The 121896-nt window shown below is 41.5% G+C and overlaps 1 protein-coding gene across 3 annotated transcripts; it reads right to left on the reverse strand.

The window, feature by feature from the left end:
- Positions 1-44115: 44115 nt before the first annotated feature.
- Positions 44116-120151, reverse strand: KLHL31 (kelch like family member 31). 3 transcript variants are annotated; one of them, XM_044252968.1, is made up of 6 exons: positions 120024-120151; positions 115408-115510; positions 74876-74941; positions 63050-63164; positions 50577-51781; positions 44116-48881 (listed from the first exon to the last, which is right to left on the reverse strand). In XM_044252968.1, exons 5-6 carry the CDS (start codon positions 51746-51748, stop codon positions 48149-48151), a joined length of 1905 nt encoding a protein of 634 aa, XP_044108903.1. In that variant the 5' UTR covers positions 51749-51781; positions 63050-63164; positions 74876-74941; positions 115408-115510; positions 120024-120151; the 3' UTR covers positions 44116-48148. The 3 variants fall into 3 exon arrangements, with proteins under 3 accessions (XP_044108903.1, XP_044108912.1, XP_044108920.1); XM_044252977.1 differs by lacking the exon at positions 74876-74941; XM_044252985.1 differs by lacking the exons at positions 115408-115510; positions 120024-120151 and adding an exon at positions 112510-112916.
- Between the last annotated feature and the right edge of the window lie 1745 nt (positions 120152-121896).

The raw sequence follows: 121896 nt of genomic DNA on the forward strand, positions 1-121896 counted from the left end.
GGCCTTTGTCTAACTTTTAAGTAATCTATCAGCTGTTGCCATCCACCCTACCCCCATCTCCACCAGCCTGTGATGGAGAAAACAAATCCTCCCCAATCTGCAGGTGATGACAGTCCCCTCTGAAATGGTATTTTCTGCTCAACTCCTGTCACCTCAGTTCTTTGGGGGTGGGGAAGAATCCCATCCCTCAGTTCTGGGCCCTAATGCAGGTATCTCCCTTAAGAAGCCTGCGCTTAGCTCCTGTTTCTGGATCACAAGCCCCATGTCCTCCTGGCCAGTCAGGAGGCTTTCCAGCTTCTAGTAAGATCTATGCTTAATGCATTCTTTCCCCATTCACTCTGGGGCCTGTGACTTGAGCTCCCCTCATGCTTTGAGACCTCTGTGACCCTAGAGTTAATTTCAGAGTCATCCTGGTCCACCTCGATAGCTCCCTATCTTCACATATCTGCAAACTGGTGTTGATTAAACCACTTTCTTGACTCCCTGAAGACCCTGGACTCACTCAGATTGACCCAGTGTATTCCCTGCATTGAATTTTGTGTCACAAGGATCTCAGACTTGACTGAGACACAAAAGCTTGAGTTCTGTCCTAATCCCAGGACAATGCCTGCTTTCTTGCTCTGTATTTATTTGCCTAAAAAGGCCACTCATGTGACTACCCCAAGGCAAAAGAAGGCTCACCTCTCTGTGACAAATTATTTGAAAACTATTCACCCGTGCACACCCATCTAAAAAATCCCGGACAAATCTTTTTTGGCCAGCTTCTGTTTTAAGGAGATACTTTATTTTTTCTTTTTCAGAAGCTCTAATTCCAAAAGAAAAAAATGATAAAGTTGAAGGAAGATTTATCCCTATTTTGTTCCTGGAAGAGTACTTACTTGTAGTTTTCTTGTAGGGGAGCTGGTGGCAGAAAGAAGTTGAAAATGTCTCCCTCCTTGCCATATGGAATTGGGACAAATATCGTTCTGGAAAGAAAGGTGACACAGACTCCCTCAGAAAAACTCAAAACTCCCCTGTGAGGAGAATTTGCTGAGGAGCCGCAGCCTTGGTGGCTGTCTGCTGTTTACATCCTAACCTCCTGTGGCTTGAACCCCTCGTCTGGCATAGGATTCATGACTAACAGGCATATTTCTCTATTTGTTTAATGTATATAGCTCTTATTTCTCCGTGTGGGTTGAAAGCTCCTCAGAGCCTAGCACAGTGTGAGTACATCAGGCTTTTATTCATGTCCAGGAATTACCACATTCTTCATTTCAGATAACCCTATCGACTGGTCTTATTCTCTCACAAAGTAGCAGGAGTAGGGTAACAACTGTGGCTATGAAAAAACCGTGATTTTCTTCAAATCTTTCTGAGAAGGATAATTGCACTTAGTGTCCTGAAGAGGTGTTGTCTTTACTCTGTTTCTTTGATGCACCTGTTTTTTTTTTTCTTTTTCTTTTCTTTCTTACTACTTTGACAATGTTATTTGTAAATCGGCATACAAGGAGCCATATTTTAGGTATTCTTAGCACTCAAAAGGCACTTTTCCCAGCATGTGTGATGTGTACCACCCCTGTAGGCAGACCCTCTGGTTGTCCGGGAGTCCAAGTGGCCAGTCTCCCTGGCAGTGAGGGGCAGCCTCATGGCTTAGTTTTAACCCCCAAGCTATAAGTGGAAGTCTTCTGGGGAGGTTGGTGGAACAGCTTCTGCTTTTCTATATAAAAAGGGGCAGGGAGCTCCTGGGTGGTTCGGTCCGTGGAGCCACGGACCCTTGGTTTCCACTCATGCCACGATCTCATGGGTCCTGGGAATCAAGTCTCACGTTGGGCTCCAAGCTCAGTGGGGATTCTGCTTCAGATTCTTTCCCTCTTCTCCCTCTCCCCTGTTTCTCTTTCTCTCTTTCTCAAATAAATAAATCTAAAAAAAAAAAAAAAAAGAAAGAGGCAGATTTGGTTGTAAGGGCCCTTCCCCTTGCCCTTCCTGTCTCAGCATGGGTGAGGATGCTTTGGCACACCTGTGAGGAGCCCTTCTCCCAGGTTGCAGCTTCCGGAAGTGATAACTACCTACAGTCGACTTGGGATTTCTTGCGATCCCATTGCTTCTCTGCTTGCGCCTCTGTGACCCTAAGAGTCAGGGTTAGGAGTGTGACTGGTTGGAGCTCCAGAGGTGAGAAATCTTCTCAGGTTCTTTTGTGTTTTGGGATGATTTTTAAATTATATTTTCCCATAAGAGGCATGGGTTTTGTTAATTTTTTAAACAGTACTTTAGCCATTAAAGTAACACATGCTTATAAAAATATTTAAACTGTCAGAAAGGAATTAAGGAAAAGTCTTGTCTTCTTCTTCTAGGGGAAACATGGTTAACATTTCTTTCTTTTTTTTTTTTTTCCCGAGATTTTATTTATTTATTTATTTGACAGACAGAGAGAAATCACAAGTAGGTAGAGAGGCAGGCAGAGAGAGAGGGAGCAGCAGGCTCCCTGCAGAAAGCCCCGATGAGGGGCTTGATCCCAGGACCCTGAGATCATGACCTGAGCTGAAGGCAGAGGCTTAACCCACTGGGCCACCCAGGTACCCTATGGTTAACATTTCTTATGTATTCTTTCAATTATGTGTATATATATTTATTTACACAAAATGATCTTAGTCCATGATATTCAGTATCTTGCCTTTTAAATCTATCATTTTCAAAATACATACATATGTCATGGTCTTAATTGGCACATAGTATAAAACATTACATGGCTAAGTCATGAGCATAAGAGAAAAGCAAATTACAACCAGAGCAGGGTACTGCTGTACACGTATTACAATGACTCAGATTAAAAAAAAAAAAACCAACAAAAACAACCCGACAATACCAAGTGCTGACAAGGATGCAGAGCAACTGAAACTCTCATAAATTGTTGGTGAGAATGCAAAATGTTATTGCCAGTTTGGGAAATGACTGGCATATAAAAGTAAATGTATGGGGAAACCTGGGTGGCTCAGCCATTAAGCATCAGCCTTCAGGCTCAGGTCATGATCCCCGGGTTCGGGTATCAAGGCCCATGTCGGGCTTTCTGCTCAGTGGGAAGCCTTCTTCCACCCTCACTTCCCTTGCCTATGCTCCCTCTCTAGGTCAAATTAATAAATAAATAAATAAGATCTTTTTAAAAAATTAAAAAAAAAAAAGTCAATGTATATTTCCTATACAACAAACTCTATGCCCAGACATTTGTTCAAATGAAATAAAAACACAAGTTCTCACAAAAATCTCAACATGCACATTTATAGTGACTTTATTCATAATTACCCCAAACTTGAAACAATGCAAAATTCTTCAGTTGGATAAACCAGCTGTGGCACATCGACACAGGGGAGCTGGCCCAGGAGCAGGGTGAGGCAAATGACGTGCTTGCCTCAGGAACAAAATCTAAGGGCACCAGAACATCCAGTGATCAAGATAAGTAATAGTAGTGCAATATTAAAAAAAAAAAAAAAAAAAAAACTAGTGCAAAAATACAAGATGAACAAAATATGCAAATTTAAAACAGAACCTGATCTTGCACTTCTAGAACCCTGAGAGTTAAGCCAGTTGGGGGTGAAGGTGCAAGGAAGTAAAAAATGATCTAATTTGCCTTTTCTTTGAACAGTCATGACAACTGTTCCTAAATGAAGCAAGTTCTTTTCATGGTTTATAACTTTAATCCATAGTTCCATGGGATAAATGGGAAAGTTTTGTTTTATTACAAATATATGTGTGTGTGATTTTTTTGTTAAGATTTTATTTATTTATTTGCCAGAGAGAGTGAGTGAGCACAAGCAGAGGGAGCAGCAGGCAGAGGGAGAAGTAGGCTCCCTGCTGAGCAGAGAGCTGGATGCAGAACTCGATTCCAGGACCGTGGGATCATCATGACCTGAGCTGAAGGCAGATGCTTAACTGACTGAGTCACCTAAGAGTCCGCATGTGTGTGGGATTTTAAAAATAGAAAGAACATTGAGGTAAGGTATACAAATTTTATTTAATAAATATTTATTTGAAAAATAAAATAACCATTTTTATTTTCATATAAATAAGTAATATTTATTTCTGAAATACATTAACTATATATTTTATTTTTCAGAAGTAAAACTTGATCAATTTCAAACATTTTTATGGAAAAAATTTAACAAGGAAAATAACAAACTTAAGAGGCTTTTACACTTTATTCACTTAAAACAATGATACATAATTCACTCTGTTTCAGGTCTTTCTATCAATCTTAGTTTTTAAACTACTTTTGTTTTACCAACCTGTCTAGAAAACTGGTGTGTAATTTTTTGCTACTTGTAACTGGTAGCTTCTAATTAAAATTAAATTTTAATTGAAGTACATTTTAAATGATGGTAAAATACACATAACCAGTTGACCATCTTAACCATTTTTAAAATTTTTTTTAAAAGATTTTATTTATTTATTTGACAGAGAGAAATCACAAGTAGATGGAGAGGCAGGCAGAGAGAGAGAAGGAAGCAGGCTCCCTGCTGAGCAGAGGGCCCGATGCGGGACTCGATCCCAGGACCCTGAGATCATGACCTGAGCCGAAGGCAGCGGCTTAACCCACTGAGCCACCCAGGCGCCCCCATCTTAACCATTTTTAAGGGTACTGTTGAATTGTGTTATGTATGTTCACACTGTTGTGCAATCAATCTCCAGAACTCTTTCATCTTACAAAACTAGAAGTCTCTGCCCAATGAACAATAACTTGCTTTTCTCCCATCCCCCAACCCCGGGCAACCATGGTTGCAATTTCTGTTCTTATGAATTTGACTGCTCTTGGTACCACATTTAAGTGGAATCATACATTATTTGTCCTTCTGTGACGGGCTTATTCAGTTAGCATCATGTCCTCAAGATCCACCCAGCATATGTCTTCTGAAATTTCCTTCCTTTTTAAGGCTGAATCTATTCTATTGCAAATGTATACCATATTTTAATTATCCATTAATCTGTCAATGGACACTAGGGTTGCAACCACCTTTGGGCTATTGTAAATAATGCTGCTATGAATATGGTTGTACCATGTGTCTTGGAGACCCTGCTTTCAATTCATTGCTCTATATATCCCGAAGCTGAATAAATGGCCATATGGTAATTCCATTTTTGAGTTTTTGAGGAACTGCCATGCTGTTGCCCCCATTTGCTTTTCTACCAACAGCTCACAAGGGAGTTTCTATATTTTTGATACAAACTTTTATGTACATATATTTGATTGTTAAATATCATAATTTACATGCATCGAGGTGATCTGAATTCACTATGTTATATTTACGTGAGCCTTATATGGATTAAAAATAAATATGTTGTATATTTATACTAAAAACTTGTTTTTCAGAAATATGGCATCTAAAAAGCCATTTTGGTGATGTGATGTTCAGGAAAAGGAGAAAAAGAATGCCTATGGAAATGGATCAAAATTATGTGGGGCAGATACAAGTTTGGCTAGAAAACAGTACTTTGATCACTGAAAATAATTAAGCCCCTACTCTTGATATTATTAGAATAGAACCGGCAAACTCAGAGTTACCTAAAGAGTCATTTTTGAATTGTGAATAAAAAACTGAAGAAAAGGAGATGTACATTTCAGAAACTAGTAAGAAAGAGTATAAACAAGAGAGCAAGAAAATGCTATTTATAGTAAATTTTAATAATGTTCCATTGTGACCACCAATTTTCAGTACAAAAAGTGATTTTAATAGACTTAACCAGATTATAGTGAATCTATTTCACATAGTGGCTAAAGATGTCAAGAGACTATTTAAAAAAAAAAGTTCTAAAGACAAATTAATTCATCACGACTGGTTCATTTATTCTAAAATTCTTTGTCTTTATCTTTTTATGCATCCTTTTTATCAGTGATACTACAAAATCATATTTGCAACTCAAAAACAGGTTTCAAAATCGGATATTTGCAATTCAAAAACAGGTTTTAAAGATTGGAAAATTTAGGACGCCTGGGTGGCTCAGTCGGTTAAGCTGCTGCCTTCAGCTCAGGTCATGATCCCAGCATCCTGGGATCGAGTCCCACATCAGGCTCTTTGCTCAGCAGGGAGCCTGCTTCCCTCTCTGCCTCTGCCTGCTTGTGCATTTTTTCTCTCTCTCTCTCTCTGAGACAAATAAATAAGTAAAATCTTAAAAAAAAAAAAACCCTTAAAAAATTGGAAAACAAACTTTCTTTTTGCCATAAAAATGCCACCTTTTATCATAATGCTTTTCTAAAATCAAGTTTTTTTTTAAGTCATTCAAACTGTTTAATAGATAATGCTTTGCAGAAGGAAATGAAATTGGAAATATAAAAATTGTGGAATTTTTGCCAGTGATTTTAGATTTATATTTGGTGCAAAAATAATTTACTTCTTAGAAAATAGCAATAAATTATTGGAAGTCTAGATGCTGGAATGATTCTGAATTTAGTCAAACTTACAGACCATTAATGTCAATAAAACTAATCACATGGCTAATCATAAAAATGAATCCATGAGTCATGTCTAAAAAATTTCAAGCAAATTAGTAGAGCTACGAGGAAACCAGAGTAAATATGAACAGTTATTGGGAATAAAAGAAGCAAAATAATTTTGATTATTAATTTGATTATTTTGATTAATAATTTCATTATTATAGTTCATTGTGAATAGGTATGTGAGATTATTAGGTATATTCACATTATGAATAATGGCATCAATAAAAGAAAATTATGCTGACCACTGAAATAAGATAACAGGATATGGCTTAGCTTGTGAAATTTTAATAAATTGGAAAAAATGGTATTAACATAAAAATGCTCATAGCCAAAGATATGATAATGGAGCAAACATGGCTAGTGTATATAAGGACTTAGAAGCCAGTATTTCCTCCTAAAATTGATTATGCCAAATTTATGCAACATTCAGTTCATAGTCTTAAGATGAAAAAAATATTGCTTCTGTGAATTGAAATGTGAACTGTTTTTAGTATGGGATAAAGCACATATAGTTTTTTTGGTGAATTCAATGTCAGATGTTGGTCTTAGGAATGATATTATGGGGGGCGCCTGGGTGGCTCAGTGGGTTAAGCTTCTGCCTTCAGCTCAGGTCATGATCTCAGGGTCTTGGGATCGAGCCCTACATCGGGCTCCCTGCTTGTTTCCCCCCCTCTCTCTGCCTGCCTCTCTGTCTACTTGTGATCTCTCTCTCTCTGTCAAATAAATAAATAAAATTTTAAAAAAAAAGAATAATATTATGGAACACCTGATGGCATAAAGATCAATTGTATCAAGGTACTTTATATACAAATTTAAAATATTTATCAAATGTTAAAAGATATAACATCAAATGACAAAATACAGTATGCAGTATCTAAAAGCATCTTGGTGCAATAGGTCACACATTTTTATGAGACTTATGTGTATGGAATGATGTTTTACTTTATTTTTTTTTTAATTTTTAATTTGATGTTTTACTTTATTTATTTATTTACTTATTTGTCAGAGAGAAAGAGAGACAGCACACAAGCAGGCAGAGTGGCAGGCAGAGGCAGAGAGAGAAGCAGGCTTCCTGCTGAGCAAGGAGCCCAATGTGGGACTCAATCCCAAGATCCTGGGATCATGACCTGAGTCAAAGGCAGTGGCTTAACCAATTGAGCCACCCAGGTGTCCCTGGACTGATGTTTTAAACCAAGAAAAAACTTAACAAAGCTGTATATTAAAAAACCTATGACTATACATAAAGTTACATGCTTAATAGAATGCCTACCCCTTGCTTATAACAAATGAGAAAATTCCTTTTCAAGCATATTTGATGAATGTAAAACTTTAATAAGAGATATGAATATATTTCCTCAATTTGAAAATAAATGAAAAAGAAAATTAAGAAGTAAAAAGTTTACAAATTACTGCAGAAGAGTATCAATTATTATGAAAAAAAAATGCACACCAAACAAAACCTATGGAGAGTATAAGTATCCTAATTTCCACACTTGAGGTACAGATATGAAAAATTAAATAAAGCATTTTTAGATTTAAATTTTTATCTAGAAAACTATTATTTCTCTATGATTACATCTGATTTACAAAAATCAGCCACTGATTTGGCTCTTAAATATTATGACAACTTCAGTCCTATAGAAATTTCTTCTGAAATAGTTTTAAGCAATATACAATATCAATAACTTGAAATGTAAAATCGGTATTGAGTTTGGATTTTCTAAAACTGACTGACCAACTTTACTAAGAGAAATCTTCTCCAAACTTGGAAGTGATCTTTTTTTTTTTTTTTTTTAAGATTTTATTTTCAAGTAATCTCTACATCCAGCATGGGACTCGAATTCACAACCCTGAGATCAAGAGTTGTATTCTCCACAGACTGAGCTAGCCAGGTGCCCCTGGAAGGTGATCTTGAGATTTTTTTTTTTAACAACACTAATCTTAGTGCAATAATCTTCTGTGAAAGAAAATGAAATAAGCAAAGAAGTAGATTTTGAAAATACTGATGATGAGTTTGCTTCCGTTAAAGCCAGGAAAGTAAAATGACAATAAATTGTGCTTTGGTATAAATAAAACTTTTATACTTTTTTGTTTGTTGTTTGTTTTCTTTAAAGATTTTATTTATTATTTATTTGTCAGAAAGAGAGCAAGAACACAAGCAGGGAGAACTGCAGGCAGAGGGAGAAGCAGGCTGCCCAGTGACTAAGGAGCCTGAGGCAGGGCTCGATCCCACAACCCCAGGATCATGACCTGAGCCAAAGGCCGATGCTTAACCAACTGAGCCACCAAGGCGTCCCAAACTTTTATATGTACTGTGAATTTTAATATACCTATTTTTCAAATTTTCAATATTTTTCAGTTACTTAAAAGTTCTAGAAAGAAAATACCCATAAAATACATAAAAACATGTATGTAGGGGGGCCTGGTTTTCCTTTTGCTGTAGGCTCCAATATAGCTCCTTGTGGCACTGCAATGGGAATTGTGCTCAGTAACAGAAAGGAACAAACTCCTGACACAGGCCACAGCACTGCGGAATCTCTAAAGTATCCTGCAAAGTTGGGAAGCCAATTCAGAAGGACCTAAATGACATTTGGGAATAGAAAAACTATAGGCATGGAAGGCAGATCACTGGTTGCCAAGGGCTGGGATCATGGAAAAAGGACTGACTGTATAGGGACAGGGAAGGATTTGGGGGATGAGAGAAGTGTTCAAGATCTTTTTTGGTTACGATTTATTTATTTATTTATATGAGAGAGAAAGAGAGGAAGAGCGAGAGCATGAGCAGCGGGAGGGGCAGAGGGGGAGGGGCTCCCTGCTGCTCTCCTCAGCAGGGAGCCTGATGGGATGCAGGGCTCAATCCCAGAGCTCTGGGATCATGACCTCAGCCGAAGGCAGACGCTTAACTGACTGAACCACCCAGGTGTCCCGGTAGTGTTCAATATCTTGACTGTGGTTGTGCTTACACAACTGCATGCTTTTGTGAAAACCTATAGAGTTGTGCGCATTTCTTTTTCTCTAAAAAAGAGTGAGCATTTGTTTTTCTGTGTGAACCTTAGCCTTCACAACAGAACAGCATGTAAAAAATTCTCCTCAGGGAGGATGGCTTTGGCTATGGTAAGCACATAAATTGGTATTAACATTTCTAGAAACAAGGAGACCAGTTTAAACCTAGTAGAACAGATTATAGATCTAGAATAGATTAGTAGATAATAGAATAGATATAGAATAGAATAGTTTAATAACCCTGTAGAAAGGGTTCACTCTGAATTCCTTTTTGTCTTTCTTGATTATTGTGGTTCTCCACTTTGCCCTACTTCTTTTGTGGCCTATTATCCAAGGAACGTCTTATGTGTTTCTGGGGTCTACATGTTCCTTGCAAGTAACAGACTTAAGATGTGAGCGGAGTCCTCCAGAATTGCCTAACTCCACTTGAGGCTGAGAGGGTTCAAGAGGCTCTTGAGAGCACATGGTTTTTCAAGGTTGGGCTTAATTACCTTTTAGTAAAATCTTGGCATAGGGACAACCGTATTCAGGGTGCATGTCAGAGCAAAGACTTTTAGTCTTTGGAGGTTTTCGCCCACATCTCAATTATGTTTTTCATTATACTCTTGGCAAGCTAGCTAGATTGCTAAATCACATGGAGTTCCCATAAGACTTTGTGTATTAGGAGCTGTAGGATGTCCTCCCAAGCGACTAAGAGTAGTAAACTCTTAGAACTCTATATTTTGCAGCTTGTTTCATAGAATATTTATAAAGGATTATAAATCCCTTTATAGAGCATGAAAACTTGGGGTTGGAAGAAGCTGTGGGGCATTGCTATTCAAAATGTGGTCCTTTAGTTAGCATCAGCGTCACCTGTAGAATTGAGAAAAATGCAGAATCGAGAGCCCAGCTGCAGGCCTGCTACATCAGAATGCATATTTTAACAACTTCTGCCTCTCCACTTGCGTGCACATTAAAAACGGAGGAGTGCTGCTGTAGCTGTCCCCTACCCTCGTCACTTCCCTGGGGGCTCAGCTCTCCCACAGCAACCCTGCAGAGAGCTCACTCAGGGTGAACATGCTGCATTTTTGTACCTTACAATACTCTTTGTATTCTACTCGTGTGGTATCTTTCCTGTACAACATAATACAGATATTGAACAAGATGACACATTGGATACCTTGGTTATTGTTTATCATGGGGATCAGTGTGTCACAGTAGGAGTTTGATGATCACTCAGAGCATTCACAGGGAGCTACTAGGTTTCATTTGTATGGCAACAGGGGTCTCTATTTTGATATTTTCAGGCAGAGGATCATCTCAGAGTAGCAAACAAGAGCAAAGATTTCTTGTGCAGTTACTTTAGCTTTTACACTAGACATCCTGTGGTGATACGGGGGGCGAGGGGGGTGCAAATATTAACATTAAGTTGTTCTACTCAGTGACATTTCTGGACTAGTCCTAGGACTGGTTTAGCATTCAAGTGCATGTAGTGTTTAAAATTGAGAAATAATTCTTTCTTTTTTAAAAAAAATATCTTATTTAGTTATTTGAGAGAGAGAGAATAAAAGCACAGACAGGGGGCAGAGAGGGGCAGAGGTAGAGGGAGAACAAGACTCCCCACTGAGCAGGGACCTCCCCCCACAATGCAGGGCTGGATCCCAAGACCCTGGGACCATGACCTGAGCCAAAGGCGGATCCTTAACCAGCTGAGCCCCCCAGGCACCCTTAAAATTTAGAAATAATTCTTGATGCCTTCATCATAAGTGACTACAGTAATGGTTTAAGTTCCTTAATTCTAAGCAGCATCCTAATTTGACCTTTTTCTAGGTTCTCAAAATTTCAGGATTTCTTTCTTTCTTTCCTTCTTTTATTTATAGTTACTTACGCCAGTCACAATCCCACGCTTTTTGCTAAACTACGTATTTACATTGAGTTTATCTTTATCTTTTTTTAAAAAAATATTTTATTTATTTGACATAGAGAGAGAGAGAGAGAGAACAGGAGAGGGGGAGAAGGTCAGAGGGAAAAGCAGACTCCCTAGGGGCCGGAACTCCATGCAGGACTCATTCCGGGACTCCAGGGTCATGACCTGAATCAAAGGCAGTCACTTAAGCAACTGAACCACTCAGGGGCACAAAGTTATCTTTTTAAATGTGGTTCCACAATCCTCTATTCAAACCATTGAATAGAAGTATTTAGGAATTCAGAAGTTTTAAATTTAGATGATACTGTTTATTATGTCCTATTCCAAGCAGAGTCTGGGGCAACACTCCTTAAACATTAATATTTCTTTAACATATGAAGTAAATGTTCACACTAATTCATATGAATGAAGACTCTAAATATCTTTTTCTCAGGTCAGATCGAGTTTTTGCCACAAAATTGGTTGCAACATTTTTTTGTTTTCATAGTTTTTGTCTGCCTCACTTTTACATTTTGCAGTTATGGATAAAGAAAGACGGACCGGTTTGTCACAATAAAATGAGAGGAGATTTTCAGAGTGCTTTAGTTCACTTTTTGGCTACAAGTAGGATGGACTAAGCAAAAATGAATGGGAATACGTGTTTATCAAAACTAAGATGTGTTGGAATAGTCCCTAACTTTCCCAGTGTCTCATCATCAACAGAATCGTAGTATCATGTGAGGCCAGGGGTAACCTCTGTATCAGCGGATACCCATATTCATCCCCTCTCTCTTTCCAAGAGACCCTAATTTTGTCCACGGTGCCGAATTAAAACTATTCGCTTCATCAGACGGTCTCACAGCCAGAGGGGTCACGTGACCCTGAGGCGTTGCGCAAGATCCCTGTGGAGAGTTTCTGTGGAAGCTTTGGTTTTCCTGACACAGAGGGAGCCTTCCTCTCCCTGCCGGGGTACAGATGTAGTGCGTGGGTGTGCAGCAGCTCTCTTGTAGCTAAGAGGTGACAAAAGCCTCACGCTCAGGATAGTGGAAGTGATAAAACAGGAAAAGCCTGGTGAGCCTGCGGAACAATGTTGGACTTCCCCAAATTTCTTGTTGCACCAGGAAAGCATAGAATTTAAGCTACTGTTGTTGAGTTTCTGTTATTTATAGCTAAACACATTCCTAAATGCTACCCAACAGCACTACTTTTTTCCCCCTTATTTATTTTTATAAGCAATAAATTGGCTGTACCCGCCCAGACTCCATGGGAGGATAGTGATAACTCTGTACCGTGTCCTATCCTCTATTACTTACCTTACCTATTGGAAATGCCTTTAACTTGTGTTGGTTTTCAAGATTACCTCCAATCCATGAAGAATTACAACCCAAAGATTCTCTACTTAGGGGGCGCCTGGGTGGCTCAGTGGGTTAATCCGCTGCCTTCGGCTCGGGTCATGATCTCAGGGTCCTGGGATCGAGTCCCGCATCGGACTCTCTGCTCAGCAGGGAGCCTGCTTCCCTCTCTCTCTCTCTCTGCCTGCCTCTCCATCTACTTGTGATTTCTCTCTGTCAAATAAATAAATAAAATCTTTAAAAAAAAAAAAAAAAGATTCTCTACTTAGTAGTTTTTGGCCACTCTCTACCTGCAACATGTGTTTACTCAGGTAAAATGATGCCCCTTTACTCCCCATAAAAATTGCTATCAAACAAGGACTGCAGAAGTTGAGACAAAACATATAGAATGATTCTTTTTTATTTTCTTAAATAATTTTAGAATAGTCAAATCATTTGAATCGTCAAATTCGTATTTGTTTCCTTCAATTTTTTCTCTATTCTGAGGCAAAATTTACAACAAAGTTTAGTTAATAATTGGTCAGCTTAATGCTCAGTTAATGCTCAGAATAGTAGATCGTAACTTGCTCCATACTATTTAACTCTCTTTCAAACCTGCATGCCCTTTTCTAAAATGTTCTTTTCTTGCCTTACAGATTCTCTTCCTTCCTCTATCTCTTTGACATTTGAAAGTTTATTTTAAAGTTCCTTTCAGATGGTTCTGTTGCATGTGGTTCATTGAGTGTGGTTCCTTGTACATGCCGTCTGCTGACTCTCTTCCTCCCTGGTGTGCAAGCATACCTTCAAAGGTAATCAAGACCTCTGTTTAGGTCCAATTTAATCACAGCGTTGTAGAGAATCTTCATGGGTTGGTTTCTTGTTACAGAAATGTGCCCCAACACAAAAAGAATTTAGAATATGATAAAAATGGCATTTCAAATCATTAGGGAAAAGGCAGTCGTTTAATAAATGGTGTTTGTAAACTTGAGTGATCATCTGGAAAAAGATGGAAGTTATATCCGCAGCTAACATCTTATACCCAAGTAAATTCCAAGTGATTCAGACATTTCAACAGACAAACAAACAAAAACTATTAAAACACCAAAAGAATTCATGGGAGAATCTCCTCTTATAATCTTTGAATGGAAAGGTCAGAAGCCACACAATCAAATCCAACTGCATAAAAAACAATCTATATGGCAAGTGCTAATATAGGAAAGATGAGAGAGAAACAAGAACTTGGGGGGAAATGTTTGCAAGACGTTTCATGATTAAAAGCTAGATTTCTGAGTACGTAAGAAGTATTTTCAAAAAATAAACCAACAATCAAACAGGAGCATGAAGAAATGGTATGAAAAGAGAGTGCACAGAAAAGGACCTACAAATGGTCCTTATATCCATGAAAATATGCTCAGCCACACTCACAATAGGAGAAATGCAAATTAAATCTACAGAGAGGAAATTTTTTTTCTTACCAGATTGACAAAGATCCAGAAGTTTATTAACAGGCTGCGTTGGTAAATGTGTGAGGAAACAGGCCTGTGAAACGTAAACTGGAAAACTATGTCACTGGAGTAACTTTATAAATCTATAAAAATTGCAAATACATATGTCCTTTGACCCAACAGTTCTGCTCTTAAGAATGTTTTCCTACAGATTTCCTTTCGTATGGGTAGAACAACATTATCTAAAAGTTTATCATAGCAAAAAATTAGGCAATAAATAAATATGTATCAGTAGGGGATTGGTTCATGAAAGGAATACTCTGCAGCAGAATAAAGATCAGGAAAAGTCTTGAATAGGAACAATATCTGTGATATGTGTGTGTGTGTGTGTGTGTGTGTGTGTGTAAAATGCGAGGTAAAGGACACTGCATAGTGCATTCTGTAGACTTGTGTGAGGAGGAAAACTATGTGTATGCATGTGCACTGGCATGTATATGAATAAATATTTCTGTAGAGATGCACATGAAACTGGTATAATTGATAGTCTTGGGTAGAGGTGTTGAGTGACTGAGGTCAGAGCTGAGAGAGAAATACCTTTCAAATGTATTGCATTTTTAAAAATTGGATAAAATTAAACTATGTATCTAATAGATTCAAATTGTATCAGGCTCAAGAACATACAAAAGAGACTGTGGTGATAGAGGTCAGAACAGCTTGATGTTTGTTACCCTCGTCCTGGTAGATACTGGAGCAACGAGGGAAGTTACGGGCCCATGTGTAGTGTTTTCTTACTTCTGATGAAAAGTCACCCTGTGTTGACCTTCCTTCCAGGTCCAGCTACTGTTCCATTTTTTTAGAGTCATGCTCTGTGTGGATGGGCAGCTGTGTACCTAGACTCATGAATAAGTACATACCCAGCTATGAATAGACCAAGTCACATGCTTTTAAGAATTTGATATTGGACTTTGCTTCCATAGTGAATGGATTTCTAAACATTAGCTCAGTGAAGCTTTGAATATTGTACAATGCGTCAACAAAAGCTCCCATCTAAGAGTGTGAACCAACAACAAATTCCTTTTGAAAAAGAACTTTGATCTGCACTGAATCACTGCCCACTTCTGCCATGCAATCTCTCTTTTTTTCATGTAACAAATACATTCCTCCTGCACCAAATATATGTTTTTCTAGCAACATTGGTGAGGTTTGATAGAGCAACATGTGGGTCATAATGGAATAGTAATAGGTACCGATGCCAAAGAAGTCCGATGGTGCTGAGTCACTGTGATTTGGTAATTCTCTAGTGAGAAGGATATACCGAGAGCTTGACTTTCATTTCCTTTCTTTGGCTGAAGTAAGCTGGAGGCACGGTTACATGATTACTTTTCACCCACTAAAGCTCACATTTCAGGTGCATCTCCCTCACAGAATGAAACAGTGAAGCTCCCAGGTAACCCTGTCCCCAGGGGAAATGGGTCTGCCTGCCCCAAAGACTCAATTAGATTTGCCTGGGAATTCTGGGTAGGGTGTAGAGGAGTTGGGATTGATGTCCAAGCACCAGAACACTGAAATTTAGATTAATGAGCAAAGGAATGTGTGTGTGTGTGTGTGTGTGTGTGTTTTGTATGTGTGTGTGTGTGCGTGTTTCTTAACCTCACTACTAGGTGTTTAAAAATGTATTCACTGTTGAACAGAGTAGAGGTATTTAAAGTTGCTATACAGAGAAGATGACCAAAAAAAATTATCTTCAGGAGCCAGACAACTTTTTGGAATATAGTAGGAGAGCTCCAACTGAGGTGAGATGAAGCCCTTCTTGGTAATAACAGCAAGGTCCACCTGGCAAGATTGGTTGTGACAAGTGTTGACAATGGGGATAGAATAATAACTGAGATCATCCTTCCTTGGGGGTGTGTGTGTGTGTGCGTGTGTGTGTGCGTGTGCACGCACCATGGCATCGTAGTAGAGACAAGTCTTAGAGTAAGACAATACTGTAAGACTTATAGTAAGTCTTAGAGTAAGAATGCCAAAAAGTATCATGGAGATCCAGGATCCTCTTGGGATAAAAGAGGAACTGGAAGTCTGGGGGCTTCTGGGAGTCTACTGAGTGGAACCCCATGTGTCACTAAAACAAATTTTCATTAGTTTGATGTTTGTTATCCTTATCCTTGGTAGCTACCAGAGCAATGGACTGTAATTATCTGCCAGTTCCATTGGATTAGGGGGCTCCTTGACCAAAGGGGCCATATTGAATTTATCTCTATACCCCTAATATTTAGCAAATGTTTTTACCAAATTGATCAATAAATCCATTGTCTACTTTTTTTCCCCAAAACTCTGAGATGTGATGAAAAAATTAGTGTCTCAGTAGGACTTTTGCTTTTACACAGAGTGAGCACTACACAAGTGTTAACTATGCCTGCAGTGATTACTATTATTTCTAAGTTTGCCTTGAACCTTCATATATAAAACTTTAACTGACTTTGGTATTTTTATATGATCACATTTCTCTGGTTTCTTCCTTTTACTTTTTATTTTTTTGGTGGGTTATTTTTAAATTTTTATTTTAAGTGGGCTCTGCACCCAATGTAGGGCTTGAACTCACAGCCCTGAGATTAGGAGTTGCATGCTTTACCAGCTGAGCCAGACATCCCTCGCTTCCTTTCTTTTAATTTAATGTATATGCAGTATGGTCATATGCACATAAGTTTGAAGTTTTATTTCTAGAATCCCCACAATTTTCTGCACAAATGTATATATTTCTCATATTTCCTGTTTCTTCTGAACATCTTCCCAATGACTGGAGTCATGAAAGCTCTCCTTGGGAGTAGATATTTTTTTAAAGATTTATTTATTTATTTGAGATTGAGAAAGAGAAATAGAGAGAGCGCGCGCACACACACACACACACACACACACACACACGGAAATGTAGATTTCCTGCTGAGTAGAGAGCCCGATGCGGAACTCGATCCCAGACCCTGGGAACATGTTCTGAGCCAAAGGCAGATGCCTAATTGACTGAGCCACCCAGGCACCCAGGAGTTGATTTTATATCTATAGCCCTAGTTAGACATGGAATTTGTAACCAGTGTGTAGTGTTCTCTCTTTACTTAAAAAGCATCCCTCCCTTGACCTCATTACAGAGTCCAATTACCATTGCATTTTTCACAAATATCTGCAACGAGATGCATAGTGTGGGGAAATCAACATTTCTATCCTACTCACCTTCACCTCAGCTAGGGGTGGCCTGACTTCAGCTTCACTGCCCATCCAAACACATCACTTTCTATAAAGCTTCAGTGCTTTTCTTCTGACCCTGAGCCAGGAGGCTGTTTTTGTACTCCCTTTCAAGCTTAGTTGGTTTACCATTATTAAAAAAACAAAATGAAACAAAAATCCATCTTCAACCGAAAGTCCTTTCTCCTTTGAGATAGTCTCTTCTTCCTGACAATTATGACCCTGAGCTCATTTTTTTTCCAACCCATCTGGTGAACAGGTGGGGTTAATGCTGATCACACTTGGTGTTCGCATCCTTTAGCTTCCTGAAGTGAGCCCTAGGCTGTCCTCCCTCTGTTGATTTCAGTCCCCTGTGTGTGGTTCCCTCAAAGCTGTACATCTTTACTCTGTTTTGGACACTCTTAACCCCACTTAGCCCCTTGGTTTTCTTTTATTTTCTTTTCCTTTTTTTTTTTTTTTTTAAGATTTTATTTATTTATTTGACAGACAGAGATCACAAATAGGCAGAGAGGCAGGCAGAGATGGAGGAAGCAGGCTCCCTGCTGAGCAGAGATTCCCAATGTGGGGCCCAGGACCCTGAGATCATGACCTGAGCTGAAAGCAGAAGCTTAACCCACTGAGCCATCCAGGCACCCCAGCCCCTTGGTTTTCTAAACCTGTTTTAAAACTCATACATTCAAGGAAAATCTTATCTTCTTAAACTTTCCCTACTCTAACAGCTCTCTTGGGTTTTGTGGGAACAGTGTTTTTTTTTAATGTAGTACTAATATATCAACACGTGTGCTTCTTAGTCAAGATTCTTAAGCTCTCATCTTTTCCTAAATGGGTATTGCTCCCTGAGACCCTTTTTTCTATTTGGGTTCTTGCCAAAATGCATATGATCTTCCAGATGCAGTGGGTACGACCTACCTTTTGGTGAAAGTGGGTAACAATTAAAAATGTGCTATTTACCCCTGCCAGCTAAGTCAATATTTAACTTACTTAAAATGACTCAGTGATAATTTGTTCAGATACTGCTATTTCCTGCTTTCAGGGAACTGCTGTCTGTTGCTAACTTCAATGTCTCTCTTTTTCCACTTAGATCAGATGGAGAGTATGGGGCTTATGAATTAGACCAGAACATTGTTCTTATGCATTTTACTACCTGAATCACATGTCAACCTATCATTAAGGCCAGATATTCCTTTGCCGGCCTGAATGTTTATAATAGTGGTGAGGAGATTTATTTGCGAAAGGACCCATAGAAGCTTCTCGTGCCAGATTGCTGGGGTTGAAGTTCAGGTTTTGCCACACTCCAGCTGTGCAATTTTGTCCAGTTGCTTAACTGCTTTGTGCCTCAGTTTCCTGTTATAAAAAGGTATAAAAGTAATTGTACTACTCTCCTGGAGTTATCATCAGGAGTCAATGAGTAAATATATGAAACAGAGAGATCTCCATGTAGTACAAGCTACCACCGCTCCAACTACTATTTTTAGGTTTGCTTTGAGTCCTTGTATGTGTATGTGGATTCAGACGCTACAAATAAAGACTCCTGAAAATCAATTGTTCGGTTTATTCACCCTCAAAGAATAGATTCTGGAAGGTTAGAAGAGCAGACACTGGGACGCTTGGGTGGCTTAGTCAAGCATCTGCCTTCTGCTCAGGTCATGATCCCAGGGTCCTGGGATTGAGTCCTGCATCGGGCTCCTTGTTCTGTGGGGAGCCTGCTTCCCCCCCTATCTCCTGCTCCCCCAGGTTGTGCTTTCTCTCTCTCTCTCCTGCATACACACACACACACACACATACACGGATAAATAAAATATTTATTTTTTTAAAAAGAGCAGACACCAAGTTTCCTCTGTTAAGGCAAAGCCAACACCAGAAGGGATTGAGAAGAGTATAAATTATTGTGCTCCTGTTCTGAAGACTGTCTGCACTCTTCACAACCATCACTGTCAGACAAAGAAAGGCTGAGGAACTTTTCAGATGAAAGGAGATGAAAGAGGCACGGCAGCTAAATGCAACTGAGAATCCTGGGTTGGATCCTAGGTTGCCAGAGAGGACATGATTGGGAAAATTGGAAGAATTTGAATATAGACTGAATGTTAGATAGTGATTATGGTATTAATGTTAAATTTATAATTGCAACGTGGTTATATGAGAGGATGTTCTTGTTCTGGGTGTGCGTGTGTGTGTATACATGGAGAGAAAAGAGAGTGAGATGAAGAGAAAGTGTACTAAAACATTAACATTTGATGAATTTGGGTTATACAGGATTCTTTTTCCTGTTTTTGCAACTTTTCTATAAATTTGAAGTTATTTCACTTCCTTTTCTAAAAAGTAAAAAAAAAATTTGTCCTGTGATTTGGAGACCCAGTTTTCCAACTCGAAAGATGGAGGAGTTTTAATTTATGGTCTTTAAGAGTGATGATAATATTTTCTGAGCTGCAGATTGGACTATTTTGTCTGAAGAGTCTGTTAAAATGTTTCAAATATAAAAATTCTCCAAAGATGGTATATTAAGATACACATTGAAGATAGTTCTGTTGAAAAAATAAAAATATATAAGAAAAAATAACTTAATAAGATTACATTTATTGGTTAATAAAGAGTTGTCATATATCCATTTCAAAGTCAATAGTATATTCATCCTCTTGCTGCTATTGATACATACTCCGTGGGATGCTTTACTACCTGAAAAAGACAAGATGAAGGAAAATAGATAATATTTCACTCTTTAGCCCTGAAATGTCAGGGATATGAATGTGTATTTGCTTATACTTGAAGTCATAACAAAAGGGTATAAAAAAAAATTGGTTACCTACATTGGGAATAGGATGAAGGAAACACATTAAAAACTACACTTTGGATTATACCTTGTTTTGGGAATTTGATTTTAGAAACATGTAAAGATTTTATGTAATGATAAAAATCAAATTAAATTTCAAAAATAATTCCTTAAAACAAAGTAAACTAAAAATTACTGTGTTGAGTTAGTAGCTTAACTATACAGAGAAAAATTATTTCCAGTGGCTTAATAAACAGTAATTTAACATATAAACAAATCTATTGGGATATATCTAGGAATAAAAAGAATTGCAAGTACACCTTTATATAATATATATTAAGTATAGTACATAGTTTATATACAATAAAATATATATTATACACACACACCTACCTACATATATATATATATATATATTTTTTTTTTTTTTTTGGTCAGAATGCTGGAATTTCTGGGATATTCTGATGATTCAGTAGGACAGAATATGGGACAGAATCCTGGAAAGTAGGAGTTAGAAAATCTAAGATCAGAAATTGTGAACCCATCTAAGGGTTATGTGTTACTGAAATTTGCAAGGTGACTGACTTCTTTGCTGACCCCAAACCTGATAAAACTAAAACTTTATTGGAAAAGTCTTTTAAGTAAAAGACTAGTTTATTAAGTAGAGGTATAGGGTGTATGCAAAGTCTTCAAAGCTTAGAAATAGAAAGTTACAAGCAATTCCTACATAAATTTTTTTGTCTTAAATATATGTATAAATGTAAATGTATCTCTCTGTTTAGTTCCTGAAAATAATCTTTTCACCTCCCAGGAGTTCACGCTATTGCTGAGATTTGCTTTCTTGCAAGATTTTCCAATGATATAATAGTCCTTATTTTTGAACTGTCAAGTAGAAAAAAATCATTTAATTTGACAATAAGATAAAATTTTGATTCTAAGATGACTTAGTAGAAGATTCTGAGATGTGCACTGGAATATTTTTGAAATGTCCTTCAAATAGGTAAAATTTAAACTGGAAAGAGTAAAAAGTTAAACATTTTCTATTTATAAAAAGTCAAACAATTTTTTCCTCATCTGGTTAAAAAGTTGGTACTGAAGTCACTAAATAGCTTCATATAGTAAACAATTAATCTTTTGTTGGATTCATTCCTAGTTCTATTTCAGGAAATTACCTTTGTTTTCCCCTTTGGTTTCCACTTCTGTGTAACTTATGTTATCAAGCTATCTTTTACAAAATCTTCTAAGTGGCCTTTTAGTCTTTATGCAATATGGTGAGGGAATAACTAACTCACTAGTTAAATTAAAAACTACTACCAACTAGGGGCACCTGGGTGGCTCAGTTGGTTAAGCCTCTGCTTTGGACTCAGGTCGTGATCCCCAAGTCTTGAGATGAGCTTCTGCAGTGGGCTCCTTGCTCCCCTGGGAGTCTGCTTCTCCCCTCTCTCTCTGCCTCTGTCGTGCTCCACATCCCCCGACCCCAGCTCATGCTCACTTGCGCTCTCTCTTGCTCTCAAATAAATAACATCTTAAAACAAACAAACAAACAAACAAACAACTGTAACCAACTAAAGATTGACACAATGATGTGACTTGCATTACTGTCTTCACATGAACAACCATAGACTTTAATTTCTAAGATACTTCAGAGAATGAAATGCCCAGCCACACTCTCAGCTACGTTCCCTCGAACTCATTATCTGGATTTGGTGTTTCACCTGCATGGTCAAAGCTTTGAATCTGAAAGGTCAAAATTTCTTGGAATCAAAAGTTACTAAATGAACAAAAATTATTTCAGGAAGTGATAGATTTAAAGTCTTTGCCAACAAAGAGTCAAAGAGATTTATTAAGGCTGTAAAATGAATAATTTAATTTTTTTTAACATGTTAAGGGACATTTTGTTTCCTCCAAAGGACTCTGAATTGGCTAAGCATTTAACAATGACTTTAATCTTTTTTTTTTTTTTCCATATCAGTATATAAACTCAGTTACTTTCATGTCATCACATTGTCATTCCCAAGTAACCTCTTTCACAATTAAATTTTATCTGCCCGTGGTGATGCAACATGGGGGCTTAAGTGGGTAGGAGAAGAATCCATGAAACAAGATGGGATAGGGAGGGAGACAAACCATAAGTGACTCTTAATCTCACGAAACAAACTGTGGGTTGCTGGGGGGAGGGGGGTTGGGAGAAGGGGGGTAGGGTTATGGACATTGGGGAGGGTGTGTGCTTTTGGGTAAATTGGAAGGGGAGATGAACCATGAGAGACTATGGACTCTGAAAAACAATCTGAGGGGTTTGAAGTGGCGGGGGTGGGTGGGAGGTTGGGGTATCAGGTGGTGGGTATTATAGAGGGCACAGCTTGCATGGAGCACTGGGTGTGGTGAAAAAATAATGAATACTGTTTTTCTGAAAATAAATAAATTGGAAAAAAAAATTTTATCTGCCCAATTCTGGTTCTGATCTTTATGCAGCATTGTTCTGAGTTCTACTGCTTAGCGTCCTGAGGTTTTCATCTGAGACCATAGTAGGTATTTGGAAGCATATTCCCCCCATGAGGACCCAGAAGCCCCCTGGAACAGAAAGGCCTCCACCCTCTGCCCTTTGTCTTGTGAACTTGTCCTTCAACTCCACCCACTTTCGGACCTACACTTACAGTAGCTCTAAGGAGGCAAGAACTTTGTTATCTGAGAAGAGAAGGCCAGGACTCCCCACTCACCCCCAGGAAAGTGTGGAGAGGCTTCCAGGAGGTGCCTGCCCTCAGCCTGGAGATGTGCATTCCATCTGGTCAGCAAGAGAGACAGAACTCACCATCAAGAGAGAAGAAATCTCCATTTTTAAAAATGTTAAATTCCAGTAGATGTACCAGTAGATGTTCCAGTGTTGCATTAGTTTCAGGTGTACGACATAGTGATTCAACACTTCCATGCATCCCCCGGTGTTCCCCATGACAAGGACCCTCCTTCATCCCCATAGCCTGTTTCACCCATCCCCTGCCACCTCCTCTCTGGTAACCATCAGCTTGTTCCCTGCAGTTAGGAGTCTGTGTTTTGGTTTGCATCTCTCTCTTTTCCCCTGCCTTTGCTTGTTTTTTTGTTTGTTTCTTAAATGCCACATATGAGTGGATTCATATGGTATTTGTCTTTCTCAGATTCCACTGAGCATTAGATCTCTAACTCCGTCCATATCATTGCAAATGAGAAGATTTCATCCTTTCTGATGACTAATATTCCATTGTGTGTGTGTGTGTATATATATATATATATATATATATATATACCACATCTTCTTCATCCATTCGTCAATCAGGGGACACTTGGGCTGCTTCCATAATTTGGCTGTTGTAAGTAATGTTGCCATGAACATTGAGGTGCATGTATCCCTTTGAGTCACTGTTTTTGTGTTTTGGGGGTAAAAACCCTAGTAGTGTGATTATTGCATCATCAGGTTGTCCTATTTTTACCTTATTGAGGAATCTCCACACTGTTTTCCACAGTGGCTGCGCCAGTTTGCATTTTCACCAACAGTGCACGTGGGTTCCCTTTGCTCCACATCCTCGCCAACATTATGGTCAAAGAAATCTCCATCTTACACACTAGGAAACTGAGCCCAGGGAAGGCATGGGACTACACAGTTGTGTCTGTCAGCCTGGCTAATCCAAAGACTTTTGTCCGCACTACTACTTCCTATGTGAACTGGTACCACCCACGGTCACAAGGCAGAAGGCAGAGCATTGAGGAAATGACCACTGACTGATATGTGTTGACCAGGCCATGGGCAAGAGGGAAATCAGGCGGTTGTGGTACATGGGGTGGGAGACAGGAAGTTAGCATAATAACGTGGGAGGTGGGGCTCTGCAAGAAGCTGGGGAAATAAAATTTTTCAAACTTTGCATTTCCCCATTAAGGCTGGACCAAGTTGGATCTTGTTTTATAGCAGGAATGAAACAGTAAGGCAAAACCTCTTTGTAGAAAAGCCCAGTAAGTATCCTTCTCATGAAACAGTCTTTTTCTAAATCTAGGGTCTTTTCTTTTATGTGCTCTGTAGAATGGAGTGTGTGCATGTTTGGGTGGGAATATATTGGCCATAAGTCTCCGTCTTTTATTTTTCTTGTCCATGTAGTTTAGCGTCCATTTTCCTCTTGGTCTGTCAAAAGATACTGGTCAAGGGAGGGCACCTGGGTGGCTCAGTGAGTTAAACCTCTGCCTTCGGCTCAGGTCATGACTGAGGTCTAGTCCCGCATTGGGTTCTCTCCTTGGTGGGGAACCTGCTTCCCCCTCTCTCTCTGCCTGCTGCTCTGCCTACTTATGATCTCTCTCACTCTGTCCAATAAATAAATAAATCTTAAAAAAAAAAATACTGGTCAAGGGAGCCAAGCAAAGTGTCTCCTTCTATCCAGAGTTAAACACTCATATATGGGTAGATTGATGGCTGTGTTAGGTAGGAGAGCACAGATCTGGTTATAGCAAAATTGGGCAGCACATCTGTAGCTCCAGATGCTGAGGCAATCTTTCTGTCCCCCTTCTGCTCCCCACAAGGCACTGCGCTCTGATGGTCGGAGGGAGGTGGGGCATGGGTCTGTCAAAGATTTTTTATTGGTCTCCATGTGTCCTTTATTTACATGCCATTTCAGCATCACTTGTTTGTAAGGATTGAAAACACCTGAAAGCAGCTCAAGCAAAAGAGGGTTCACTGGAAGGATCTGAGCTTATGCCCTGGAGTCGTTTGCAGAAAGGGTGTTGGGACCTCTTGGGAACTCTTTCTGGCTTGCACTATCTCCCTGATTGAGGTTCCAATGGCTCCGGCTGTTTCCTAGGACTGTTGCAGCAAGGCTCACCTCATGACGTGACTACAGGGTTGTAACAGCTACACAATTGGCTTAATTTTATTTTAAAAAGCAGTGTTTGTTCCACTTAACCAACATGTTCCAAGTTGTTGTAAAGGATGCCGCAAAATGCTTGCAATTAAAGTCTTGTTCATTCACATTTAAAAACATTAAATGAATTTCATTTCATTTTCATGCATGTGCAGGATGGGAGGCTGTCATATCAAGACTGGACGGTCAAGTAGGTAATGATAGAGTGCCAAGATTCCGAAAAGGTTGGGAATCATGTTGGGGGTGGGCAAAGAATTTGTTTCCCCCACAAGCATGTGGCTTCGAGCCAGTGTACCTCCTAGTTGGTTTCCCTCCATTCCCTTCTGTTTTCCACCCACTTCTTGTAGTCAGTTTAATCAGGGGAATGTGGAGAGTGAGGTACCTCTGTTAGTCTTTTTTTTTTTTAATTTATTTATTTGACAGATAGAGATCACAAGCAGGCAGAGAGGCAGGCAGAGAGAGAAGAGGGGAAGGGGGGAAGCAGGCTCCCCGCTGAGCAGAGAGCCCCATGTGGGGCTCGATCCCAAGACCCTGGGATCATGATCTGAGCCAAAGGCAGAGGCCCCAACCCACTGAGCCACCCAGGCGCCCAGTCTTTTAACATCTGAATAGTTGTTACTTCTGAGAGACATGGAGACTTGTCGGGGTTGGGTGTGCTGTTCTGGTTCTTATCCCTTGGAAGTTTAAAAGTCTTTATTTTTTGTATCAGATATTTGACCAGAGGTCCAAGTCCAGAAGGTCAGACTCAGATGGTGAACAGTGGGTTGTTAAGAGCTACACAGAGGTCATTGGATCTATACTGATCTAGAGTGAGGGACTAAGATTAAGGAATGTACAAGAAACTTAGATTCATTTAAAGAAATAACATAAAATGGAGTAATCAGGAGGATAAAGAAGGGAAAGAACTTCTGTGGTCTTTGTTCTCAGGAAAGGGACAGGTTGGTCACCTCGTTGCTATGGTTGTGAGCCTACTATCCTTTTCATCCCACTGTAACCTCCAGAAGATGGGATTTGATGAGTCATGCACACTTGCAGAGGGCTTGGTCAGGACAACACTGAACTACTGGAACGGTCAATGCTGTCAGCAGTAGAAGATCAAGAGATGCTCTTTGGTCAGATTTGATAAAGAAATGACTTTCAGAGACACAGAGATATGGCACCAATTTTCTGCTGTCCTAGGAGAGGATATGTACGAGATTACGGCAAGCATTTGGGTGAATCTCTCCATCTAGGCTTGTGGGGAGTTCAGATGTGGCAGATGGGTGGGAGAAATTTCATTATGCTCTGTATTCTTCCAGTATCGCACATCCCGAGCTTTTTAGTTTTAAGGCAAGGGTGGGACAATATATTCCCAGTCCATTTGTGAATGACCTCAGATAATGAGGTAGGGGAGAGGAAGATACCACTTTTAATCCACCCTGGAGGAGTCCCTAAATCCTCATGAGTATCTCAACTGTTTGGTCGAATTGAAGGGTGTAAATATAGTGTTCTTTTTTAACCTAAACTTGATTGATTGATTGATTGATGAATTAATTGATTGATCAGTATGTATTGGGGACATAAACATGAAAATCATATGATCAAAACCCTTAAGGAGCTCAAATTTTAAATGGGGGATATAAACATTTATGATATTTGTGATAAGGACAACAATAAAGCAGATAAAGATATAAGGAATCTTCTGGTCTTTGCATGGAGCATAATGTCCCTGGGAGGTCTTTTGCCCCCAAGCCAGTATGGGCTCCACTCTAGCTCCAGCTATTCTAAATGAGTCTAAAGATAATGTATTATCTCACACCTGGAGCCATGCCCGCAGTCTGAAATTTCCCAGTGGCTACCCAGTTATTGGTCTGGTCCCTACAGGCCCATTAATTATTATCCATCCCACAGTGTTACTTCTGGAACAGACACCAGACGGGTAGTATCAGGAATAGTACTGCATGGGTTTGGCCCCCACGATCTTTGAAATAGGCCTGTTTCCACTCTGGCTCTTGCTGGGGAACCAGCATCTTCACTTCCTGATTTCTATCACATGCCTTCCTAGAGCCCTGTCCCAAGGCCAGCGGGTAGAAGAGTTCAAAGGGCAAGAAACCAGACATGGAGGGACCTGAAGCTCAAGAAGCGAGCAGCAAACCCTCAGCACGTCATTATCATGGATAATTTAGCAAGGCATGAAAATAGATGGCCCCAGTGGAGTCACACTGGGCTAACTAAAGGCCTCTTCCTCTTAGTGGTTCCTTCCGGGCTAGTATTTTCTTGCTGCACACGAAAGCATAAAAGACATTCTGTTAGGAAGATGAAAAAAAAAATGCTTGTTTTAGACAAAGCTGGTGAGGGTTTAAGGATCACCTATCTATTGGCCATACTGAGTTTCAGTGGATTAAAAATAAAATAAGAAAAATAAACTCAGGCAGTCTTTCCTTCTTCAAAGGCAAATTTTCCAAGCCTTTCTTTTCCACCTGAAAACAGGAACTGAGAAACAGTAAAAAGAGATACTGGAGAAGACTAGAGTTCCAGCATCCAATACTGTTCTTAGAAATAAATGCTTGATTCCAAAAGTTCTCTGAATACCACGTAGCCCTGAAGAAACTACAATTGCTGGCTCAGACCTTGATAAAATAACATATATTAGATGCTTTTCATTGCCAGGCACACTTCTAAGTGATATACACCCCCCAACACACACTGTTTATATACATACTATATACACTAATATACTGTATATATAGCATGTAGTATATAATGTAAATATATATTATAATACACACACATACATTAATTTCTTTATTCTCTTAGAGCATAAAGGATAAGCAGAACTTTTAAGTTCTGGTATGTTCTAAGACAAGTTAACCCAGAAACTGTTATGGAAAACAGATTCAGCAAAAAGGGACCAGCCAATATGTTACGTGGAAGTCCCCATGGCTTAGTGGCAGGGATTGGATGTGGTGCCCTTAGGGGAAAAACGATGAGGTCAGAGCAGACAGGGAGAGATCAGGTCTAGCACTTCGGCAGCAGGCCTGGATTCAAAGATGAGCTGATGGGAAGCCAGGCAGACAGTTCGACCGAGGCATTCATCCATAGGGGCTGGCCAGAGAGGCACAGTTTGGATTGAGAATGTGGGTGCCCTAGATCAAAGCGAGAGGCCTGCGGACAGGGTACAGGGCCCTGGAGGGCAGTCTCAGCCATGGGATAAAGCGGCAGTGACTTTTTATAGAGCGCTGGTGTGTGGGGTACTCTTTGGGAACCCTGAGAGGGGCATGGGGTCTCTAGCACAATATGGGTATACCCTCCCACAGTCTGGATCCAGACAAAGGAAGGGACAAAGTACAAGAATCACGAGAGCAGGGAGAAGCTGTGCCAGATTTCATCCCAACACCAAAAAATAGTTGCAAAAAGTAGAAGAAGAGGATTTTTATTCCCTACTGGACGGGGATTCAGTCTTCTTTTCCATCAGGTCTGGGATTCTAATTGTTCATGATACTGACTTTGGCATGGGGATGATTATGATTACTCAGGGTTTTCGTAGTTTAAATCCTACTTGGCTCATTCCAGTAGGCACTAATGCCAAACTTCTACCACTGAATCCAAAGGCTTGTTAAAGACATGGCAATGACATGCCAAGAGATTTGCTGCAAGTCACTACTCGTAACCCGCTCTTGCTTGCTGTCTTGTGGCATTCTTCAGTTCCTAATCCCCTAAATCTAAGTAAAGGGTTGGCAAAGTGTTTCTGGTAAGAGCCAGATGGTAAATGCTTTAGGCTTTGCTGGCAACATTCCGGTTGGCCATTGTGGTGGGAATCTGTGATAGATTGTAAGATCGACAGAAATGCTGTGTCCCAGGACAACTTTATCCACCAAACAGGCAGCTGTCAGGTTTGGCACGTGGGCCACCGTGGCTGAACCAGGCTAGAAATACATAGACAGATAAACACCCTTTCTACCTCCCCACGAGCAACTGTCTTATTCTAATTGTCTTTTCCTAAAGGACAAGGGGAAGGAGGAATCATTTTGTCTGCATGGAAATGGAAGACACTGTCATTTACCTTCTCTCTTACATTTGTAACTTTGGAAGCTAATAGCCTTAAACCAAACTTCTTGCCTGCTTTTAAAAGATACAGAAGGGGCTGGAATATATTCTGGTGGGTTTTTTAATTTTAAAGAAGGGGACCCCATCTGCTATTTTTTCCTCCTATCTAGTGAATAGTCTTCCCACACAGACAGCCTCTGGTAAGAGTTGAGTAGTGTCCCTTAGGCGGCCTCTACTCTTTCTTTTTCTGAGTTTCACTGGCAACAGTGACCATGTAAATAGCCTTTGTAATTTTACTCTCTTTGGAGTGGCTTATCCAAGGAAAGAGTTAACAGATTTAAAGATGAAGCAAATGTGATTCCTCCTAAAATGCAGAAAATTACCAGAGAGCTTGAGTGAGAAACTACTGGAAGAGAGATATCCTGGCCAAAATCAAGTCCAAAGGTTAAACACGTTTGCCCTCCTTATCTAAGGAATGAAAATGCTCAGATGGCAAGATAGCACTAGGTTGACTCTAGATTCTCATCAGCGAATAGCAGATTTACCACCTGTTATTGGTTGGACTCTGTCTTCCCAAAAGATCCAGTGAAATGCTGACCCCTGGGACCTGTGAATGTCACCTTATTTGAAAATAAGGTCTTTGCAGATGTAATCGAGTTAAGTTCAAATCATTAGGGTAGATCCTTATCCAGTATGACCAGTGTTCTTGTGAGGAAGGAGAGATCCGGACACAGACCCACACACAGAGGAGAGTGAGCAGGGAGAAGATGGCCACTTGACAACAGAAGCAGAGATTGAAAGGGGGTAGCCACGAGCCAGGAAATATCCGGGAGGACTGGTAACTTCCAGAAGCGAGGGAAGAAGCGTGGAACAGGCTCACTGTCAGAGGCCTCCAGAAGGAGCCAACCTTTTTGGCACCTCAATTGTGGACTTCCAGCCTTCAGAACTGTGAAAGCACACGCTTCTATTGTTTGAAGCTGCTGTTTTTGGTAATTTGTTATGGCAGTCCTAGAAAACGAATTCGCCAACTGTAGGCCGACGTCAGATAGCTCACATCGATTCTGTAGCGTGCTCCCCGCTGCTCATGTTCATTAAATGTCCTCCTCCTCCTCACGATCTGGATACCTCAGTAGTGGGGTAAGCTTAGTGTTCTATCATCATAGGCAAAGGCTACATTCTGATTTTATTTTAAGGTATCTTACAGATAACCTGGGACTTTCAAAGTCCAGTGGAAGTGATCATTTTAATACTTTCCCTCTTTTCGTGATGTGAATTCAGAGCCAGGCCAAAGGCAGTTTGGCAAATGGTCAGCAACGGATAGTATGACTGAAAAACCTGATAAGTCAGCTATTGTTCTACTGTACGAGCTTCTTTGGGTCCTCTGAACTCATGAAATATAACAAAGCACTGTATTGTCCAAACTTTTCTGAATATATGGCCAGTGGTCACGTAACTCCTTTTGTCTTCGGCTGTGCCTAACAGGAATTTTCTGGTGTCTTCGTTTCCCTTTAGCACTTTCCCTCTTATGTGACCTGTCCTTGATGACATGGTTATAGAAAAGGCCAGGTACCTGGTAGAGCAGAATGGCCTGGAAGCATGGCGGAAGTCAGGCTGTGATGCAGGAAGGAACATTCCCACACCGAAGAAGTCTGAGAGCTGACATTTCTTGAATGAGTCCCATGTGCTAAACACTCCCCTAGATGCTTGACAGCAGATAATGGTTTTATTCTTTAAGGACCCTAAGGGGCAGGTGCTATTGTTCTCCCCCCTCTTTATAGCTAAGGAACCAATTTATGGCAACGATAAGTAAAACTTACCCCAGGCCACAGGGCTGGTTGGGTCAGGACTAAGATGATGAACCCAGGTGTTCCGGTTGCAAAGTCCTTTTTTTAACCATTACTCTGTTTCTTTTCTACCTGGGAAATACTCCCATCCTGGATGTGGACATTGTCATGTGTTCCTCACTGAAAAGCAGTGTTTTTATGTCCTTTTCAGCTAACACAAACTTTGGATCTGTGTACTTGCCTGAGGAGGCAGGGTCGTCTTTGCAGGAAGGGGACTGAATGGGAGCCTCTGGATTTCAGCTCTAGAGCCTTGGTGATTGGACAATGTTTCAGAGGTCTCTTGACCTTCGAATGACCTAGGCCACATGGGCACCATTTTTAAGCAGTCATATCTTCTTGAACTAGACCCACTAACTGGAAATATCACAACGTTTGCAAAATTAAATGCTTTATTTTTGTATCATGTTATTATACACTAAAATTAATGATAGTGATTGTGCGTGATTGACTGCAAGTCTACTTACCTCTGTACATAACACATTATCTGGGACGAGGTATCAGAAACCCACGAAAGAGAGGGCCAGAGTCCAATGCCTCCCCTGAGGGACCTCCTGCAGGCCTGTGGCTCCTAATGTTGAAGCGGTCAAGAGGAGAAAGGATTAGGGAGTGGAGGGGTCATAGTTGCTTCTAGGACCTGGATTTAATCCCATTGGTCCCAATACAGCCTATTCATAACAATTTTTTTATTAAAATCCTTTTATCCTAAAATGACTTTCATAGATAACATAAGCTACTTCTATACATAATTAAAAGTCAGTGTAATGTACCAGCTTAATCATAAAGGAGAAAACCAAAGGAAAAGAAGTAGAAATTACATAGTGTGATATTTATTGCTCAGGACCAACTGTAGGAAAATCATAATGATGTAGGCAGATGCTTGCAGCCGAATGTGAAAATGCAAGTATGCAGGATACAAGGTGTGGTGTGACTTACACCCCGAGAGCGGCCTTACCTCTGAGGTGAGTCTCCTGGTGGTGAGTAATCTACGTAAAGTTATTAGTAAAACAGCATGTAATCTTCCCCTGATTAAAACAACAATAACAGGGGCGCCTGGGTGGCTCAGTGGGTTAAGCCTCTGCCTTCCGCGCAGGTCATGATCTCAGCGTCCTGGAATGGAGCCCCGCATCGGGCTCTCTGCTCAGCAGGGAGCCTGCTTCCTCTTCTTTCTGTCTGCCTGCCTCTCTGCCTACTTGTGATCTCTGTCTGTCAAATAAATAAATAAAATAGTTAAAAAAACAACAGCAAAAAAGTTGTCAATAAAACAAATACAATTTCCCCTCAAATTTTTTTCCCAAGAATTTGCATTTTTTGAGAGATTTTATTTATTTGTCAAAGAGAGAAAGCACAGGCAAGGGGAGTGGCAGGCAGAGGGAGAAGCAGGCTTGCAGCTGACCAAAGAGCCTGATGTGGGACTCGATCCCAGGATTCCGGGATCATGACCTGAGCTGAAGGCAGACACTTAACTGATGGTGCGGCCCAGGCGTCCCTCCCCTCAAATTTAGTGGCATTGCTGAGATATTCAGCCTATAACAAAACCAAGAAAAAACACTGCATTATTGTGGGAAATAGACCTGAGTCCTGAATTTGTCACCTACTTGAATTAATATGACAGTTAAGTAGGATGTGGGACTACTTAGTTGTGGGGCCATCTCACGCATTCCATGGTATCTACCACATCCGAACTTCTGTTGTTAGAACAACCAACCTTCCCCGGAAATGTCCGCACCTCTAGGGGTTGTTTAACTCCAACTCATGGCCATGAGGTTCGGGCTTTTTTATTTATAAATCTCTCTCGTCTCCTTGTCCTCTCCTGTCTCTGTCTCTTTTCCCTTCTCCTCTTTCCCTCTGCCGCCACTCCCTGACTTCTCCCCTCCTTGCTCTGCTCTCCCCCATCTCCTCCTCCTTCTCCCCTTCATCAGGGAGGAGGTGGTAGCCCTCTTCCCATCGCAGAGTTGGGGCTTCTTGTCTCTCGAGGAGAGTACATCTCATACGACTGCCTACAGCTGTCTTTCCAGCTCTCTGCATTCTCCCATTGCATTTTCTCTCTTTCTCTCTCTCTCCCTCCTTAATTTTGACCTGTGATTTCAGCTATACAGGTCAGAAAATACGGTCTGAGAGATATGGTGACATCAGAGCCTTAACTCTTTAATATAATTTAAATATCGACTCTTAAAGACCAAATAATGGCTAAGATATAGATATGTATTATTGCCTTTAATTTTCATCTTCTCCCCATTTTGCAGAGGAGGGGCTGAGCCACAGAAATTAAATGACAGGCTAAGCCCACAGAGCTCATAAATGGCAAAGCTGGGATGTTCTCTTCTGACCTAGGCAAGGGGTGCTCTGAATCAGTTCCTATCCCCAGAGAACTGGCTACCTGGGTGCAGATGAAAAGCCTGTAAAGGAACAGATGAGAACTGGACAGCGAATATTTATTGGATATTGCCACGTGTCATTAATGTTCTACATGCCTTACCATTATTGTTATGTTTTTTTGAGAGAGTGTGTGTGTGTGCAGGTGCAGTGGAGCAGGGGTGAGGGCAGGGAGGGGCAGTGGGAGAGGGGGAGAAAATCTTTTTTTTTTTTTTTTAAAGATTTTATTTATTTATTTGACAGAGAGAGATTACAAGTAGGCAGAGAGAGAGAGGAGGAAGCAGGCTCCCCACTGAGCAGAGAGCCCGATGCGGGACTTGATCCCAGGACCCTGAGATCATGACCTGAGCCGAAGGCAGCGGCTTAACCCACTGAGCCACCCAGGCGCCCGGGGGAGAAAATCTTAAGAGAGTTCCACCCCCAGTGCAGAGCCCAACAGCTCGACATGGGGCTCATTCTCACGAACCCGAGATCATGACCCAAACTGAAATCAAGAGTCAAGATGTTTAACCAATTGCGCCATGCAGACGCTCATTGTTAATGTTTTCAATAACGCTGTAATGACCATGCTTTTTGTTGTTCTTTTTTAGTGTTGCCACCAATGTCTCACTGACAGATAAGGGACCAGAGGAAGACAGCTGCTGGGATTCGGACGCAGATAGACGGCCTTGGGAGCCTGGGTTCTCACCCACTAGTCTAAGCCCAGGGATTTCGAGAGAGGGGGATATTTCCGGCAGCTGGAATCGGGGAATGAATGGCACTGCAGCTGGGTTTAGGGCTGGGGAGTTTCCCCCTGGAGATGGAGGAAGTGTCTTCCATGCCTTGAATGGGTGGAGCCTGGTGGACAAGGAGGAGAGGGAGTCAGGTAGGGCTTTCTCCTTTTAAAATTTAAAGGCATTATTATTTATCTATTTATTAAAAATTCCAGTTGAATTTTGAAGAGAACGAACTTTACAGCTGAGCATCTGTAATTGGAATAGATATATCTTTATGTGTTCTGGGTGACTTGAAATAATTTTTTAAAAATATTATTTGTTGAAATTTATTTTTTTAAGATTTTATTTATTTGACAGAGAGAGCAAGCAAGAGACAGAATACAAGCAGGGGGAGGGGGAGAGGGAGAAGCAGGCTCTCCACTGAGCAGGGAGCCCTGTGTGGGCTGTGATCAGGACCCTGAGATATGACCCCTGCCCAAGGCAGATGCTTAACGACTGAGCCACCCAGGCACCCTCTATTGAAATAATTTGTGAGAAGGCACCACGGTCATGCCTGTCTCTTCCTCTGCATGCTGTACCAGGAAATGGTCTGAAGGCGAGACCTGGGGCTCAAGTCTTGATTCTGCCTGTGGATCTTGGGCCTCCTACTTCATCTTCCCCATCCTTCTGCAAGTGTAGAGTAATGACGCAGGCTGCAGCTCATCCTGGCAAGATATTAGAAGGCTTAAGGAGGGAACAGAGCTGCCCAGCTTCAGAGGAAAGGTGTTATGAAACTCTAAGGCATCAAACATTTTTGTTACTTTGGTTACTGTCTCTTTTACTACATAGTAGTAATTAACATTGGTCACCAGCAACTCAGAATAGAAATGGTGTGACCTTGATAAATTTTAGAGTGACTTGGTGTTTTCATATACATGGTCTAATTCAATCTTTATAATTGCCCTATGATGTAAGGAGGATGGTTATGATTAATTGCAATTTTTACAAAAACTGAGACCCAAACCATTTGTTTAGTACATGCTGGGTCTAGGAATAAAAATCCTGTCTTCCAACTCTCAGTTTAGACTACTTTCCAGAGACAATAGAATTGTCATTTTGGGGTCAACCCTTGCTAAATTTCTTGGCAAAATTCAAGACAGACTAGAGCACACATAAACTTGATAGGGTCTTTGAACAGAGTATGTAGTCCACAGTGACACTGAATTCCAAAATCTTCTTAAAATTCAGCTCCAAGCTTGCCTCTTTTCCTTTGACCCTTCTGGATAAGAATCTGTCACCCTTGTAGCAATCCCATAAAGCTGCATTCTTACCCCTGTAATTACACATATCTTGTCACACATCAATAGTTCATGTGCATGTCTGCCTCTCCAGACTCCTCCTCCTGGCCCCCCCACCCCCACCCCAGGGGACAGTAAGACAAGGGCAAGCCATATTGGGTCTCCAGCACCTAGCAGGTTTCTAGACATAGGAAATGTTTGAGAAGGATCTTTATTTTTTTCCTAAAAGGAAAACTTATTTTGACTGCCTAAAATTCAGAAACATTTAAAAATAGTAAGGAGGTCATGATCCCAGGGTCCTGGGATGGAGCCCCTCGTCGGGCTCTCTGCTCAGCAGGGAGCCTGCTTCCCTTCCTCTCTCTCTGCCTGCCTCTCTGCCTACTTGTGATCTCTCTGTCAAATAAGTAAATAAAACCTTAAAAAAAAATAAACAGTAAGGAATATAAAAAATGAAATAAAATTTAAAAGAAATAGAAAAATAAGAAACAAATGGTTGCAAAATGACAAAAAAAACATTACTAAGTTTAGCTGGGGATGGTGCTGCCATTTGGGGTTGTTTGTATGTGTTATTTTAAAACTAGTCAAACCATTTTGAGGTAATATTAAGTTACTTTTATTTTTAAAAAAATACATTATTTATTTGTCAGAGAGACAGAGAGAGCACAAACAGAGGGGAGAGGCAGGCAAAGGGAGAGTCAGGCTCCCAGCTCAGCAAGGGGCCTGATGCAGGACTCAATCCCAGGACCCTGGGATCATGACCTGAGCTGAAGGCAGATGCTTCACTGACTGAGCCACCCAGGTTGCCCAACGTCTACTGATTTCTAATAGCAGCTCAGAGGGTAAAGAAATGGTTGTTATTCTTCTGAATGTCTCCATTTGGTCGTGTCAAAGTTCAATGATCATTTAAGTAATAATGGACATTTTTCTTTGAGCAAAATACAATTCATCGTATATAGTCTACAGGGCCCGCAGAAGAATGATGGAACAACATCTGTATCTGAAAAACACTACCTTACGGATCATCATTCTGTCAGCCCTCACTAACAGTAAATGTAGCATCAATCAAATAATAGTAGTTAAACGAAAAAGAGGTCCATCAAAATGACTTTTAAAGAGGGGGAACACAGGCATATCACCATTGGCTGTGGACACTCAGGGGTCAGGTGCTTTGAAAGTTGAATCAAACCTGCATGTGACCCAGGTTTCCCGAGTCCTCCCAGATTAACTCTGCTCTTCCCCTAGGAGCCTGCTGATCAGGGGATGTCCCGATGCTCTGGGGCCTGTGCCAGGGCTGCTCAATGAACAGCAGAGACTTTAGTTTTCTTCCGTTGCTGAACACATCACCCTTCCAACTGAGTGCCTTAAAGCAACACACATTTATTGCCTTTTGAGTTCTGCAGGTTGGAGAGGGGTTAACTTGGCCGGTTTCTCTGCTCCAGATTTCACCAGCCTCTGATGCAGAGCTCCAGCTCAGGATCCTGAGATCATGACTGAGATGAAATCAAGAGCCTTTAAGACATTTCTGATGTGAGTTTTGAAGGACTGGGGGGATTTTGATTCATTTGCAAGTGGCCACACGTCTGTCCTTGAAGGCAGGCACGATGATTGCAACACTGAGGAATCACCCTGGCTAGAGGTGACTCGGGTCCTTCTGGGTCTTGTAAGAAGTCCAGGCGTCACCGACTTCACCATATTCTTCCACCCGGCACAGAAAAGCTTTTGCCTAGCTCTTTTCCTCCTCTTTAAAGTACACGGGCTCTTTATAATAGAAAGCAAATACCAGAATCACCAGGAGACCCAGAGAGAACTGTGCATTGTCTCCAGCTTCCCAACAGCCCTGGCTGATCCCAGCACAGCTGCTCTGGACTGCTGGAAGGTCATTGTTGTGCCAGCCGGCAAGCCCTCCACCCCTCCAAAGGGTACCGCAGCGCCACCTCTGGTTGGCCGGTGCCCTTAGCCACTACTGGCACAGAACCCTGCAGACTGTTCCACATCTGACTCAAACCCCCGCCTCCATCCAGGACAGACCACTAGTGGGACAGGGAGAGGGGGAAGCCAGGTTTTGTACAACAGGGCTGTCTAATGTTGCCCTGCCCTGGGAAAGAGAAAGTGCATAAAGAAACGGTTTGTATGGCGCAAGGGGTGGGGGTGGGGCAGCAAAGGGACGGGGTGCAGAATGGAAAGGGCTGATGCAGCCAGAGAAGACCAGCCTGTGAGCACTGGCCTCTCTCAGCTCTCCCTGCAAACCTGCAGCAAAACCCCAGCAGCAAACCTGGGAGGCATCAAAGCAGTGCTGCTCCAGACCCCAGTCCCTGCAGGTCAGGGCCTAAGGGTGGCACACCCGGCAGTAAAAGGCTCCCCGCCACCGCCCCCACCCGGGGAGCCTCACTCTTCTGGATTCAAGTTTCCTTCTGCAGCCCAGAACTCTGGTCTGCCCACAGTGATCCCAGGGCCCTCCCAGCCCTGCAGTCTCCCTCTCTCTTTTCGGTTTGGTCAGTGGAGGCAAAGGCAGAGGTCTTCACCAAAGGTACTCACTTGCTGAGCTGGATTTCAACTGGGAAAATTCAGGAGAAATCAAGGGGGAGTTGATGTGTCTTCATATTTCATGGATTTTTTATGGAGCCGGTTTGTCTCCATTCAATGCAAGCATTCCTGGGAGACTCTCCTCCAGTGGCCCTGTCACCCTCAGAGCACGGCTCCCAAGTGTGCGCGGGCTGGTCTGTGGTCCACCACATTGCCTTCAGAAGTGTGCCTCCGTGTTGTGTCTCTGAATAACAACAGGCAGATCCCCCTTAGAGCTGCATTTGCCACTATTTTTTAAAAGATTATTTATTTATTTATTTGCCAGAGAGAGAGAGAGAGAGAGAGAGCACACAAGCAGGCAGAGTGGCAGGCAGAGGTGGAGAGAGAAGTAGGCTCCCTACTGAGGAAGGACCCCAATGCGGGAGTCAATCCCAGGACCCTGGGATCCTGACCTGAGCCAAAGGCAGTGGCTTAACCCACTGAGCCACCCAGGCATCCCTGCATTTGCCACTTTTTGTTTTTGTAATACTACATCTCATTCTCCTACTATCTCTGGTCGCCTCAGGCCCAGAGCCTTGCTGTCTATCACCCAGGACTCTCCCTTGTCCTCAGTATCTGTTAACTTTGAAAGAAATGAGAGAACCACAGATGGAGGCAGGTCTGGAGGTTCTGAAGGGGGCCAGGGTTTGGGCTGCAAGTGCCCTGCTGAGTTCCTCCTTCTAGCTCTTATTCCTGAATTGGAAGAAGTCCTCTGGGTGTTAATGGGTAGGCTCTAAACTTTTCAGGTTCCTTCATGTGGCCAGGAATGTGGCCACCCTCAAGAAATATTTAAAGAAAGGGGGAACCCTGGGGGGCTCAGTTGATTAAGCGTCTGTCTTGGGCTCAGTTCATGATCCCAGGGCCCTGGGATTGAGCCCAGAGTCAGGCTCCCTGCTCAGCAGAGATTCTGCTTCTCCCTCTGCCCCTCCCCTCTGCTCATGCTCTCTCTCTTGCTCACTCTCTCTCAAGTAAATAAACAAAATCTTTTCTCTTTTTTAAAGATTTTATTTATTTGACAGAGAGAGAGAGATCACAAGTAGGCAGAGAGGCAGGCAGAGAGAAAGGGAGAAGCAAGCTCCCCGCTGAGCAGAGAGCCCGATGAGGGGCTTGATCCAGGATCCTGAGTTCATGACCTGAGCCGAAGGCAGAGGCTTAACCCACCGATCCACTCAGATGCCCCTAAATAAACAAAATCTTAAAAAAAAAAAAAAAAAGGTATTTAAAGAGTTGAAGAGATGAACATTACCTGTCAACTCATTTAGCTCTCATATAAGCAGGAGATGGAGTGAGAAGAGCTATAAATCTCACAGCAAGGATGTAGTGACAAGGTAAGATATAAATATAGATATATCTATGGCTCTTTCCCTATCAATCTCCCTCTCTCGACCTCTTAGTCGAAGTGGGCTGACGCTGCTGTGACGAAATACCAAAGACCAGGTGGCTTACATTTCTCACAGTTCTGGAGGCTGCCATGTCTGAAATAAGGACCCCAGTGTGGCTGGATTCTGGGAGAAGGCCCTCTTCCTGATTTACAGATGACCACCTTCTCTCCTGGATCCTCACGTGGCATGGGGGAGAGCGAACTCTCCTTCTCTTCTGGTAGGAGAAGGGCTCCACCTTTATTGACCCCACCACCTCCCCAAGGCCCCACCTCCAAATGTCATCACATGTGGTGTCAACATATAAACTTCAGGGGACATATTCAGTCTATAACAGTATAACTATATATAGTCACACACAAATATATATATTAGCAATAGGACTAGTTTCGGCATTTAGCTGGTATTTATTTAGTGCTTATTAAATATACATACATATGACATACATATATAGATACACACATATCATTTGACAGAATGCATATAAATACAAATATACACATAAATACCAATATCTATATTCTATCAAATGTGTGTATGTATGTATATATACAACTAAACATATTGAATAAACAGTTTAAATACTGACACCAAATATTACAAAAGAAACACTAAATGCTGCAATAAGTCCCACAATGCTTTTGAAGATTTGGCAATTAGAAAGAGAAAACAAGGGATTTTTAAAAAATTTAATAATAATATTAATAACTCTAGAAATGTTTTCATCTTCCGATAGATTTTTTAAGAGTCTCATGGTCTACTGACCGAGCTAGCCGGGCGCCTGATAGATTTTTCAGAAACAGAAATGTACAGCCAAGGTTTGGTTGGATAATTCTTACCACCTGTATTCTTTCTTGGCGATGTAACTTGTGGCTTCTGCTGGTCTAGAGAAGACCTGGTTACCATGGTTGTGTGATTTGTGCTTACCTCTTCCTGCAGTAAGGGAAAGGGCTTTGAATAGAGTAGATGTGCAATAAATATTTATTGACTAAATAAATGAATACTATGGAACAAGAATCTAGCAAGCAGGGAGTCATGATGGTTTCATTCATTCATTCATTCATTCGCTCAATGAAAAATACTGATCCCCTCCTGTACCCCAGCAGCTGTTCTAGACACCCGAGGTACATTAGGAACCAAGACAGAAAAGGTTCTCACTTTCAAAGAGTGGATTCTGAAAGGGATGGCAGAACACACAGACAGCAGCAAGAAAATACCCTGGAGTGGCAGGTGATGAGGTGAGGTTGTATGTACCAAGCCAGTAACTCTCCAACTACAGCTCCTGCTGGCTGCACCTGCCTCCCTAGCTAGGTCACAGGGTAGTGCTGAAGCCTAGAATGGAAAGAAATGTCCCAAGCACTCTCTTTGGCCCTCTACCTTCTCCTGATGCCTCCCGTTGGGTCCGTACAACCTATGGAACAAAGGGTCCAAGTCTGGAGGGTGGAGTCCCTGGGGGGTCAGCCTCCTAGAACACAGAACAGGGCAGAGAAAGACAGCAGGATGTGAAGTATGGGGTTGGAAAACAAAAGGAGAATAAACTCCAAATGGAGTCAATGAGAAAAACTTTCACCATTAGGCTCCTGGAGGGCAGCCTCTAGGTTGGGCTTGTCTTTCTCTTCCTCCCTGGACCTAGAGAGCACAGAGCTTGGCAAGAAGTAAATGCCTGTGAATGTAACTGCACTTCGTGGGGTTGGCTCTGCCTGAACGTGAGCGTGCTTTAGGCAGCGGTCTCCCCTGGGAGTTCCGGTTCTTCACCTGCCCTGGGGAAACACAGGGCCTTTTCGCGACGGTATTCCAACAGTGTGCTTGCTACATGGTGACATTCAGGGAACATCCCCTACACAAGGAAAGCATTCTTTTTGCATACAGAATTTCTCCTGTTACCTATGTGCGAAATTGTGATAGAATAATACACTTCTCAACTTGGAACTCTGCAACAAATGGAAGGACTACATAAAGGTTAGAAAAGAAGAACTGGGAGTCAGATAACAACCATCTTCTTTTTTTTTTTTTTTTTTTAAAGATTTTATTTGTTGATTTGACAGAGATCACAAGTAGACAGAGAGGAAGGCAGAGAGAGAGAGAGGGAAGCAGGCTCCCTGCTGAGCAGAGAGCCCGATGCGGGACTCGATCCCAGGACCCTGAGATCATGACCCGAGCCGAAGGCAGCGGCCCAACCCACTGAGCCACCCAGGTGCCCAATAACCATCTTCTTTTCCTTCTCTTTCTCTTGGAGGAATCCTCTCTTCTTATGGTGATTAAGAGTAGATCCTTGCATTTCCTCTTTTTTTCCAAACCATCCTGCATTGGGAACCATCTCGTATGGCTAGAGCGAGAGTAATTTAGTCACAGATGTATGCTTTATAGTCAATGTTTCAGAAGAGGTAAAAATCAAGAAGAGTTTAGAGTATTCTAGAAGTAGAGGGACAGGGAGACCCAAGGAGGGAGGAGGGGGTGATTCTGATATTGGACGGATTTCCTTGATGGTTTGTGGGAACCAGATTTATACCAACAGTCAAGGCTTACTGAATACATTTAATGCATGTGTAGACCTGTGAGGGCCCTGAATTGAGAAAAGGCCGCAAGAGTTATTCAGGCTTGGCCTTCAGAAGAGAAAAGGCAAGACACACTAGAGGACTTCAGTGCAAGTCTTATGAGCCAGGAAAAGGAAAGAGGAAAACGTGGATCCAGAGACTAAGGGGAGGCAGTTGGCCTGGGAAGCTCTTCGCTCCGTGGGCAACCAGGAAGGAAGCTGGGAGCAGTGGTTTCCAAAACGTAATTATTCAATGTGCAGAGATGATGCTATATGAAATCCTTTCTTCTTCCTCTTGGGCTCCCTTGAAGTCTTCTTCTCCAGCTCCCTTGCTTCTAGGTATGGCCAGATGCCTACTTCTGTGATGTAGTGATGTAGGCAGAATTGACCTAAGTCACTTCATACTTGGCTCACCAAAAATAGACCCTGCTCAGTTTCCCCCTCTAATTGATGGTAGTGATGTCTCCAAGACGGAAAAAGAATTTCTGAATGGAGAGCCTACAGGGATAACCTAAATGTGAGCACAAAGCAAAACCAGCCAGTCCTTCATGATATGAATGGAGGACTTGTGTCCTCCATTCATATCATGATATATCATATCATCATTCGCAATGATGACACAAGTCCTCCATTCATATCATGGGGTACTTCCCTCTTGTGGGTACGGGTTGAGATGGTGGCGGCGGGGTACCGAGACATGTTTGTTATGAAATCACGGTCTTGTTTCTTCCATTTTGACATATCACCCCATCTGAATGAGAGAAATAGTCATTTTCAAAGCCTTTTTTGGTGATGCCTGAGTGGTTCAGTTGGTTACATGTCTGCCTTTAGTTCAGGTCATGATCCCAAGGTCCTCGGAGTGAGCCCCTTATCGGGCTCCCTGCTCAGCAAGGAACCGCTTCTCCCTCTGCCTACAGCTCCCCCTGCTTGTGCTCTCTCTCTCTAACAAATAAATGAATACAGTCTTAAAAAAATAAAAGGTCTTTCTTGAACATTGCTTCTATAGTTACGAATGAATATTGAGGCAAAACCTGAATGGTCATTTCTCCAAGATGAGTCAGGCTGACTTTTAAAGGTGCTTCCCTGAAAGGGATAAGAAAAGAAGCAATATAGGATCTTGGGCTGGCTAACCAGAAGCTACTGCATTTGTCCAAAGGTTAGGGAAAAGTGCCTCCCTTACTCACCATTCTCTAAGGAGCAAGTCTGGCCTGAAACTGGGTGGAAGATTGGCATTAGCTAAGGAATAATTCATCACACACCTATGTTCATAGCCCAACTTGTGAATGTGGCTGGAAAGGAAAACAAGAGGGGCTGAGCAGAGTATTTCTAGAGGGCATGGGTTGGATTTCCTCTCTCCATCCAGGCCTGTCCCCTTTCCTGAAGTGGACTTCCTAATGCACTTCTTTATCACCCAGGTGAGGAAAAAGCGTAGAGGTGGGTTTGGATATCTTTTTGTCTCTAGTCTTTCTATCAAATTTGCCAAACACAGTAGGTGCAAAATAGTTATTCCTTTGCTACATCCTGGAGTACCTTAGATGTCCTTCGTGTCATTAAATAATTTCACACGTAATGTGAACTGGACAGACAGACTAGTATGTGAACGTGGGAGGGGGTGCAGACCCGTGGGGAAGCTTGGAGTTCTAGATGTGGGAGTTCAAAGAGAACTCAAGGAAACTCTGGGGCTCCTGCAGGTATGCTCAACCCTGGGAATGTGGCACCAGCTTGTTTCTGTGTGGGGGCTTTCTAGTCTCTTTTCATGATAACAGAGCTTGGAGAAGTTTAAGAAAAAGTAATTGCTGCCATTTCGAATTTTCTGGAAAGGACCCCCTCAACTGAGTGTTACTCTTTAACTGCTAGATGAGATTGAAGATTGAGCATCTTACATGGGTTACGCTTCCTTTGCTCATCTGGAAGGCGAGGTGGAAGAGTAAGGTGGTGAGAGTTTGCCGGGACACCAACACGATTTCATTTCCGAAAATGCAGCTTCATCGCAATGATGACGAACCCGAGTCTGCGACCGGTCAGCTGTGGTCAGGGCGGGAATAAGGCTAGAAACCACCACACTTTATCTGTGATTTCTAAATGGTCAGGGCTGAGAGAGACCAAACGTAGGCTTTTGTCTGAGCCACAAGCAAGTCACTACTTTTTTTTTTTAAGATTTTATTTATTTATTTGACAGAGAGAGATCACAAGTAGGCAGAGGCAGGCAGAGAGAGAGGAAAGGAAGCAGGCTCCCTGCTGAGCAGAGAGCCCGATGCGGGACTCGATCCCAGGACCCTGAGATCATGACCCGAGCCGAAGGCAGCGGCTTTAACACACTGAGCCACCCAGGCGCCCCACTACTGACGTTTTATACATTTTTCTTTTACTAGTCTGCAAGCTGTTGGAACAGCCCTTCAATTATTTGTCATCTCTTTTGTTGTTGTTGTGTTTTGCTGAGGTGAATCATCATGAAAACTAACTCAAGGAGGAAACCAAGAACCCCAACCATCACACAAAGGACACTTCAAAACCACCCACATCTGATCATTGACTAAGCTCTCACTGACTACAGCTTTATTGATAGTGATAAGGATACAGATACACATACATTTTAGTTTGTTGTTCCTTATATAATACCAGAATGTTTTAAAGAAAGAATTTGTTTTGTTTCGCCAGACTTTGGTGAATAAATACAAAGGTTTTTTGTTTGTTTGTTTTTTAAAGGAGTGCCCAAGACAAGTATTTTTTTCCCAAGTTCTCTGGGAGGGAAATTTAGGTGGTCTTTACCCTCTGAATGTGCTGGAGGGTAAATCTTTAATATTTTAGAATCTTTAGTTCTTATAATTACCACAGAGGAGTGTTGAGGTAATTATGCTGTAGTTTTTACTGGTATGAAGAGACATACTGAAAAATAATTCCTTGTAATGCTGTCTTGTACTAGAAAGCGTATTCATCAGTGGCTCGGATGAGGACGGAGCTCATTCAGAGAACATTCATTCAAAAGAGAATGCAGAAGAGTCCTTCAAAGAAGATTACATCAACATGTTTCTTTGTAACTCGGGGGAAAAAATGAAGTGATTCCAGTTTGTCTAGTATCTTGGATCAATTTCTGAAGATATTTGGCCAAGATAACCAGCAAAAAATTGGTCTTTTAATACTCACGTATTTCCAGGGAAGCCTCTAGTTACATGCATGTTTGTAAAATATATTTACTATAATTGCTGCTCTGGCTTAAATAGGAACCATTTAGTACATTTTCACTTCCTTCTTTCCCCAGTTACACCTCTTCGCTCCTAAAACCCCACTACCATCGAATCACTGATTAGAATTATATTAATCTGCACCATCACCGACCTTCTATACTTAACCAGTTTTACACCGGAAGAAGTAAACACGAAACTCATTCAAAGTCACTTAAAGCAACTAGTGCACCAGGGACAACAGCGAAGCACCAAGAGTCTAACTCAAAGCGGACAGACTACATTAAAGTCTTGCTTCCTCGAGACTAGCACATCAGGAATCTGGCCCATTCAGAAAAAGACAGCTTATCCCTTCAGCAGCTGGGGAACTTGCTCCTGCTCTGATGGATTGAACTGATGCTTTTATTTAATCGCAGGACTTGGCGATTACAAAATACACATTACAAAAATTATATGTACTTTCTTTCAGAAAAATAAAAGGAGGTCCGGAGTTGGATCCTGAGGCTGGAAGTGTAACTAAATGTAAGCTCGAAACACATTAGAAATGACATCGTTTTCCAGCTGGGAAACATGGACAAACCGTCACATGTTCTAGGAGCAATGGCTCCAGCACACGAAACAGGACACACGTTATTTTGATTCTCTAGACCTCTATGTCTTTCAGTTGTCCGTGAGAGATGTTCCAGGATAGGACGCCACCCATTTCTCCCACCCTTGTGTTCCACCCTCCTTATCAATTTGCCATGCCAGAAATCCCAGGATTCTAAATTCATACGGTCTTTATTTATTGACCAAACTGTTGAGGCAGAAGATAGAACAGCGACGCACCCGGGAACCTGGTAAGCCCCGAAAGGTGTGTTTTCGGAATCTTCAGATAAACAATATGGAAAATATGTTACATGGCCATTTTAAATGATTTATCCAGAGCTAACATGTCTTCACTCTCATGTCTAGAAAGCCACTGCCAAGTCTGTGGACAACCTCTTACCAAGCTCTGAAGGCTGAAGAACCCTCTCGTTTCAATCTCTCCTCATTCGTCCAAGATAAAATGTTACAACTGATTGATTCCTATTTCATTCCAAGCCTTAGGTCCTCCACGTCACAAAACCTCTAGAATCTCAATGGGAGACACATCTACATCAGGAATTATGCCTATTTGCCCCACTTGTGACCTGTGATCCACAATAAATCACCTTTCTTCCTTTCAAAATTTATAAGATACTATAGGCTGCTCAAGTGTACAAGAATATATTATATTTATACCAAACTAAAAGATGTCATAGCCACCCTCACATAGGTTTTGTTAGTTGTGGCCAAACTAATTTATTAAAAATGAAGTTTATTTTACCAAAGATCCTGCAAGGACAAAAATTATCTATAGTTAGTACGCTGATAGCTTAAGGGGCTCAATGATTTAACTTGTTCCATAAACTTGTTTCTTGTACAGCTTTATTCTCCAGTGTGGCCAGAGAATGAGTCAAGGGAGCAGGTGCCTTTAGACCTACTCCCTACTTGGAGAAGCTCCGAATGTTCTGTGTGGGGTGAGGAGACAGCCCAGTGTTTTTACATTAATAATGCCTTGTTCTTAGTTTACAGTGTTGTACGCTTTACCAAGTGTTACTGTTAAATATACATAGACTGAATTTTTCATAAGGGGCGATGAAATAAAATTGTTATTGATTGAAATAAAATTGTTCCACAAAGTGTACTATATGAATCACTTTTCACAGTTCAAATAAAATATTTTAAATATAAATATTGTAACTCTAGCAACAACCTAGCTACACAGGGTAGGAGAAATGGGATTAATGAAAACCCAGTTAGATTTCCGTACATCTCATGGTTAACCATTTAAATAGTTTTATTTTTCAAAAACCAATTGCACATAACCCATAATTGATAGGCCACATCTCCAAAACAAATAAACCACCAAAGAGTAGAGTGATTAATTGTAAGAAAGGAAAATATATATCATTTACTACAATCATTCCCTTGCTCTAAAACTTGGCAAATATGTAAGAAAAATGATATCCAGTGGATACATTTTAATTTGCAAAGCTAATTTGGAGCAGATGAAGTTAAAACATATAGAACAGAAGGGCATTATTATGTCCATGTGAAATGAATGTGTTAGAGTTTTAATTAGGAAATCAGGAGAATTGCTGTGAAATGGGAAACGGTGACATTTACCAACAGGAGAAGCCATTCATCCTGTTACTGCCAAACCTAAGAATTCCAAATGTTCCCTTCATTCTCATCCATATAAAAAATGAGGGAAATCAAATTATTGCTATCAGTCGTATAATCTACGGGATATATAAGCTTTAAGTTAATAGTCCTTACAGCCATAGTTTTATCTGGTGTTCTTCTTGGGGCATATATTAGGGTCAAGGTTGCATCTTTTTAGGGTCAAAGTAAGACTGCCATGATACTGGCAATTCCTTTAATAGGGGACAAAGGTTAAAGTGCAAATACGTCCAGGAGAAACAACAAAATGACTGAAATTTACAAAATTTACACCATAAACTAAATGACTAGTAGCTTCTTCTTTGAGAGCAAGTATTTTTCGATAGCAAATACCCTGGGGACTGAGGCACAGAATTAGAGAAGAATTAAGGGATAAACCAAAGGGATCAGTGTGACAGTCCAGGGAGGAATCCCTGTTACTCTCCAGTCAAACCTTGTTTTAAGTTTTAGAACTTTATCATGGGACGCCTTTCAATATTCTTTACTCAGTCGCGTAAGGGAAAAGAAACTGTATTTAAACGTAGAATTTAATCTTTATGGATATAGATGGACTTCCATTTTAAAATAAAAGCTATAACTGAACACTTTTAATTTCCTAAAGAAAAAGACGAGAGAAGAAGATCAACTTTCGTACCTGAAATTGCTTACTCACATAAGCTTCATGTGTACTAAAGGTAGAAGAAAAATCTCAAATGTGGGTGTAACCGCTATCCACGAAGGGGCCATGCCCCGGTGGGACGAGTGCCTACGACGAATTCTGTCTGCCACCTAGTGGCCGCTGAAATAAATGGTTTCTTTTCTTTGTTGGCCAGGGCCCCGTCTTTTGCCTTTTTTTTTTTTTTTTTAAGAGGTAGATTACGCCCGCCCTACCAGGAATTCAAAACTACCAAGACAGACGCCTCTATACGGCGTAAGATACAATCATTGTAGTAAATGGTACGTATTTTCCTTTCCGCGAACCCACGAACGCCTGTTTGCCCTTCCTGCGTCCCCGCAGCTACCTGGGCTCAGATACTGACTGGCACCGAGGACACCGAGCTGGCTCGGGACTCCCGGGTCACGCTGTTGGGCATCGAGAGGGTGCAGCAGGACACGCCCACGGTGGCCTCGGGCAGCTCGTCGTCCTCCGTCCACTCGTTGAGCTCCGGGCTGAAGCACTGGATGCACTTCTTGTACTTCTTCTCGCCCTCGTTCCAGCCCCCCAGCAGGTAGGCGCGGCCGTGCAGCGCCGAGGCGCCCGCGGTGCTCACGCCCACCAGCAGCGGCGCCGCGTAGCTCCACTGGCCGCTGGCCGGGCTGTAGCACTCCACGGTCAGCACGTCCACGCGCTCCCCGCGCGGCCCCAGCTGGCTGCCCCCCATCACGTACACCCGGTCGGCCAGCGTGACCGCGCAGTGCCAGCCTCGCGGCGTGCTGAGGCCCGGCAGCTCCTGCCACGAGTCGCCGGTGGGGTCGTACGCGCACACGGAGCGCGAGTACGCGCTGCCGATGTAGCCGCCGGTCACCAGCACGCGGCCGTCGGCGACCGCGCTGGCGTGGCAGCAGCGCGCCACCTCCAGGGGCGTCTTGGGCTGCCACTGATTGGTGGCGGGCACGTAGCACTCGAGCGAGGCCAGGCTGCCTTCGGGATTGCGGCCGCCCACGGCGAACAGGAGCCCGTTGAACACGCTCAGGCTGAAGTGCGTGCGCTTCTGGGTCATGTTGGCCAGGTGGATCCAGGTGTTGAAGCGGGGATCGTATCTGAAAATGGCAGAGCAAGTGTGACAGCCAGGTTGGCGGCGGCCAGGGACCCACGGGACGCCACAACCCACGGCGGGGCCACGGTGACACTCTTCAGGCAGGGAGGCTACGCTAGGCACAGAACGCACTTCCTCACCAGCAGGCTGGGGTTTGTTTCTCAGCCAGTGAAGTGTGACGAGTTTGCGACTCCCCCCTCCTCCCGTTTATAAAACCGTTGCCTTTATCGGGCCTCTTGGAGAAGTCCCCACAGAGGCCACTCGTCAGTCCTCTTCTCCCGTACTCCCACATCATGGGGGGAGGGGTGTGTTTATGAGACGGGAGCTTGTGGGGGAGGCAGGTGGAAGCTGGGTATCTGTGGCAATCAGAAAGGGAACCCTGCCACATTTAAGTCAGTTCCACGCATCTTCAGACACCAGCCATCCCTGGCTCATTCTTACTGCTTAATTAGATAGCAGTTGGCTAACTGGACTTCTCCAGGTCTGGCAGACCCCTGGCCATTGGAACAGTAAAGCTACGTCACTCAACCAAGTCTTCTATCTGCTTAGAATGAGATCAATGGAACTCATGTCCAAAAGCATCACCAGAGTCTTAACTTTCGATATTTCTCTATTTTCTAGCACTTATCCATAGGTAAGATTTTTCAGTTTAGAGATCTGTCTTTTCAGTGTTTGACATTAGTTATTATAACTACTGAAACCAATACTGCAAAAACGGTTGAGTACCCAACAGAGTTATCAGCAGGAGGAAAATAAGCAGTCCTAGAAAACCTGTTTTAAACTGTTTACGTAGTTCCAAAGCATTGTAAACACAGACCTCCCTGCAATAGTTTGATGTTCCTTCATTTTTGTCCCATTTAACCTCCAAATCAAAACTTAACTATAGTTATAAAGGGCAAAAATCAGTTAATTGGATTCATTTAAATGACACACAGACATAAAATAATAAAGGGTATTTTCATGATATGCTTTATAAATTTTTAGATCTTCCTCATCAGTTATGATGAGGTATATCGTTATACCACGATGTAAGCATGACTTCCTGACATTTCATATATATATGAAAGTGTTTTTATTATAAATATACACAGACAACATGGCATTCGAATTCCATTTTCTGAAGGATATATTATACCCTAACTATTTCTACATGCATGAAAGAAATTGACAGTTTTTATAGAATTCAGTCTTCAAAAAATATTAAGAATTAATGACCTGCCACATTTTAAATGATCTCATTGTATTTGCCAATTATGAATCTGACAGTCATCAGTAATAGTCATTTAAAAGAAATTCTGTATTATTTTGACCTTTCTTATTACTCAGTGTTAAAAACTAAATTTGTACCCAGTTTGTTTTCAGAAAAACAGTGTACTGTGAAGGGAATGTTACTATAAATGAGAGAATATGAATTACCACTCACTTGTGGTATAACTTGTCTGGGTATCAGATGTCTTACATGTAAGATCTGAATAACCACATTTTCCCAGCTCATTTCATAGGCTTATTCAGAAATCTGGAGTGCATTTTATATATGCATATAGTTGATGTAATGTGGACTTTTGTACATATGTAATGTGGCATTATTGATTTACTGAGCCAATGAACTAAGCTAACAGGCAGGACTCATTTACTTCTATGTCAGAGCAATTTCCTCACAATACTGAACCATTTCAGTTCCTAATAAAGGATCAAATACCTGCAGAAATTGCTGACTGCATGCTTGGCTTGGTTTCTAGCATCATTCTGGTCTTCTCCACCAGCCACATAAAGAAATCCATCCATCACAGCCACACACTGATTAAAACTCTTGGCTGGCATTTCTGTAAGCTTGCTCCATCCATTTTCAGGGTCTCTGTATAGGATGTCTCTACTAAGGGACTTCTCCGTAAGGCCTGGACGTCCCCCAACAGTGACGAGGACTCGACAGCCCCCACGGATTCTTGTGCGCCTAGACTGCAATGTGTTTTGACGATATGGAAGTAAGTGGTAGTTCATAGCATCTACAAGAAGTTTGTGACAATCAGCGTCTTGCATCATTCTTGGTACAGACTGAACGTAATTGACCAGGTCTTGTGCAGAGATGGTACCAAAGCGGATGTTGCTCAGAAGATCTGCAGCATATTTCACTCTCTTTTGGTCAAATTCTAACCATTTCATTGCAATCTGGAATGCTACTATTTCAGAAGGCAACTGTAAGTCATCATCTATGAGAAGTTCATTAATTTGCTCAAATGTAAGTTTCAAAAACTGATCTGATTCTGCAAATTCAAGGAAGTTATCCCGGATAAATTTTTGGGCTGCTGCTTTGGCATTTTTCAGGGAGTATGTTTCAGCAATGTTAGCAATGTACATGCAGTTCTCAACACTCATCTCTCGTATCAGAAAATCACTGCACATCTTTACAAGGGTATGGATCTGAAGATAGACAGCAGCAGAGATAATGCTTCCTATAGTATACAAAGAGAGCGTCAGCTTTCCAGTATAGGCATATGCAATGACAGTAGCCAGGCCCAGCGGTGAGATATCGTTGAGATCTATCCTTTGGGTAGATGGGTCTTTTTTTAGGATGTTGTAGAAGTATTCACTGCACGAAGCCATCACTGACTTGTGAACATCAAAGGACTTCGTTTTGGTGCCAATGACTAGGTCGCAAAGGAAGTTCTCCTGCCTCATTTTACTTAAGCCTTCCAAGAGGTTGGGGCCATAAGAAGCATCTGTTAATTCAGAAGAAAGGCAGCTAAAGCCATTGCCTCCTTCTAGGAGCCCATTCAAAGTGTTTAGTTTGTTCAGAGGGCTATCTTCTACGATTATGGTCATCTCATTAATATCTCCTTTGCTCTTTTTTACAGTCTTCTTTTTGGGGGCCATGTTGGCAAACACACTGTCACAGGCAAGATATTGCTAAAAAAAAAAAAAAAAAAAAAAAGCATGGTTTTATTTTAACAGCTCTTTGGACTTTGAAATGCTACAATGAGAAACCGTTCTTTTCCATAATAGTTTTTAAATGATGTAATGTAGATTAAACTTCAAAAGGGATTTAAAGACTTATATTAAACTAAATGCACATTTTATTGAGTTTACTTCAGCATCAAGCACTGAAGACAATTCTAGAAAGATTTATACTATCAAATTTGACCTCCCAGTAGCTATACTGCCAAGTCATTTTACTAATTTTTAAAAAATTTTTATAAACATATAATGTATTATTAGCCCCAGGAGTACAGGTCTGTGAATCGCCGGGTTTACACACTTCACAGCACTCACCATAGCACATACCTTCCCCAATGTCCATAACCCCACCACCCTCTCCCTATGCCAAGTCATTTTATACAGCAGAAATGACCAGATAGTCTCTGATCTAGCTGTACAGCAATTACAGAATAGTAGTTAAACATCACGTGAAGGGCTTAAAGATTAAAATTCTAAAGTTTTCCTCAGAAAAATACTGAAGTTCAGGAATCCATATAAAATATGTGTGTGTGTGTGTGTGTATATATATATATATATATCAGATTTTTTATTTATTTATTTGAGAGAGAGAGACAGTGAGAGAGAGCATGAGCGAGGAGAAGGTCAGAGAGCGAAGCAGACTCCCCATGGAGCTGGGAGCCTGATGTGGGACTCGATCCCGGGACTCCAGGATCACGCCCCGAGCCGAAGGCAGTCGTCCAACCAACTGAGCCACCCAGGCGTCCCATATATATATATATATATATATATACATATCAGAATAAATATGGAACTTAAAAATCAATGGGTAAGGACTTGAAGCGATACATTAGTTCAACTGATTTCTACTCTCTGCAGTCACTAAAATAACATCCAGATGGATGAAATTGCTAGATCACACTCACACACACAAAACTAGAACAAAGTAGGTTTTTGTTTGTTTTAATTTTAGGGTAGGAAAGGCCCTCTTAAGCATAGCCCAAAATCCAGAAGTCATAGGGAAAAGACTGAAACATCTGAATACAAACAACAGCAGCAGCAACAACAAAACCCCACAACTTCTATAAAACATCAAATGTTTAAAAGACAAGCATTGATAGTGAAAGATGTTTGTAACATTCTTGACAAAAGGTTAACTGACATGTTTAAAGAACTCCAACAATTAATTAATAAGGAACAGGTAATTCAACTCAAAATTCTCAAAGGCTGTGCCTAGGAAACTAGGTTGTTCACAGAAAATAAAATACAAATATTTGATCAACTTATTTTTTTAAAACTAAACTATAATCAGGGAACTGTCAACTGAAACGCAGAGATCTTTTTACTTTTTGGTGGACACATTTTGCTTATCAGATGGTTAAAATATTTTTTAGTGTTCACAATAATCAGATTTTGCTGTGGCACTCCCCATGCATTGTTGATGGGAGTAAGACTGATACAGTCTTTGCTTTGACATTAAATCTAAGTGTAGGAATGTGCTCATAGAGATATATCCTCATAAGGACATATTTATATGGATTCTATATACGTATGGTTCTATATATAATAGAACCATTTTCTATTGTCAGTGTTATAAATATTTGAGCCAGTTTTGTTCATGTGTTTGTTTTTAGAGAGAGAGAGAGTGAGTGCAGGTGATCAGGGGAGGGGCAGAGGGAGGAAGAGAGGGGATCTTAGGCAGACTCCATACCCAGTGCAGAACCCAATGCAAGCTCAATCTCAAGACCCTGAGATCATGACCTGAGCCAAAACTAAGAGCTGGATGCTTACCCATCTGAGCCACCCAGGCGCCCCAATATTTGTATGAAGTGGTCTGACCCTTTAAGGCAGCTCTAAGCAGCTTTAGTATTAAACAGACTTGAAATATATTAAGTTTAGCAAATATGCAGAACCTTTAAAATACCATTGATTAAATTGTTTTAGAATTTTTCAGAATACTGAGCGTAGTTATCAGAAGATGTTATACTTGGACTTCTCAATTGATTTTACTTACAGTATGGTAGCATTTACTTTTTTGTGAGACTATTCTTTTTTTTCTTTTTCCATGTTTAAGATTATAAAATCAGGGGTGGCTGGGTGGCTCAGTTGTTAAGTGTTTGCCTTCGGCTCAGGTCATGATCCCAGGGTCCTGGGGTTGTGCACCCCATCAGGCTCCCTGCTCCATGGGAAGCCTGCTTCTCCCTCTCCCACTCCCCCTGCTTGTGTTCCCTCACTCCCTGTCTCTCTCTGTGTGTCAAATAAATAAATAAAATCTTTAAAGAAAAAATTATAAAATCAGTATGCGTAAATTCAACAATTCACGGTTTGGTATATATTATTTCAGATAACTGGCTATGCTTACACAAACTTGTATCTGCACATTTTTGAGCAGTAGTGTGCTGATAAACCAGCTCTCTAAGGAGGCAAGGGATTGGGGGTGGTAGTGGGGGTCGGGGGAGAGCCCTTATTTGTAAGGTGTAAATTTCTTTGGTGCAAATACACTCATTGTAGCTGATTTTAAAGTGTCTACTGTTTAACAACCAGCCTGTCAAATTCATGAAAATGTAACAACTGCCTCCCATGAGCCAATATAAGTCACTTCCAGCCCCTCTAGGAGAACTTGCATCAAAGCATTTTTATGCTTTATTATTGGGCGGTTTGCTTTGTTCGGCTAGCAGTAACTAATGGGTCTCCTTCCAGATTGCTACACACATAAATTTACATCATTCTTTTTTAAAAATTTTATTTAATTTTTTTTCAGTGATCCAAAATGTTTATGCACCACACCCAGTGCTCCATGCAATATGTGTCCTCCTTAATACCACCAGGTTCACCCCACCCCCCACCACCCCCCCAAACCCTCAGTTTGTTTCTCAGAGTCCACAGTCTCTCATGGTTCATCTTCCCCTCCGATTTCCCCCAACTCACTTCTCCTCTCTATCTCCCAATGTCCTCCCTGTTATTCCTTATGCTCCACAAGTGAAACCATATGATACTTGACTCTCTCCTAGTCTCCCATACTAAAGATACAAATCTTTAAGCCATGCTTCGACTGATGGACATTTAGGTATTTCGGTGTTTCATAGTTTTCTTGAGGGGTGTGTGTTTGTATGTGTATGTATCTCTCTTAAGTCACACTGCTGAGTTCACCCTGAAAGGTAAAACCCAGCTTTGGTCCCCCTTGAAAAACCCTTCAGTTTAATTATGGGAAAGTATGTTTAAAAATTCTATAACCTTGGAAGGTGTAAATTCTATAACCGTGGAAGAAGTAAAGCAAGTGGGTGGAAAACAGAAATCTATCCCTTTGCCAGGGACTTTGTCTTCCTCATTAAGCTCAAATTGTCATATTCATATTCATATTTGTCTACAAACTACAGCCCATTTGTCCTTCCTCATTCTTTCTTGCAAGCAATGACAGATGCAGCCTTACCTTGTGAAACAGATTTCCAACCCACCATCAGTTTAGTCTTCAAATGCATTTGACTTAGGTGGCAAGTGTCCCTGTGATGGACTTTTCTGGAGCAAATTTTAAATTTTAAAAATTTAAAAAATTTTGTTCAGTTATCAGACACCTACTGTTGTGTGGGCAGCATCATGCTGGGAAGGATGGAGCCATATGATATGTAAGTTATGTGAGACAGACAAGACAGGACAAGTACAAATCAATAACAAGTAACTAGGGAAGCACAGCAGACTTTTTTTTTTTTTTTTTAAAGCATCAGTTTTTACCATATGAATAGAAGCACCCATGTGTCTTTGGGAAAAGCCTTGTCTATTTTCCTGGAAGAACCCCTTTGGAGATGTTTCTATTCATGCAGATGTAGGGCTCATGACCACTCCTTATTTTGAAGGCAATCCTGACCTTGAGGAGTAACATAAATAGTTTAGACTGAAATGGTAAATATTCTGTTTATCTATCGGTAAATGATTACAGTAGTCCCCTTTTTATCTGTGCTTTTGCTTTCCTTGGTTTCAGTTACCTGTGGTCAGCTGTGATCAGGAAGCAATGATCCTCCTGACATATCATCAGAAGGTCAGTGTTAGCCTAATGCTAAGTCACAATGCCTACACCATTCCTTTTATCTTCTTATCATGCAGGCATTTTATCATCTTCTGTCCCCGCAAGAAGAAGCTCTGTTCTGAGCACGGAACAATAGGATATTTTGAGAGAGAGAGAGACCACGTTCACATAACTTTGATATAGTATGTTGTTATAATTGTTCTATTTCATTATTAGTTACTGCTGTTAATACCTTACTGTGTCTAATTTATAAAATAAACTTTATCACAAGTATATGTACAGGAAAAAACATAGTGTATCGAAGCTTCAGAACTATTTGCAATTTTAGGCAGCACCAAGGGGCTTGGAAGGTGTCTCTGTGGAGAAGGGGGACCTCCTGTTTTCCTTGGTAGAGTGCAGGGTGGTATTCAAATATTCAACAACTGATAAAACATGGCACCTACTAAATAGTACGGATTCACAGGCCACAGGTCTGGAGCCGGGTTCCAGAGGCTTCCCTGGAGGACTCTGTGTAAGTCTTCAGTTGCTGGATAATAGTGGGGCCCAGGGGCTTCTCGGGGAAGGATGGAAGGGTGGAAGGGCTTCAGGGGGAGCTCAGGGCAGCAACTATTTGGCTGTTTATTAGCCTATTTACCAACTCTGTACAGAAGGATCTCTTTATTTTAACAACTGTATACCGTACTCAATCATTCTTGTCCCAGGGACAGGGTGTAATTCTGAGGTGTCTGGAGAAAAGAGAGAACCTGGCCTTGACAATATAGCGATATGATGAGGCCAAGGAGGCAAAGGGTCAGCAGGGAATTCCAAAGGAATCCAAAGGTGAACTGCAGGGCCAATAATATATGATTTCCAGTTTCAAATCTTCCTTTGCTACATTGTTATTCCCCTATATCACACATAATTGGAGCATCCTCAAGTATCCTAAATTAAGTTTGATAGATTGCTGACTAGCTCACTCTCTGCCTTTAGGAATATCATAATATTGTTGGGAAAACCCCACCCTCTGAAGAAGAACCACTTGAGTTTAAGAAGGAGCTCTAGGGAGTGAGGGTTCAGGGGCATGGATTGGAGGGGGTAGGGTGAGAAGTAGGGGAAACTATCCACGGTCTGTAGGGAATATAAAAAACAGGATAATTTCAAAGAGGAATCAAGAGTTGGAAAAAAGAAATAGCATAGCATGAGTCCCCCAACCCTTAAAAGATTTTGGGGTGCTTTTGTGGATTTTGATTTTAGGGGGGTTTTTTTGGATGGCTTTTCACCTAAGAGCAGACTGCAATTGGTACTTTACAGGGCAGCAACAACTCCAACAGAAAGTATTGCTGCATTGAAGAAGCAGAGGGTTTGGGGCAACCACATCCCCTGGAAAATGAGCTGGGAATTCTGGGCAAGAGAGATCCCAAAAGGGGAATGAAGGAATGAAGAACATCAGAAATAATAAATATCTGGATGCATATAAAAGACTCTGAACTTCTTTAAAATTCATATAACTCTTCAAAGCAAAACTGGTAACATCATCTCATGGGGATTCTAACATTTCTGGATGTAGCACATATGATTATTACAGCATAAAGGATGGGGTGATGGTAAGTGAATCTTACAGTTGCAAGGTTTCTATATTTTATGTGAAGTAATAAGTATTAACTTCTATAGTTGTGAGAGTTTAACTGTATATCGTAATCTCTAGAGTAGTGCTTGCCAATAGAGATATAACATGAGTCACATATGCAATTAAAAAATTTCCAGTAGGAACATTAAAATGTTAAAAAGAACCAGGTGAAATTGATTTTGATGGTAGAGCCATGACTCAGCATGGTATGCATAGACTCAGGTAGCTGAGTCATGAAGGAGACAGTGGGTGGGCATATTAGGCCAATATATAAAGGATGGAGACAGTGGGTGGGCATATTAGGTCAATATAGAAAGGATGTTGGATGCTGAGAAGAGTTTGGACTCAATAAATTCCTTTGTGATCAAGAAGGATTACAAAATCTGCAGGAATGGAGAAGACAATATGAGGCCCTAGGGGAATTGGTAGTTCTTCCAGTCCTTCCTTCTCTTATTTCCTGTTGCCACTTTTTATTTTCCTTTATGTACGTGTGGGTATGTATCTATATATATATACACACACACAGTTGACTCTTGAACAGCCCAAGTCTGAACTGCATGGGTCCACTTACACAGATTTTTTTCAAGAAGTATATTTTTGGAGATTTGCAATAATTTGAAAAAAAAAAAAAAGGATGAACCATGTAGTCTAGAAATATTGAAAAAATTAAGGAAAAGTTTGGTCTGTCATGAATGCATAAAACATACATAGATACTAGCCTATTTTATTGTTTACCACCATGAGATATACACAAATCTGTTATAAAAAGTTAGAATTTGTCAAAACTTAGGCATACAAATGCTTACAGACCACATGCATGGCACCATTTATAGTTGGGAGAAATGTAAACAGATGTGAAGCTACAGTATGAAGTCATAGCTGCATAGAAGCAACAGTGGTCCATACTACACTACCTAAGAATGTGGTAGAACTCACTGGTACTATTGCAGTGAGCTCAAGTGTTGCAAGTATTCTCTCAACATGCTGTGTGACCTTAATCTTCTCTGCATAAAGAGTTTGTTTCCCCAGTAACTTGTGTATGGCAGTAGTTCAGTTTTGGGGGAGTCAAGTTATATTCTAATTTTTTATTATGGAGGAGGCTGGCACCCCAAACCTCTGTGCTATTCAGGGGTTAGCTGTTTATTATGGATATGTCATTTTATTCTGTAAATGTTATTTTAAATAACATCAATTGATTCAATTAATTTGATTTTAATATTATTAACATTTTCAAAGATTTTATTTTCAAGTAATTTTACACTTGATGTGGGGCTTGAACCCACAACCCTGAGATCGAATCACATGCTCTACCGACTGAGCCTGCCAGGTGCTCCTATTAAGTAATATTTAAAACAATATTTTAATATATACATTTTTAAAATACGAGAGGGCTTTTAGAGCCCTTAAAATCACTCTGTAGACTATGGTGAGTGCTGTGAAGTGTGTAAACCTGGCTACTCACATACCTGTACCCCGGGGGTTAAAAATATATTATATGTTTATAAAAAATAAAAAAATTTTTAAAAATCTGTAGAGGTAAGTGTCTTTTTTAGCTCTAGGGGAGGCAGAGGGAGAGAAACAGTCAGGTGATCATTTAACAGACAGAGGGAGAGAAACAGTCAGGAGACCATTTAACAGACCACGAAATCAGAGCCTACATTCCACTTCCTAGTGGCCATATTTTCTCAGATATGTTCGCAAATTCAATCTTTCTTTACGAGTGCTGCCACTACATCCTTTTCCTAGGTGTGCACTTTGGAGGTGAGGCTGTCTATCCACCTGCCCAGGTGTTCTTAGTCTGTGTCCTCTTCCTCCAATCAGGACTCCACAGATGCCTCAGAGAAACCTGAGGACCACTCACCCCTGTGAAGCTGGGCAAATCTAGAGTATAACCTGGACATTAAGTAATAAATTTTGAAAGCACCCCATTCTTATTGATTCCCTTATATATTAATTCAGAGTTGGATGATAATTTTTGTTATTTTATTTTATTTTTTTTAAACTCAGTGAGTGCCTTGTGGCCAGCTGCTCAGGGATTCTCTGGGCTTGGTACCTGGGCAGTCGCCATGGCTACCATTGGTGGGGGTGGGGGTGTGTGGGGGTGGGGGGGTTGTAGGGCTTTGACTGGGGTCGTGGTCTGGGCTGCATGGTGAGGAGCACACAACCTTGCTGAGGTGCCCATGGCTAGCAGAGTTTCAAGATTGTTTCTCTGTTTTTCTTACAGCACAACAGGCTTGATTCTCCCTCCCCACCCAGCTCCAGTGAGCTCAAGGGTGGGGGAGCCCTCCCAATGGGGGGGATGAAAGAAAGGAAGAACCATACACACTCTCTGAGACCATTAGAGCTTGCACTTTTCCCACAGCCCCTGCCACAGTAAGACTGTTGCTGGAAAGGGGACCAACTACAGCAGGGGAGGTTGTGTAATGGGGTGAACAGCTCTTTAGAAGCACTGCAAATCCTTTCCTGTCCTTCCCTTTTTGGGTGAAAGAAAAGACTTTGGACAGGGTGCAGAGGGTTATAGAAGGCTCCCTATGCTTCCGAACTATGCCTTCATTCTGTGCAGAACACACAAGAGAATTGTTTTCTCTGGTCACGGACACCACAGCCTCCTTCCTCTCTCTGCTGAATCCAGGATTACCCAGAACAGTCTCTTGGGTTCCTGGAAGAGCTGCCCATTCACAACTAGATAGAAGGGTAATAGAAAGGCACCTCCATACTCTCCTCCATTGTCCACCACAGACCTTGGCTCCCGTGCCATTTCTACTACGATAGTGTCATACATTCGACATCCAATAAACAGCTGGGCAGTGATGTGAGCCATTGTATTTTTCATCACCTTTTGTATTTGCCAAACTTAAGTACATTAATAATTATTCCTAAAAATAAGTCACTGAGCATGAATCCATATTATGTATTAATTGTAAACTGTTACCTCTGCTTCTAATTGAAATAATAATTATATTAATTTATTAATTGAGAACTGTGTGCGGAGCCCTGGGTTTAATATTTTACATGACTTTATTATGATTATTTTTTTAAATTTAAGCACCACTGAAATCTGAAGAGATGGTTATATTATGTTCATTTTACAAATGAAGAGATTAAGAGTCACAGAGACTTTGAAAACATACCCAAGGCCACACAAGCATGCAACCCATAGTGGAACAAAGACTCAAACCCAGAGTGAGCCCTGACCACCGTAATCGTCTCCCTCAAAGGCAGGGTAGGTTAAAAGCTGTAGCAGGTTAAAAAGTTAGCTCTTTCCAGCATGAGAAGAGAGAGACTGAGTGACGCAGACCTAAGGTTGTCAAATAAAATTTGGATATAGAGAACATGAAATGGTTCTTTGTAACGCCAAACACTGAAATAAAAAGGATTGCCTTTTTGAGTTTAAAATAAATCGGAGGATGAAGTAAACCTGTGGATTTCTTAATTCTGTTATAGGTAGTAAAGACAGAAAACTCCCATAGGTTGAGTAAGCCAAAAACAGAAAGAGGTTCAAGGAGATTCTGCATGAATTGGTTGCTCTGATCAGAGCACAAAGCACTTCCTTTTAAGTGTTGGGTTGAATATGAAATTATCAACCCAACCCAATTTGTTGTTTAAAAACAAATATTTATTCCATATGTTTTAATTTAGCTAAAGGATTATGCCTGGCTTTTATCTAAGTATACAGAAACTATGCACAAAGTTAACTACAATTCCATTCACCAAGGCTGCATACAGGACACAAGGATCCAGTGCTAAAACTTTTGGTTTGGGTTTTATTGGAATTTCAGGAAAACAGCTCTTTCTCTTCCTAGTCTTTTGTGTGTTTGTGTGTGGGAAGGGGTGGTTGGAAATGTAATTTTTCAGATTCATGTCTCTCTGGTTGTCACAGAACTGGAAATCGAGTTTTAGTGTTCTTTTTGCTCTAACCATCTAATAGACCTATAGCAAAACATCAATGAACTAGGAATTCGGTTTAAACATCTATTAGATGGGGATATGTGTAACTTTCTCTTCTAAAACTTTACACAGAGTTAAGAATAAACAGCTGGCTTTTGCTGCCAGAACTGTCAAAGTCTGGTCTGGTATCTCTTCTCCCCTCAATATGTTTTTTCAGAATCCTACGATCAACTGTATCAGATAGAGACACACCATCTGGGACAGGGGATTCTTCACCTAGGAGGCATGCAGTGGGGTCTAGGTTGCCAGATTTAGCCAATAAAAATACAAGATGTCCAGTTAAATTTGAATTTCAGATCAACCATGAATCATATTTTAGAATAAGTATATCTCTCACACTATTTTGGGACATGCTTATACAAAAAACTGGTTTGTGGTTTATCTGAAGTTCAAATGGAGTCTTGGGTATTCTGTATTTTATCTAGCAGCCGTGCTCTGGTTTGCTTTTCAAGTGAGTCCATGAATTCCATGGAAATTTCTAGAATATTAAGAAACATGTTACGCATGTGTGTTTATGTGTCTTTTTTCTGAGGAGCGGGCCTAGAGCTTCCTTGAGGTTCTGAAAAAGACCCATGACCCAAAATAGACCTAGAACCTTTGGGCTGAGGACAGTGAAGACAAGAAATGGTGATGGAATTCTACTCTCTTTGAGGAGCCGGCAAGTCCCTGTGGAGGCATTACCCTAGAGAGAAGCTCCTCATGGCTTGACACAGCCCTCAGATGCAAACCTCTACAACTGATTATAGAAAAGAATTGTCACTTTATATTTAAGAACATTCTCTTTTCGGCCGCCTTCTCTCCTTGCCTCCTGGGAGAGACTCTACACAAGGCAAGCTGCAAAGCCATGTGTGTAAAAGTGTCACTGTCACTCTCATGCCAGAATGAACTGGGATCCCAGAACGGGTCTTTGCCAAAGGGGCGAATCAGCTGTGCCTTTGCCCTGTCCTGTCACATTCCAGTCGCTGCATCTGTCCCAGCTCATCAGCACGGACTCCGGGAATAGAAACATTCCAGCTTCTGCCACTTGCCATTTTAAGTGAAGTCCGACTTAAGGGGGGGATTCCATTTCACCGTTTCACTTCTAACGTAAAACTGAGGTCAGGATAGCCAAAGGTGCACATTAAGAACAAAAACTCATTTTATGGTCAAGTAAAACCTGTGTTCTTTTTATAGGGGGAGTTTCTATGTTGCCAATATGGATATTTCTGGGTCTTTAAGGAGTTCTCTGACTTTTATGTTACCGATTGAATTAAACTGGTTGTATTTCATCTAAACCTATCAGGTACTGAATGTTTACATGGTTCCTGATAAAAATGAAGACGGAATTCAAAACTTTGTGAACAAAACCTACAAATTTTACTTTGTCCCTCCTTTCTCTATAAAGGAAGGTGAACATGTTTTAGGCTTTAGAGACTGAAAATTATTCATGGAAATGACAAGTCATTTTACTTTTTAAAAGCAGCCCTCTCAACGCATTTCTGTTACTCTGACATTCTTCTGATCTCTGGCATTCCTTACACTGGGAGAGAATGTGTTCTGGCTCCCGATTTCAGATCCCGTACATGAGCCGTGTGGTCCGGCTATAGACTGCCTGTCAGTGGCACAGCCCCCCTACCACGAGCACACAGATACCTCCACCCTCTCCCACCCACCCACCCATACGCACCCTAGAATCTAGAAGTCAGGAATTGGAGATCGTGGTCCCAGCTCCTTACCCTCTTGTGTGGTGTCGGGATGTGTAATGATGAGTTTTCAGCAGGAGGCTCCTCTTGGGAAGCAATCTGTGGGGAGAGAGAGGGAGGGAGGGAAAAGGAAACTGCAGTGGGGAGCCACCAGCAGCCACCTGATGAGTCCCAGCAGCAGCAATTTTTAGAGTGACCCTTGCTGTCCTACTGGATGAGGCATCAGAGCCCACGCTCCCCCACCCAGAGTACAGTCCCCTCTCCCTCTTTGGCCTTCAACTCCAGGCCTCCTGGGGCAGAGGCGGGGCTCTGGTTGGTGGAGAGGGGTTGGGTTTCTTGGCCTGCTCAGCTGTTTAAACAAAAAAATAAGTAAGTCAAGAGTCCGTCAGTCTGGGTGCAAGGAAAAAAATTAATTTGGTGGGAATTGAATGGTTGGAAGCAGGGATATCAGGGTACATACTTGGTAAGAAGAAGGGAAGTTGGTGAAGAAAAAATTAGCTTCTAGAAACGTCAATCCCCTGGTCACCTCAGGTCCTCTGAAAAGATCGAGTTTATAAATAGGCTGTTCTTTAGAAGTGGAGCGCATGTTCAGGAGGACCAAGTGCTTTCTTTGGTACCTCAGATATGGCATCAACACGATTAGGGTCATGGTATAGTTGCACAGAGTGAGGTCTGGGACCAGTGCTTGACTCTCCAGTGATCCCCAGGGATGTCTGAGACTAACACACACTCGAGCACACGGGCAGGTGTAGAAATACCTACTTCGGCAACACTCCATATGAAAACAAACAAACAAAATCAGAGGATTACAACCGACCACAAGTTTTTAATAGACGCCAAGGATGTGAAGCGGCTGATAAGAGTTAATACTCCATATACACTATGGAGTATTATGCCTCCATCAGAAAGGATGAATACCCAACTTTTGTAGCAACATGGACGGGACTGGAAGAGATTATGCTGAGTGAAATAAGTCAAGCAGAGAGAGTCAATTATCATATGGTTTCACTTATTTGTGGAGCATAACAAATAGCATGGAGGACAAGGGGCGTTAGAGAGGAGTAGGGAATTTGGGTAAATTGGAAGGGGAGGTGAACCATGAGAGACTATGGACTCTGAAAAACAATCTGAGGGGTTTGAAGTGGCGGGGGGTGGGAGGTTGGGGTACCAGGTGGTGGGTATTATAGAGGGCACGGCTTGCATGGAGCACTGGGTGTGGTGAAAAAGTAATGAATAATGTTTTTCTGAAAATAAATAAATTGGAAAAAAAAAGAGTTAATGTGATATTAGACTGCAATAATGGAAAAATAGGTCCTGGAAAATTCATGTTATAATTATTTTTCATTTGTTGGATGATGTGTTAGGCATCGCTTTGCGTGTTGGCACACTAGGAAATTATTCTGCACCCTGAAGGAGTGGCGGGAACGAAGAGAACTTCGGAAGCTGTGACTGTTGGGACAATCTGAAGAAAATACTGAGAGAGGACTTACGATGGATGAAACACCTGTGGCAAGTGTATTGGGGGTTGTTGGGCAACAAGTGGATTTAGGGAACATTCTTATACCCTATTGTGGCCAAAATTGGGCCCGATGGGCAGATATTCCTGGGAAATTTTTTTTTTTTAAAGATTTTATTTATTTATTTAACAGACAGAGATCACAGGTAGGCAGAGAGGCAGGCAGAGAGAGAGACAGGAGGAAGCAGGCTCCCTGCGGAGCAGAGAGCCCGATGTGGGGCTCGATCCCAGGATCTGGGATCATGACCTGAGCTGAAGGCAGAGGCTTTAACCCACTGAGCCACCCAGGCGCCCCTATTCCTGGGAAATATTAAAAGTAAGGAAAGAAAACTCTGATAGCAACTGGCTCTTAATGATTAAAATGGGTCTTAATGATGAAAAGGAGCCAGTTCCTTATGAGTGGAAGTGGGGAGGTAAAAGGTGATGTAGGGACTCTCACTCCAGCTGGGCACTTGGCTTAGCTCATCCTTGATATAATTCCAACTCTAAGACTCTATGATGCCATATGTATTGGCTTCCAGACTTCCCAAACCTCTCAGCTCACTGGTTGGCATCTTAGTTACCACTTAGTCTTAAATTCCATTCAGCTTTTTAGCAGGGAAAACTCCTTTGATTTTTTTAAAAAAAAATTCTTTGTTTTCACACATAGCCATCCAGCTTCAAATGTGTCAGAAGTATATCAAAGAACTTTATTGTACCGTTTACAAAGCTAACAGAGGATCATTCCCAGGTGATCCTTCATGTTTCCCCCTCCTTGATTCCAGTCAAGGGCCAAGGCATTCAACTCTCTTCTTAGTAGTATGATAAAAATCAGTTTTAGATAAGTATTTATGATAATGATTACATGATTATGGAAAGGTCCTTCAAGAAGTAAGCAGAAAATTACTTGGGAACTTTATTAAAAATCAGTTTTGAGGGATGCCTGGGTGGTTCAGTGGGTTAAAGCCTCTGCCTTCGGCTCAGGTCATGATCCCAGGGTCCTGGGATCGAGCCCCGCATCAGGCTTTCTGCTCAGCAGGGACCCTGCCTCCCCACCCCACCGCCTGCCTCTCTGCCTACTTGTGATCTCTGTCTGTCAAATAAATAAATAAAATCTTTTTTAAAAAATCAGTTTTGATAAGGTAGGTCTGGGCTGGAGCCCGAGATTCTGTTTTTCTAATAAGTTCACAGGTGTTGCTGATATTGCTGATCTAAAGACCACACTTGGAGTAGCAAGGATTTAGAATGCTTTGGCTCCCTAACACCTGAAGGAAGAGGGTTTGTTGAAAAGGCAGTAAAAGCCATTGTATCAGAACACATGCAATGTTCTAATACCAAATCTACAAATCCACCAGGAAGAAGACTACAAGCTCTCTTTCTTTGCCTTGTTACAAGGGAGGAGCCCTCCTTCGAAAGCCAGCCCCCACACTGGTACTTTGGGTTATAAATAGAACCACCTTTTCAGGAACTTTGCTGTATCAGTTCATCCTACTCTTACCCAGCAACCCCCCTGCCCTGTCTCTGCTAGCCAATTTCTACCTCTGTTTAATGGTACACAAACTCTTCTATTTAAAACCAGTGCAACAAAAGAAAGCTTTCAATTTAGTCCATTTCCCCCTCTAGATGAGGCCGTATTTCTCTCCACTTCTTCAAAAGCAAACTTCTCAGATGTATTGTATGTATTTGTATCTGTAGCCTCTATCATGTGGCTTCCCATTTTCTCCTCAAATCAGTCCAACTAAGCTTCCCTGTTTGCCCCTCTACCGAAGGGCTTGTGCCAAAGTCATAAATAACCCTGGGTCGCCTCATTGTTTGGGACATTTGCCAGTGCTTGACCTTTTGGAATTACTTCACACAGTTGACCAATCACTTTGACTAAAAATTCTCCTTTCCTGTTGGTTTTTTTTTTTTTCCCAGTTGCTCTGGTAATTTCTTCTCATTCTCTCTTTCTAGAAGATCTTCAGTGCAACTCTTGCAGGTTAAAGGACTTCAGAGCCATCTTAGACTCTCTTCACTTCTCAAAGCTGCATTTGGCAGATGAGCTCACACATCCTTAGATATCTCATAGGGTCCTTAAAAATCATTATTTCCAAGACTCAAGTCATATTTTCCCTCAAAATATGCTCTTTCTACAGTATTCCCATTGTTAGTATACAAGCCATTACTCATCTAGTTCCTTAAAGGGTGGACTTGGCATCATCATTTGCCTCATCTTCTCCACCCTGCACCTCTGTCTCCTCATCTCATTATTCACCATGTCCTGCTATTATATATCTGTAATATCTTTCCCACTGCTACCATTCTGGTCCCAGCTATTATTACTTCTCACCTAGACCATTGTGAAATCCCTCAAAATGGCCTTCTTGTGTTCACTCTTGCTTCTCTCCAATCCATCCTTCCCACAATGTAGCCAAAGTGATATTTTCAAATTTCATCATGTAACTTCCGTGCAGAAAATTCAGTAGCTTTCTGTTTCCTCAGAATAGAGGCCCAAATCCTTCTCTGGTTTATAGTGCTTTTCAGTACCTGATCCCTGATTTCCTCTATAATATCTTCATGTTCCAGCAAAATCCATCCTCTCCAAGTGTCTCAAATATACCATATCTCTCTCTTGCCTTAAGGTCATCATACTTGCTCCCAAGATGCTGTCTATTTCCCCTTCCACTTCACAGTTCAACAATCCCTCACTGGACTATAAGGGCCATAAACAACAAAGGCCAGCACGCACTTATTCTTTACCAGGTACGTGTGGTAGGTAGCTTCTAGGATGATCCCTAAATGATCTCTGCTCCCTGCAATTCAGAGAATTAGATAATGTCTTAACTTTTAGCAACTTACTTCTAAATAATAGAATACCTTAATGTTGAAGGGATATGATTTCTATGAGTAGATTATGAAAGATTCCAACTTCCATCTTTAGAGCAGACTTTCTTCCTTGCTGGCTTTAATGAAGCTCAGTGTCCCACCTGAAATACCCAGGAAAGGAAAAGCCATCTAGGAATGAAGCCCTCAGTCGAACATCCCCAAAAGATGTGGGATCCCGCCAACCAACCCTGCATGAACTTGCAAGTGGGCCCTTCCTCAGCTGAGCCTTCAGATGAGACTTCAACTCTTGTGAACATCCTGGATAAGCACAGGCAGGTGGGTAACACAGTGCTGCCATCCCTGATCAAAGCCATTGGCTTGGAGATCATTTGCTCTATGTTGGCCAAAGCTCAAGAGAGTGCTTCAGTTAAAATCAAGGAGGGTGAAAATACTAAGGACTAGCTTTGCCCCCCGTCACCCTTGTTTCCAGCACCAGTGATCCCCAATGTGCACTAATGTTGTATTTTGAACACGTCAAAATCTGTCTGTTAAATTGTCATACATGGTGTTTGTGGCCTTGGCCGACATGAAGCTGTTCTCTGAAGTTTGCTTCTCAAACTGCACAGTGCTTTGTGTAGTACTTTGATTTCATGAAACAAAGTCTCTAGTTAAGCTCTTCACGGATCCCTGACCTACTGAAACTGTGAGATAATAAATGTATATTGTTTTAAGCCGCTATTTAGGCAGCAATAGTTAACTGATAACAGTACCCTTCTATGAGCTTTTCCTTATAGACTAACATAGTCCTCATAATATTTTTATCAGACAGGATCCATGTTTTGTAGATAAGGAAACTGAAGAACTTTTAACTTATCACAGAGCACATGTTGGTAAGGGATGGAGCCAAAATTTGGACCCACATTGTCAGGCTCCATGGTCTGTGCTTTTAACCACTTCATTCTGCATGAAGCAGTGACTGTAACTGATTTGTTGACAACTGTAGTCCCAATCAACAACACAAGATTTGACATGTACTAGTGATCAATAATTGGTTAATTCATTACTTAATTTAGAAAATTGCTAAATGAGTGATGAATAAATTTTGTTTTTGTTCATGCAAAGGAATTTTATAAGAGTATTTTCAGTATAATTGTTCCTTTTTGGTCTCAAAGGATTTTTCCATTTTGTGGTATGTAGTAACAGAATGGGCTACATGTTGACTGACTGAAAATTATAGGTGCATACCGACAGCATTTTTCACAGAACTAGAACAAACAATCCAAAAACTTGTAGGGAACCACAAAAGACCCAAACAACTGGAGCAATCTTGAAAAAGAAAAACAAAGCTAGAAGGATCAGAATCCCAGATTTCAAGTTATACTACAGAGCTGTAGTAATCAAAACAGTATGGTATCCATGCAAAAATAGGAACATAAATCAATGGAACAGAATATAGAGCCCAGAAAGAAACCCACAATTATATGCTCAAGTAATCTTCAACAAAGTTGGCAAGAATATACAATGGGAAAAAGGCAGTCTCTTCAACAAATGGTGTTGGGAAAAATGGGACAGCCACGTGGCAAAAACAATGGAACTGGAACACTTTCTTATACCATACACACAAATAAACTCACAATGGATTAAAGATCTAAATGTGAGACCTGAAACCATAAACATCCTAGTAGGGAGCACAGGCAGCCATTTATCTGACATTGACCATAACAACATCTTTCTAGGTATGTCTGCTGAGACAAGGAAGATAAAAGTAAAAATAAACTGTTGGGAATACATCAAAATAAAAAGCTTCTGTACAGCACAGGAAACATACTATACAATTAAAAGGCAAGTTATTGAATAGGAGAAGATATTTGCAAATGACATATCCAATAAAGGGTTAGTATCCAAAATTTATAAAGAGCTGATACAACTCAACACCCAGAGAACAAATAATCTCATTAAAAATGGGCAGAAACATGAACAGGCATTTCTTCAAAGAAGACATCTGGATGGCCAACAGACACATGAAAAGACGCTCAACATCAGCCATCATCAGGGAAATGCAAATCAAAACCACACTGAGATGTCACCTCATCCCTGTCAGAATGGCTAAAATTAAAAAAACAAAACAAAACACAAGGAACAACAGGTCTTGGAAAGGATATGGAGAAAAAGGAACCCTCATACACTGTTGGTGGGAATGCAAACTGGTGCAGCCACTGTGGAATCAATATGGAGGTTCTTCCAAAAACTAAAAATAGAGTAATTACATGATCCAATAATCTCACTGCTGAGTATATACCTAAAGAATACAAAACACTAATTCAGAGGGACACATGTACCCCTATGTTTACTGCAGCATTATCTATAATAGCCAAATTATGGAAGCAGCCCAAGTGTACATTGATAGATCAATGGATAAAGAAGAGGTGGTATGTGTGTGTGTGTGTATACATATTTTATATATATATATGATATAAAAATATGTCATATTATATATGATATATGAATAATGTGTATATACATACACATATGCAAATAATACTTATTTTATGTATATATATATATGTATATACATATACAGTGGGGTATTATTTAGCCATAAGAAGAATGAAATCCTGCCCCTTGCAAACAGCATGGATGGATCTAGAGAGTATAATGCTAAGTGAAACAAGTTAAGAGAAAGACAAAATACCAAATCATTTCATTCACTTGTGGAATTTAAGAAATAAAAAAAATGAAAAAAGGGAGGAAAAAAAGGGACAAATAAAAAAATAGCCCCGCAAAAACCAAACCCAACAAAAAAACAAAAACCCAGTCTCTTAACTGGGTTAACAGTTTGGAGAACAGATGGTTACCAGTTTGGTGGGAGAATGGGTGAAAAGGTGAAGGGATCACTATACTATAACCTGTATAACCATACCAAAATTAAAATAAAATAAAAAATAGGTGTATTTCAGAGCACAAAGCAGTGTAATATAAGCATGATGTAAGCCACATATGTAACTTCAAATTTGCTAGGAGTTGCATCAGAAAATGAAAAAGGGAACAGGTGAAATGAATTTTAATAACATTTTACTGAACTCAGTATATCTATAATATTGTTTTAATAGACAATCAATATAAAATTATGAGGTATTTAAAAAGCTACGTAAGTACCAAGTCTTCAAAATCTGTTCTTTTATACTTTCAAGACATTTCAAGTGCTGAAATTTGGATGCGCCCTACTTCAAGGGTCCAGTAGTTTGTATTAGACACTGAGGATAAGGACAATGTAGGTGCATGGTCAGTGCAGGTGTAAAGAAAACTTGGAAGGAAGACAAAAGAGTCTGGAAGTCAACAGAGTTATCTTTTCTCCTTATAGTTACTCCTTCTGTTACAATACCAGGACGTACTAGAAGCAGTTCAAAATAAGAACTGAACTTCAGGGACAGAAGTTGTCTTAAAGATTTTCTTTAAATGGAAACTGGAAAAAAAATCATGATGTGTCATCTCAAACGGTAGGGTTTGAGCACCTGCCTTGATGCTTCTAAAATTTAGGTTGCCTGAAATATGCAATTTCATTTCAGGCAGAAGACAGGAAAGTCTGAGAGAACCAAACTGACAGTTTCTGTGTTCCTAGAAGGCAGGGGTGGAGAACATCTCCCTCTGATTCGCAAAGGTTACTGGCTGGTCGGGGCCAAAAGGCCAGGAGACAAATAGGCGATGGAAAGTGATGAGGACATCTTTACTTCAGGCTCTGAAGTAAACTCTGGGCCTCTGAACCCCTTTCCTATGGTTGTGTATTTACTTTCCCACTGTAAGAGGCTGGGTGGGAAGCAGAGTCTGTCTCCACCATACAAGCCAAAAAAGTTGGATGCTTTTGTCCACGATGGCAGGGATGGGTCATGGGTTTGACTGATCGGCTGCCTGTACCCTGCATTGGAAACTGGGAGCCAGTGATGCAGAGAACAGGTCAGAGAGGAGGCTGGTCCCTGGTGAGCAGCACCAGCAACATCGGTTTGCACGACCGTGCGCAGCTGGCAGGGCTGGTGGCAGCCTCTGCGTCTGGAGCCGGAAGCATGGGGACTTCCAGCAGTGGCTTCTACTGTTCCATAGGGGTAGCCGTGGTGCCTGGGGCTCTTCTCTATGGCTGTGGGGTCTTTACTTGTTCCTGTCCTTTTCCTGGCCTCTTTGGCGGTCCAGGAGTCAGTGCAGGAGCTGCGTGATATCCTTTCAGTAGATTCCCTTCCTCGGTTACTCCGCTGGCGGGCTCTGGAGCTCAGCTCCTCCGTGTAATGAAATGAGGGGACCCAAGGGACAGAAACGGAGAGAGGGCAGCCTGGAAAACAGGGAAGCCCAGAGATGGTGGGAGTCTCGAGGGAGACGGGTGGAGTTACAAGACTGGAGCTGTGGTCTGCTGGTGGTGGGGAAGGTGGGGAAGCCAGGGAGGATGGAGTCATTTCTGATGGCTTGGTGGCTGAGGGAACTGTGCCAACAAAGGTGCCTAATTATCCATGTTGAGCATTCAGTTTGCATTTCTGCCCTGTAAATGATCTCCACGGCACAAAAGTTTCAGGAAAGACTGCTCTACATCTCTACGTAGATATTCTGGGTAGGTGTTTTCAGCAGATATCAGTAAGAAGTCACCCAGGTTGGCACAGAACAAAAAATGGCAGCAGAGTGCGGAGATGGGCTGTGAGGGACAGCTCAACAGAGCAGTAACTTGGATTCAAGGTGACAGCACGTGAGCCTAGGGCCCTGGCTCATTCCTCCAAATCCTGGTGAGGGCATGGAACCGCTGTGACTTAGAAATGTTAAGGCAATTTTATTTAAATATTAGAAAGGCTTGGAGAAGACAGCTGACATCAGGGTCACACACATATTGATCTATTTGTCTGTACTAGAAAGGACTGGCTCAGGGATGGGTCACCGGGGACAACCAAGAGCTTCTCATCTTTATCCCAGGATTAGTCATCTTTGAAAGAGGAGCTGTTAGTGAATCTCTAAAACAAAAGGAAGAGGCAAGCTAAGAGAGTCCATATGCCAAGAATTTTCAGATAGCAGACATGAAGCATTGTCTTTCCGAGGTGACACAAAGGGTTCTAGTTCATTATTTTAAACACATGGGTGTTAAGCAGACAACATTGACTAGCAACATCCAACACAGAGGTGTTCCTAGGTCCCATTAAGTTCTTACTTTTGGAAAACAAACATGAGAGCGGTCAATGACATAAAAACTTACATGGAAACTTCACCTAATGCATCAGTTTATATAGCCTACTCCAATAGTGTCCACGGATGCCAATTGTGCATGGACTGTACTTGTTTTAGTTAAGAGGCTCTTGACGTAGGAGGACATGCGCAAGCCACATGCTCTGTTATGACATTTTAAGGGCAGCAGTACTGTTTTGGTACAAAGACACACTTGTAAAGGAGAAAATGTACTCACTGCAAGCCCTGTTAAGAGTGATCGTTTTCAAAACACAGAGCACGCTTCTCCAATGATTGTAAGCGCACAGTCACTGAGGGTTGCTTTTCGAAACTAAATAATAAAAATGATCTATATATGAAAGCTGAGGACTGACACTCATTTGCTGTGGCACTACTGCAGAGTCAACCCAGCTAAAACGTAGAAACCTCTTAATCAGGAACTTGCTTTAATGGCCACAGTCTTCCTGTGGCCATATTGAGTTAAAATGAGGTAACTTTCTCTATTAGCAAAGGGTGAATGGTGTTTCTCCAACAATTACATTCTTCTTGCACACTCCTTCCCTGACCTGTCCACCTTCCCTTCTCCTACCCACTTCCAGGCCATGTTGGGTGACTCCTTCCATGTCCCCGTGATGCCATGGGTATAGCTGTCTCTTGTGGCACTTACCACATTATAATAATGTGGTTTTCTCCTCCCTGACCTGGGACATCTTGGAGGACAAGATCCTTGTAGTGGCCTTTTTTTTTTTTTTTTTTTAAATCTCTATACCCAGTATGATGTCTGGTACCTGGTCAGCACTCAAGAAAGTCTCTCACTCTAGGAATGACCCATTTGCTTGCATTAATGACCCACTAACTCTGGAATTAAACAAGATTTAAACAAGATTAGACAAGATGCTGAAAATTGATTTCTCATTCGTTGCATTGTCAAATTATCTTCAAAAGGTAATTAAAAGACTGAAAGTGCCTTTTACTCAATGCCCTAGATAAGTGATGGTCCCACTCTCTCCTTCCTGCCCGGCTCTCCTTTTTCACCCATCCAGCTCTTTCATTAAAATCCTTCTCCTCTGCCTCACCATGATCAAAAGCTCCATCATTATGCACAATTTAAAGAATTGAAAGAAGAGATGTGGTGTCTTTTTGGTAAAGTTTCATCAATCAATTTCATTCCAGCCTCCACTCCTCTTTTAAAAAAGAACGGCAATCATAAAATCTTGAAACCATAGTGGCTTGTGTTAGTGCAAGCTGGAATCAATCCTAGGTTGTCTTAAAACAGATTTAAATTGTAAAATCTATTTCTGAACAGAAGAATTTATTAAAATTATCTTCTGAAAGCTGGATGGCTGTCCCTGACTCCTTTCAGGCAACAAAGTGACTCCATGCTAGTGGAAAACAGCTGGAAAAAATAAAATGATCAAAACCCAGATATTACAGTTCCCTTATTCTTTCCCCATAGGAGTTCCTTCACATCCTCACTCAATGCATTTTAATACTTTTGTCACATATTTCAGTCAGGTTCCCAGGCAATCAAGAAGGCATGCATGGCAAAAGGTGGCCAGTGGATTGGGATGGTGGCCAACTGTTGAAAACATGGCAGAGGAATTTCCAAACCCTCAGCTTTAGATCTTTGAAGGTAGGGGCACTCTTTCTGAGCATCATTGTGAGAACTTAAGACAGCTGTCCTATGGACCAAATTTGGGTTGCCCAAGTGTTTTATTTGGCCTTTACAGTGTTTTCATTTTTTTGTTTTATTGAGCTAATATTTTTGAATAAAGGGGTGTCCACAGAACAATATATATTTTTTATTTTTATTTTTATTTTTTTTAAGATTTATTTTTTATTTATTTGACACAGAGAGAGATCACAAGTAGGCAGAGAGGCAGGCAGAGAGAGAGAGAGAGAGGCAGAAGCAGACTCCCTGCTGAGCAGAAAGCCTGATGCAGGGCTCGATCCCAGGACCCTGAGATCATGACCCGAGCCAAAGGCAGAGGCTTAACCCACTGAGCCACCCAGGAGCCCCACAATATATATTTTTTAAAGGTACTTTTTAGACTTGTTTATTTTTAAAGATTTTATTTGTAAGAGAGAAAGAGAGAGGGAGAGAGCGTGAGCACACAAGCAGGGGGAGCGGCAAGGGGAGAAGCAGACTCCCTGCAGAGCAGGGAACCTGATGCGGGGCTCAATCCCAGGACCCAGAGATCATGACCTGAGCCAAAGCCAGCCACTTAACCAACTGAGCCACCCAGGCGCCCCTCACAGAACAGTATATTGTTCCATAGAACAATGTCCTTAGAAAAGGCGGTTTCATGAGGAATCGTACCGTCTGGCAGGACCGGGCCTGGGCAGGTACATGTGAAGAGTAGTTGACGTTCAGGGGTGACTGCACCTGAAAGAGAAGGCACATAACCTCTGTGGGTCAGTTCCACTGCTAACGTGGGTTACCCGGCCTCTATCCCGGCTGTTTGCCACTGTAGGCAATTCAGTTTGGCACAAAGAGCTTCACATCATGGTCCATTTTCTAATTGTCATACCATTGACGTTTTCACAGTGACAGGGAATTCTCCACTGCAGCAAGAAGATGTTCTTGCCTCCTGCTCGCCTAGAACTGGTTACTTTTATTTGTGTAAAACTCCAAGTGTGTTCTATAGAACCTTCATTCCAAGGGATGTTAAAATTGGTGTAACAGGGTGCCTAGGTGTTCAGTTGGTTAAGTGTCTGCTATTCGGCTCAGGTCATGATCTCGGGGTTCTGGGGTTGAGCCTGGCCTCAAGGGCTCCATATTCAATGGGGAGTCTGCTTCTCCCTCTCCCTCTGCTCCTCACCCCACTCTCACTCTCATATGTGCTCTCTCTCCCCCAAAGAAAAAATAAAATCTGGGGCTCCTGGTGGCTCAGTCGGTTAAGCATCTGCCTTCAGCTCAGGTCATGATCCCAGGGTCCTGGGATGTAGCCCCGTAGTAGGCTCCTTGCTTGTTGGGGAGCCTGCTTCTCCCTCTCCCTCTGCCTGCTTGCCGCTTCCCTTGCTTATGCTCTTTTTCTGTGTCAAATAAATAAACAAATAAAAATCTTTTAAAAAAGAATAAATAAGATCTTTTAAAATTGGTGTTACATAAAAGAAAAATTTCAATAGTCAGGTATTTATTCATTTATCAGCAAAGGTAAATTACTACTTTTTTCCCTTTTTTTTTTTTTTTTTAACTGAAGGACTTCTTAGAGCCTTTAAAATATTATTGCTCATTGTTGGTATCCAATAGGAGGATAAACATGTAGACTTTCTTCATATATATTTGACCATAAAACCTGTTTTCATGGGACTACCCTTGGATAATTCATATAGGGATTATTAAGGATTTCTAAATTTTATTATGTTGTCTCTACTGTTTTTGAAAAGTCAGCTGGAAACAAGATACAGCAACTTGCTCCAGAACACAGAAACTGTGGCTGTGATGAAACTGAGATGGAATCCCAGAATCCTGACATCAGTAGTAGTAACAGGATGCATATGGAGTGTGTACACTGATCACTAAGTTTGGGGATAAATAGGCTTAGTTAAATCCATAATAGTGGAAGAGGAAAGTGTGACCACCTTGATAAACACCGATGTTAATGTAGAATCAGTGATAGCAAAATACATAATAACAATAAGAATGGGAGGTGGTTAGGAGGTTAAGAAGGTAATTAATGGGGGCTTAGCTTTATTTTTGTAAAAAGTTAAAGTACTCTTTCCTTTGATGTTCATATTTTACATAAGACTTTAATATATGTAATATATGCTATAAGCATATCTACTACAAAAGCAAGTCATACAATGATTACGGTCTCATTTGTACCTCCTGTCAAAATTAAGTCCTCATGAAGGAAAAATTAAAGAGAACAAAACACAATTTCCCACTATCATCATTAAATTATCATTGTTAAAGACAGGCAGTCTCAATAGTAAATCTCTTTTTGTACTTGGGATTTAATGTTAGCTAAAATATAGAGATTTAGGGTGCCTGGGTGGCTCAGTAGGTTAAGCCGCTGCCTTCGGCTCAGGTCATGATCTCAGGGTCCTGGGATCGAGTCCCGCATCGGGCTCTCTGCTCAGCAGGGAGCCTGCTTCCCTCTCTCTCTCTGCCTGCCTCTCTGTCTACTTGTGATCTCTCTCTGTCAAATAAATAAATAAAATCTTTAAATAAAACTATAGAGATTTATGTTTTGGGGCCATCTCAAAGGAATAATATAGCTTTATCATCACACTATTAGGTCAACAGTGCAATAGAAGAATGGTAGAGAAAATTGGGAGCTAAAAATAACATATTCCAAAATCCCACTCTTATATCATAGCTATTAACATTTGTATTTATTTCTTACTAATATTTGTTTATGTTCTTTGTATTTTTTATCATTATAACCATACATGTATACTTTTAGCATAATTCTTTATTATAGTAAAATATACTTAGCAAAATTTATCATTCTAGCCATCTTTAGGTGTACAATTCAGTGATTCTAAGAATCCTCAGCTTGTTGTCCAAACATCACCAACTGCCATCTCCAGAAATTTTTATCTTCATAAACTGGAATCCTGTACCTTTTGAAAATAACTCCTCACCCCTCTACCTCCAGTCCCTAGCAAACACCCACCATTCTCTTCCTGCTTTTTAATGAGCGTGTTCTTTTAAAGATATTCTTTGGGATAACATCTTTTTACCAATCAGAGGTAATTCTGTTCTTAGGAGTTATAATGAAGGTAAATATTCATTCATGATATTTTTGGTGAACTAGTTACACTCTTGTTTCCAGGAGTTATTATGGCTTTATTCATTCACTGGGTCGTTCATTCCTTCTTCCAACAACAAATTGTTGCATCATGTCTTAGCCTGGATCTCCCTGAAAGCAGAGCCTGAGACAAGAGGTGTATTTGGGAAGTGATCCCAGGGAGGAGTGAGAGGCCAGGAGACTGAAAAAGGACAGAGAGGAAGATAGCAGCACAAGGATGCATTAAAAAGTTGGCTAGCACTGTGGGCTGCTGTGGCACAGCCCCCTGCACCTCTTGAGAAACTTTCTGAAGTGGATCTCAGAACTGTCCACATGGAACAAAAGTTGCCCCACAGGCATTAACACTCTGGCCTCTGGCTTATGTATTCTTGTGAGTCAAGTGGGTTTTCCTGGGATTCCACACCAGAGGCCAGAGAAGCGCCGGTGCAGGAAGAGAGAGGTATAAGGAGTGGGCCCAGTGAGGTGCTGACCAATTATACCTGTGCCATGTAGGGGAATGCTCGCAAAGAACTGGGAGCTGGGGCAGTGGCTGGAACAGGAGGCGGGCGTGGGTGGTACTTCATACACACAGGCACTGAACTAGGCATTGGACTGGAACCACAACAGTAAGCAAAAGAAGGCATGGGCCCTTGCTCCTGGAACATACAGAAGTGGATGGATGCTAGCAAACAGGGGCACTGGGGCAGCTGAAGAACGCTGGGTATGTATGACTCGGGATGATTACGAACCAGCCATCCAACCACTTGAGAAAGGGGCTGGACACTGGACAAGGCAGACGGGTGAATACAGTGAGAAGCAAGAGGATATAGGTCTCACCTCATGAATCTGGTGGAGGAAGGCCACCACAAACAAATAATTCCCCCAGGGGCACCTGGGGGGCTCAGTCGGGTAAGTGTCTCAGGTCATGATCCCAGGGTTCTGGGATCGAGACCCGAGTCAGGATCCCTGCTCAAAGGAGAAGCTCCCTGCTTCTCCGTCTGCCTGTCCCTCCACCTGCTTGTGCTCCCTCTTCTTCTCTCAATTAAATAAATAAGCAAACGAACAAACAAACAAATACATAAATAAATACCTAAATAAAGTCTTCAAAAAAATAATAATTCCCACCAACCAATGAACTACCATTATAACAGCTACTGTGAATGAGAGAAGTTCACCAGATTTCAAGAGGCATAACAGGGGTCCTGGTAACATCAACTGAGTCAGGAAAGGTTGAATGCCTTCTTCACAGAAATGATATTTAATCAGAGACCTGAAGGATGATAGGTGCTATTAAATAAGCATTCATCGGCTATTACAGCTTAGATGCTTGGAATACCCTGTAAATTACTTTTTTTCCCTCAAATTGCTCACAGTCCAATTGTGGACACACACGATGATTATGTAATCAGTAACAGTCTAACTAGATTTAGGTCTAATGGAAACCCAGGGACTCAACCCAAGGAAACTAGTGATGCTTCATCACAGGAGATAAAATCTGGTCCTGAAGGATTTGGCAGTGTCTTCCAGGTGAATCAGGTAAGGACTCCATCAGAATGTGTTTCTCCCATGGGCGGAAGGGATTGCCATGCAGTCCATGAAATTCCTTAAAGAGAACTTCAAGTTTAGTTTTTATTTTTAAGAGAATCTTTTTGAAGTTAGTTAAGCAAACCTGCATTATCTGTGTGACCCATCTTACCATTGGACACCACTGTACAATTTCAGGGCCTACATTTTCAAATGTGTTTGCTATCACAGGGTATCAAGAAAAGTATTTGAGTTATCCATCGCCATGCAGGAATTCAGGCCCGGTATGTTGAGAGAGATTCAAATTTTAAGGTAAGAAAAAAAAATCACTACTTCACATGAGCTATCCTAATATCTAAAGGTTGGAAATGAATTTTTTTCAACATTACCCATAGTAACAAAACAAAAACGACTCCCACCCAGCAATGTCTTTGGGCATCAGGGTCATTAACAGGATATCACTATCCAACTAATGGCCCTGTAGTTTCACCGCAGCTGGAAGGTCTTCAAGGAAATTTGCTTCTTGCAAATTCCTATGGAGAAAGTTCCAGGAATTTCCCCCTTTTCTTAGTCGGAGGTGGGGGCGGGGAGAGATGTGCTTCCTCATTTTGCCATCCAAGTGAGAAAGGCTTTGAGGGAGTCACTTGAGGAGCTTGATGTGTGTTCTCTGGAGTTCAGTGGACTTACTTAGTGTCTGAACTCTGAGGATGATTGTTCAGGTTGCACACTGCACAACTGCAGGGGGTGCCAACCACTCAAATGACAATGTTTATAATCTGTATGATGGTACTTGGAGACACTGGGAGGAGGCAAGCTCTTGTGGCTGGAACAGCAGCTATGTAGTAGTAACATAGAAAGCAAGTTTTACTTTCACCAACATTGGGACAAGGAGGTGAGAGATTTTCTTGTTGGTTGTGTGGGTTCACGTGAGGGAGCTGGCCTGGAGTCTTCTCAAGGACCACCCAAAAAAAGCCTTCTGGAGATTTCCTCAAACTAGCAGCCTGAGGTTGAGTGTTAGCAGTCAGAGCAGGAAGGAGGAGGACTTAGGGCTTTTACCATGCAGTTTTCAGTGAGGATTCTCAATGGGGAAAGTATCTCATGAGCGAGTCGGGCCTGCACACCTAAGACCAACGAGCAGCAATGCCGGGTCACAGAGGCACCATCCATGGAAGACTGTGTGCTTTGTCTAACCTGCATGCCCTGGGCCCAACCCTGGAGGGGCTGGAAAGGCAGCTAGTAAGGGGAAGCATTGAAAGAGTTAGGACACCCACCAGCCCTAATGGCCCCTGTGCCCCTGATTCCCAAGACCCCAGGTTTCTTGGCCTGAATAGAGCCTTAAAGAAGGGAAGAGAAAAAATCTGTTATTTTAATTACTAAAATAAGGCTTTCCGTAAGACCGAAGGTGACCTCAGGACAATTCACAGCCAGAGTGACTGGGAAAGCTGCTTGAGGACTTCAGATAAGGACAGGGGAGAGTGGGTACAATCTGGACCCTCAGTGGGTACAAAGGAGAGGCGGCCACAGAGATAATTTCTCTTTGGGCCCTGCTGAGTGCCAAGCCTTCTGTGACTAGACTCCATGGGAAATCTTTCAGTGAGATGCCCATCCATGCTGGAAACACTTTATTTTAACTTGAAACATATAAAGAAATACTCATCCCCAATCTTTTTACCTAGAGCAATGCTTCTGTGTGAGCACAGGTGAATGGATCTTTCTTAAACTCACCCACAAAATATCAACTGTGAAGTTGATTTTTGCCTCCTTATGTTGGATGGAAAATTTTACAAACCTTGCCAAGCAACTTGAATATAGCTACATACATGTATAGGATTTCATTTCTTTTGTCTTCTATGGTCATCTCATCCATAACCATTTTTTTAAAAAAGATTTTATTTATTTATTTGACAGAGAGAGATCACAAGTAGGCAGAGAGGCAGGCAGAGAGAGAGAGAGAGGAGGAAGCAGGCTCCCTGTTGAGCAGAGAGCCCAATGTGGGACTCGATCCCAGGACCCTGAGATCATGACCTGAGCCGAAGGCAGCGGCTTAACCCACTGAGCCACCCAGGCGCCCCATAACCATTTTTATAAATGTGCATTTATTGGGTCTTCTAAAAGCCTTCAATTTAGTGTTTCATAGAAACAATTTTCTTTTTTGGACTCCTATTTCATCTGTTTACATATTATTTATTTTATTTTTTTTATTAACATATAATGTATTATTAGGCCCAGGGGTACAGGTCTTTGAATCACCAGGTTTACACACTTCACAGCACTCACCATAGCACATATCCTCCCAAATGTCCATAACCCAACCACCATCTCCCTCCCCGCTCCCCCTGGCAACCCTCAGTTTGTTTTGTGAGATTAAGAGTCTCTTATGGTTTCTCTCCCTCTTGATCCCATCTTGTTCATTTATTCTTTTCCTACCCCACAAACCCCCCATGTTGCTTCTTGACTTCCTCATATCAGAATGATCATATGATAGTTGTTTTTCTCTGACTGACTTATTTTGCTAAGCATAATACCCTCTAGTTCCGTCCATGTAGTCGCAAATGGCTAGATTTCATTTCTTGTGATGGCTGCATAGTATTCCATTGTGTATATATATACCACTTCTTTATACATTCATCTGTTGATGGACAGTTATGTTCTTTCCATTTTTTGGCTCTTGTGGACATTGCTGCTATAAACATTCAGGTGCATGTGCCCCTTTGGATCGCTACGTTTGTATCCTTAGGGTAAATATCCAGTAGTGCAATTGCTGGGTCACAGGGTAGCTCTGTTTTCAAATTTTTGAGAAAGGTCCATGCTGTTTTCCAGAGTGGTTGCACCAGCTTGCATTCCCATCAACAGTGTAGGAGGGTTCCCCTTTCTCTGCATCCTTGCCAGCATCTGTCATTTCCTGACTTGTTAATTTTAGCCATTCTGACTGGTGTGAGGTGGTATCTCATTGTGGTTTTGATTTGTATTTCCCTGATGCCGAGTGATGTGGAGCACTTTTTCATGTGTCTGTTGGCCATCTGGATGTCTTCTTTGCAGAAATGTCTGTTCATGTCCTCTGCCCATTTCTTGATTGGATTATTTGTTCTTTGGGTGTTGAGTTTGATCAGTTCTTTATAGATTTTGGACTAGCCCTTTATCTGATATGTTGTTTGCATACCTTCTAACATTCTGTCAGTTGTCTTTTGGTTTTGTTAACTGTTTCCTTTACTGTGCAAAAGCTTTTGATCTTGATGAAATCCCAACAGTTCGCTTTTGCCCTTGCTTCCCTTGCCTTTGGTGATGTTTCCAGGAAGAAGTTGCTGTGGCTGAGGTCAAAGAGGTTGCTGCATGTGTTCTCCTCAAAGATTTTGATGGATTCCTTTCTCACATTGAGGTCCTTCATCCATTTTGAGTCTATTTTCATGTGTGGTATGAGGAAATGGTCCAGTTTCATTTTTCTGTATGTGGCTGTCTAATTTTCCCAACACCATTTGTTGAGGAAACTGTCTTTAGTCCATTGGACATTCTTTCCTGCTTTGTCACAGATTAGTTGACCATAGAGTTGAGGACCTATTTCTGGGATCTGTATTCTGTTCCACTGATCTATGTGTCTGTTTTTGTGCCAGTACCATACTGTCTTGATGATGACAGCTTTGTAATAGAGCTTGAAGTCTGGAATTGTGATGCCACCAACTTTGGCTTTCTTTTTCAATATTCCTCTGGCTATTCGAGATCTTTTCTGGTTCCATACAAATTCTAGGATTATTTGTTCCATTTCCTTGAAAAAATTGTTGGTATTTTGATAGGGATTGCATTAAATGTATAGATTGCTTTAGGTAGCATAGACATTTTCACAGTATTTGTTCTTCCAATCCATGAGCATGGAACACTTTTCCATTTCTTTGTGTCTTCCTCAATTACTTTAATGAGTACTTTATAGTTTTCTGAGTACAAAGATTCTTTGCCTCCTTGGTTAGGTTTATTCCTACATATCTTATGATTTGGGGCACAATTGTAATGGGATTGCAGTTTACATAGTATTTAATTAAAGTATGTGATTCCATAACAAGTACTACTGGCATAAACAGGGTTGGGAACACACCCAGCTGCTTCTAGGTAAACATAGAGTTGACCTTGTGGGAGCAGAAGCACTTTGGTGCTCTGGAGAGTACCCAACAGCTCGTGTATCCTCAACATTGGTCTGTATGTCTCAGAGACAGAACGGAGAGCACAGGATTTTCTGATGAGTCGGTAAGGGAAGGTCGGTTGGGTGGGCCATCTACTTTGGAGGTGCAAAGTTGGAAGTGATCAGCAAAAAAGAGTTACCATTAACTGAGTCCCTACTACGTGCCTGGTGGGACACAGGACCCTTTATACACACGAGCTCACCTAGCTCCCACAGGTATTATTTCCTCCTATGTTACAATCAAGGAAAGTAGAGTTTGCAGACATTAAGTAATGGACTTCGAGTCAGTAAATGAAAGAGCATTTCTCAATCTATGTGCAAATGAATTGCCTGGGGGATGTGATTTAAGAGGCATGTTTTGATGGAGTATGTCTGGGGTAGGGCCCGAGAGTCTGCATTTCTAACAAGCTCTCAGACCATGCTTTGGGTGAAATTATGACTTACTTGTCCTGAGATAATCACTATTTTCTAAAAGCTTTCCGGGAAACTTTTATACAGAGTAGAGGTGATGAGTAGCTTGGACCCCAGTGAGGTCAGGAAAGTTGGACTCTTGGACTGACAGAGAGATACTTAATTTTAAATACTTCAGCTAAATTGAGTGTTTTAAAGACAAGAGTAATGAAATTTGAAACAATATAAGCGTTTATAAAATGAAAATGAAAAATCCTCCATTCTCCACATAATATAAATAATTAAAAAAAACGAGTTAAAGGATGTCTGGGTGGCTCATTTGGTTAAAAGTCTGCCTTTGGCTCAGGTCATGAGATGGAGTCCGCCTCTGGCTCCTTGCTCCACGGGGAGCCTGCTTCTCCCTCTGCCGCTCCCCCTGCTTGTGCTCTCTCTCTTGCTCTCTGACAAATAAAGAAAATCTTTAAAAAAAAAATTGAATTAAGCTATCCCTGCACACATTCATGCAACAGTTTTCTAACTGAGTGCTATGTCATGAGCTTCTTTCATCGTTCCTACGTGCAGACCTATTTCGCACTTATTGACCCTGCATTACATCCTCTAGCACAGTTAAACCAGAATTCACCTCACTAATCTCTCACAAGCGTTGTCGATTCTTGCTTTTCAGGTTTTTAAAAGTGATTTTATTTATTTATTTGAGAGAGAGAGTGCACGAGCTGGGAGGAGCTGGAGATGGAGAGGGAGAAGCAGACTCCCGTCTGAGCAGGGAGCCCAATGTGGGGTCCATCCCAGGACACTCAGATCATGACCTGAGCCCAAGGCAGAGGCTTAACTCACTGAGCCACCCAGGCGTCCCTAGTTTTTCAGTTTTATAGATAAAACACATATCCAGGGGTATGTGTACAGATTGTTTTGCGGAATGGACTTCCAAGTGTGGAATTGCTGGGTTATTTAAATATTTATTCTTGGGATGCCTGGGTGGCTCAGTTGGTTGGATGACTGCCTTCAGCTCAGGTCATGATCCCGGAGTCCTGGGATCAAGTCCCGCATCAGGCTCCCAGCTCAACGGGGAGTCTGCTTCTCCCTCTGACCTTCTCCTCGCGCATGCTCTCTCTCACTGTCTCTCTCTCAAATAAATAAATAAAATCTTTAAAAATAAATAAATAAATATTTATTTATTTATTCTCAAGTTAACCCCCAAAAGGCTCACCAAATTATGTTCCCACCATCACATCTAGAAATGCCTTTTCCCCACCACCTTGCAACTACTGGGTATGATCATTCTTTTCAATATTAACCTATCTAATGTATGAAAAATGGCTCCTACTGATGCTTTAGTCTACATGTCATGATGAATGCATGAGGATGAATGTCTTTTAATATATTCATTAGACTTAATTGGATTTTTTTTTACTGAAATTGCATTTTAATACACTAGTGTGGATTTTTATAGTATTTTCTGTTCCATGCAGAAACAAGATATGTCTCTCTCTATGTGTTTGTGTGTGTGTGTATCTTTTAATATTTCCTCACAAACACAGATCTTGCACATTTCTTGTTAAGTTTATTCCTGGGCGAACTATATATATAGTGACATCTCTTTCCAAATCATCATTGTAATTGATTATGAAATACAGGACAACTGCTGATTTAAATACATTTATCTCCTAAAAACAAATTAAAAAAATAAATATTTATGTTTTAATTATCAATTTTACCAGATTCATAATGCCTGAAAATTTAATCGATTGTCTTTGGAGCCGGCTTTGATTTTTACCAAATTCATTTGTTAGTTGATTTTTTCAAGTATTAAGTTATTGAGTACGTGAGAGAAAAAATTAGAAATGTGGAAAAAATTACCCCAATAACCAAGGAAAACTATTACCATTTTACTTGGATCAGTTTTCATTCTTTTAGTATTTGCAGAGCTTCTGTCACATAATTTTAATCACACAATTTAATTAGCTGACATACTTCTTAAAATAACAAGTGTGCCCAACCTGCCAAGACCATTTTGCTGGAAGTTTGTTTTGTAAAGTGCCACGTGCTTCTCACTAATGGGCAGGAATGCAAATGTCACTTCTGCTCCTGCAATTACTGAGTTCAGGCTCTTCGTTGACTGCCAGCCCGGCCTGCTGGCGTTTCTACTGGCCAGTTATAGTCCAGCGTCATGGAGCCCTCTGGCCCTCGCACCACACATAGATGCTGACCTCACCACGCACTCAGCTGCTTCATTTCAGGCCTCTGCTGGATTCACGCTTGCTAGGGGGTTTATAATTCCATTCGAAAAGCTGAGTAGGTCATGACATAATCAAAATTTCCCAAGAATTTGTTCAAAAACCGTTTCTCCCATGGCTTTCATTGACATGAACGTATATGGGGTTTGGGTATGGATGGGCTGATTTGCTGCCCATCTGTATTTGTCTGTATTCCTTTAAATGTGATTTCCTCACTTGCTCGTTTTGTGACCCATATGGATTGTTCCTTCTTCCCTCAGCTCTCTGCTCACTCACCGTAACATGGAGGGTGAGTTACATAAAATAGGAATCCCCACGCTTATCCCCCGGCCAGATTTGTCCTTAACATATACAGGGCTAGAGCGTGAGCATGAAGGGAGGCCCACACATCATAGGTCGAAGTAGTTTAAAGGCCCAGCAGGGCTTCATGTACACACATGTGATCTGTCCTAGCTCTCCCCATGCTCCTTCCCCAAAAGCCACCTTTGACATCCCCTTGGGCCTGCAGGTGCAAACACTTGATTTTTTCTTCTTATACAATGATTAATGTATTTCTTGGATGTGTTAGTTTTGTGGCTTAAAAAAAAAAAAGCCTAACTATATCTTTTTCCAATTATTTTATCTAGTTCATTGTTGCTGCTTGCAGTAGATCTTTCTAGCCACCTCCCAATGTCTCCTTGTCCTTTTGTTCTTTTGTCCTTTTCTTTTTCCTTTTCCCAGTAAAGATTACCTTTTTCAAATTCTTGTGGCCATGTAAGTTTTGGCTAATGAGGCAGCAGATGTTGGATGTGGGAGTTCTAAGAAGTCTCATTCCTAGGGGCACCTGGGTGTCTCAGTTGGTTAAGGAGCTGATCTTGGTGGTTGCTCCTGTCATGATCTCAGAGTCATGAGCTCGAGCCCTGCTTTGGGCTCTGCACTCAGCACAAAGTCTCCTTGGGGATTCTCTCTCCCTTTCCCTCTGCCCTTTCCCCTGCCTGCTCCATCTCTCTCTCTCTTTCTAAAATAAATAAATGAAATCTTAAAAAAACAACAACACAAAAGAAGTCTCCTGCCTAGGAGGGAAAGAACACAATTATCTTCTTCTTTGTCTTCTCCTGTGGTTATTATTCTAGTCAGGTTTCCTAAGCCTTTTTCAACTCATCTTAATTTGTGTTTCTCTAGAAAATTCTCTGAAAAATTATATAGACTTTTAAGTTTATTGACTATAGTATCATCTTCAAGTTGTTTTATTCCCTACTTTATTTATAACTATAGACTCTGTTTTATTCCTAATGTTGCTTATACATGATCTCTTTTTGGTGTGATTGCTTGCCAGATTAGATTTAGTAATTTTACTTCTCTTTTCAACTTTTCTTTTTCTTTTTTTTAAAGACATTTATTTATTTATTTTAAGTAGGCTCTATGCCCAACATGGGGCTTGAACTCATGATCCTGAGATCAAGAGTTGAATATTCTACTGACTGAGCCAACCAGTCAAATTTTCAAATTTTCATTTTTAATTGCTATTCATTTTTTCTTCAGATTTTCTATTTGATTGATTTCTGCCTTTATCTTCATTGTTTCCTCCCTTCATTATCTTTTTACTTTCATTTTCTTTGTTATTTTTTGGTTTCTTGAGTTTTATGCTAGAATCATTTATTTTGTTTTCCTTATTTTACAATATATACATTTACAAGCCATACATTTTCCTTAAAGTATGATTTTGGTTACATGAAATAGCAGATGTAAGACACTTAGAAAGTTCTGGCACATGTAGGCGTGACTTTTTAAAAGCGTACTTTTGTGTATCAAATAAAAAGTCTTTAAAATTAAAAGAACTGCTTACATTATGATCTTGACTAAATATTTTCCTAGACATATTTCCACATGTTGACATTTCCTATGACCAAATCAAAAAAGAAATTCTTTTGGAAATATTTATTTTGTATGTTTATTAAAATTAAACCCTTCTTTTCTTTTAGAGCAGTTTTAGTTAGGTTCACAACAACACTGAGAGGAAGGGACAGAGATTTTCCTTATTGCCCTCCTCATGTGCCTACATCTCTTTACCACAAGCCCCCACCAGAGTTGTGCATTTGCTACAATTGGTAGAGCTACACTGACACATGGTAAGCACCCAAAGTCCAAAGTTTACATTGGGGTCCACTCCTAGTGTTGTATTTTCTATGGGATATCATTTTTTCTACAGAGCATTTTTTATTATTGTTTCTTTTTTATTCCTTCTTCATCTTGGCTGCTTTTTAGAATTACCCAGGAAGCTGGAAACCTGATACCAAGGCTTCAAATTTTATCAGAATCTCTAAGCATTGGACCCAGACATTGTACATTTTAAAACTCCCCAGGTGTTGAGGTGCCTGGGTGGCTCAGTTGGTTAAGTGTCTGATCTTGGTTTCAGCTCAGATTATGACCTCCAGGTTGTTAAGACCAAGCCCTGCATCCAGCTCTTTGTTCAATGTGGAGTCGGCTTGAGAGTTTCTCCCTCTCCCTCCTCTCCTCCTTCCCCTTCCTCCCTCTCTCTAAAATAAATACATAAATCTAAAAACAAACAAACAAATAAATAAATAAACAAAAAGCTCCCTGGGTGATTTCTTGGTATTCCCAAGGCTGAGGTTTACATTGATCTTAACTTTCTCTCCCATTTTCCTACTCATAAGTCACAGCCATTTGGAACTAATAAAATTCTAATAAAAATGAATTGATATAAATGTAATGCAGAAATTTTAATACTTTCTGTAACACTCTGGCAATATTTTGCTCATTGACATTGGAAATCCATAAGATGTAACTGAACATTACTCTAAGTGAGTATTAATAAGTGAGTTTTCTCAGCAATTTGGTGGACTTATCATAGGGAAAATAAATTTACGGGGTGGATAGATTTTCAGACTAGTTCAGAAAAGCCTGTATGACCCACAATGTAGCTGAAAGTTATTTAAACAGAATTTATTAGGCACAATTGAATTAAAGACATTGTTTTTTGGAGGCTGATGATCAAGTAAAATTCGTTCTAATTAGAAAACGAAGTAACGGGAGGGTAGGATTTCCCAGGGTAGTATGCTATTTATTTTCCTTGTCTTTGAAAGGGGCATCTTTATTGTTGTACAAACAGAATGATAATTTATAGCTGAGAATTTGAGGATTTTAAGTCTCCCTTGATACCCACCATTTAGGTGAATTTAGGCAGAAGAATATAAACTCTCTGAGACTTTGTATTTTTAAATTTTTAAAATTTATTTTTTTCAGTCATCCATAATTCATTGTTTATGCACCACACCCTGTGCTCCATGCAATATGTGTGCTCCTTAATACCTACCACCGGGCTCACCCAACCTCCCCTCCAAAACCCTCAGTTTGTTTCTCAGAGTTCACAGACTCTCATGGATTGTCTCCCCCTCCGATTTCCCCCAACTCACTTCTCCTCTCCATCTCCCACTGTCCTCTGTGTTATTCCTTATGCTCCACAAGTAAGTGAAACCATATGATAATTGACTCTCTCTGCTTGACTTATTTCACTCAGCAGAATCTCCTCCAGGCACATCCACATTGATATATTTTTCATTTTTTAAAAAGATTTTATTTATCTATTTGTCAAAGAGAGAACAAGCAAGGGGAGCAGCAGGCAGAGGGAGAAGCAGATTCCTGCTGAGAAAGGAACCCAACCTGGTACCCGGTCCCATGAGCTGAGGGCAGACTGACTGAGCCACCAGGCGTCCTGAGCCTTCCTGTTTTTGAATGCAAAATGAGGACAATCTATCCTGAAGGGTCCTTTGAGGTTACATGGCATCGAGTAGGTGCTTGGTACATCGTTTCTATGACACTGCCAGTCCTGCTTCTTATTTATCATTATATTAAACCTAAGACATCATCTCTCTTCTTTGCTGCGGGACATCTCTAGGACTATTCACTAGCTGCGATGAACTATGTAAGCAGGAAGGAAGAAAGAAATGCTGTGGTAGTCGCTGTTGATCTCAGATCAGCTAGGGTTACTTTTTCTGCTGAGCCTGGAGGAGGAGGCATTGCGCAACCAGACTTCCATCTGCGCAGGCTCTTTAAAGGTGAAAAGTCAAGTCACTGTCAAGACTGTCAAGACTGTCAAGTCTTCTGTGAGCTCTTGTGGTTTTTGTTGTTGTTTTGTAAAAGTCTGTACAAATCTTAAAAGGCATATAGATGTGCTTTCCTTCCTTGGATTATTTTTCTGGCCACTTTGGATTCATGGTTAAAATATGCCTAGATTAGATTTTTTTTCCTGCTACCTTTGTGTTGCCACACAAAGGAGTCATTCTGTCAGTAGAAGAAAACTTACAGGGGCACCTGGGTGGCTCAGTCAGTTAAGCATCTGCCTTTGGATCAGGTCATGATTTCGTTCTGGGATTGAGTCCCACATTATCGGGCTCCTTGCTCAGCTGGGAGCCTGCTTCTCCTTCTTCCTCTGCCCCTCCCCCCAGCCCGTGTGTGCTCTCTTTATCTCTTTAATAAATAAATAAAATCTTAAAAAAAAAAGGAAATAAATAAAACTTATATACCAGCAATTTACTCCTAAGATTGTAAAGCTGGATGGATTTCAGGAAAACTGATGCTGTCCCAGAGCCATCTAAATTAAAAGCAGGATGAGGGAGAAAGGAATTGCTTAATTTGTGTTTGTGCCTAAGACTTACAAGAGAATCAGAAAGAGTCAGAGACCTTCTTAGGGACTGAATTACAGTAATTCTAGTATTGAGTTGCAGTTTGATTGTGGAATGCAATGCTCATGTACAACCCTGATTCCAATTTACATAGCTAATGAGCTTGACTGGCTTGAGTGAGTAGTTATGAATAGGAAAGCCTGAAATATTCACCCTTTGGTCCTTTGCAGAAATAGTTGGCTGGTCTAGAAAATCATGCAGGCAGCTTGGAGAAAAAAGGCTAAAATTACCGAGAGCCTAAAATGTCTCAGCAGTGCCACAGACCTTTGCTTACTCAGCGTTTCATCTAGCCCCAACAAGTGAGCAGGATCAGAGGTAATTTCTCTACTTCACAGGGGAAAAAAATTGGTTCTGGAGACGAGAAGTCCAAGTCGGCGTGGCTAGTGAATGTACGGTTTGAATTATAGTACAAAGTCGGTCTGACCTCCAAGTTCCTTGATTTCTTTCAACAATATTTCTTCCTTCTGGGACAGCAATGTCCAAGTTCTGAAATTTGTTTAGCGAGGTGTGGCCCGAAGCCAAGAACACTAACAGCAAGCATGTGAGCAAAGGGACCCACAAAGAACTGAAGGCAGGGTCTTGGGCTTCTGTAAGAAATAAGGATACTGGAATGTTGGTGAAGCAGGAAACAATTAGTAGGATACATGTTCGGAGGCCTGAGGGTGAAAGTAGGCTCGGGCTGTGAAGCAAGGAGAGGAAGCAAGGAGAGGCAACGTTTGGAGTTCTCTTGGGATGCTCTAGCTTCTAATCAGACTGGTCATCATTGTGACTTCTGCATGCCCAGAGGTCACAATGGAAGGATCCTTCCATTATGTTACCAAGGAGGAACTGACATACTAGGAATTAAATTCTAATCACTGCATTAATTTTTTTCTTTTGGATCAGAGTTATGTATTTTCCAACCATCCTTCTGATTTCTCTATCAGGTAACAGAAACCAGCTTGAGGATAGAGACTGTCTCATCGATGGCATTGATGCCACTGCTGAGCGAGAGCAGCTGTCCCATCTTGGCCACAGCAGGAACCTGCACTTTAGTAAAGTCATTATAAGTCCAAAGTCTGAAACTGAACTTTGGAGTCTGAGGAACAGTATTTTCTTTTCTTTCTTTTTTTTTTTTTTTTCCCCATTTATTTGTCAGAGAGAGGAGCCTGACGCGGGACTAGATCCCAGGATCCTGGAATCATGACCTGAGCTGAGGGCAGATGCTTAACCAACTGAACCACCCAGGCATCCCTCGAGGAGCAGTATTTTCATCAGTTCACCTAGTTGTGATCAGGATTTAAAGGGCAGGTTCATCTGGATTAAAGCCAACCGACTAAATAATCCTATCACAAACTGATAGAATGGAACAGAATGCTCATGCTTATTGACCGTGATCCATACCTCTGGATCCTCTGAATGTTCTTCCTATTTAGCATCCTTCTGTTTTTTTTTTATTATTATTATTACGTTATGTTAGTCACCATACAGTACATCATTAGTTTTTGATGCACTGTTCATGATTCATTGTTTGCATATAACACCCAGTGCTCCATGCAATCTGTGTCCTCCTTAATACCCATTCCTACCCCCCCTCCTGCTGTCTGAAACCCTCGGTTTGTTTCCAGGAGTCCATAGTCTCTCATGGTTTGTTTCCCACTCCGATTCCTCCTCCTTCATTTTTCCCTTCTCCTGATGTCCTCCATGCTATTCCTTATGTTCCATAAATAAGTGAAAGCATATGATAATTGACCCTTTCTGCTAGACTTATTTCACTCAGCATAATCTCTTCCAGTCCCGTCCATGTTGATACAAAAGTTGGGTATTCATCCTTTCTGATGGAGGCATCATACTCCATTGTATATATGGACCATATCTTTATCCATTTGTCCATTGAAGGGCATCTTGTTTCTTTCCCAGTTTGGCGACCGTGGCCATTGCTGCTATGAACACTGGGGTACAGATGGCCCTTCTTTTCACTACATCTGTATCTTTGGGGTAAATATCCAGTAGTTCATTTGCAGGGTCATAGGGAAGCTCTATTTTTAATTTTTTGAGGAATCTCCACACTGTTTTTCCAAAGTGGCTGCACCAACTTGCATTCCTACCAGCAATGTAAGACGGTTCCCCTTTCTCTACAACTTTTCCAACATTTGTTCATTGTACGTAGGCTCCCAAATGTCTGTAACACGTTCGCACTGGATGGTGCTCTGAAATGCTCGATGAATGAGGACCTTCTGGTCAGATCTAGGGTGGACATTGTCGTTCCCTCACTTTCAAGCCCTATGACCTGGACAGGTTACTGCCTAAATCTCTTTCTACCTCCATTTCATCCTTAAAGTGGGAATAATAACAGTAAAACGGTTATTATGAAGCTAAAATGCAAAGATACCTGAAAACAATAAACACAGAGCCTGGCACAGAGTACACATCTCAAAATATTTATTTAATTTATTTGCATATGTATTTAGCTATTTATTTATTTAAAGATTTTATTGATTTATTTGAGACAGAGAGAGACCATGAGAGGAGAGAGGTCAGTGGGAGAAGCAGACTTCCCGCAAAGCAAGGAGCCCGATGTGGGACTCGATCCCAGGACCTGAGCCAAAGGCAGTCGCTCAACCAACTGAGCCACCCACGCACCCTGGATATTTGACTTTTTAAAAAATATTTTATTTATTTCTTAGAGAGAGTGCATAAGCAGGGGGAGAGGAAGGCAGAGGGAGAAACAGGCTCCTCACTGAGCAAGGAGCCCAATGCGGGGCTCAATCCCAGGACCGTGGGGTCATGACCTAAGCTGAGGGCAGATGCTTAGCCAACTGAGCCACCCAGATAAATATGAATTTCTTCCTTTTTTTTTAACTGTGACTTTTTTTCTAAATTTTTAATTTTTTTATGAACATATAATGTATTTTTATCCCCAGGGGTACAGGTCTGTGAATCACCAGGTTTACACACTTCACAGCACTCACCATAGCACATACCCTCCCCAATGTCCATAACCCACCCCCCCAACTCCCCAACCCCCAGAAACCCTCTGTTTTGTGAGATTTAGAGTCACTTATGGTTTTTTACCCTCCCAATCCCATCTTGTTTGATTTATTCTTTTCCTACCCTCCAAACCCCCCATGTTGCATCTCCACTTCCTCATATCAGGGTGATCATATGATAGTTGTCTAACTGATTGACTTATTTCACTAAGCATGATACCCTCTAGTTCCATCCACTTCGTTGCAAATGGCAAGATTTCATTTCTTCTGATGGCTGCATAGTATTCCATTGTGTATATATACCACCTCTTCTTTATCCATTCATCTGTTGATGGACAGCTAGGTTCTTTCCATAGTTTGGTTCTTGTGGACATTGCTGCTATAAACATTCAGGTGCACGTGCCCCTTTGGATGACTATGTTTGTATCCTTAGGGTAAATACCCAGTAGTGCAATTGCTGGGTCATAGTGTAGCTCTGTTTTCAACTTTTTGAGGAAGGTCCAGGCTGTTTTCCAGAGTGGTTGCACCAGCTTGCATTCCCACCAACAGTGTAGGAGGGGTCCCCTTTCTCCTCATTCTCTCCAGCATCTGTCATTTCCTGACTTGTTAATTTTAGCCATTCTGACTGGTGTGAGGTGATATATCATTGTGGTTTTGATATGTATTTCTCTGATGCCGAGTGATGTGGAGCACTTTTTCATGTGTGTTGGCCATCTGGATGTCTTCTTTGCAGAAATGTCTGTTCATGCCCTCTGCCCATTTCTCAACTGGATTATTTGCTCTTTGGGTATTGAGTTTGATCAGTTCTTTATAGATTTTGGACACTAGCCATTTATCTGATATGTCGTTTGCAAATACCTTCTCCCATTTGTCAGTTATCTTTAGGTTTTGTTAACTGTTTCCTTTGCTGTGCAAAAGCTTTTGATCTTGATGAAATCCCAATAGTTCATTTTTGCCCTTGCTTCCCTTACCTTTGGTGATGTTTCTAGGAAAACATTGCTGCGGCTGAGGTCGAAGAGGTTGCTGCCTGTGTTCTCCTCAAGGATTTTGATGAATTCCTTTCTCACATTGAGGTCCTTCATCCATTTTGAGTCTATTCTCATGTATGGTGTAAGGAAATGGTCCAGTTTCATTTTTATGCATATGGATGTCCAATTTTCCCAACACCATTTGTTGAAGAGGCTGTCTTTGTCCATTGGACATTCTTTCCTGCTTTGTCACATTATTTGACCATAGAGTTGAGGGTCTATTTCTGGGCTCTCTATTCTATTCCATGGATATATGTGTCTGTTTTTGTGTCAGTACCATACTTTCTTGATGATGACAGCTTTGTAATAGAGCTTGAAGTCTGGAATTGTGATGCCACCAACTTTGGCTTTCTTTTTCAATATTCCTCTGGATATTCGAGGTCTTTTCTGGTTCCATATATATTTTAGGATTATTTGTTCCATTTCTTTGAAAAAAGTTGATGGTATTTTGATAGGGATTGCATTAAATGTGTAGATTGCTTTAGGTAGCATAGACATTTTCACAATATTTGTTCTTCCAATCTATGCACATGGAACATTTTTTCATTTCTTTGTGTCTTCCTTAATTCCTTTCATGAGTACTTTATAGTTTTCTGAGTACAGATTCTTTGCCTCTTTGGTTAGGTTTATTCCTAGGTACTTTATGGTTTTGGGTGCAATTGTAAATGGGATGGACTCCTTAATTTCTCTTTCCTCTGTCTTGCTGTTGGTGTATAGAAATGCAACTGATTTCTGTGCACTGATTTTATATCCTGACCCTTTACTGAATTCCTATACAAGTTCTAGCTGTTTTGGAGAGGAGTCTTTTGGATTTACCACATATAGTATCATATCATCTGCAAAAAGTGATAGTTTGACTGCTTCTTTGCTGATTTGGATACCTTTAATTTCTTTTTGTTGTCCGAGTGCTGAGACTAGGACTTCTAGTACTATGTTGAATAGCAGTGGTGATAATGGACATCCCTGCCATGTTCCTGACCTTAGCGGAAAAGCTTTCAGTTTTTCTCCATTGAGAATGATATTTGAGGTGGGTTTTTCATTGATGGCTTTGATGATATTGAGGTATGTGCCCTCGATCCCTACACTTTGAAGAGTTTTGATCAGGAAGGGATGCTGTACTTTGTCAAATGCTTTTTCAGCATCTATTGAGAGTATCATATGGTTCTTGTTCTTTCTTTTATTAATGTATTGTATCACCTTGATTGACTTGTGGTTGTTGAACCAACCTTGCAGCCCTGGAATAAATCCCACTTGGTCATGGTGAATAATCCTTTTAATGTACTGTTGGATCCTATTGGCTAGTATTTTGGTGAGAATTTTTGCATCTGTGTTCATCAAGGATATTGGTCTGGAATTCTCTTTTTTGATGGGATCCTTGTCTGGTTTTGGGATCAAGGTGATGCTGGCCTCATAAAATGAATTTGGAAGTTTTCCTTCCATTTCTAATTTTTGGAACAGTTTCAGGAGAATAGGAATTAATTCTTCTTTAAATGTTTGGTAGGATTCCCCTGGGAAGCCGTTTGTCCCTGGGCTTTTGTTTGTTTGGAGATTTTTGATGACTGTTTCAATCTCCTTACTGGTTATGGGTCTGTTCAGGTTTTCTATTTCTTCCTGGTTCAATTGTGGTAGTTTATATGTGTCCAGGAATGCACCCATTTCTTCCAGATTGTCAAATTTGTTGGTGTAGAGTTGCTCACAGTATGTTCTTATAATTGTTTGTTTCTTTGGTGTTGGCTGTGATCTCTCCTCTTTCATTCATGATTTTATTTATTTGGGTCCTTTCTCTTTTCTTTTTGATAAGTCTGGCCAGGGGTTTATCATCTTAATACTTCTTTCAAAGAACCAGCTCCTAGTTTTGTTGATTTGTTCTATTGTTTTTTCGGTTTCTATTTCATTGATTTCTGCTCTGGTCTTTATGATTTCTCTTCTCCAGCTGGGTTTAGGCTTTCTTTGTTGTTCTTTCTCCAGCTCCTTTAGGTGTAGGGTTAGATTGTGTATTTGAGACCTTTCTTGTTTCTTGAGAAAGCCTTGTACCGCTATATATTTTCCTCTCAGGACTGCCTTTGCTGTATCCCACAGATTTTGAACCATTGTGTTTTCATTATCATTTGTTTCCATGAATGTTTTCAATTCTTCTTTAATTTCCTTGTTGACCCATTCATTCTTTAGAAGGATGCCTTTTATTCTTCTAGCTTCAGAGCATTGTGGTCTGAAAATATGCAGGGAATGATCCCAGTCTTTTGATACCGGTTGAGACCTGATTTATGACCCAGGATTTGATCTATTCTGGAGAATGTTCCATGTGCACTAGAGAAGAATGTGTATTCTGCTGCTTTGGGATGGAATGTTCTGAATATATCTGTGATGTCCATCTGGTCCAGTGTGTCATTTAAGGCCTTTATTTCCTTGTTGATCTTTTGCTTGGATGATCTGTCCATTTCAGTGAGGGGCGTGTTAAAGTCCCCTACTATTATTGTTTTATTGTTGATGTGTTTCTTTGATTTTGTTATTAATTGATTTATATAATTGGCTGCTGCCACATTAGGGGCATAGATATTTAAAATTGTTAGATCTTCTTGTTGGACAGACCCTTTGAGTATGATATAGTGTTCTTCCTCATCTTTTATTATAGTCTTTGGCTTAAAATCTAATTGATCTGATATAAGGATTGCCACCCCAGCTTTCTTCTAATGTCTATTAGCATGGTAAATTGTTTTCCACCCCCTCACTTTAAATCTGGAGGTGTCTTTGTGTCTAAAATGAGCTTCTTGTAGGCAACATATTGATGGGTTTTGTTTTTTTATCCATTGTGATACCCTGTGTCTTTTGATTGGGGCATTTAGCCCATTAACATTCCAGGTAACTATTGAGAGATATTAATTTAGTGCCATTGTATTGCCTGTAAGGTGACTGTTACTGTATATTGTCTCTGTTCCTTTCTGATCTACTACTTTTAGGCTCTCTCTTTGCTTAGAGGACCCCTTTCAATATTTCCTGTAGAGCTGGTTTGGTGTTTGCAAATTCTTTCGGTCTTTGTCCTGGAAGCTTTTTATCTCTCCTTCTATTTTCAGTGATAGCCTAGCTAGATAAATGGCTGCATGTTTTTCTCGTTTAGTGCTCTGAATATATCCTGCCAGTTATTTCTGGCCTGCCAGGTCTCTGTGGATAAGTCATCTGCCAATCTAATATTTTTACCATTGTATGTTACAGACTTCTTTTCCTGGGCTGCTTTCAGGATTTTCTCTTTGTCACTAAGACTTGTAAATATTACTATTAGGTGATGGGGTGTGGACCTATTCTTGTTTGTTTTGAGGGGGGTTCTCTGCACTTCCTGGATTTTGATGCTTGTTTCCTTTGCCATATTAGGGAAATTCTCTACAATAATTCTCTCCAATATTGCTGCTGCCCCTCGGAACAATTTGTTACTTAAACTGTAACCCCTAGATGATTTTACTAGTTACCAAGCACATTGAGATATGGTCTTAAGAAATACATATACTGGCAACAGGTCTTTGGGGAGAAGGACGATATACGACCATGAAGCTGGGCAGCTGGGGATGCCTGGCTCGCTCAGGGCGGAAGGCTGCCCCTTCACGGAAGTTGGGCAGCCGGGAACGCCCGGCCTGCCCAGGGAGGAATGCCGCCTGCTTCAGGGAAGCCGAACACCCAGGAACGCCTGGTCAGCTGAGGGTGGAACAAAAACCGCCTGCTTCCCTTATCCGTTATCGCTCCTTTCTCATCCCAGAAGCGCCTGTTGTTAGTTAGATGAGTCCTTTGAATGTGCTTGTTTAACTATAAACTTTATCCTCCTTCTTGCTCCTCTGCAAGACGGGATTAACGTTTCACCTTCATCAATCCTTCTATTGGCTATTGTTTTCTATCCAATAAAAGTGAGACTGTGGAGTTGCTCGTGGCAGCAGTCCTTTTCGACTGTTGTCGCCTGCTCCCAATCTCTTGCAGCTGACTTGTTTGTGCCTAATTCTTCTCTCGTCGCCAACTAAAAGCGGCAAATATACCTTCTGCTCCCCTCTCTCTTTCTTCTTCTTCTGGAATCCCAATTATTCTAATGTTGTTTCATCTTATGATGTCACTTAATCTCAAATTCTCCCCTCATGGTCCAGTAGCTTTTTGTCCCTCTTTTGCTCAGCTTCTTTATTCTTTGTCATTTGGTCTTCTATATCACTAATTCTTTCTTCTGCCTCATTGATCCTAGCAGTAAGAACCACCATTTTTTATTGCACCTCATTAATAGCTTTTTTTATTTCAACTTGGTTAGATTTTAGTTCTTTTATTTCTCCAGAAAGGGCTTTTATATGTCCAGAGAGGGTTTCTCTAATATCTTCCATGCCTTTTTCGAGCCTGGCTAGAACCTTGAGAATCATCATTCTGAACTCTAGATCTGACATATTACCAATGTCTGTATTGATTAGGTCCCTAACCTTCGGTACTGCCTCTTGTTCTTTTTTTTTTGTGGTGAGTTTTTCCACCTTGTCATTTTGTCCAGATAAGAGTATATGAAGGAGCAAATAAAGTAGTAAAAGGGTGGCAAAGACCCCAGGAAAATGTGCTTTAACCAAATCAGAAGAGACCCTAAATTGTGGGGGGGGAGGAAGGGGATAAAAAGAAGTTCAGAAAAAAAAATATTAAAAAAAGAAAACAAATAAAGAAAAAATATAGAAAAGAAAAAATATATATATATATATATATTAGACTGGTGACTATAACAGGGTCACCCACTTAATTTTGGGAGTATTTTGGTCTCTTAGAAGAAACTACCCCTCAAATTTTTAAAGAATGAAAAACGTATATAAGGGTAAACACAATGAAGGGAAGGAATATGCCTATAAAGATGAAAAAAAATTTTTTTTAAATTTCTAAAGAAGTAGTTGACAAAGTAAGTTGGTTAGGAGAATAAGGAAAAAGAAAGTGGAGAGAATTTGCTCAGGCTGGAGACTAGAACAAGCCCTGAGGTAGATTTAGGGTATATTTTGATCTATTAGAAGAAGTTGTACCCCAAATTTTTTTAGAAGAAAAAACCCTATGTATATACAAAAAATAAAGTTAAATACAATGAAGGATAAAATATGACTATAATAATGAAGGTTCAAAAAAGATTATTATTATATTATTATGTTAAAGGTATTATTAAGATAAACTAGTTAAAAAACATTAAAAAAGAAAAGGGTAAAAGTTAAAATTTAGCAGAAGAAAAAAAATTTTAAAAAAATTAAATTAACTACAAGACTAAAGAATCATGGGGAGAAAGCCATGAGTTCCATGCTTTGCTTTCTCCTCCTCTGGAATTCCACTGCTCTCCTTGGTAAGTGAACTTGGTCTTGCCTGGATTTCTTGTTGATCTTCTGGGGGAGGGGCCTGTTGTAGTGATTCTCAAGCATCTTTGCCCCAAGCGGAATTGCACCGCCCTTACCAGGGGCCGGGCTGAGTAATCTGCTTCGGTTCACTTTTGGGAACTTTTGTTCCCTGAACGCTTTCCATAGAGTTCCGGAGGACGGGAATGAAGATGGCGGCCTCCCAATCTCTGGCTGGGAGGAGCCGAGAACTCAGGGCCCCACTCCTCAGTGCGCCCTCAGAGAAAAGTGCCCAATCACTCCCATCTCCCTGGCCTCCGGCCGTGCTCCGAGCTCACCGAGCCTGCGACCGGTTCAAGGTAACCCCGAGCTGAGAGCTCACTCCTCGGCTCCGTCTCTATAGCTGGCTTCCCCGGTCTAATACCTGCGAGCTCTGCGACACTCAGACACCCCTGATCCTTCTGTGACCCTGTGGGACCTGAAGCCATGCTGACCCCATGTGGGCTTCACACCGGTTTAGCCTCTGGAGCGATGTCCCTCAGTGGAGCAGACTTTTAAAAGTCCTGATTTTGTGCTCTGTTGCTCCGCCGCTTGCCAGGAGTTGGCCCCTCCCCCACCGCGGTCTATCTTCCCGTCGCTTTGGATTCACTTCTCCGCCGGTCCTACCTTTTAGAAAGTGGTTGATTTTCTATTTCTAGAATTGCTGTTCTTTTTCTCTTTGATCTCCCGTTGGATTTGTAGGTGTTTGCAATGGTTGGATAGGCTATCTAGCTGATCTCCTGCTACCTGATGTCGTCTCAGCTTGCTACTTCTCCGTCATCTTCTACGTATTTATTTCATAAAGGAAGGCCTTCTTTCTCCCACCTTAGCATTACCAGCAGCATTAGATGTTCTCTCCTGGAATGGGATGTCTGATGATGACCATTTTCTATAACATCAATTCTTACCCCTCTGAAACTGAAGATAAATTTTCTTGAACTTGTCTCAAAATTACAGAGTGTGTCCTATGTGTCTGGAGCATTATCATGCTTGCCTTCCTTCCAGACAAAGAAAAGCACTGAGGATTGGTCATTTTTTATACATTATCTCTAACAGTTCCACCAAATGTCTGCTATCCTTGCAATTTCTTTTAAATGGAAACCAAGGCCAGTGTTTAGAGGCTATATATGAAAAATGTTGACTTCTGGGGGTTGGGATTATTATTACTTTTTAAATTTTTTTATATTTCTGAATATTTCATAATGAGCAAATATACATTGTGTATGTGTGTGTGCATGCATATGTGCGATCAGAGAAATAAAAAGCTACTTAAAAATAAAAACTAAGAGTTTTCCCAAGTTACAATCAGTAAGTAGGGTAAATAAGTGTTAAACCTATACCTGGTGATGAAGCCCATGTTCAGCCTTTGTCTCATAAATTCAACAACTATTTGTTGGTTGTCTCCAATGCTATGTGCTAGGCACTGTTCTAGGATCAGTGGAAGCAATGAACAAAACAGGCAAGTCTCTGCCCTGCTGGAGAGCATGCAGGGGTGAGAAAGACAGTAAGTAATAAACAAAGGCAAATCATATACCAGATGCTGGTCAATGCTGTGTAGAAAAAGAAAACAGAGGAAAAAGGGATAAGGAAGTACAGGGTAGGGGAGGAGTTAACCAGGCATATGACTGAGAGTGATCGTACCAAGCAATCTAATTTGTTTAACCTGGAATGGCAGCCAAATCAGTAGTTTTCATTGTACCAAAATGCTTGCATGCCTCTCCTGCAAGGAGCAAAAAGAATGATACTCAACCTTTCCCCCACTCATCTGCAATGAGTGTAGGAAGGCTTTTTGCAGAATCTGGTAGATTGTGAACACATTTCAAATAAATTAGTCATGTGGATATTGTCCAAATCTTCTTTTGGCCTCCCTTGGATTACTAATGAAATCAAAGTGCCAATGTTGAAAGAACAGTCCACCCAGTCAGTAGGAATTGAATTTCACACTCACTATAGAATCTAAATTCTGAATTAATGTGTGTTAGGAAGGGCCAAAACAAGAAATCCGTTACGGAAAAATTTAGGCACATTCAAAAGTCTAAGCATTTTTTTAAGTCTTTCATGCAACTGATTTGCTCCTGTTCTTTACCCTGTTCATTATCATTGATGATTACTTTTTAGTCTACACAAAATAATACATGGGGGGGGAGTTAATGGATGAAAGAGAGGACTAAAATGTGCCTTATTTGCAGAGCAGGCATCATATAACGTGAACATCATCTTGACCCACCCCACAAAATACAGGTGGAAGGTCACACTTGACCATGCTGGTGTGTGTTCTTTCCAAATCTGCATTTGCCTATACATGCTGAATCGTACTCTACAAAACCCTTCCCCACACTCACACTCTTGTGACTTTTACCTACTGACCGTTGCTTGCTTCTTGCCACCGACATAGAACCATCTAAGCCATATCTAAATGGTTTTAAATTGTCCATAGGAGCCATGCGTGAACGGGATTAGCATTTGTGGGATGCAAGGACGCGACGCAGGGATGTGACATGATCAAAATACTAACATGTATGTGCTTGAGAGATGATAGAGTATTAGGAAATGGTCTTCTTCAGTGGGACCTGTCTCATCTTTGACACCAAACTCTAAAGTTACAGTAGCACAAAGCCAGTGTCACCTGGAATGGTGGGCCTGATAATCTTACCTTCAAAGGACAAATTTTAGCCTGAAGAGTGGCTTTAAAGAGTCAGACAAAAGAAACCACCAGATATTTCACTTGTCTACACAAAATAACAAGTGTTAAGGATTTCATCCTGGTGAAGGTGATTTCAGATTCTCCCTAAGGAGAAAAAAATTTTTTGGCAGCACATATCACTTGTCTCTCTCCCCTCCACGCGAAACCGCCAGTGGTGGGTTGGAATGGAGATGGCCTGACCTATGAATTGTTTAATAATAATCTGTGCTTTCTGGAGTATTCCTATTACTTGAATCTTTGAACTGTTAAGTACTTTCCTTTATCTGAATTCCTTTCTGGGAGGAAGCCTGATATCTTTATTTTTTTTTTTTTAAGATTTTATTTATTTATTTGACAGAGAGAGACAGAGAGAGAGGGAACACAAGCAGGGAGAGTGGGAGTGGGAGGGGGAGAAGTATGCTTCCCATGGAGCTAGGAGCCCGACATGGACCCCTAGGACCCTGGGATCATGACCTAAGCCAAAGGCAAAAGGCAGACAATGACTGAGCCACACAGGTGACCGGAAGCCAGATATTCTAAGAGTTTTGTTTCCTAGGCCTCCTACTGAGGTTGTTGAGGACTATCTCTATGGTAATAAAATGAACACTCTAGATGCAAGATGCCCCCCACTGAATGAATACTCGTGTTCTGGAGCATAAGATCCAGAGGGCTCCCTGAAGAGTGATGTCCGAACTGAGCAATGAATGGCCAGAAGGAGACATGTATAAAGAAGGATTCCAGGCAGAGAGGCAGCCAGTCCTAGTGACCCTCCTTCTATGTTCCCCTCCCTCCAAGGGAGACTTGTGCCAAATGGTGGGTGCCTAGGGTGCCTCTCTTCTGCCCCCTGTAGCTCTGCCAGGCTGGAGTGGATTGATTTAAACAGAGGAAAAGAGAGACAAGGCTCCCTTCCTGTCCAGAGTTTGGAGAGAGGAGACCACCCTCCCTTCTCCCACCTGGCTATCCTATAAAGAATGGGGGTAAAGGTGGGTAGGTTAGGGAGCAGTTCTCGAATGGGTGCTTCTCTATCAACCCTGTGGGAAGGCAGCTGCCTCCAGCTGCTGGATGTGGTAGTGACTTTTCCCTTTTCCTCCTGGCTTTAGCAAAATTACCTACAATGGGAAAAAACATGTCCCTAATACCCTATTCCCCTCGTCTAATGGCCATAATTTGGGGAGTATTGGAAGGTCGGATCTGGAGTGTGAGGAAGCCTTTGTAAGCCACTCAAGCCAAGAAAAGTAAAAGATTTTCTGGACAACTGCAGCCTTTCAAGGGACGAGTGCTGGGAGTGAACTTGGGACATGAGCTTGGGATTCCACCCTTGCTTGTGTGGAAATGAGCAGAAATATCTGCAAAAGCCAGCTGAAAATATTCAAAGTCTAGAGGAGGCTTTTGCCATTTGGAAGCAAACCAAGCTCAGTAATGACTTTGTACCTGTTTATCTGAAGCCTCTTAAAATGATCATCCTAAGAGAGCAGAAATATTAATACACTTGAACAAGTCAGGGTTCGTGAGTTGAATAAAACAACCAAATTTATGAGTTTTAGGACCCAAATGGGTCAGAATTTGGTCAAGATTTCACTTCTTTTCCTTTCAAGACCGCTAAACAGGCTTCACTTTTCTTTTGCCCCAGTTAGGAAGGGTCTCAGATAATTCAGCAGCCTAACTATATATGACTGGAGGTTGTACTAAGTGATGATCTCAGCTGCAGGTTTGAATATTTAAAAACACTGTGCGTGGGATACCTGGGTTAAGTGGGGTAAGCAGACGACTGTTGATTTCAGCTCAAGTCATGATCTCAGAGTCAGGATCAAGCCCGCCCTCTGCACACCGCCCCCAGCCCAGGGCCCCATCCTCAGCAGGGAGTCTGCTTGAGAATTCTCTCTCCCTCTGTCTCTCTCCCTGCTCATGTACTCTCTCACTAAAATAAATAAATACATGTTTTTAAAAATTTTTTAAAAAAACCACACACACAAAATCACTGTGTGGAGCATACTCAGACCTGTGCCCACAATCAGTTCTAAGGAGCTGATCAGACTGAGTACAGCCTTTAAGTAACAGACACCATGACAGACACCAGAGGCGTCCCCTGAATGTGTGCCTTTCCTCTCTAGCAAATGAAATTTTCCGTGGAGAGCTGGGCTGTGCCGCTGGACAGAATTTGACAAGGGCAAGGCATTCCCAAGCCTTACCTTGGCTCTCTCCTGTGAATTACAAGAATATTACAGATTGAGAACCAAAACTATTTTCTCCCAGCTGGTAAGAAGTTGAGACATATTCCTTCGTTGCAAATAGCCTGCCAACGCTCAGAAAAGAATTTATTTCATCGGTAGATTTGACTACTGGTTAAGTGGGCTCCCACTGAAGCGGTCTAAACCAACCAAACTCAAAGTAACCAAACAGCCATGTTACTTCAAAAGTGGCCTGTAGTAGGCGGTTAGTAACTATGTGTGGAATGGAAGAACAAAGCTGTCTTAACTGGTGTTTATAAGGTGAGCAGGGAGATGTCAGGAAAAGGAAGGAAAGGTCATTGGACTTCATGTTTGTGATTGGGGATCTCCTGACACCAGCACTGTGCCACAATGTCCATTTGGCCCCTCATTCCAAAACCGCCAAGGGTGATTCTGAATTCCTGCTGCCTGCCTGGATCTCCGCAGCCTGTCAGCAAGTCCTGCCAGGCTCGCCTCCAAAATAGAACCAGGTTTGCTTCCCTCATACAGCTCTGCTGGCGCTGACCAGCCCCCACTCACACCCCCTCAGGAGCATCAGAGTCTGCCCTGTGACACCACACCGCTTATGACCCTTCAGACCATCCCGTTCATCCCAGCCTGCAAGGCCCTGCGTGATCCGACCTTTCCTCTTTCCCTCCCCTCTCCTTGTACCTTCTATCCCTTTGCTTGGCACTCTTCAGACACATCGGCCGGCTTTTTGTTCCTTAAATGTGCCTCGTGGCCTTTGCACTTGCTGTTCCCTCTGCCTTGAAGTTTCCTCGTGGGGCTCACCCCTTCCTTTCTCTCAGGTCACAGCTCAGGTGTGTTCTTCTCAGACATGCCCTCCCGGCCTCATCAGTCACCACTCGGTAGCTCTCTATGAAGCAACCGTGCTTCATTTCCTTTAAAGCAGGTACCACAATCTGACAACCTGTGTATTTGCTTACTCTCTCCCTCTAGCAGAGGTGGTGACTTCACCTGTCTTACTCACCGCTCTATCCCCAGCACTTACTCATTGTTCAACTAATAATTGTTGAGTATTATTGTTGTTCACTTCATTTGAAGTGAATGTTACCCTTCTCCTGACATTTTCTTCTACTTGGATTGTGACCAAAAGAAAAAAAAAAAAATCACAGAGGTGTAACGTGACAGTCGGTAGGAAAAGTGAGGTCATCTATGCCTGTTTCTTCACTTTGGGATGGGCAGGTGGGGGCTGGGGCTCTAAGGTGACTTGCCCGGCATCACATGGCTTATCAAGGGCAGAGTCCAGAATAAAGCCTCGTCTCATGATTCAAGCTGGAGCCCATGCTCAGGGCTAGGCTCCAAAACAATTGGATTTTGTGGCCAAGGGAACAGTAGAAAGGGATGTATGATGAAAGGTGGGACGAAAGACTGGAAAGAAAATATTAGAAGAATTCTTAAAATAACAGGGAGAGGTAAAAAGATCTCACAATAACAAATAAAGGAAAACATATGTGTGGGAAGAGTAGTCATTGTTATCGGCAGTGGGAAAATCAGTATAATCTGCTGCGTTCTATCCCAGGGACTCCCTGATAGCCAGTGTGTGTGAGAAGTGGGTGTGGGCTGCTCTGTGGGGACAGCATTGATGTGGAGGTGCCACGACGGGCTGGGGAGGGCATGCCCTGCCTGCAGACATTCGCAGCCACTTACACGCTGTTCTGGATAAACATAAGCTTTTGGGGGAGCTGGATTCAGCCTAGGGGTAATCCGTTAGAGTCTCCTGACATAAACCCTCAAATCTGCTTGGTTCTTGGGTTGTACCAAATATATCATGAACTTGAATTGTGGTCCAGGGTCAAGCAGATCTACTCTGATGGGTGAAACGAGGGAAAAAGCCTCATTTTTCATTTGGGTTCATTTTCAATTGGGTTGCTTCTAAATCTACGTCGTCTTCTTTTTCTACAGAAGCTACATTCAGGGTTTGACAAGTAAGTGACTGCTTAGGCAAAAAATCACTCAGGAGATGTTGCAGAGAAGTGGGGCTTGGTTTGTTGGCTAGTGTGTGTACTCACCAGTCTACACACAGACCATTGTTTTATTTATTTGGACTCTGGGCTATAGCAGATTATATCTGAGCCAGGAAGATGGTCAAATACTCTGAAAAGAGGTCATCCTTGGTCACTGGAGTGGGATCTCAGAACTTTTCATTGTGATAGGAAGAAAGTCGGTGGTTGGATTACAGAGCAAGGGCAATGGAAAAAGTTGGGGGACGGGTCTAGGTATTAATGTCAAGGAGGGATATAGTGAGAGCAATCAGAAGGGTTCCAAGTAATTAAGGGAGAACTCTTTAAATGAAAACATCTCTGAGACCTAAGAAGACTCTCCAGGGTTTCCCCAATCAGTCTATTTAGTGGGGTTTAACTTATAGTCCCTGTGTCACAGTAGCTTGAAGGTAAGTTCTCTTGGTTTGTTAATATTCATTAATTCATTTACTCAAATATTATTTCTTGGGTGTCTCACATGCCCTAGGCACTCATAGGCTAAGAATACAACAGTACCAAGAGTAACAGAACACTGTGGGTTCACAGAGCTCAAATTTAGTCATGGAGATAGAACCTTAATAAGTAAATCACATAGTGGGTTGAGTTTCACACAAGAGGTACTCTGAAGGGCACTTCACGCTGGTCTGTTCTTCATGTGGGAAAGAAGGATGGCATTCCTGAGAAAGAGATGGCCAAGTGCAGAGCTGAAGGAAAAGTACGAGTCCACCAGGTAGAACCTGGGGAGAGAGATTCCAGGAGGAAGGAGCACCATGTGCAAAGAAGGTGTAGAGGCAGGAGACGCTGAAGGAAATGCAAGGAGACCCCCGGAGCTGGAGCTGAGCAGGGATGAGTTAGAGTGTGAAATGGGATCAGAGTGGTAGACAGGGCTAGACTGTGTGCATTGCAGACCCTCTGAGGAAATTAAAATAGACCAAGCAGAATCTGAACACATTCCAGGGGTAAAATTCAAAAACGTCTGGATAATACCAGCATGGGTAAGTGTGGGAAAGCAGAGGTCTTCTGGAATGCTGGGCGACACCATTCTGGAGGACGATTTGGTGAAGCATATTACAGCTGACCCTTGTGCACCGCGGGCGAGGAGGGTGAAGAGCACCGACCACCCTCACAGTGGAAAATCCAGTATAACTTTTCACTCCCCAACAGCTTAACTACTGATAGCTTTCTGTTGATCAGGAGCTTTACTGATCATGAAGATAGTCAATTAACACATATTTTGTATGCTTTCTGTATACACAGTATTCTTACAATAAAGTAAGCTAGAGAAAAAAAAAGGTTAATAAAACCAAAATGTTAATAAAACCATAAGGAAGAGAGAATACATTTTCAGTGCTGTGAAAATCTGCATATAAATGGGCCAGCACATTTCAAATCTGTTGTTCAAAGGTCAACTGCAGAAGCCTTCCCATCATATCCTTTGACACAACTCTACTTCCAGGAACTTACACTAAAGAAATACTCAAACTAGGGCACTAAGATAGTATTACAAAACTTTGCACAAAGGGGAATTTCACTGATGGGAAGTTGTTACTTCTTTTCTCTTTCTCTTAATTTTTCTTTCTTTGTTTTCTTTTCTTTTCTTTTTTTTTTTTTAAGATTTTATTTATTTATTTGACAGAGAGAGATCACAAGTAGATGGAGAGGCAGGCAGAGAGAGAGAGGGAAGCAGGCTCCCTGCCGAGCAGAGAGCCCGATGCGGGACTCGATCCCAGGACCCTGAGATCATGACCTGAGCCGAAGGCAGCGGCTTAACCCACTGAGCCACCCAGGCGCCCCTTAATTTTTCTTTCTGAGTATACAAATCAGTTTATATGAATGGAGTTTTTTTTTTTTTTCTGCCTCTGTCCATAACAAAATAAAAATAAAAACCAAAGGGGGTATAGCTCAGTGGTAGAGCATTTGACTACAAAAATAAAAACTAAGCATTGTTCATTAGGTCAATTTGATCAATATCGGTCAATATTTGGTCAATATCAGAGTTGATTCCACAGAGAATACAGCCATTTGCTAAGAATGTAGAGATTTAAGGAGAGATAAAGCTCAACCACAGGGTGTCTTGTGGAGCTTGCTATTGAAGCTATCGTTCAGGAGCCACAAATCCTCGCTCCTCTGGGGCTCCCGTCTTAGGTAGGGTGGTTCTACAACATGGCAACGGGGGCATGTGCTGCCAATGCCTCCAAGTGATTTGGGTCAGTTTTCCTGCCTCCTGTAACATGGTGCTGTGGGTAGATGCATTATAAGCCTTCAGGTCTATGACTGTGACTTTGAAATGTGATTTAACTGTGGTTCCACGCTTTTTGGCATGTCATCAAGAATGAAGGCTACCAACCGTCCCCGGAGCAGAGATACGATCATGTTAATATTCAGCATCATGGGACTTCCCAGGGCTCCAGTAAACCGTAAATGAACCCTAACTTTATGTGCAGAGTGGAGAACACAGATTTTTGCCTGCTTCCAACATTTATCTGACCAGGGAACAAGAGATAAAAATAACCTGTTTTCTTTCCCTGAACCTATTTTCTTACCCGCAAATTGGAGATAACTATAGTAACATCTCATCAGGTTATTTCTGAGGATACAAGAGCTAATATGAATAAAGAACTTAGAGCCAGGTGTATCCCAGTGTTGACTGGCCCTACCAACATTAGAGAGATGCCACGAGAGATTAAATTTTCCAAATTCAAAGTTTTGAAGCCCCTGGGAGGAAAATGCTATTACTGAAGACAAGGGGTGGGGGAATGTCTAAGAGGACCCTTGAAATTCCTGCTTCCAGAAATTGAGTCTTTTTGCTGCTAGCCCTAAAGGGCCAGGAACATAACTGCTTAATGCCAGGAACAAGAGGTAGGTGGGTCTGAGCAGTGGCCAGAGCTAACAACAGTGACTGGGTGGGGAAGCCCTGGCGGTATGTTTGTGGAGGCAAATTAAAGGAAGCAAACTTTGACCTGACATAAAGAATGAATGGTTACCTTGGAAAAAGCCGTCTCAAGATAGCCACAGGCTATGTGATTTTGTAGTAAGCACAAACCTCCAAAATCCTAATGAGTCTTATTCCGTATTTAGAGAGTATGTCTTCATGGTTACTTGACATCTTTCAGAGATAGTTTGTGAAGGCTCTGTACACAGACTCTGAAGTCGGAAATTCCTGGCTTTATACCCTGCCTCTGCTACTCTCTTGGCTGTGTGAACTCATGCAAGTTAATGAACCTCTCTGTGCCAGGGACAATATTAATTATTCCCATTTCATTGAGCTGCTGTGAAAATTCAGATAACATAAGTAAAGTATTTCAACATTGAGTAGCACTTACCAAGATGCTATTATTATAATCAGCTTTTTTTTTTTCCTCTTCTGGTCCCTAGACCCCTCATTAATTTTAAAGATGCCTGGTGCCTTTCTGGATTCTCTTTTTCCTTTACCAAGCCCAGGGGACCCACCCTGTCCCTTCACAGTAACATCTCCCAACCCTTTGGATCACCTGCCATCATGACCCAAAGGTTGGTTGCTGAAACGGAGAGGGTGCCACGGGAATTAAATTGCATGTCTGTGTTATCTAATGGATGTCAACGCTTCTGCAAGGAAGTCAAGGCTAAGACAATTCAAGAATACCTGCTCTGAAGTCAGATGCACCTGAGTTCAGATCCTGCCTCGGATGACAGTATACTCAGCACCAGACAACATGATCTCTCATGCCTCCATTTGCTCCCCTGTGACATGGGGTACAGGGTCAGCCAGGCTGGACATCTCTGTGCCCCGCCAGATGTCGATCTACCCTTCCCCGCTGGGCACTGTGCCTTGAAGCTCCCTTGCCTTCTGGCTCCGCCTGGGAAGCACTCAGAGGTAGTTTCACGCAGCTGCCTCCCGGGAGGGCCCCAGGTTCAAATTCCTTCATATGCACCTTGAATGCCACTGCTAAGCACCAAACACTGGCCCTGGAGTAAGGCTAACTGAGTAAGCTGTAATTTGACATGGTTCCTGATCTGACAGGAGTCTGATTTTAATTTCCTCTTATTGCCCTTGATGGACCCTCATGCTGATGACATCAAATTCCCATGTCCACACGATGCCCGACCTTGTGCCTCGACTTCTGCTGCTCCCTGCTAGGTCCTGACTGCACAGGACTAAATCCTACCTTTTGCTTTGACCTGGCTCAGATGCCTTTAAGACCTTCTTCCCCTCGACTCCCAAACGTGGGGACTGTTCTCTCTCAAGCCCTCCTATTCCTGTGTGTCTCTTTCTCTCAGCATTTTATCCCTTCCTGCTTTGCATTACAATTGTGCGTATCATTTCCCCTGCTGTTCTCTAAGTCCCCCGGGGAAATGTCTGTATTTTACTCATCCTGTGCCTCCCACAGCTGCTGGCCCACACAGACTGCTCAACAGATCCTTCGTGAATGGCGGGCATGGCCATGCTGGTGGGTGACGTCCAGGAGCTGGGTGAACGTCTCAGAAAAGCACTCATTTGGGGTGTTCCTCAGCGATAGGAGCCAGCACCGCGTTCTTGTACGGAAGGAAGGGGTGTATTGACGGAAGGGATGAGGAGTAAATGCATCTCTAACCTCTCTTTTGGATCACTGCTACTTATAGTTCATGACAAAACACTGTCTAAAAAGGCTCGCTGGGGGTAACCCCGCATGCATGATGATATTCCAGAACAGGTGGCAGGCTCCGGCGGGGAGGAGAAAGTGTGAGGGGAGAGTGTAAAGGGAAATTGTCACTCTCTGCCTGCCAACCAGGAAAAAATGGGATACCTCCTCCATGCTGGCATCTTTTCGATTTCCCTTTGAACATGAAGACACACCATAATGAATTAACACTTGCGTCTCAGCGATAAATTCAGTCAAGATGTTTTGAATTTGCACTTTGTGTCCTAGTGCTGCCACGGGCCTTGGGGGATACTGGAGACCGGAGGCAGGGTCTCTGTCCCAAATTTATTGCTCAGCTTTACCTGGGAAGCAAAATCTAAAAACAATACATCTACAAAGAGGAGGCCTGTGGAGGGGCTCATTATTTTGACAACTCTGCCCTACAGCCATTCATGAGCTGAAAGCATTTTAATACAATTTGAGGTCACATTACATGAGCCAGATTGTGCCCGACTACTCTCTGGGCAGAATAAGGTTCCTTTGAGGTAGCCAGGGGTAAAAATAGCTTACCATGGACTTTAACTTAGAGCTAAACATGTTACCTCTTATGAAGCAACCGTCACTGGCTACCTGCCTCTCTGGCTCCGGACTGACCCTCTCCTTCTGTCCCCTCATCTCAGAAACGTCAACCGAGGCACTGCTCATGGCCATTTGAGGGAAGCGCCGGGAACGGTCTTGGATCCTGTGGGCAGAGCACGGGGGCACAGGCGGCTGCTGGGGCTGCTGCTGGCAGGAGGAAGCAGGTTGGGTTATGGGATACCCAGCAAGTGGACACATGTCCTCCTTTCCCCTGAGCTTCCATGTAGCTGGTATTTGGGATTAGTTTACGTAGCCCATGGCTGGGAATGAAGAAATGAAATTTCACATTTTTTTCATGTCACTTAATCTCCTGGTAATTGCCCGATTCTTGCACTTCTTATCTGTTTTCCCAGCAGCCTCCCTCACAGAGGGGTTGGGAAGATGAGTGAAACAGGTTCAAGTGCTCAGGAGGGCACCGGCACGCGGTCAGCATGCAAAAATGTTCGTTGTTAAATATAAAATTCATCACTTGCTTCCCTGTGTCTCAGCCTATTCACTCCTTGAGAGCAGAACATATATTTGAGTCCTCCTTGATTCAACCTAGCAAAGACATATGTAAATCCTTCCTTTCTATTCTTTAATGCTTTCTGGTAATATATCCTAAAAAAGTAATTTTTAATGTTAACTGCTATAAGTTAGTTCACTTCCTTTTTTATGCCCACATTTTTATTACAAATATCCCTCAATCCATCACCAACTGGTTCGAAGAAAAGGACCCTACCTCTCTTGACCAGCAGGGCTCGCCCGCCTAGAGTTGCATTTGTAGTAGTTCAGGGAGGGTATTTGTGTCCCCTCGCTTGTGAAGGTCTTTTCTTTCCTCTTCTTCTTCTTCTTCTTTTTTTTTTTTCTTGCTACAGATGAACAGAAATCAGTCTTGCAGCTGCTCTAATGACCCTGTCCCAAGGAAAGCCACTCTAAAAATAGAATCAAAGGGAACAAATGGTCTGCCTGACAACCTATTTTGAGGGGCAGGAGGCTGGAGGAGTCAAGAAATGAAAGTGTTATCAAAGAGGATGAGAAGTACACAGATCCGGAAAGTTTTAAGGCATGATTTTTGCCAAAAAGCTTACTTGGTCAAGTTCATAGCTATGTGCCATCTATAGAGATTAAGTTAAACATGTAACATTGCCAGTATCAGTTACAGCCTAAGGTTCTGAAGTTTTATATGATGCTTCCTATATATAACAACGCCCCCAGTATCTTAGGAACCCAATTTAAAATATTTTCATAGTAAGTGGAAATTACTTTGTTTTGGTGTTAAGGAGAAACCCTTGAAATGGTGTTAAGGAGAAATGGTGTTTGATATGGTGTTAAGGAGAAAACCCTAAAGACTCCACCAAAAAATCTTGGAAGTTATAAATGATTTCAGTAAAGTTGCAAGATATAGAATAGTATAGAGATCTGCTGCATCTCTATACACTAATAATAAAGCAGCAGAAAGTGAAATTAAATAGCCATACTGTTTACAATTGCACCAAAATAGCAAAATATCAGGAATAAACAACCAAAAAGGTGAAAGACCTATATTCTGAAAACTATAAAACATTGATGAAAGAAATTCAAGATAACAGAAAAAAAATGGAAAGACATTCTATGCTTGGAAGAACAAATATTGTTAAAATGTCTATACTACCCAAAGCAATCTATACATTTAATGCAATCCTTATCAAAATTTTTCATAGAGCTAGAGTGAACAATCCTAAAACTTCTATGGGTCCAGAGAAGACCCCAAATAGCCAACGAAATCTTTTTTTTTTAAAGATTTTTAATGTATTTATTTGACAGAGAGAAATCACAAGTAGATGGAGAGGCAGGCAGAGAGAGAGAGGGAAGCAGGATCCCTGCTGAGCAGAGAGCCCGATGCGGGACTCGATCCCAGGACCCTGAGATCATGACCTGAGCCGAAGGCAGCGGCTTAACCCACTGAGGCACCCAGGCGCCCCATAGCCAATGAAATCTTGAAAAACAAAACAAAACTGGAGCTATCATAATTCCAGATTTCAATATTTAATACTTTATATTACAGAGCTGTAGTAATCAAAACTGTGTGGTACTGGAAAAAATAGACATATGGATCAATAGAACAGAACAGACAGTCCAGAAATAAACCCACAATTAAATGACCAATTAATCTTCAACAAAGTAGGAAAGAAAACACAATGAGAAGAAGTTTCTTCAACAAAAAGTGTTGGGAAAATGGGACAGCTACATGCAAAATAATAAAACTGGGCCAGTTTCTTATACCACATAAAAAAATAAATTCAAAATGGATGAAAGACCTAAATGTGAGACCTGAAATAAATAAAAATCCTAGAAGAGTACACAAGCAGTAATTTTTATGACATTGGCCATAACAAAATCTTTCTAGATATGTCTCCTGAGGCAAGGGAAACAAAGGCAAAAATAAACTATTGGGATTATATAAAAATAAAATCTTCTGTACAGCAAAGGAAATAATCATCAAAGCTAAAAGGCAATTTCCTGAATGGGAGAAGATATTTGCAAATGACATGTCCAATATATAGCCAATATATATTTTGGTGAATATCCAAAATATAAAAAGAACTGATAACAACTCAACATCCAAAAAACTAATAATTCCATTAAAAAATGGGCAGAAGCCATGAGCAGACAGACATTTCTTCAAAGAAGAAATCCAGATGGCCAATAGATATATGAAAAGATGATCAGCATCACTCATCATCAGGGAAATGTGAATCAAAACCCCAATGAGATATCAGCTCACCCATGTCAGAATGGCTAAAATAAAAAAATACAAGAAACAATTAAGTGTCAGTAAGAATGCAGAGAAAAAGGAATCCTTTTGCACTGTTTATGGGAGTGCAAACTGGAGCAGCCACTGTGGAAAACAGTATGGAGGTTCCTCAAAAATTTAAAAATAGAGCTACCCTACAATTCAGTAATCACATTATTGGGTATTTACCTCCATAATACAAAAACACGAAATTAAGGGGATACATGCACCCCTATGTTTATTACAATATTATATATAATAGCCAAACTATGGAAGCAGCCTGAGTGTTCACTGATAGATCAATGGATAAAGAAGTGACCAATTTATACACACACACACACACACACACACACACACACACACACACACACACAATGGAATACTACTCAGCCATAAAAAAGAATGAAATCTTGCCATTTGCAACAACACAGATGGAGCTAGAGAGTATAATGGTAAGAGAAATGAGTCAGTCAGAGAAAAACAAATACCATATGATTGCACTGATGTGTAGAATTTAAGAAACAAAACAAATGAGCAAAGGGGAAAAAAGAGAGAGACAAACCAAGAGACTCTTAACTATGGAGAACAAATAGATGGTTACCAGAGGGGAAGTGGGTTGGGGGATGGGTGAAATAAGAGTATGCTTATCATGGTGAGCACTAAGAAAAGGGTAGAATTGTTGAATCACTGTACTGTATACTTGAAACTAATATAACACTGCACATTAATAATTCTGGAATTAAAATAGAAAACTTACTGAAAAAATAAAATAAAATGGTGTCAAGGGCCTTCCAAGTTTTTCACTCTTCAGAGAACATCTTTGGTGATGCCATGGTACTAAATGAGCACTTACTAAACACGTACCTAATGTCACCCTGGACTTGCTCGATGAACTCACAGCTTGAAGCCTTGCCAGGAGACCCTCTCGTTTTTGTGGACGTCCAATTTTCCTATCTCCCTGGGTAAACTGGAGGTGATATAAAGGAGGGAAAAGCAAATCAAACAGCAGAGTCACACACCTACCATTTGAGTGGACTGATGTTATACATGGAAGCCCCTAGCCCTGTGTATAGAACCATCAACTTTTTTTAGTCTATGTTCTTGCATAGGGTTTTTAATCATTGCAGATGTAATTATACTGTATATACAGTTATATATTTTGCTTGTTCATTTATTTCATCAGTATTTTCACTCACATTACATTTATTACATCTTTTTAAAAAAGTTTATTTATTTAAGTGATCTCCACACCCAACATGGGCCTCGAACTCATGACCTTGGAGACCAAGAGTCACATGCTCCCCTGACTGAGCCAGCCAGGCTCCCATCATTATATCTTTTAAATTATTTTGCTTAAAAATGTAAACTCATGGGTGCCTGGGTGGCTCAGTGGGTTAAAGCCTCTGCTTTTGGCTCAGGTCATGGTCCCAGGGTCCTGGAATGGTGCCCCACATTGGGCTCTCTGCTCAGCAGGGAGCCTGCTTCCTCCTCTCTCTCTCTGCCTGCCTCTCTGCCTACTTGTGATTTCTGTCTGTCAAATAAATAAATAAAATCTTCAAAAAAAAAAAAGTAAACTCATGCTTAAAAATGTAAACAAATAACATAGAAGTGAGTCAAGTGAAAAGTAAAAGCTCCCCTCCCTTCTGTTTCTTAACCCAAGAAGCACTAGTTCTGGTAAAGTCTTCCAGAGCTTTTTATCTATGAGTGTCTGTCTGTGTCTAGGCAAGCATGATTATGTATAAATTAATTTTTCTTTACATTTATGGGCTCAATCTAAACATCAGGTTTGGCAACTTGCTTTTTTCACTTAGTAATGGGTTGTCAGATTTAGCAAGTAACACTACAGGATGCCCTGTTAAACACGAGTTTCAGATCCATAAGAATTTTGTAAATATGTCTCAGATTCTGCATGAAATAAACTTATACTAAAAAATGATTCACTGTTGACGTGACATTCAAATTTCACTGGGCATCCTGTCTTATTACTACAAACACATTTCTGTATCTGCATGTTTAGGTTTATCTGTTTGTTTAAGCTGGCATATGGTTTCACGAGTCTCAATGCGGCCACGCAATCTTGGTTGGTAACAGAAGTAGAATCAGGGGTAATTTTTCTCTTCTTATTTCTCTTATTTGTCACTATCAAAGGTTTATCACTATATGTGTTTTGTAGGGAGATTAGGTCCTGTGAGCTGGAAGTCCTCTTCACCACAGAGCACCTTGATTGTTGAGGCCATGGAAACCTGGGACTATGGAATGTTCTATTACTCTGCCTTATAGAGGCAGAAGACCCCCTGGAACATCCAGGAGGAAGGAACTGAGGAGAAGACCAAGCCAGCACCTCAGGAGGCCTCAATCTCTGCCTACTTCCTCAAAATCATCTAAGTCATCCTCTAGTGCCTGGGACTGATGGGGTTGGCAGAATCTTCTTGGTGGGGTGCCCTGAGCCCAGATTAGGATTTGTATAAAGCCCTAGGTTCCCCATGGGTTCTGGTTCCTTTTCCTCCCTTTTGGGGGCAATTTCTGATCCTCTACCCTCCACCCCCCGTATGTGATTGACTAGATGCCCTGAGGCGCAGGGCCAACTTTGTGCCGAGGGGGTCTTCTGGGGTTCCTGGGGCTGGGTCCAGGAGGGAGGTTGGCAAGTAGATCATCTCCACTATCTGTATTTCTCACATGGAACATTGGGCAGCCAGCATGGGGCCGACTCAAGTTGTTTATACAGACAAAGCCCTGGCAAAAAAGTTGTCCCCTTTACCCCCACGAACCCTTGGGGTAGTCCTGGAGAAAACAAGTGAAAGGAAGACGAGAATGGGAAGTTGGAAAAAGGAGGGTTCCAAGTTGATAAAAACCCAAAGAAACCCAGCTGAGAAGGCATCTGGGGAATGTCTATGGCCAGGTGTCTAAGAATTTTATATATACTAACTTACTCACAACTACCCTGGGAGGTAGGAGTTATGACCATCCCAATTTACAAAAGAGGGGGAAGGGATGAAGGAAGGAAAGAAGGATGGATAGAAGGAAGGAAGGAACAAAGGAAAGAAGGAAGGAAGGAAGGAAGGAAGGAAGGGAGGGACGGGGAAGGGAGAAATTGGAGTCCAGAGAAATTAGGTATTTTTAAAAAATATTTTATTTATTTATTTGATATAGAGAGAGAGATCACAAGTAGGCAGAGAGGCAGGCAGAGAGAGAGAGAGGGGAGAAAGCAGGCTCCCTGCTGAGCAGAGAGCCTGATGCAGGGCTTGATTCTAGGACCATGGGACCAAGACCCAAGCCAAAGGCAGTCTTTAATCCACTGAGCCACACAGGTGCCCCCAAATTAGGTATTTTACCCAAGATCACACAGCAGCTAGAAAGTGGAAGAGATGGCTTTTGGTTAATAGAGTTGACTCCAGAGTCTATGGTCCAAAACACTTGGTTACATGTGACTAATGTGGATTTTTAACTTGTTGACTGTAAAGCATGTGATAGGACTACTTGCCATTGCCCCCGACTTTCTAGTAAACTTTATTATACTCATGAGTGCCTTGTTACATTTTAAATTTTGCTTTGTTTAGAAACCACTAAAAAAGCTATTTCTTGTTTAGATCTACAATGTAGAGAAGCAGAAATGCCGGAGCAGCAGTGAACATGTGACCATAAGACTTTCTGGAACCCACACAAATCTTTGGGAAGGCATAAATATCAGTCAGGATACCAACAGGAAAGCCAACATCCTCCCAGGGTTTAACTAAGAAGTAGTGGCACAGGCAGCAGAATTAAGGGAACCATTGAAGGAAGGTAAAGCACCAAGGGGCTGGCAAGAGAGAGAAGCCTTTATACTCCTTGTCCTTAAGGGGCAAGGGGAGATAACTGTTCAAGAGTCTAGAGAGAGCTGGGACCCTCAGAAGGCAGACTGCCTACCCAGAGCTGTGGCCATGGAATGAAGAGCTACAGCAACATAGGAAAGAAGCAGAGAGAATAAATATCTCTTCCTCTCTCTCTTTCTGATTTCTGATAGTCTGCAGGTGTTCCCAGTGGCCACACCAACTGAAAAGCTAAAGGGCAAGGGACCCTGACGAGGCAATCTAAAGGTCAGCTTCCGGAGACACAGAGGAGGCAGAGAAAGATGGCAGAGAGGCGGATGTAAGACAACAGCAAGAGAACTGGAACTTTAACACACTCTGGGAGTGTGTGTGTGTGTGTGTGTGTGTGTGTAGAAAGACCCTAGTTCCGATTTGAGTTCAGGATCTAAGTTGGGCTTCAGTTGTTCCTAGACTTCACCAAAAGCCCAGATATATCCTAGGCAGACTGAACTCTGTGAAGGCATTTGCTTGGCCTCCCCAGGAGCCTGTGCACACCCTGAGGTCTCTCTGTGACTGAGAACACCTTTTGTATTTTACTGAGTCAGTGTGCCAATCCCAGGGCTTGGCTGGAACCATCTGCCTTCCCAAGGCCAATGGCTAGGCATTGGTCACCTCTCTAGTGTCCTGCTGACTCCGGACTAGGCCTGCTGCCAAAGGGGCTCATTCTCTTCCGAAGCCAGTGATCCTGATGCATCAGGCATCATAGACTATTTCTGAGTGTTCAGCATTAGTCTTAACACTGCATAGCTCATGTAAGAGACAGTACTTCATGAATCATTATTTAAAAAAATTATATAATGTCATTTGTAATCTTCATGTGCTATGGAAGTGACACATGATTCTTATTTAACTGGTTATTTTTGGTGAAAGCTTCTTAGGATACAGCGGTTGCTTTTACATTTCATTAATCTTAAGACAGAGGACTTCTAGGCAAGGGTAATTATCTTTCAGAATAAATTCCTCCTATGTAGGCTTTCATTTATTATCCTGGAAGTCCAATAGGATCTATTTGTTTGGACTTGGAGTCATGCCATTCGACACCAGAATTGCTACCTCTTAGAAGAAGGTCAGTACTGCACTGATCACAGTAAAATGTGACTGCCATATTATGATGGTCTCTCTCCTTTGTAAACCTGAAAATTGGGATAGGAACAAGAGTTAAAGTCTTTAGGAAGCGAACTGTTGTTAAAGCCATTAACAACTCATTTGCAACAAGTTATTTTAGCAGAAGTTGTCAGGTGCGTGTTGGCTATCCTATCATCGAAGGTGGCGATGATTCATGTGTTCCTTGAGGATGGAGAAACGAAGGCTTTAGAAGGATGGAATGATGTGTTGATGGGAATTTTGCAGGGCAGGCTTACTCCGGATTCCAGTGGCAGTACCGGGGTCCCGTGGCTACGCTGAAGCTTTCTAGCACTCTCTGCTGTTACTTCAACGAACCCACATGAGTTGGTTATGGCTAATGCAATGTTCATGATTATGTGGTACAAGGTGGTGATATGACCTATGAGATTATCTTTGAAATATTTTGAAGTGTCATTTCATTCTTATCTTTCTCAGTGGAGTGCTTGCTCTTTAGGCTCAGGATTTCTTGCCTTTTTTTTCTTCCCCTCTCTGTTTTTCAGTGTTCCTTACCATCTTGGCTCTGGCTTGGTGGTTATTTCAATGTCACTGTCACCCAAATGGTTCTCAGCGAACTGATGCAGCTTCTCAGTGCTTCCAGGCCCAAAGTCCTCCCAGGTGACAGGAGAGTGCAGAGCAGCCCGGAGAAGCTAGGAGAGAGAGGAGAGGGCCATGTTCTGAAATGCCATCCCACTGAAACCATCTACACGAAGGATAAATTCTAGCAAGTACACCTTTTTGTGGCTTGCTGAACTTCTAAGACCTGAGGGTAAGCCCAAAGGGCAATGATCTTAAAAATAAAAAACCAGAGGGGCACCTGCATGGTGCAGTGCATGAAGCGTCTGACTCTTGGTTTCAGGTCAGGTCACGATCTCAAGGTGGTGGGATCAAGCCCCATGTTGGGCTCCGTGCTCAGTGCGGAGTCTGCTTGAGATTCTCTCTCCCTTGGCCCCTCCCCCACCTCTAATGTAAATAAATAAATCTTAAAAAATAAGTAAGTAAACATAAAAAACCAGAAAACATAGAAGCAGGGCTAAACCTGAGATGCCCCCTGCTCTCCATACAGCCAAGACACCTAAAGATGTCACATTCTCAGTGGAATGAACTGGTGGGCTGGGCAAAAATCTGCCTCACAGCAAAAGGCACTGCCAAAAGCCGTCAGTCAAATAAGCCAAAAAAAATACTGCTGTTGGGGGAAAAAAATGACAGTAACAACTTCTTCTCTAAGGATCTGTAATCAGAGGCCTGCCCTTTTGAGGATCTGGGATTCCAAGCCATACTCCCTGCTTAGCCGGGGGACACCCCGAACCTAGAAATGAAGTGATTCCCAGGTGAGTGTCAGTCTTGGTACATTCGTACATCCTCTCCAGACAGAAAAACCCTCATCAAGCTCCCGCGGGTTACTCAAATCTGAGCTCATAATAAAAAATAACCAGATGCCACAGGAAACATTATACCATGAGTGAGACTCACCAGAACCACAAAAACAAAACAAACAAACAGTTCTAGACCCCAGTAAGATTTCAGATCTTGGAATGATCAGACATAGAACACAGAATAATTATCCATGAAATATATACTTAAAGCGATATTACGTATTTTTAGTATCCCATTTTAAAATAATTTTCCAATGGAGAAGACAGAGCCAAAATATTGGACAACAATAGTAGGTCAACTGAGAGGGAATGATTAGAGGTGTAAAATTTTTAAGATTCCTATATTTTTGGAAAGCAGAATCTGCATTTTATTTTACTTGGAGCTTTGTTAAATTATACATATAATTTTAAAGGTGACCACTAAAAGAATACAAGTAGAGTATATAATGTACAAGTAGAGTGAAAAAAAAATCTGAAACACATCAGGAGGAAAAAAAAAAGAAAGAAGCAAAAAATGTATGGAAGAGATCACCAAGAAGATGGCAGGAATAAATACAATTTGTCAGTCATTGTAAGAAATGTATACAGTAGTCTCCCTTTACCCATTGCTTTGCTTTCTGCGATTTCGGTCACCCACAGTCAACTGTGGTCCAGGAGCAGGTGACTCTCCTTCTGATGCATTGTCGGGAGGTCAGTAGTAGCCTAACGCTACATTCCACTGCCCATGTCATTCACCTCACTTCACCTCATCGCACAGGCATGGTAGCCTCTCACATCATCATGAGAAGTAGGGTGGGGGCAGGCACCTGGCTGGCTCAGTCGGTGGAGTGTGCAACTTTCCATCTCAGGTGTTTAAGTTCAAGCCCCACATTGGGTGTAGCAATTACTTAAAAATAAAATCTTAAAAAGAAAAAGAAGAAGGAGGAGGAGGAGGAGGTGGCGGCAGCGGCGGCTAAGAAGAAGAGTGAGTACAGGACAATAGGATATTTTGAGAGAAAGAGAGAGAGAGA

Source organism: Neovison vison, chromosome 1 (assembly GCF_020171115.1).
Source record: "Neovison vison isolate M4711 chromosome 1, ASM_NN_V1, whole genome shotgun sequence".
In the NCBI taxonomy this organism is placed as follows: Eukaryota; Metazoa; Chordata; class Mammalia; order Carnivora; family Mustelidae; genus Neogale; species Neogale vison.

Coding starts and splice junctions, on each gene's coding strand:
- KLHL31 (XM_044252977.1), bottom strand. CDS start 51,748: ATGGCCCCCAAAAAGAAGACTGTAAAAAAGAGCAAAGGAGATATTAAT. Junction 48,882..50,576: donor GCAGTCAGCAATTTCTGCAG/GTATTTGATCCT, acceptor TGCCATTTTCAG/ATACGATCCCCGCTTCAACA.